The sequence below is a fragment of the Tyto alba genome, unplaced genomic scaffold (assembly GCF_018691265.1).
Source record: "Tyto alba isolate M040663 unplaced genomic scaffold, T.alba_DEE_v4.0 Super-Scaffold_10, whole genome shotgun sequence".
Lineage (NCBI taxonomy): Eukaryota > Metazoa > Chordata > Aves > Strigiformes > Tytonidae > Tyto > Tyto alba.
Window position 1 is genome coordinate 23,270,007 of NW_024881262.1, and position 144,179 is coordinate 23,414,185.

The 144,179-nt window shown below is 36.8% G+C and overlaps 4 protein-coding genes across 7 annotated transcripts; 3 read left to right on the forward strand and 1 right to left on the reverse strand.

Moving 5' to 3' along the window:
• The first annotated feature begins 483 nt into the window (after positions 1 to 483).
• Positions 484 to 37,676, forward strand: LOC104357853 (retinol-binding protein 1). 3 transcript variants are annotated; one of them, XM_009963348.3, is made up of 9 exons: positions 484 to 600; positions 2,283 to 2,419; positions 10,451 to 10,634; positions 14,734 to 14,843; positions 19,201 to 19,310; positions 21,132 to 21,219; positions 21,833 to 22,011; positions 33,968 to 34,069; positions 37,397 to 37,676. In XM_009963348.3, exons 2-9 carry the CDS (start codon positions 2,311 to 2,313, stop codon positions 37,448 to 37,450), a joined length of 936 nt encoding a protein of 311 aa, XP_009961650.2. In that variant the 5' UTR covers positions 484 to 600; positions 2,283 to 2,310; the 3' UTR covers positions 37,451 to 37,676. The 3 variants fall into 3 exon arrangements, with proteins under 3 accessions (XP_009961650.2, XP_009961651.1, XP_032861385.1); XM_009963349.3 differs by lacking the exons at positions 484 to 600; positions 2,283 to 2,419; positions 10,451 to 10,634; positions 19,201 to 19,310 and having other exon boundaries at positions 14,806 to 14,843; XM_033005494.2 differs by lacking the exons at positions 484 to 600; positions 2,283 to 2,419; positions 10,451 to 10,634; positions 14,734 to 14,843; positions 19,201 to 19,310 and adding an exon at positions 19,439 to 19,551.
• Positions 37,677 to 54,059: 16,383 nt separating this feature from the next.
• On the forward strand, positions 54,060 to 64,493 carry RBP2 (retinol binding protein 2). Its single transcript, XM_009963350.3, has 4 exons — positions 54,060 to 54,308; positions 59,197 to 59,375; positions 62,419 to 62,520; positions 64,256 to 64,493. The coding sequence occupies exons 1-4, from the start codon at positions 54,236 to 54,238 to the stop codon at positions 64,307 to 64,309; spliced, it is 408 nt and encodes a 135-aa protein (XP_009961652.1). The 5' UTR covers positions 54,060 to 54,235; the 3' UTR covers positions 64,310 to 64,493.
• Positions 64,494 to 81,351: 16,858 nt separating this feature from the next.
• COPB2 (COPI coat complex subunit beta 2) lies at positions 81,352 to 97,910 on the forward strand. 2 transcript variants are annotated; one of them, XM_042795857.1, is made up of 22 exons: positions 81,352 to 81,454; positions 83,095 to 83,232; positions 83,896 to 83,982; positions 85,655 to 85,781; positions 86,744 to 86,892; positions 88,045 to 88,191; positions 89,485 to 89,584; positions 89,720 to 89,862; positions 90,083 to 90,282; positions 90,875 to 90,985; positions 91,255 to 91,343; positions 91,425 to 91,531; positions 91,813 to 91,956; positions 92,639 to 92,769; positions 93,060 to 93,267; positions 93,498 to 93,608; positions 94,340 to 94,554; positions 94,829 to 94,921; positions 95,001 to 95,181; positions 95,327 to 95,395; positions 97,025 to 97,117; positions 97,565 to 97,910. In XM_042795857.1, exons 1-22 carry the CDS (start codon positions 81,452 to 81,454, stop codon positions 97,658 to 97,660), a joined length of 2,742 nt encoding a protein of 913 aa, XP_042651791.1. In that variant the 5' UTR covers positions 81,352 to 81,451; the 3' UTR covers positions 97,661 to 97,910. The 2 variants fall into 2 exon arrangements, with proteins under 2 accessions (XP_042651791.1, XP_042651794.1); XM_042795860.1 differs by having other exon boundaries at positions 97,028 to 97,117.
• A 502-nt stretch (positions 97,911 to 98,412) lies between these two features.
• On the reverse strand, positions 98,413 to 104,715 carry MRPS22 (mitochondrial ribosomal protein S22). Its single transcript, XM_042795866.1, has 8 exons — positions 104,577 to 104,715; positions 104,158 to 104,312; positions 103,236 to 103,400; positions 101,897 to 102,040; positions 101,309 to 101,392; positions 100,177 to 100,322; positions 98,870 to 98,978; positions 98,413 to 98,587 (listed from the first exon to the last, which is right to left on the reverse strand). The coding sequence occupies exons 1-8, from the start codon at positions 104,695 to 104,697 to the stop codon at positions 98,495 to 98,497; spliced, it is 1,017 nt and encodes a 338-aa protein (XP_042651800.1). The 5' UTR covers positions 104,698 to 104,715; the 3' UTR covers positions 98,413 to 98,494.
• Positions 104,716 to 144,179: the final 39,464 nt, after the last annotated feature.

A 144,179-nucleotide genomic window follows, 5' to 3' on the forward strand; every position in this document is an offset into this window, starting at 1 on the left:
AGTGTGGCTTGCCACTGCATGCCATAAGATGGCCAGAAGGCTTTCTCCTTCATTTGAAGTTCTGTATTTAAACTTTACCTCTCTGATTTCTCAAGAGAACTTAGCTGAAAATCAGTTAACTCTCTTTTTTATTCCTGTTACTTTGGGTTGTGTTCTAATGATTTTAAATCCTTAGTTAATTAATATCAGCCAAGATAGTGACTGAATTGGAAAGTTTTGTTTAAAGTCTTAGAAGTTTTACTATTCCTGTGTTGAATAAGTTTAGGATATGTGAGATTGGGGATAGTAGGAATAAAAACAATACTGCTTTGTTTTTTGTTTATGTAGATAGATATTTATATATATAGGGTGTATGTGATGTATATATGTATAAAAACATCTTTTGAAATGCCTGTTTTCTACATTTTTACCATTAATACATTCATGATTTGATTTTTTTTTTAATATTTTTTGTTCTTCTTGTTTTGGTTTGGTTTTTGAGTTTCCATTAACAGTACTGTCTGGTTATCATTAAGAATTACCTGATGAACTCTTTCCTAGAGTCTCAGAGGTATAAACGAGTAAGAGCTGCAATCAGACCATCCAACACATCTGTTTCAGGTGAGAAATAGAGAAGTCTATAAAACCTAAAGTTTCTTTTAAAAAACAAAAGAAATTATTCAGTTTATAACTTTCAAGGTGGCAAAGAAAAGAAATGCAAAGGATATATAAACTACACGTCATCAGAAGAGCAGACAGCATACCAGAGCCATTAAGTAGCAGATGAAAGAGCTAGAGCTGCTATTGATATGTGTTAGAGGGAAGAATGGGTATGTGTTTTTCTCCCTGCACATGTGTTTGAGTGACGTGCTGACCGATACTGCTTGGCAAGTGGGTAGAGTTATATGATTGTGTCATTGGTTTTAGGTTGTCGTATAAGATTGTACAAGCCTGTTTGTGATGCTGGATGCTGAGCAACACCATTGTAGTTGTGACTAAAAAGTTCCTGCTTCTAGGAAATTCTTAGTCTAGAATTAATCAATTTATCATTGAGAGTTCAGCATTGACTAATCTGTGGCAACAGAATTTATCTAGCAAAAAGTTGGGACTATGGGAGAGCACATGTTCTAGCAATGATTTCTTTTTCAGTTTAGCAGTGATTTATTTTTCAGTTAATCACAGATACTGTTTTGTTACCTGTTCCAAGGCAAAAAGATGTTTCCCCATACAATGAAGATACATTTACAGAATTGCTGATATTGAACAAAAGAACACTTAGAGTTTGATTCTTCTGAATGAAGAACCTGTAAAGCTTGCATACAATTTTCACGCATGAATTTGTTAGTGTCTATACAGGAAGAGTAAATCAAAGGAGAGAGACCTAGCGCTGTGAAATGTGCTTCCTACAGCTGCTACAAATGTAGACCATAAAATTGTTTCTAACTTTCAGTGGCTTTACAGCCTGTGAGTCTTTTTTTCCCCCAGTATATCTCCCTTAGTATGATGGGAGATAGGAGAAATGAGTAAAGTAAAATGAAAACATTATAAAATAATCTTTATGTTTATATTCAGTACTAGATGGTCAAAGTACAGATAGCACGTATGCTTCAAATTCTCTCTATAGAAAGTTTGCAAACTGCCACCATGTCACAAGTGAAAATATTAAAACTTGTTGCTAGGTGCATTGAATGCTGTTAAATGGTACAGTCTTAGTCTTCAGAGTTGTAAATCCTCTGTAAAGAACTGATAGAGTTGGCAGCTATAAAACATATACTTGACATTGTTAAATTTTTCTAAGTAATAAAAGCTGGGTGGTGGGGGGGTGGGCAGGGAGACTATAAGGACTGGTAATAGTGGGAGGTAGGCTCTGAGCTACAGTGCTTTGGTACACTGCAGATGGAGAACAGAATTTGGCTAAACAGAGCACAGAATCTGTACCAGATTTGGTCTGTTAACCCAAGACTGGCTTCTGAAGTTTGGGATGCAAGTCCAGGAGGACTGCTACACTTGATGGAGAAGGCTGGAGGCCAGGTGACAACATGAATTTCTAGAAATACTTTCTGGACATCTCTGTATATGGGGAAACAGAATTTGTTGATGCTTTTCTAATTAATACCAAAGAACACATGTGTTTGAGCTAGTACTTCCTGTGTGCTGTGATGGTATAGAGGACTGATATTCTGATAATTTACTAGCGTTCCAGGAATACACAGTTGTGAAAACAATGCTCCTTTTAGTTTGAGGAGCAATGGGCAGACTGCTCTTTGTCAAATTTGGTTTTTATTTTAATAATTTTTTTTTAGGGTGGAGTTTTAATTTTTTGATGTCATCATGAAGAGCAGGATACCTCTCATTCTTCTGGCTTGTGGATCCTTTAACCCCATCACAAACATGCATATGCGTTTGTTTGAGCTGGCTAGAGATCACCTGCACCAAACAGGTCAGTAAGGTGTGTTAGGACCATACACACAGTGTTTTACTGTGAAAAGGAAGAAAGATTTTTAACAGTCACTGTAGATAAGCTGTCACTTTACAGTTGGCTTAAGTTTAATGTTGTTTATTGATCATTCAACATGAGGCTTTCACGGCATATTCCATATAGGTCTAGCATTACCTTTTCCTTTGACTCAGTACATAAACAAGTATCATAATGAGCATTCCTGCAAATAAAGTGAAAGTTTTATCAGCAGTTTTAGGATCATATTCATGGAACAGACTAAGCCTTGTGGAAGAGTACGCTTAACAATTTTGAAACTGAGAAGAAACATTTACGTTCAAATTTCATGCATTTATGATACATTGTATTTTACTATGAAGAAGTGTTACAGTTAGCAGTTTTGACAGCCAGATGAAACTGGAGAAAAGATAAAATGTTAATTATTCATTATCTATCTTCACTAGGAGGTACAAGTTACCTCCCCTAGCAAAATAATTTGGTCATAAAGGAGATCAGAAAAGCTAGATGTCAGCAGGCTAGAAGGTTTCAGCAACTAAGGAGAAAGGTGGGTAATACCAGGAACTTAAGCAAGGATCAGAAAAGCTACCGAGAAGCATTGAACTCCTAAGTTTGATCAACTACTTAGTTGCTGAGGCTTTTTTTTTTTTTTTTTCCATCTGTCAGCTAAAACATATGCATATGTTTCTGGAAGCGGTTGGAAGGGAATCATAGTTTATTGGAACCTGGCAGAGAAGTTCCTAGGGAGATGGTTCAGTAGGAATCTGAACAGAAAATAGTAGTAAAAGGAATTTGGCTGTCAAATTGTGGGGAGGAGGGGGTAGAATCTGTGCAGTAAAAGCAGCAACTACATACTCGTCATATACGGTGAGAAGACTTTGGCGTTCATGAGGAAGAAATACATAACTGGCTCTGAGGGCTGCCTGTACAAGTCTCTATTGTAACTGCAAAATGATTTTGTTGCTCCCACAGGATTAGAAATAAAGGGTTAAAAAGGGATTTGAATTGGCTTTTCTCACTGTAATTTTATAACTGCCCCTGCTGCCCAGGTGTGCAAGGAGTAGAAAGGTGATGTGAGACCAACAGGTACTTTTGTTTAAGTCGTATGTTATAGACCAGTAACTTACTTCTTTACCTTGAAAGAAGGATTGAAATGGGGAATTAATTATGATTCTGCCTGGATCATAATGCATTGTCTGGTCTGCTTTCTCTGTAACAAACTCTCTACCCCTTACTCAGAAGTTTACCTAAGTCTATTGAAAATCATACTTAAAATGAAATTTTTAAAGGCTGAAATGAAAGTTGTGCATTACATTGCACCTCTCTAACATCAGTGCTTAGTTCTGGATAGCATGTGACTTGCCTTTTGACTAATTAGTTTAATGTGTGGAATCTTACTACTGTGCATACTTCATGCATTAAAGGAGACTTAATTTGTGTCTAGGTTGCCTACAGTGTCATTGTACTTTCTGAATGCTTAAGCAAGGATGCCTGCAAACCAAGAATCCTCAATTAACTTGTAGAAGCTTTACCAGTCCCAAGTAGAGGTAGCATTATTTGAAGTAACTGTAAATGTAGATATATGTGTTTTATATGTATGGATACATACAATCTGGTATGTGGTCTTTCTTGCTATGGTGAAGACAGCTTCTCAAACAGAAGGGGTTGGCAACATGCTATAAAATGATTGATTCTGGATGCCTGTTTTATGGCAGAACCATCACACACAGGAAATTAATTGGTTATTCTCTCATGTTTTCAGTCCTGTTTCTACTTGTGTAGTTACCCAGTGAAGGAGAGGAGAAATTGGAACTTACTTGCTAAGAAGCACTAGTTGCAGACTGGGAGTTGATAGGGGGGCTGGAGGACAGTGGTTATACATGACTAAAGTTTGTTTGAAGCAAGGTAGTGGTCTGCCATATTCATACTGATTGCCTTCTCAGTGAGAACAATACATTTCTGAGCTAATGTACACACTGAATAACTGAAAAAGTAACTAGCATGAGTGAAAAATTAACTAGCATGAGGGGTGATGTTTCCTACCTGTGAGAATGACTTACTTCTGGTACTACTTCAGTATTTCAGCTTGATCAGAAATCAGGCAAAAATGATGAGTTATGCAATAGTTTGGCTGGAGTTGGCTTCACGCTCAGATTTTACTGCCATGAATGACTTAACTATCCATGATGTGCGTCCTGACTGATATCCCCAGTAATTCTGTCTGCCAACTTTTTGCACATCACTTTAGTTTCAAATGCTGTCTAATCTTTTTTTCCATACATACTTTTTCATCGTATTTCATACACACATTCATACATTTCATACATACAAGTAGGGAAACTTACTGATTTTCTGATACTTTAAGCTGTATCTGCAGTTTCATTGCCACGTGCCAAGTAATTGATGCTTTTTCTGTTAATATCGGTCTACAGATCTTGTCATGCCACTTTTTAAATACAATGGGTGTAGCTACATGTGACTGAATAATGATTCTCTTTTATCTGAATTTTGCGTCTACTCTTGTGCATTTGACTCTTTACACATCCTCACCCATAGCTAGAAACTTGTTTCAGAATTGTTTCTTGAAACTTGCCCTGACTGTGGCAAATGCCTTTCCAGTCTGTTAATAGCTGATGCCAGATGCTTTTATTTTTCTTTGACTGTATTTCTCTTTTGACCATAAAGTCCAAAGAAATAGTACTAGAATCAGCCGCTATCAGATGTTTAAAACCTTGTTTCCCAAGTATTGCTAGTGGGGGATACTTGCATCACCAAGTTTCCAGATGAGACCACAAGGGATAGAGGACAAAGGAGGGGGGTATGAAATGCAAGATGTTTCTATCTGTGACAAGACAGATGCAAAGTGAAGGAAGATCAGTTACTATCTTATGAAAACTTGTGGAAAATGTGACACAATCAGTGCATTGGGTTAGATGCAGCACTGGGCAGCAGAGCTGAGAAGTCCAGCGAGTAATTAGTCACTGACTAACCAGCGTTGGGAATTTAGAAGTTTATGGTGTTCAAGGGCTGCATCTGATTAAAATGGACTGATAGTTTCAAAAACGGGATAGGAACAGATTGTAACAGCAGCAAGTCAAGATAAATGCACAGATAAAGATTTGTTTTCCTGCAACAATTCTGATAACTGGAATTTGAAAACAACACAAAATAATCCTGGTCTGATCCTACTTTTTTGCTAGTGTATATAGCAATACAGATATATGATTGGAATAGGATCAGATCAGCAGTAGTTACCAAATATACAATAGAGACAGTTAAAATTAACTGAACTTAAAAATTAAAAGGAAACTTTTTTTACAAGATTTACTGTGGTGCTTGCTTAAATAGAGCAGTGTGTGGCTATTTTTATTAGGCACTACCCTAGAAAGATGCATGAAGAACAATGTATGTGTGGCTTAGTGTTCAGAACGAAAGTTATAGAGTGCAATTTGCAGAGGTGCAAATCTAAGCAACAAAAGCCTAAGTCTTAAGACATCTCAAGATATACCACATCCCTAAAGAAAACACTTCCGTTACATAAAATTCAGTTTTCAGAATACTGTTATCAGTGTATACAGTTCAGGTCCTAACCTTTTTCTGAGTTTAAGGAATGCTTTTCTAAATGGAAGAAGTGTAAGCATCTTTTTGTTCCACAAGTTTCGTTGTCTTACTCTAAAACCCAGCAGAATAAGGGGTGAATGTCCCGTGCTCACAGAGGTATTTGGGTTATGCCCATATATTTGACTTTGGAATACTAGTCATCTGTTCTGTAGCATCTCTGAAGAAAACCATTGCTTCCCAGTGATGTTACATGGCAAAAGTCAGCTTGGATGAGAGCATTTCAGAATCAGGTGTCCTGTGAGTGGAGCTACAATACTTTTATTATTCACATTCTTACTCTCAAGACAGTGGTTTTAGCCTTCCTTTCTGGAGGAAATACTCGTTTTCATAGATGTCAAGAAACAGCCTTTCCTTTTTGTCCAAATCAAGTGAACTGTTGATGGTGTCTGTAAAGTGAAGTTGTATTTGGAGGTATTCATACAAAATGTTTATTATAGATGCGATCAGCATTAATTTGGGGACTGATCGGTGTGCATGCTCAGTTACTTAGCTATTGGAGGAGAGTTCCTGAAGTAGCAGTGTATTTGTGTGGCTGGCTGACTGCAGAGGTAAATCTGTACCTTCAGGCTGTGTAGTTCACTCAGCCAGGTGGATATGATTTATGTTTGTCTAGGTACTCATATGGCATCTGTCACTACAATTTTTGCACACTTCATCCAATTCGGTGACTGCATCTTTCAAGGGCTCCAAAGTGGTGAAGGTAAAGTCATCCATCCTATGGGGAGCTATCCTAAAAGATTGTCCCTTACTGCTCTGATGTATTTGTTGCTTATGTTGACTTTGAATGCAAGGATTGCTGAATTGTTTGCCCTTTGATTTTTTTTTTTTTTTTTTTTTTTCCTTCTGTTGAATTCCCCTCACAGAAGGTAACTGAACATGAAGTTTGAAAAGTCTTTCCTATTTTCTTTTTTCATGCTTAGCAATCTCTACATACGCGTCATGGGAAAGTAAGCACTGGATAGTATCTTTCTGAAATTTAGTCTGTAAATTGTTTTGAACAACTCAAATTTTGGGATTACTGGTATCTAGTCGTTACATGGTGGTTTTGTTTTTGTTTTCTCCCCTACATGTTATCTGAACAAAGATATTAGATATCCCTCCCTCCACCCCAGTTAATGACAGCCTATAAATAAAATTAACATTTGGGTTTAAATGGAACAATGGAAAATTCTTGTATTATTCACCTAGCGTTAGTAGGCTGAGAGTTCTGGAAAGGTAACTGTTGATTTCTTCTGGGTTGAAGGGAAACTATTACTTCAATACATTAAAATCACATAATAATCCGTATGTGTAGTCACACATAAAAGGCTGGTAAAAGAAATTAATAAACCATTTAACTAACCGTATTTGTAAAAGCAAGTGTGCCAGTGGTTATTTCAGTGAAGAAATGAAAACTTATGTTAATGTAAGGTCTTTTTGCATCTCAGATGGTTAGAACATGAGGCTGTATTGTAACTATTTTCCAACATTTTTCACTTCTGATAGCAAGTTTTACATCTTTTTACATTTTGAAATAGCTGCCACTTTCCTCACAGAGGAGGACTGACTCCTTGGCAATCAAAGTGATTTTTGTTATTTATTTATTTGATGTTGTATAGATACTATGCAGTAAAATTTAAACTGTTCATCAGCCTCATATCGTTTAATCTTAGATATGTGGGTAACTTTATCCCCTTAGAACAGGCTTAATTAAGCAAAGAAAAGGTTTATTCCTGGACAAACCTTCCAGAACCCAAACCAAAAATCTGTAATCCTATGCTCTGCAGTTGTTCACATTAATGCACTAATATGCAGAAGTTAGTCTCTTGTCTAGTGCTGAAAAGGGAATTGGGGCAGTTTCCAGTAAGTCTGATTTCTAATAGTAAATACTACTAGATGAAATTATATCTTTAAAAGCCCTGCAAAAGTACACATATAATTTTATATGAAATTGGCATTTGATAAATATGATTTAGTATTAATAAGCTAATTCAACATTACAATTTGTGTTAGTGGTTGACAATTTGCAGTGACCTTTATAACAGAATACTAAATACATGTTTTCAGTAATAATACCACTTTAACATGTTTGAGGGACATTTTTTGTTTTATTATTTTCATAATATTTAGTTTTCTAACTAGTTATCCTAAGTAGTTCTTAGAGGATGTAAGTTCATAGCAAGAGGAAATTTTTTGCTGCTTTTGATAAATATATTTTGAAAAGCAAAGCCACTTAAGGGCCTGGAGGATTTTTACACATACTTAGGACAAGCAATAATAACATACTGCATGATGAGAACAAATAGCATTCTAAAGAAATAGAATTTTAAGATAATTCTGGACCAAGGAGAGTTTGGAACTGCCTGTGATAAATTATAGGTCAGAGAAGAGAATTGCAGTGGAAATGAGAAAAAAACAAAACAAAACAACTCAAGATGGTAGAACTTAATTATTTCCTGCTTGCATGCCTCCCAAAATCAAGGGACATATTTGAATAGGAGAACTTTCAAATTACTGAAGAGGACAGAAGTTATTTAGAGCCAGTAATAGCATATTTTCCTACGTTTTGAGTGATAAAGCTTGTATTTTCAGGTGGAAGGTTCTCATGTGCATCATGTTTGCATAGTGCTGGGTTACTCAGTTATTGTGAATCATCTCAGAGAGTTACTGTGTTTGATTTTTGGTACTTCAAGTATTAGCAACCTTGATTTTTTTCCTCTTCCATTTGGTTTCATTTCTGCTTTGGAACAAACTGATATGACATCAGAAACTCTTATCTCATCCAATTTGTGCAGTTCTAGGCCGGACTAGGGATTGCACTCTTTACAGCTCACAAGGAAATGGCAGAGTTGCGGTCATTCTTGGCTAGCATGTTCTCACACAATTTTAATTTTTCCATTTAATATATTCATTTAAAATATAAAGAAACAATTTATATCTGTAAAAGCTGAAAAGAAAGGAACTGAAATGTGGAAAAGAATATTATTCTCTAAGGAAAACCTATTAATAAGGGCAACGTATCAGTGAATTCAAACTAATTTCTTTCCCTTTAAATGAGAATTTATTATAGCATTGTATATTATCAAAGTATCAGAGAATAACTGTTGTTCTTATGTCAAGTGAAAATATTTCCAGTTTCAGATCAAGGGATGAACTGAATTATATACATACCTATGTTTCTGGAAAATTTTATCTTGCTCTGTTGACCATTTTGCCTATAAGAACAACGTTTTAAAACAGAGGATAGTTTGGATTGACGTTTCAGCAGGAGACAGGCCTGTAAATCTCCTTGAATTTTAATGCTGTTTTTCAAGTCCAACTGGCCATTTTAGAATATCCAGTTGTCACGTGCCAGTATCAGAAATTGAGTCCTGGGTATCATTTTTATCACAAAGCAATAGAGGGAACTTACTGCATTCTTTAAGTTTCTTTGTTGAAACAATTGAATTAGGAAAAAGGAAGAGGATTTTTTTCCTCTTTCAGTATATTTATCATAGTTATTTAAAATGCATGTGTTACATTAGAAATCATTTTGTTTCATTTCTGTTTATTTGCAACACCCTTTCTCTGCTCTGTTTCTTGAGGGATGCAGCTTATAACAGTGCTTTGTTTCCCTGTAGAGTTATTAAAATGAGAGCTATGTTTTTGTTTCCTGATTTGAGACTACAACTGTCAAGTCTAACAAAAAGATCTTGTCATGTTAATGATTATGTCGTGTTACAGGAGTAGAAAAATGTGGGCAGATTTTCAAATTTAATTAACATGATCAGACAGATAGAAAGGGTCTTTAATGGCTGCTAAGCTGATGTTTGGTGCATAGTGCTATAAGTCTCATTTTAGACTCCATTAGCCCCATCTTTGTTCTTGAATCTTCTGATTTGTCTGAATCTCATTAATCACAGCTGCAGTAATATGTTATAATTCTTGCTTTAACACAATGAAAAGGCACAATGGTTTTGATAAATAACAGGCATCAGGTGCTTAAGAAAAAAGCAGTGGTCAGCTAAGTTATCCGTTGTTCTTGCTATATAAAAGCTGTATTTGCTACATACAGTTTTATATTCCAGTATTTTTGAAAGTTAGCATCATAATTTATAACCATATCTACTTGCCTGAGAATTGTGTGTTCATCCAGCTTTCCTTCTTGAATCATCTAATAGGATAAACATATTGATAGTAACTGTGGGCAGTTCACAGAGGGACAATAAGGCGGCTTTTTAACTTTTTAAATTGCTCTTTCTGTATTAAAATAATACCTAGATCAGGTTGTTCATAGCCTCTCATATCTTTAAAGTTAAATGTGTTTTGAAGAGGTTGAACTGGGTGAACACCCAGGGTCCTGTGCACCCTAAATTTTCAAGAGTCTGTGAATGTGATTGATTTTTCTTTTTTTGTTTTTTTTTTTTTTTTGAAAAGGAAGGTATCAGGTGATTGAAGGCATAATGTCTCCTGTTAATGATGACTATGGAAAGAAAGGCTTGGTTTCAGCAAGGCACCGGATAGCAATGGCTAAACGAGCACTGAAGACATCTGATTGGATTCGAGTTGATCCATGGGAGAGTGAGCAGGAGACATGGACAGAGACAGTAGAAGTATTGCGGTAATTACTTTTTTTTTTCTCTTATTTTCTTTATGAAGTTACTGATTGCCAAAATTCTGTCAGGCTACCAGATCAATCCAAACAACTCACTCATGTAAAACACCCAAGCTAAGCAGAACATGTCTGTTTATGGCATCATCTGCTATGCAATAAAGTATTAGATCTGTGAGCAATGAAAATTCACATCACCTTCCTTCAGAAAGGCTGCTTAGTCAGTATTCCCCATCTGGAGTCTTTCCTTTCCTAGTGCAAAGCAGATAGGCTTTCCTCACACATAAGCAATACACCACAGTATTGCACTTGTGCCATTTAAGTAGTGAGGTGCATGTTGAAAGTCTCTTCCAAGAAAGGGTCTTGCAAAATTGTACTGACTGAAAGAGTTCAGCAGTAAAGTTCTTGGCTCTCGTGTTATTTCTCTTGTTTTTAAGTCTAAGCAGGTAGTATAGAGATCTTGGAAAGTAAGAGACTTTACAAACAAACCTATTCTTCAGGAGCTTCCCTATTCCAGATTAGCTATGTTGGCATTGTTATTATCTCTGCAGGTTTATCTATTCATGCATCCCTGAAAAATTTTCTTACTAACGCTAATGGCAAGTTCAACTCAAGCCCATAACTGCTGATGTTTTCTTCAAAATCACAGTTTACTGTGGTTTTCTGCTGGAAGGAAAACCAAAACAATTTGTCTAAAACCAGTTAACTTGATGTAGGGACCTTGAAATGTGCCTTTTTCCCATGTGGTTTGTCTTGGTAATAAATACATTATGGTGCAAGGCATGAAAATGCAAAGTTCATGTGCTAGCCACTTTTTGGAAACGAAGATGCTACAAAAATCAACATATTGTTAAAGTGAAAGACTTCATGGATGTCTTTCAAAAAATCAAGTGTGCTGTAAGATCCATCAATGATTCTTCATTTCTATCCACACTTTCTAGGTTACTTTCTAACTGGAAACAGTTGTTTGTATAGCTTAAGGCTCTAAAATGTGCCTTCCAACAACTGCCCTGAAAGCCCTTAGAGCTCTGTGTGAAAGCAGTTAAAAACCAGACCTGTTACTTTACAAAAGCATACGTAAGAATACCTTATGTACTTACAAAAAACCCTAGTAGAGCCTTTTAGTTCTGCTTTTATTTTCATTGTTGAGTGAACATAGACATCCTGCTACTTCTTTTGCCCCTTCCCTCTGGCCAGCAGAATAGCATCAGGGTGGGAGGAAGACTAGACAACACTACCCTGTCTTTGCAGAAAACTTCTCTGTTCTTTTCTCTAATCACACTTGTATATTCCAATGTGAGAAATCACAGAAAGTTCTGTCTGCAGTATTGGTTGGGTATGAGATTTTTCTCTTAAACTTCAGTTTTGTAGAACTATTTTTGTCCAGAGAAGCAGCAACAGATCTTACAGATCAGGTGATCCTACTTAGAAAGGCTTTAATTTTGCACAGGGCCAGCTGAAGTGACTATTACTTGCAAGATTGGGTTTGTAAATTGTAAGTCTACTTCAGAGTCCTTTAGTATAAGAGGGACAATAAATAAAATCTGTATGTATAATTTTCTGCTCAGGGAAGGTGATATCCATGTGGTATGAACAACCCAGCTTCCTGTTGCTCTAGAAAGTGAACCTCTAGCTTTATAAATAAATTCATAAAATGTTAAAATGGATGCCTGTTACAGAGAGAAATGAATTTAAAGCATTTTTTTCTCAATTGGTGACCTATATTAATGAGCTGAACCAGTGCCATAATCTGATACTGAATCCTGTCCCTTGAATGGGGAAGAAGCATCCTGATGAAATAGGACAAGCAGGTGTTTTGGCTATATTATTCTATTTTAACTGTCACATTTGAATATAAAAAAAAAAAAAAAAGTGGCTAGATCCTTACCCAAATATAAATAGGCAGTGGTTTATTGTGGAGTTGTGTTTCTTCATAGGTGTTGAAGGTTAATCTATAGATTCTTCCCCGGTCAAAGAACCAAGCACCAATCCCTGCCTTCACTATAAGCTCCCTCAGGTAGAAAACTTTAGTACCAGTAGAAAGAGATTTTGCTATTGCAAGGCAAAGGCAAAAAATATTATTGTACCTAAATGTCTCATTGGTATTTTGAAATATACACTTAACTGCAGTAGAACATTGTGTCCTGAGACACATGAATGGCCTTTTCCTACAGTACTTATTTTACCTGAGTGCAATGAAATTGTCATATTCCATCAAAATTATGGATTTTGTAGAGGCTCCCAAATAGTTATGACATAAAAATTTTAAGCAGGAAGGCTCATATCCCACTTGTGGCAGTGCTATTAGTTGCCTGTTACATTGAGTATGGAAATTTTGGACACTATCTCAAGGCTTTTTTTGGAGAGCAGGAGAGAACAGTAGACAAAACAGTATTGTCAGTGGCCAAATAATTACATTAATTCCTCTGGTAATATAGATTTCATTGTGGTGCAGAGATACTGTGAATTAATGTAGAATTGGTAAAGATCTATCTTACCCAACTTTAATTGAATTGTGCTAGTTATTCAAAGCTTCATATGCAGTTCAGAAAATGCTTGATGAACTGACAGATTGGTTTGTCCTTTTTGGTGTATCTTTAAAATAACATAACCCTCTGTGCCCCAGCACTTGAAACACCTGCTGAACAGACCTTGTGGTTGATTTTGAAGTACTTGTAACATTAGTCCTGCAGTGAGCTCTTTGCCAAGAGTTCTTATTTTTGAATCGTGGCCCAAGAATGTCAGTCCATGATACGAAGTTAATGTACTTGACTATACATAGTATCAGCCTGTTTACAACAAGGCAGGATTAAAAATAGAAATGTAGGAAGGCACAGGCCAAGCTACTGCTACCTACTCTCTATTACCATATGTCCCTCACCTCTTGTCTGTGTAGTTTCTTTAGCCAATGGCTGAGCATCAAAAATTACTGGAGGTAGTTATGCAGCCTGTCTAGGTGTATGTTCCCGACACTTGTGCAACTTATTCCTGTGGACAAAAGTATTTGCATGATTTGAAAAGTGTACATTTAAATGACTAAGCTATAAATTCATTCTTTAAGCCAAACATTCAAAGGATTATCTATGGCTTTGTACACGTACTGAATTTGGACTTTACTTTGTAACTCATAATCATTGCTTTGGCACAGTTATAGAAGACCTGATGGTCACTTCGGCTATATATGTACTAGACAGAGAGTCAAGACACTCGCTTGAGTCCGTGTCTGCCTGTCCTGTTTAACTGTGAGCTTGTTTCCTGAAACAATTCTTGCTCGTGCCCATATGAATGATGCCTAAGTATGGCTCAGGATGGTGCAAGTCAGGGACTATTCTAAACAGGCAAGGCCATGCTGATTTGGAAGGGAGTTTAGGTGTTTGAATCTGAGATTGGCACTTGCCCTTGATCAAAGGGGCCACTACCATGAAGTAGTAGTACTGCTATTGCAGTGGGGCACCAGTGACCAGGAGTTGGAAAAGAATAAAGCAATAGAAACCTGGAAAAACTGACAAAAGGATCCTTGCCTGCCTCCATGGATTCAAACTCAGTCAAATTAGAAGCATCGTGGATGCCAGAAATCTTATGACAATTGTACATTTTGAGTTTCTCAGCATTGTGATTCTTTTCATTAAAATGAAAGGGAAAACTGGAAGGTGAAAACACGTTTTTGTGGAGAAGAGGATGTGGGAGAACAAGAATGTCTCCTACTGAAAACTTCTGAGCATACATTATAGGAACTTCATCATGAGGGGTTGAATTTAATCAAGAAATTAAATGTAGTGATTGAACTGTGATTTAATCCTGTTTCAAGCAAAAACCTCCACAATGTATTAAAAGTAATGTTGCTACCAAAATTGCCATAACGGTAGAATTTCAAAAAGAAATTGAAAACAAGAATACCATTACACAGATTGCTTGTGAATTCTGCAAAATGTTAACTACATTAGTACTAATCCCACGGTAGAATGCATATGCTAAATTCTTAACAAATTATATTTAAATCCAAAGTGCATAAAAGCAGACTGTGTTCTTGAATCCGAAAGTGCCAGGTAATCACTTTGTGCATCTCTGAGAGGATTACCTCACACAGAAGCCTTTATTTTAAATGCAGGCACCATTACAATGAATCACTCAGATTGCTCCAGTCCAAGAAGGAATGCATGAAAAACAAACGGCCCACAGAAAGATCTACAGAGGATTACCTTTCTTCCCAGCACTCAGGTTGGTTCATAACTGTGAACATGACTCTTTGTTTAGCATTAAAGACAATACAGCTTTACCAGACTAGACTAACTGATGAAAAAGTTGAATGTAGTAGCTGGTAAGTTTTGAGAGTTGGAGCTACCGGCTAAAAGCAAGCCATGCCAAATGCCAGCGTGATTGCTGCTGCATTTATTTTGTAGTAACTCTTGCATAGTCAGGAGACTTATTTTAGGGTTGTATTAATTCTTGGGTTTATAAGCATCTCTTCAGCTGTGTCAGAGATGTATGTTTTGGCCCTGCTGGTTTTGCAAAGTATAGGATGTATGATTAAAGAATATCGAAAAGTATGGAGATTATTTAGGATTGCAATTCTAGTGTTAGACAATGGATGAAGTATAAGGATACCACACCAGTGATGCTGATGCATTGGTGTTTACTGCATTTCTGGACAGAAAAGCTTCTGTTGACATTAGAAGTATGACAGGTTCTGGAAACACTGTCAGTTTTGTATTTCCTATGTTATCATATTCCCAAGCCCTATGACTTGCTAGGATACTGTTAGATTTTTGATACGTTACATTTTTCCTGTAGCACTTTTTGGATGTGAATAATACATTTAAGTTGTTCGTGGTTATACAAAAGTTTGCAGAAGATGAGTTGTATCTTTATAGATGGTAGAAGAAAAAATGTCTCAAGGCATCTGAACTGCAGTGGAATCTTGTGTCTGATGGGGTTAATGGTTGTTGGCAAATGATAAATCAGATTATTCCACATTGCTACACTGAAGGAAAACTAGTGAGAAAGTAGTAAAGATTATATTTTAATTTTGCATTACAAAAAATTATTTTACTCTTATTTTCTATAGTTATTTCAAACTTTATAGCATTCTATGTAAAAATGGTCAAGAAATCACATGTTTAAACTAGTCTTTCTTTCCCAATAAAGTTTAGAATTCAAATAATCATTTAATTCATCATTTCCTCTGAAGTCAGAAACAGAAGGCATAACAAACTGGGTGAGGAGGAGGACAGGTAAGAAACAGGTTTCTCTGTCTAGTACTTTGTGGCTGGACTTTTTTTTAATACTATCTGGCAGCTACCTGCAAAGAGCAATCAGTTTCTTTGAACAGTGGAAGGCGAGCATCCTGTTGTTACTTTTTCTGCCTTCAGGGCTTAGACTGACTGGGCAGTGATATGGAATTGGCTGTATTAAACCTGTCACCCACCAAGAAGGAATGGAGTGGTTTCTCTCCACTGCCTTTGGTCACTAGCATGGAATGGTGTGGGCAATGAGCAAAAGCTACTGAGAACTCCAGAGCAGAATACTTGCAAAATTCCTAATGACAGGCATCTGTTACCCCACCCCAACCCTGGAAAAAAAAAAAACAACCAAACAAAAAAAACACCAAACACCACCACCACCCCAAACCCAAACAACAAAAACCACCTTCCAACAATGGAATCTGTTGAATTGGGGTCTTCTGTGAAGTTTGTAGAAAGGCTCAGTCACCTAGTGGAAGCTTTCACAAAGGTCAGCTTGATGGCTGAATTTAGCAGTGGTAAAATTCCATAATACACAAATTTTCTACTAAATGTATGCCCACTAAACTGTAGGGCTTCTTTGCGTGCTGCTGAACCTCATGATTTTGTTCCACATGAAATAATTAGGTCACTTCAATATATAATGCAAATAAAAAGGTTCACTGAGGACAGGTATAGACAGATGATTGCAGTTTTAATAAACTTAGTGTCAGTGTCCAGGGATTTGCCATCCCTCCTTGATTCACAAAATATAGCTTCACATGCAATATTTCTTCTCCTACTTAAAACAGATAGTTGATTCTCTTCATTTAATTTTTAATTGAATCCCCTGCACCTCAAGTTTCTCAGTTGCCTTACATGAACAACTTTGTTGTCACCTCCTAAATGCTTTTCTCTGGCATAATCCAACAGCACTCTCCCTTAACTAGACCTTAAATCCAGCTGCTTCCTTTGTGCTAATAAAAAGTTATTTTTTCCTTTAGTTACCTTCACCTTTTTCCATGAATGACACTTCAAAGAATTGCAATTCAGTTCTGTCCACCATCACTGAACGTAGACCGATGAAAAACAAGCAAAAATGTCCCTGAACCAGATGTACCATGGCCTGGGATAAAGGCTATTGTACTTATCAAAAAATGGAGCATTGCAACAGCCATTTGGGTTTTATACCATTATCTGTAGTGGAAGCTGCAGATTATCATTTAGCAAAGTGCCCTTCAAAGGCCAAAGATCCCTTTTTTTCATTGGCATAGAAGATGTGGGGATATGTGGAAATATATTTGTAAAATTGACAGCCTTTTTATAAAGCCTGCAATCTGTTAATTTAGCTTCTAGTAACCTATAACTGCAATGCATGTACATTCAGAGAAAACCCATCAACATTATAAAAGCTCTGCTGTAATATTAGCTCTAATACAGCTTGGGACAGAGTACTGTTTTATTGTGGGGGTTAGCTGTTAAGTGAAAAGCAAGCGGTGACCTAAATCCCAGGTAAGGCTCTGGAAAGCAGGGGACTGGAAACAGTCTGAACTGAGGGCAGGGAACTGGAAAGGGAGAGTAGAATCTGTGAGTGGAAAGACAAGAAGATTGGAACTGGCATGAGGTAATAGATGGACAGAGGACAGCTTGAAAGGAATGGAGCAGCAAAGATGAACTTTATCATGATAGATCTTCAGGGTTGTATGAATCCTGAGGTTCTTGGCATCTCATCATTCATCAGCTCTCAGAAGTATCCAGGCCATTCATCCAGAGTTTCATACTCTTGCAGTCCTGGCCCACGCAGGAATCATGGACAGCTTTTGCAGGTACTTCTGCAGTAGCTCAAGTGTCAGAGATGAGAGCATTGAATCTAAAAGTTCCAACCTTGCAGATGTGGGTATCAAAATAAAATTTACTGTGTGGTTTAGGGGGGGTGGGGGCTGGAGGCTGGATTACTACAAAAAATTCACATTTCCACCAAGTACTCTAATTATAAACTCCTAAAAACCCCATAATTATATTTTTAAGTATGAGGACAGTCTAATGTGATTCTGTCAGGCATTAATATTTCAAGATATCCTTGTCCCATTCTCCTTCTGTAGTAATGCTGCATTCAGAGCATGGGAAGGTGTAGTGCAGTACCCCTGCCACCTTTGTTGTAGAGGTTGGCAGGTATGTGGTGAGGGGTGTGAGAAGAAATGCTTGCAGTAGTTAACTGAATGGTATATACTAAATCTCTGCAAAACTAGAGTGTATTTTAAAGTATTCTTTTCATGCATCATCACTGGTATGTTTCTTATTTTTCAAATTGCTGATTTAAGGTGTTTGTGTAAGACTTGTGGATGTGCTAACCATCTACAGACACAAATAAATATAAAATGGAGATGGTATCTCCATCCTTCCCCTTCACTTCACATGAATACAAGGCTGTGAAAATACCTAGTTGATGTTTATAAATTACTCAGATGCTGCCATTATGAGTGCTGTAGAACGGACTTTGAGGAAAGAAGTAGTTCTGTACTGGGGCTTACGCAGTAGGCAGCAAGTAAGAAAAATGTACCAATGACGTATCATTCTTGCTCATTATTCAAGGTACAGCAAATTTGGCTTTAGATCTCTTTGTACTAGCATGAAAATGCCCTGGCTGTGTGACACAAAATATTATCTGTATATTATCCTGCAGGTTCAAATTTCTCTAAAAATAAAATAAAACTTAGTAGGTCAACTAACTAGTTCATTGTACCATAAGGGTAATTAGATTAGATTAGCTACAGTCTGTCATGGTTTAGATGATACAGATGCACAAACCCAGGTGGAATTCCAGGTAGTTCTCTGGCTAGTGTGACCGTATGCAAGCACTGTGTCTGTGTGGCAGTGTGCAGTAGGGCCACCGCTCCCCGCAGGTTGGGGGGCCCAGGTGCACCAACACATTGGCACACAAGCTGGGGTTGGTCCCACAGTACCTGAGCAAAGTGAGCGGGGCAGGCTGGGGTTTAGGAGCCAGGTTCAACCAAGTCTAGTCGTTGTGCTAAAATAATTGCCCTCTTTATTTGCTGCTTCCCCTTTTTGGCTTGCTTGAGTGGAGGAATAATTCTCCTTTAACACTGTACAGATAATATTTGATATGCTGTGAGTGATGATGAAATAGGTGGTAAAGTAATTGTGACTAGACATACAAAATGCAAGCTGAATTTTTCTTGCAGCCTTTTGAAAGAAAACTGGAGTAAAGGTAAATGATTTTTTGTTTTTTTTTAAAAGAGAACAAAAAGTGATGAATTAAAACCAATTTTAAGCATAAACTTCCCCCCAAAAAATGAGGAAGTATAGAAATCTCTCATTTTCTGTTGTCTTTCCAGTTCTACCAGAATTAAAGCTGCTTTGTGGGGCTGATTTTCTACAGACATTTAAGACACCCAATCTCTGGAAGGAAGAACACATCAAAGAAATCGTGGAAAAGTTTGGTTTGGTCTGTATTAGCCGTGCTGGTTCTGACCCTGCTCGGTATATCAATGAATCAGACCTTTTAACTAAATTTCAGCACAATATCTTTCTGGTGAAAGAATGGATTCAGAATGAAATCAGTGCAACACAGATACGCTATGCCTTGTGCAGAGGATTAAGTGTAAAATATCTCGTACCAGATTCTGTTATATCCTACATTGCACAGCATAATATCTACACAGAAGAGAGCGAGCGGAAGAATGAAGGTGATTTGCTTCGGCCTCTTAAATTGCGTAACACAACAGTAAACCCACTAAATGACTGATGTCTGTAGTGTGTGAAGTAGACAGACCTGGCATTTTTTCATGTAAAGTTCTTGAGAAAGTTGTTTCTTGTTAATGAGGGGAACATACACAAGTCCAAAATTTCTTGACTTCATGTGGTGTTTGAAATTTATGGTTTTGTGTGTGGTAGTGCTTAAGCAAATTGGGATGCTCAACTGCATGGATTAAGTAAATAAAGTATAGCTTCCTTGTGAAAATAAGTAAGATCTTAACAATAAATAGTAATCTTAAGCAATATTAATCTCCAGTAATACTTAAGGGTCAAACCTAGTACTTTCCTGAATTGTAATTCTGTAATCCTACAGTTTTAGCATGAAGATGCCTTACTGTTCTGAAACAGCAAAATAAAATGGACTGTAACTTATATATATATATATATGACTGCTGAACATTGACTTTTTAGGACCCTGAATAACTTTTTGTATTTTGGCTGTTTGGGCAAGATATCGAAATAAGTATCTTTCATGCAAGCACTTAAAACTGCAGGCAGCATTCTTGTCACTTTTAAGCTTCCAGATTCACAAATGACAGACCTTATCCCCAGATTTGAAGTGGGTTTGTTTGCTTCTCTGATCCAGAATCTTCTGTAAGAGTAAGTAATTGCCAAAGCCCTGCAGTAGATAACATATCCAAGAGGAACTTCAACTGTACCATTTGAAAATGCACAGTGGAAAATGAATGAAAATAGCTAAGAGGCTGTCTGAGTATTTAAGCCCTAATGTTACCCAGAAATATCTATTCTCTTATATGTCGGTTGCTTATTCTGCTGATATCTCATTTTTGACTGAAGAAACCTTCAGAGAATACAGAATTTCTATGAAGTGCTACTTCTGTGTTTTAGTGTTGCTTAAATTAACTGAAAGCATTCATTCAGTAATGATGTAACACCAATATACAGAATTAACCACTGCTTCTTGATATGTTTCCACCTAACTGCCCCTTTTTGAGCCCTCAGTTGGCCAAACAGCTTCCACTCTAGAATTAAGGTGCTTGTTAAACAAGTCAGAGTAATACCAGACACAAATTGCTTTCACTGAATGAGTCTGTATGATCATTTTCTGAAAAGGTGGTGTAAAGTAGCTGGAACATATGCAAGGAAGAAGGGTTCACTTCAAAAACCATACCAAATAAGCACTTTTATAGCTTTGGCTAATATCCTAAACCAAAGCTATTTAAAAGGTTTTCTCTGAGTGGCATGACAAATGAAGAGTAATATGCTTAAAATGGATCTCCCAAATAATCAGTAGCTGTACACAAGTTATATGGAAAGTGAATGTTTCATTCTGTATAAATCAAGTCATCCTTCCATTGTTAGAAATCTCAGAGGTTTGGCTTGTGGAAGGATTTAAAGGCAACACTTCAGCAATAATCGGATTAGAAGGACTTGCATAGCTACATAGTCTAAAAAAGAGATAAAAGAAACTAGAGTTCAAACTTGCCACAAAGACAGCGAGCTCTGTGGTGCAGAACAACACACTGTTGTATGACTTTGATTTTGACAGTTACCTAAAGTAAGGATGCCTGCAGATTTCAACGGTTACTGGAAAATGGTCAGCAACGACAATTTCGAGGAGTACCTGAAAGCACTGGGTAAGGTTCCCTTCATGTTTCTTTAATAAATAATTAATAAATGCAACTTGTCCTAGTCTTCACATAAATCTGTTGTTTCTTGTACAGTCATAAATCATTTCTGTAAGAAATATTTTTTTCAGGAATGCACTCTAAGAATTGCCTTATGCAAAATTGTTTTGTCTTAAGCAGCCTCTACTTTTTCCATCGGGAAGCTTACATTAACAGAGATTAAACCACATAGCTTGAAGAGGTAAGTGACTGATTTCAAACTTAAACAACCATAATTTGAAAAAGAATAAAATTTTCATGTGTAATAAGGAGACAATAATGTACTTGGTGCAATTTTGTGGTTTTGCATTTGGTATGAAGTACTAGTATTTCTGTAGAAATATGGAAGGCATTATTAACTGTCAAGTACACTGTTTTTTCAGGATTCCACATAATCAGAAAATCAAAACATTAACTTATTTAAATTAAAATAATTAGGTTATGGACTATTTCCAGGTGAGAAAGCTGGCCTGAAAGAACTGGACACTTACTTATCTTTGTTCGTTTTAGCTCTCTCAAGCGCTACAAGATTCTTTTTGTGATAGACTTTTTCTGGATCAAAATAATTCTTTTTCTTTTTCAGATGTAAATGTTGCTGTAAGAAAAATAGCAAACTTGCTAAAACCTGACAAAGAAATCCTTCAGAATGGGGATCATATGATCATTAAAACGCTAAGCACTTTTAGAAACTACATCATGGAATTTGATGTAGGAAAGGAGTTTGAGGAGGATTTAGCTGGGGTGGATGATCGCAAATGCATGGTAAGAATTAGAACTGCAACAATGGACAAATAAAAATAAATACTAATAATCTGAGGCCTTTCACAGACCACATCTGTTAACCATTTTGTGTGGCTATTCCTAAAATTATTTCTGTACTTCTCAGTTTGTTGAGAGGTGCACACAGTTTTTAGCATGTGTTTACATTAAAGGAATGCTAATTCTAATAAGGAGCACAAAACAGTTGTATCAGTGAACGAATAGTAGTTTCAGTGAAACATGACTCAGTTGTACTGGGATATTTGTTAGTGAAAAAGACATTTAGGTTCAGACTTTTGGAATGTCTTCACTGAGTAATGTTTCACATTAAAGGAAATAGATTGATTGCAGGGTCAGGCACTATTCCCCATGTGTTAGAATGGCCAAGTGCTTAGAAATTGCAGCTTTTCTTTTTTGCTCTTGTTCCTGTGCTTTTTCCTTCCTGGGTGTATTTATTAGAGCAGATGTGTTAATTAGCCTACTGGAACAAATCTAACAGCAATCAATAAGCAAACACTAAGGACTCTGCCTTATGAGCTCTTTTTGCTTGCCACAGAGAAAATATTTTCTAACTTATGGCTGATAAATACCAATTAACAGGGCAAAAATTTGAGAATAACAAGTTCTTTCCTGTTAGTTTGAAAGCATGACACCTGCAATATCCTACAGTGAAGAAATCGATACACAAAAGAAAATTATCTTGGGAGGAACTATAGAGGAGAAATCACATAAAAGAAAATTAATAGGCCATTTAAATAGTGCCATTTAAAACTGATACTGTTCTCTTACACTAGGATATGCAAATTTACTTTTGCTCTCGTAGTAGCAGGAAAGGGAAAGACTGTGAAGATCAGAAAAAAAAAAAAATGGCTAGCTAGTGAGTGTGTCAACTAATCCTTCTGTACTCCTTGATACAGAGTAGAAGCATGACAGAGTGCAGAATGCAAAATTCACAGAAGGGAGAAGCAATGTGTATTTGTGTATAGGAAAGTGCTCCAATGTCATAATGCATTTTTGACTGCTGGAAGACTCTTCATCAGGATGATGGGATCCAGACCCACTGAACAGTTACGAGCCCGGAGCAATACTTGGACTGAGTGGCTAAATTACTATCAAAGATAGCAGTGTTCAGAATATCTGCTCCAGTGCTGAAAATATCTGAAGTTCTCAGTGTTTCTGTTTAGAGAAGTACTAGTTTGTGTGTATACAGAATGGTGTCCATCTAAGCATTATCTGTTCTTAAATACCATTAAACTCCATCTAAAGGACTAAACTACCCTCTACATGTCAGAAAGAAGTAATTGAGCTCTGAAGGTGTCTAGCATGTACCTGCAAGGAGTTCAGACAACCACTGTGATGAAAAATCATAAGCAGAAGACATGGAAATGTGGCCCTTGCCTAGTCCTGCTTTTGAAACGCTGAATAGATTTAACATATAACTCTTAATTCCCTGACAAATGCCCTCAATATTTTATTATTTGGAACAGGCCAAAATTCTCTATGCTATTTTTCTAAATTGAGTGATGGGGAAGAATTCAAAATGTTGAACCAGAAAGAAGACATTACAGAAAGATTATTCACGTCACTACAACAGCTATTTCATTTGGATTAGAACCTAGTTCATCCTACTTCCAAGGGTTGCTTAAACACTTTATCTATTGGCTGTTTATTGCAAAATGCTTACTCAGCCTTGGAAGCAGAAGGTAACAGCATCATCTTGCCTTTTCCAAAAGAACCCAAGGGGTAGTCAGTAACCCTGACTGTCTGGTTTGTTAAGAATAACTTGGGCAAGTAAAACCACACAAACACTCAGAAATCCCCCATGTCTCTTTATGGACTCCAGTAACAGATACCAACTGCAGCTGTACAGATAAGGTCACTGATCACTGGTTCTCTGTTTGCTTTTTAGCAACGTATCATGCTTTATAGTTCAATTTTCTTACCAAAGGTTTCTTTTCTACATGAGACCTCAGTTTTCTCAAAGGCAAAGTAGTACAAGAAGCTGTTTTTCTGAAGCCGCTTCAGCCCAAATCTGATAACCATTATGTCAGGCAAAACTTGGAATTGTTTAGCAGCAAAATAACATCAACGATCCAGAAGGACTCTTGTCAGAGAAGGGTCATGGAGGTGATATAAGAGATACCAGACCACTCCTTGAGTGGTGTTACAAAGAAAACCATCATAAAAGCAAAGGTTGAATATCATTCTTGGTGTTTCCTTTTCTCATCTATAGCTTATGAACCTGCATGACACAAATGGCTTAATCATTAATAGCCTGTGTAATGGGAGAGGTTGTGAGTCAATTATTGTTATTTATAATGTGGACTGAGCAGACCACTGGGCAAGTTTTATCCAAGAAGCTCAGTGTATGAGAAGTACAAAGTAACATGGATAAGACAGCTTACACATTAAACATTAATCTATATAGCAGAGCAATCATCAGGAAACTAGCAAATATAACCGTAGAAGTAATTTATCCAATAGGTATAGAACATTTTTTCTTCCAATAAGAATGTATCATCTAACTAGAGTTAACAGCAGTAAAAATATTAGAACGGTGAACAGGTTAGATATGTATAATTCACTGAAATTGTGCTCACCTTCCAATTGTAAAACAAGTCTTTGAGTCAGAGTGTGACTTCAATAATTCTAAATCGGTATTCTCTGTGATGAGTAAAGTCTAAAAAGTTTTGCTGATACTTATTTAGAAGTTGAAGGTTTGACAGTAGGAGTTGATATTCCTGTGATAGTACAGCCCCCCACCCACTGTCATTTCGATTAAGATTTTTCCATTTTTATAGTTGGTCATTCCTGGAAGCCTGTCTGAACTTTGTGGAACAGTGACTTAATTGAGCTGGATAAGCCTTAACAGTTTCAGTTTGTCCCCTTTTTGACCTTTAACTGTCACTTTCTTGTATGCAACGTGGTTTTAGGTGATTTTTTTTTTTTTTTTCTTAAGGGATGTAAGTAACAGCAGTTGATGACATCAGTTCCCTTAAGATTTTGTTTCTGTTGGAAAGTAAAAATTTGCTACTTTGAAATCTAAAGAAACTCAAAACCCCTGCTAGTTTAGTTAAATATGCAATTTCTCTGTTCTGTAAAACTAAAGATGAGGACAGTTGACCACACAGATACATAAACACAGGAGAAATTGCTAATCACAGTACAAGTTACTTCCAAGAAGACAGATGATGCTCAATGCACTCTAAGCATTACTGAAACCAAGTGTGGAGCAAGCTGCAGCACAGCCTAGTCTCTTTAAGAAATGCAGACAAGACATCTGCATTCGCTTAGCTCCATAATGCTATCATGAGTCTCCTGGAGTTTCTCCCCAGAGATTTTATCCCCTAGATAAAAGTTAAGTAAGTTTCTCTATTTGTTAGGCAATTTTGTGAAAGATATGTTTCTGCAAGTTTAATCATACTTAATATTTAAAGCTGTTAAAAACCTGGCAGTTTGAACTGCAAAGGTAAAATTAAAGTTTACGTATTCAGGAACATCTTCTATTCTTTGCAGATGTTACAAAGTGCACATTAGATGGTGTAGAAAGATGTTTAGAACATTAATATTAAATTATTTCTCATATGATATAAAGTTTGAATCAGACCAGGTGAGGAAGTTTTTACTACTTTGAAGAGTTTGTTCCTTATTTTAACTGGCAACATATATCAGATGTATAGTGTACAAGATAGAAATTTAAAGGTAAAGGGATAACTATGGCTTTGGTATTTGCTGAACTGAGTATTTGATCCTGCTATCTTCATTCTTGGTGAAACTCCAGTCTCATTGTGAAATTTCCTCAGTTTTAAAGATAAATTCTGTAATCTCTAGCCGTGATTAATTTAGTAAGCATCTTGGGTATTGCACTAAGTATAAAACCTTTTTATAGGCACATAAACTTTACTGGGGAAAAAATTTACCGTGCAGAAAAGAGGCGAGACCTTATTGAGACAACAATTACTTGAAAACCATCTGTGAAAGTGTGTCTCATTCATCACCAGATAACTTTATCTCCCTTTTTCCCCATCAGTAATAATCAGCAAAGCTGAGGAAACATCTACAGTGTGAAATATGTACCAGTAAACATAAGAATAGGGCAGGATTGGACACAAAGCAGAAAGTTAGCCTTATGTGTCTTCAAGGTGTATTTGCTTAGTACATCAGTCAGAAGTTTATAAAAAAGGCTAAAGGCTGAAGTTTCATGTTCCAAGTCTTTGCACCCAATGAATCAAAGCAGATTGAGAATAGGATAGCTCAGATGCAAAATTACTTCCCTAGAAATTTTACTTTTCTAATCATTTTGCTGCTGAAGTCAGAGAAAGTTTTTGCATTATACTTTTTCTCTGCTGTTCAGGCATTTAAATGAAGACTGAATTGCTTTAGCTCACACTATCCAGAATTAATCTGTCTTTTGACAGAGACTAAGGGCAAGTGATCTGTTTAAAAAATCAAGGAAGATTCTGTGTTCTAAATATGGAACAGAAGAATTTCTCAGATAACAGAAAACAGCGTTAGTTGAGTTAGAATTGAATATTTGGCTAAGCGAGTGAAGGATGCTTCAGTAACTCAGAGCCTTGTGCTCTCTGGCATAGTAATTTTCTTCTTACATTGAAGCAGGAAATGAAATTACAATGACTGGGGACTGGTAAACAGATAAAAAGGCAAGAATTTGAAACTGAAGGTGGGAAATCATACGCATTAACCATTTAGTTACTCAAACCTGAATACAAGCAGAATATAACCATGGATAAGTTATCAAATGGTTGTTTAGGTCCTATTATTGGAAGACTTGCTGGGGTGGGTTAAGGAGTGCTAGAATTCACTCATCAGATCTATCCTACATTTTACCATATGAAGTATTTTCCTGAAAATATATAGTCATTTATCGTTTCAGACAGCTACATAAGGGTTGTTCATAGGCACCTGACCAATCCTATCACACACCACCAGTGCTAGTTATATCTGCCCTATCCTAGTGAAAGGAGGTAGATGGTTTGAACCTCATCATGGCTCTGTTCTAAATAACAAACATGCCTAATGTGAAACTAACTTCTCTCTATTCAGGAAAAATGCAATGAAGTTTAATTGTTCTGGACATAATTTGGTTTGTACTGCTGCAAGGTCAGAATAAAGCCCTGTTATAAAATCACATGGCTCATGAAGCTTATTTAACTATTTAGGCAGGGTTCCTCTGTTCCACAAATGGAATTCCCAGCTGTTAATCTAGTTTAGAGTAGGTACTAGAATGAAGACCTTGCTGCCAGAAAAACAAACAAGCAACATTCCAATACTTGAAATTTCAGTAAGGATCCCCCACAGGGTGAGAAGACTCAATATAAATTATGCCTGTCTAGTAAGATGCAAGATCAGCAATATGTCTTTACTTGATCCCTCTGATTAAATGATTTTGTTTCTTTACCTCTTCAAATGCTGTTCTTTTCTTTTTGGCTTGTATTTTCTCATACACTTTTTTAGAACAAGGATTGTTCTAGAATGACTGTTGCCGGGAGGTGTTTTTGTGTCATTGCCTGTATTTATATGCTAGTCTTTCCTCAAATCTAGTGCCCTCTTTTTGCAGTACTGTGAATTCCCCAGCTCCTCACTGGAGCTCTCCGTTTCAGGGGGTTTTAATTGATAGAAGATAGTCCTCGTGTTTTTCTGTTGCTACTTCCAACCATTTACAAATCATTGTCCACAAGTGAGGAAGAACAGTCCTCCAGTCAACCCCTCTGAGGCTCCAGAGAACAGAGGTCCACTCTTGAGTCTGTCTCAGGCTCTCTAAAACTCTGGCTCATTCAGTCTCAGTAAAGGGGAGCTGTTTCCTTTTTTCTGCCTTGTTTCACACTGCATGCTTTTTTGACATTACTGCTTATTACCTATAAGTGCTATGCTCAGCACATTTCGCGGTGATATCAAATGAGATCTCTAGAATCTTTTGCCATATAATTTAAGATGTCATTAACTTCAAATTTTGCAGTGCTGGATTCATGTCTAAAACCTAAGACTGATCAGAAGGTTTGAGCTCGTTGCTCACAAAACCACTCCTAACATACTGAAGCTTTGTAGGGGAGGTGGTTTTAGATGGGCTTAGCATTTCAGCTTTTTGTGAATCTTAAAAAGCTCAGAGTTATGAGTGCATAAAATGCAATCAGAAAGATTCAGCTGAAAACCTGAGAATCAGACTTACCAAAGCCAATTTTTAATGACAAATTGTTAGTGTTATATACAATTGTATCTTGCTAAAATTACACAGAGGATAAATCAATTATACACACTAATTTAAGCAGTAAGTGTCTTAGAATCAATTCCAATCCTTGCACAAACTGAATTGGATATGCTGTTTTGTACTTTTTTTCTGGCGTATACAAGTCTTTCTGTATTATCTGTATACAATTTTATTTCACTACAAAAAAAAAAAATCCACCATTCCTAAGAAATAAAACATTATGCACTGTCCAAATAATGATTCTAGTCCTCCTCTCACATATTGTTACCTGCATAGCCTGGAGCTTTGGCACATTTACTTTCCTACTCCCTGGAGCATGTCTAGTCATTGCTTTCCATCAGTGCTCTTATGAGCAAGCATTCGAAATAAAGGATTTGAACATTTAAGATCTGATGCTATCTGACAGCAGCTTACCCTTTGATCTAAAATTTGTCAATCCAATCCTAAACCCCTTTGCTAGCAGTGGAGATGCTGACAATCATAGAAGCAAAAGACTGCTTCTGTAAGTGTCTCATCTTTTGACGGCAGTGAACGTCAGTAAGCTTATCAGTCAGGTACAGAATGCCCACACTATAACCAGCTTGTCTTTCAATAACAATCTGAGTGAGTTTATAATGCCATGAATAAGTTTCAGAGTCCTGTAGCTATAGATAACCTATTATGAGACATCACATCTGTCAGCCTCACAAGCAGATGAAATATGAGTTGTATTGTACTACCAACCATTTCCAATGAGTGAACTTAGGGAGTTCTGTTGCTGCATGGTTAAAAATAGGAATGATGAAATGGGAGGTTAGATTTATAAGTGCTTCTACAGGGTTGAGCTGAAGTTAGTAAGGAAAGGAAATCATTCAACCTAACTATAGGATGGCTAAATACGTATAACCATTGTCCAGCAATAGTATCTTGAGATAAAGTCCAGGAATACACCACTAACTTTTCTTTTGGGTTTCTTGTTTTCTCAGTAGTTTGTCTGTCATCAACCTGCCAGGTGCCGATTTGATGAGATAAAAGGAGTTACAGGATGGAGAAATGGCAAACTCTGAACTTGGTTGTAGCCCTCCTGTTAGCAGTGTGCAGCATGCCTCCTTCACAGAAGGTCATAGGTAGCGACTACAACATTACAGAATACCCCTTCACAGTTGCATTAGAGTTTCTCTGTGATATCAACATTTGTTTATTCCATCAGCTCTTCATTTGATGAAAATTTCCCCTGCAGACTGCTTACCAGAGGTTTTAATATCACTTTGATACTTAGTACAGATGAAAATGCTTTATCTTGAGACACTGTTAAATATCGTTGGACATATTGCCGCGTTTGACAAAAAATCCTAGGATATTTTCTTTGGTGTTATTTGTAAACACAATGCAAGACACTGCTCAAATGGGGTTTTTCTGTGTCAGCTGACCTAAACAACTACTTACCATTGTTTAATCCTTCTTAAATCATAATTACAGTTGTAAAATGGCTGGTCGTTCTCATAGAGAATTACTGGACTGATACTGCATGGAGTATGTAGTGCAGTTTCAGAGCATTGCAGTCATTGCTGCACCATGATAGAGAGACAACACTCTGAAGGGAAGTGGAAGAAAAATAGAACTGGTACTGCTGTGTTTCTCCTACAGATGAGAAATCAATAACATATTTTTGATGAAAGGTGGTAGCTGCAATTCATATTTGTAAATGCAATGTGTCAAAAATCTATGTAGCGTTAACAAAAAATGTTCATGGACTACTTTAAAAAAAAAGTTATTTTCTTTTATTTACCTGTAAAATACATTATGTATCTTCAACTGCAGAGCACATGCCACAAGCAAGCACACTAGGTATAGCCAACATCGGGATGAGAAACATTGTGCAGCCCCAGCATGAAATGTTTTTGCACTTAGACATCACTGGGAAATTTAAAGTTATCTGATAAAATAGTTTGATGACTATTTCACTGAATTATGAAAGTCCGTATCTCTGGCTGTGTGTCAATATGACTTGCCTGTAGAAGCTGAAAGTAGTATCTATTGTAATTCTGCAACACTTCGCTACTCTTACTGCTACTAGAGAAAATGCAAATACATAGTCAATAGATTTGTTTTGTTTATACTAAATATTTCATTCGATAAATCTACCTTGTCTCATAACTGGAAACAGTAACGAGACTACTTTAATTACCATTTCTTCTAGCTTTAATTTTCAGGAAGATGGTGTTGCTATGCACATGTAATTAAATCTTCATAACACAAAGATTAAATCACTAACATGTGATTTATGGCCAAGTGAATGTCCAAGTAATAAAAGGAAAACATCTAAGTACACAAAAAAGTGTAATACTGCAGAAATCGTATCATAAAACTAAAGAAAATTTGAACATTTTTGTGTTCTCAGGTTTCAAAGGCTTCTTCACCTCCCAGAGGAGTTCCATGCTCTCTTATTACACCTCAAGAACAAAGAGTGTGTAATCCGAAAAATGTGCAATATTGGTGGTTAGAATTTTTGAAAAAAGTTAAATTGAGACAAGACTCACTCTTATATATCTCACTCCATTAACTTTTATTGTGCTCTTTCTGTATTTTTAATCACACTCTTGCCAAATTGCATTAATCACTATTTTCTATTGAAGTTTCCTACAGAATTATATGCATTTGACCTAAGAAGTATTTGTCTTAGGTTTAAGCATAATCAGGTAGTAAGTAAGCAAAACATAGGCTTGCTTATGATGAACTAGATTATGTACTACCTAGTTGAAAGGAATAAATTAAGTCTTCCATTTATCCTGCAAGTAGTACAAGATGCCCAAAAAGGCAGGAGACTTCAGTTTTAGAGAAATACTACATTTTCATCTAGTTGGTTCTGTTACCATCAGGACACTGCAGCTTTCCAGTGTCCTCAGAGTTTCTCTACTTCTCCTCCTCTTGTTTGTGGAGGAAGATGAAGAATAGGAACTGTCTGCCTGGGGATGCAGTGCTCTCCAAACCCTGGCAAAGATTTTTAGTCATTCCAGATAGGAGACAGTAGCTTAGTGTCTGCAATCAGGCAAATCTTAGGTAATGCTATTATCAAAATGGTGGCAAACACGGTTAATTATAAAAGCCTACTTTTCTGGAAAAATTTGCTTTATTAAAAAGTAAAGCATTTCTTTATCTTGACTATTAGCAGCAGCCAGTGCTTATAGAACTGCCATAACAACTCCAACCTCAACTAATACTCAACGTGTGTCTCAATAGAGATATTTGGAATGGAAGAACATGTTTCCATCTGAGTTAATAGAGAAGTTTCTATCCCCTGTATTAGTTGTGTCTTTTATTATATGAAACATTACAGTTTGACAGAAAGAAAGAAAATATAAAAATGCTAATGATTAATCTCACTGTCATAAAGTGGTTGATCCTGCTAACAAAGAAGAGGACATTAAGTTCTCCTGCAATATATTCTCTCCTTTATAACTTTCATAGCAAAATGGTCACATATAAAAATCAGTAGCTGTATGGTTTACTTATATCCCTTCAGTGTTTGTATTTCTCAAAGGGAAGGCAGAGGATGATAACTGAGAATATTGGCTGATAAAACAGCTTGGTTAACGGTCTGTGGTACACTCTTCTTGGTTATCACCAAATTGCCAAAAGCAGTATCTAATCTCGACTGGAAAAACAAGAAATCCAGAGAAAAAAGCATGCTGTTTTCTGAGACGAAACAATTTCAATCACCCTTGGAGGCTGAAAAACTTAACTTTTCCTTGTGCTGCTACAAACATCCTCAGTTGCACCCGAGTATACTAATCTAGTGAATATTATCAGGACTAATAACCTTCACAACTGATTTTAAACATTAGTAGTACTAATAAAGTTTGATATTACTTTATCATGGTATATTGCTTTTGAATTCACATATAAACCCACAAAATTTGACTATTAAGCTAGTCTAATGACTAAACTATGCTGAGATAATAGTGGATAAAAATAAGTGTTGTTACTAAGCAAAGTTGCATATACAAATGCTTAATTCTGCAGTATCCCTCATCTCTACAAATCATCAGTAGAAATAAGGTTAATTTTCTTATATATTCAATTTTTAGAATCATCATAAATTCTTAGATATGTTAATTTATAAATTAAACATTTTTCACTTTTACTAGTATTATGTGTTATCTTCTATCTCCAACTGGATGTCTACAGATTCAAGACAGATATGGAAGAGGATTTAAACTTTGATGACCACATTAACTATGGCTTTACCCAACTGCTTTGTTCTTTCCTGCATTAGCATTTTATACATTAAAAGGATATGGCTTTTTTAAAATGTGATCTACTACTTGGTTCAAATATGTCATTTTAGAAGAATGAACAGAAGAATTTGTGAATGCATTTTCCAAATTTGAGAAACTTTTAGCAAGGACACATGAGTTTCTCTTTCAGAGACCCCATATGGTGCAAACAGACTATATGAGATCAATAACAATGCCTTGCCCAGGATTATCTATGCTGGCACTCTTTCTAGTGATTCATTTTCCATGCTTGCTTAGTTTAAAGCTTCCCAGGGGTGGAGACTGCTGGCTGTACTCATTTAAAGATAGTGACTATCATGGTTATCATTTAAGAATTAATTGTTTGTGACAGACACAAATTAAATAAATAGGGCTGCATAGTTCTTGAATGTTGAACTGCTTTTAGTTCCCAGAATGAAAAATGTAGGCTGACTTATTTTCTTAGAAACTACACACGATGGATGCAGTAATTTTTCCTTTAATGATTGATCAGAATTCATCTTCTCTCCATATTTGACTACTCATACAGTCAGTGGCTGAAGACTTTGACAAAGGTAGACAGTGATTCCATATTTAGTCCTCAGATTCACTTCAGACAAGCTGGTTTAAAAGCCATATGCTAATATTAATGTTAAACTATCCTCATGGCACACGAATTGTCACTGGTCTTCCCCTTCCCTCTAAATATTTTACAGAGTATTGCTTCTCTTTGTCTTAGGGAGACGTGAAAGGCAAATCATCAGTAAAGACGAACCAGAGTAACAAGCTGTAGAATACACCCTCATACATTTAGGTAGTTTTATGAGTCACATTCTACTCAGGACAGCACCAATATTCACAGAAGTGCTATGCTGAATCCTGCAACACCTTCCTCTGGCTCTTATTCTGCCAGTCCTGGCTCAAGTAGTTCTCCAGCTACAGTTACACAAAGTAGGATGTTGGCAACGTAACCAATTTGATGATACTTCAAAAGCGCTCTGCTCAATGACAGAAGGCAGATTAAGACACAGGGAAAAAACAGCTCAGGATTTAAAAGCCTTGCTCATCCATAGCTGCCAGGAGGTGGGTACTTTTTTCAGGTAGAGCAGCTGGGGAATCCTTCTTATGGTGGAAAAAGCAAACTGAATCTCAAGTTTTCAGCTCCTTTTGCAAACACAGTGTTAGGGTGCACATCCATTCTGCTGCTGTATATGTCAACAGGGAGAGAGGAGTATGCTCTTATACAGTGATTTTTATGATATTTTTTTCTGCATTTAAATAGCTTTATTTCATCCTTCCAGGTTTTGACAGGCAGTTAGGCAGCAACTTCCTATTTAAGCTCATTTCTTTAGTAATTATTCTAAGTGTTACAACACTCTACAATTACTGCTCTTATGAGATACATTAATCACTTATTATATTAGAAGTTTTGCTTTAAGGAAACTAATCACAGTATCAGAGAACACTACAGTAACACTGAACATGTCTATTTTGTTAGACCACCGTATCCTGGGATGGAGATAAGCTTCTTTGTGTACAGAATGGAGAAAAAGAAGGTCGTGGTTGGACCCAGTGGATTGAAGGAGATGAAATGCACCTGGTAAGCTCATGTAACAGGTTTTAAATGCCACTCTATTAAAATGGTTAGGTGTAATGCAGGAGGCTGTGTGCTATGCTATCTTGGCTTACTTTGACATAATTATGTATTGGCATGGCATTTGACTTGTTTCTAAAGCAACAATTTCATTTGGAGCCATTAGGCTTTTATGTCCCATACAAAGACTGCCTGATTTCAAGGCAGTACTCTTTCTGTGTTAACTGTCTATCCAGACATACCAGTTTGAAATGTTTACACTGAGGAAAACGTGTAACAGGATGTCCTTCATACAGTCTGTGAAATACACAGTATGGGAGCTGGTGAAATTATGCATCAAACAATAAGCCATAAGGGGAAAATGCACCATTGTTCTCTTAAAATAATTACAGGCCAGACTGCATTATAGCCTAGAGAATTAAAACAGCAATTAAGGTTTTGAAATGTCATGTTCTTTCTGATCATCATTTTTATCTTTCTAAGTTAACAGGACCTGAAAGAAGATGCCTGCTCTTTTCTCACATAGCTCTATATAGCATCCTCACTCTCTCATCAATGTGGGTAAAAGGCAGTCTCCCTACTAAATAAATTATTTTATTTATTTAGTAGGAAGAATTCCTTCCTAATAAAATCCAACCTCCGTTTCTGTTCACTGTCCAGTACTGTTAGCATTCAGCAGTCTAAATGGATATTCTCTAAATATACAAATCAGTAGCAGAGTTATGAAATCTTTGCAAAAGTACCCCAAACCCCTTACTACTAAACACAATTTTCAGGAAGTACTGGAAGTCCCAAAAAACAGTTCAGGAAAGGAATGTATATGACAGATCTTACCATCTGGACTACATACTTGATATAATGCATGTAGGGAGAAAGTTACTGTGTAAGTGGTCACTTTACAGCTGAGGTCATGGGCTCACTGAAATGAGGGGAGAAGCAATAAAAAGGAGACTCCAGAATTTCCTGTGTATACATATTCCCTCTATCTATCCAAAAACACACTTCAGTATTTTCACACTACCTCCCAGCTTCACAACAGTTGCTGCCATGACACCAGGCCTCAGCCCTCTCAGAGTCTATGCTGGCAAGCGGATTGCAATTAGTCATACGTTGTCTGGCCTAGAGGTTCAGCTTATACCTTGCTGCAGTCATACACATACATGCATTTATCTGCACATCCATGAAGCAGTAGCACTAGTTGCTCTTGGTTTTCTCTGTATTGGCATCCTGGTTTCTGTCCCTTACCAGCTGCGTGGCCATAATCTCTTCCCATGTCCTGTCCCCAACACAAATTTCTTTAGCCCTGATTTCTGCTATCCTTATTCTGATTCATGATCTAGCCATACAACCTAGCCACGGAGTTCCAGGCTAGACCACTCTCTATACTTGACCCTGTTTGATTTTAGAAGTCATAAATTCAGACTCAGTTGCTCAAACATATGAGTCTAGTGCCACTTTAGATACCCCAAGGTAGCCTGACTGATCTGAGACTGCTTTTTCAGAAGGCTGTGAAGAGTTCTGTGTCATACTTGCCAGCTCATGCAGGCATCCATGCACTCAGTGGCACTTGTACAATTTAACACAATCTGTCTCTCATGTACACATCAGTCGATACAAAATTACTTCATGCAAAGGAAGTAACCCAGTATTTTAGAGGCTAGTCCCCCATATTTCAATTTTATCACTTTTTATATTCATTAACTTCAAAAGATGTCTTTTTTATTTCTCTGAATCCTTGTCAATGTAACTCTCTCCATTAAACATACAGTAAAAGAGTCCCATTTAGTATCTTATTTTTGACCAGCTAAGATTACTGGGTCCTGTACTGTTGAGAGTCCTTTGATTCAATGGGAAGTTACCTCTAAAAATTGATACTTCGATAGCTTTATGATGCTATTGAACTTTACACAATGAGCCAAGTGTTAATTTAATTCTTTCCACAGTACTGTAGAGAGTAGTACCACATCCTTTAGTAAGTTTATCGCTTCCTATTTTCTCCATTTCATTCTGTGGTCTGTACTTTGTAGTTCTTTTTCCTCCTTAGATTCTATTTTATGTGAGTGACTTATTTGACCATTCTCCATTTCCTTTTGCGTTCTATTGTCCTTTTCTATTGTATTGATTGCTTCTGCTCTGTAGGTTTTTGTCACTGTCAGCACATCTCTTAGCCCTTATTGCACACTCCTTCGTTCAGGTTACCTATACAGAAGTGAACAAAACAGGTCCTAAATAAAATCAATGTATCAGTCTGCTTGTTTCGTCAATTCATCATGAAGAACTTTCTCTTACTAGGGGCGAGCAACATACGCCAATAAAGTTACTTACTCGGTATAAGGTTTTTTAAATATGTCATTTTATCCAAGTGCCCCATAAGAAAATGTGCATAACTTCTGAGGAAACTCTGCCTCCCGTTTCCTCAAAATACTCTAACAGATTTACTATAAGTCTTATCTTGAAATAGAAAGTACATCCCTTTTGCCAGGTCATATATAACCTTTGTCATTATGTCCCTTAAGAAGTTCCACTCCTTCTTCCACCAAAACCAATCAACACCTCCACACATCTCCACACATACTGTGTGTTTGTCTCAGGTCTAACTTAAATAGTTTCGGTAATGGAGAAGGTTAAACTGCATCCTCAGTGAGATTAGGTAAACAACAGTAGGCCTCACAAATCAGTGCCCAAAATTAAAACATCATTGCACCTGCTTATGCGTAGTTCACGATGATCCAATGACTAGCAAGTAGGGATTTTTGAAAAGCTCTCATGGGACACAAAGGAACAGCAGAAAACATTAGGCATCCATTATGGTCAAGTTCAGTCAAAACTCACTGCTGTGCTGTGATTTATAGACCTAGATCAAATCTTCTGTACACAACTACCTGTCCTTTTCTAGCTATGATCATTGTGTTGCCAGAGTGGGCTTTTGGCTGATTTCTGGTTTTGTATGTTTCAACTACTTAATCATCAACAGATTCAGATCTAGTTATTCAGTCCATCCCCAAATAACTTTTTTATGTGTTCAGAATAGAGAATGTCCATTTCAAAGACCTAAGCAGTCGCCCACACTGCTAATAGAGAATAATGCACCAGGAATGTATCTAAGACCTTTAAGATCTGAGTTCCCTAAATAACTTCTCTTACTCCACCTTTCACCGGAAAACAAACCCTAACCAGTTGGTTTCCTTAAGGATTAAAAATAGGCTAAAATATGTACAAGCCACCCAATTAATTTGATAGAAACTTGTGGATTCAAATTAAGCTGCACATAAACATGAATGTATAATGCATGTGTCCTATGTAAAAGTTATGATTTTTGTTTTCTCTTCCTAGGAAATAAGAGTTTGTGGAGTCAAGTGTAAGCAGGTCTTTAAGAAGGTACAGTGAGCCTACTGCTGATACAGAAGTGAAGAACAGTAGAATTTACACACTTACCACTAAATCTCCAAATACTAGTAATGAACATCCCCAGTGTCAAAAGCAAACACAGAAATGAAGATCACATTAGAACTGTATAGTTAGAATAAAATATTTTTAACAAATCATTTTAAAGAAATAAGTACAAATAAAACTATTTTTAGAAATGCCAATTAAAGATACTAAACACTATAAATGTGTGTGTAACATAATTCTTGACTATGCCAAAATAGGAGTGTTTGGTATAAAACAAGATACTGGGGCTTAAGACCTTGTAAGCTGATTTTTTTACTTACAATGGAAATCGCCCTTCTATAGATTTAGCAATGGGACTTCAGGTAATCTTGTCTTCAAATGTTGAATTGTAGTTGTAGGGAAGTGAGTGAGGGCTGTAGTATGTGGCTTACATCTAAATCCTGATTTCACTGAAGCCAGTGAGAATTCTACCATCAGCTCCAATGGAGCAGTACTTCACTGAAAGTATTCCACCAAAACTAAAAATCTGATTTCTCAGAATAAATAAAGGTGTGGACCAATAGTCTGGAAAAACAGTACTTACAGAGGCATGGCCAAGGGGCAACTATTTTCTAAACTCTTTAGCCAATATCTACCCATTCATTTTGTTTTCTTATTCTGGAGAAACTAGTAGTAAGATCACTGCTCAAAACTGCATATAATTGTATATACACCACACAAAATATACAACTAGCATTGCTTTGTACAATATCATTTGTAGATTTTTTTATGACCCATCACAGTCCTTATGTTCTCCTGCAGAGTGAGTGTGTAACAAAGCATTGGCCTAGCAGTTTCCAACACCAATTTAATCACTAGTTATAGTAATTTGCAAACCAAATTGTCATATTTTCAGTCTATCAACACACCGGATAGACAATTAGCACCACCACTTTACATAAAGTTCAAAAATACACAAGGATACAGGGGGACTGGCTGGATCAGACCTTTAGCACATGACACAGTATTACAAGTGTCTCCTGAAACAACTGTTACTAGCCATTTTCAGGGAAGTGGGGCAGTTGCTATGGCAGAGTCTGAGGTGTTCTAAAGTGAGAACAGACCTTTTCCTAGTCTGCTGCAACTCCTGTGCATAGCATTGCTTTTGCCTTCTTTGGGAACCCAGTGCTGAGACTCAGAGAAATTTTACACATGTAAATGGGAAAAAATGCCTCCATTCTCTACTAACGAGAGACATTTTTAAACTATACACTATTATTAAGTTGATTTTTAAAAGCTAGCAGCCTGATCTAACACGAAGAAATGGAGGTTCAGAAACAGTCATTGTAAACTATAAGGTTAGTACAGCAGGGATGACAAGTTTTCTGAGCCATGGTATTTCAACTGTACCATATATATTGTGAGTGTAGCACCAGATGTGCTGTAATGGACATCTAATTCAATTTTGTAAAATTTTGGTTTTTACTTTACATCAGAAAGTACACATAAAATATTATCCATGAAGACTTAAGCATCTCCATGTGATAAACAGGGGAAAAATACTCCCTCTCCATGTAAATTCTTATGTTACTATTGCAACAGCTTTGGCTTGTACTACTCAGAATTGCAGACATATGTAATGCAATTGTTTAAGCTCCCTTGTAATGTTTTTCTTGGCAATATGTACTACTTGTGCCTAAGGAAGGCTCTGGGAATTATATTTGAACCTAGTCAACCAGACACATGCAGAAGCTGGTTTTTCTTTCATGGAAGAGTGTGTTGGCCACCTAGCTATGTTCAATAGCTAAATGGATATTCCCCCTTGACCGATATACAGACCAGCAGTTAATGGCCATGAAGTTTTCTTGTACTTGGAGTGGGACAGGTCAAAACTGATTACAGTTAAATAAGATAGAAAGGTTTGGGGTGAGGGAAAAGGATCAGAAACCTGCGTGTCTCAGGTTAAAAATACTGCTCTGCTTAAGTGAAATTGCAAATAGCTGTCTACCTCAAATGTTATTTATCACCTTATATAAGGTTGGGGATAACCCAGTTGCCAAGTTTCAGTGCATCAGTCACTTGTTTTTCTTGAAAGATTACTGGCCACAGAAACATCTTTCCTTTGAGTTTCTAAATTATCGATTTTCTTAACCATGCACACCCTCCAAAAATATCTCCACTCTTCAGCCGCAAGGAAATCCAGAGAACAGTGGAAAATAAGGAATGAACTCCAACTTCTCATTTATAGCAGACCTTAATTTTTTCAGACCACCTATATTTTCCTTCTCACATGAAAATTGAAACTACACAATAAAGAGATAGTTCCCACCACTCTCCACAATTAAAGTTTGAATAATTCTTTTTAATGTTCAGCACTGACCGAGACCTTTTCTGAAATGTAGTTTTCCTTCAATAGAACTTGGCAGTTCATAATCCTTAATTCACCAGATGTCTTCTAGTTTTTGCCTGCAGCTCCCTGAGGTCTCGTGTAACATTCACAAACTCTTTTTGCAGAAGGCTGTAAGTGGATCAATTAACATCTAGCTAAGTAAATCCAATTGTTAAAAGCTATTATTATTGTAATCAAACAGACAGCTTTTCCCCTTTGGGTCATTTGGTACAAGGGCAAATTTAGCACCATGCTAATAACTAATGGCTTATCAACCAGAAGCAATGTAACTTGTTTCTAATTATGGAGAAAAGGCAAGCTCAGGAAGTACTTCCACAGTTCACATACATAAAATACAGAAACTTCAGAAATATATAACTTTGAATGCATTCACTTCAAATCATCTCAATAGCTTGTCATCATAATTGTAACCTCTTATCTCTACTACAGCAATCATTTCCCTTGGAAAAGGAAATTATGTTCGTTCATTGCTTCCATGATGATGCTCTCCAAATAATGCGTATAAAATTAGCCATGCTGTTTCCATAAACCTTTAACAACTTGTTATCATAAAATGTAATTTAAAACTTCCTCCATAAAATAGCTGCTTACTGAATGCATAACATTCAACAATTACTTGACAAACATCAGCCTCCCTGACTACTTTGAAAACTCCTTAGTAGCCAAGACCTTCACAGTGAATCCTATCCAGATTTGCTTACTACTCAGGGATCAAACTTCATATTAATTTTATTGATCTTCCACAGAATTTATAGCATGAAAGTTAGGAAATATCAAATTCCTTACTTGCCAGAATTATATAAACATTTATTTTAAGCTTCATCATGCTGATCCAAGATTCCAATCACTTTAGTAAGTTCTAAACACAGTTCATTAGTAGTACTATACATTCTTACAAGTTTAAGTAGCAAAAAGCCCACTGTCTCAACAGTGGATGGCAGATTAGGCAGATGAATAGCAGTTTAAAAGGCTCCTCACAGAAAGAATGCTTCTGAGTCCTGTAATTCCTCTTCTCTTCACCTGTTTTTCAACCTATTTTAGCAATAAATATTAAACATTTAGTGTGACCCTCAGCTGCCTTTTTCATGGTATTTGTGATTGTTCACCATCTGATCTACCCAAGTCACTGCATAACAAAAACAGGGAAGGGATTGATTCACGCTATGTGCTTAGAACATGCAATGATTAAGAAATAAGGTTTTCACAGAGGAGAACATGAAAGAAGTTTCGGTAGGATCTGAAAAGTATAAAGTATCTGCAAATGCAAAGGACCAGGTACAGAACTGAAACCCTTTGGAATGGCATGATTTGTAAAGAAAACAGGATGGTCTTTTTAGAGTAGGAGGAGACAGAAGGGTGAGAAAGAGACAAGAAAAATTAGCAACACTAGTATTTCAGATGATACAGATGATATTTTAATTTGGAAAATCATTTTCTTTCTGTTTTATATTAATAATTCAAAACATATATTAATTTTAGTGGGGCAAATAAGGGTATAAAACATTTATCTCAGTAATTGAAGACTGGATATTTGATATAAGTGCAAGTCTAATCTAATCTATACAAAATACTTGTATATCTAAGTTCTGTTAATCCTTTGTTTCTGTATTCTAGAAATTCAGGATTTGTTAATAGATACCAAAATATTTTGCTGGCACAAAAGAACACAAATTAAACCAGATTCCATTACCTGAAGAGATATGGTATATATATGGTATATATAATTAGTATTATGAAATTAATGGTATTTATTAATCTTGTGAAATGCCTTTAATGTTGCTAGAGCATTTCATCTTCAGATATATTTTTTAGTGCCATGTATGCAAACACCACCCTTTGAGATTTCCACATAATATGACTAACCTCATACCACAGTGTTCTCCCAGCCTTTACTCATGTGTAGCTCAAGCCAGCAGATGTTATCTCTGTATTTAATAGCCCTCACTGTATTTTTCTTTCACGAAACTCTCCAGTCACTTCTTGGATCAATGTAAACTTTTACAAAACACAACAGCCTCTGTCAGTTGTTGAGAAAACACCTCTTTCTGTTTGCTTGAACCTGCTACCTGCTATTATAATGTAAGTCCTTCTAATTCTTGTACTGCGAGAGATACCAAACAGCCATTCCCTATTTTGTCCGTGTCACTCAGATTTTCTTTACCCCTAGTATCTCAGTAAGGTAAGTGTTCTAACAGAATCAGAGTCGCTAGGACGACTTCAGTGTGACAGGTCATAAAAACTTGACCGGTTTTATTCATAGAGGCTTTTGTTTAAAACACCAGGAGATCACAGTGTTCCCATTTCAGTCCACACCATTGAAATATTCCATGAAAACACATGCACTAGGAGCAACTCTTACAATCTAACCCATGGAAACCAATATCGAAATAAGAGGTAGGGTTGCAGTCTCCATTTATACAACAGTCTAACTATGAAAGATGGGAAAGAATTTCTTAGTGTGATGTATTTAACAGTTTTATTGTAAAATAAGCATGAGCAGACTGACTGGCAAATACCTTATAAGAAGGTGCATTACATTCCTAAAGAGTCTCTCATGGGACTGAGTAATAGAGGGTAATAGTCCACTGACGTGACATGAATGATGTGCTCCACTAGCTGCATCCACTTTCTTCAGTGTCTATCATCTGGTTGACTCTATTAAATTTAAGTGGACAGTAAAAAGCAAGAGTTCTCCAGTACAACATTAATAAAACTTCCTAGTATGTATCATATTGTATTATATTCTTTTTTGAACAGACTCATCTGTAGTCACATAACAGATTCATGGCTATTCATCCTTTCATTCTCTATTATTAACATGTTTATCTTGTAATACTACCTATCTGGTACTGCTATTTCTATTTTAAGGAGTTTTTTTAACCTTAAAGCAAATGTTTATTTAAGTAATTTACTCTTGTCTAGCAATAGTGCACACAAAAGTAGAGTCCCCTTAGTAGTATGTGTTTTATTGCCAGGGCAAGCACTTTCTCTATATTAATAGCTAATAATAAGTAGCCATACTGAACACTTAAGTAGAATAGTATTTCAGTTCTTCACCAGTCCCTTCAACTGGATTTCCTTAAGATTAAATTTCTACACCATGGAGGCAGAATAAAATTCCCTCTTTCAAGGGCCACATTCTTATTAAAGAAGGGGAGGAAAGAAGGATGGGAAACGGTCTGTGGTTGTTGACTCTACAGTTATTTACAGATCAAGAGACCATTTATCGCATGGTACAACACTATTCTAATGCTGAGCAAATTAAAAGGTCAATATTGTGACAAGAGCATTGAAAATTTAAAATATTTTATTTAAATGTTCAGCTATTTGACGGTTCAAGAGTGGAGCAGAAGCATGAGCTGTTAGTTATGGCTGCATAAGCATTATAGAGTAGCTAACATTTAGAACATTTTTGTGCATGGGCAGAAATATATAGAGCATGATTATCAGCAGTAAGCTGCAAAGATGTGCAGTTCTTGAAAATGTTTTCATCGACATCGTGGAATCACTTTAAGAGCTTTCCTGTAACTGTTTGGCTGGCCTTTCTTTCCCTTCGTCTTTGAGCTACACAAAGCAACAGTACAGAAGTGCAGAGCTGAAATACAAGAAAAGGTGAAGAAAGAACTAATGCAAAATTGTACCGGAATTTGAAGTTACACTTAAACTGAAAGGTTGCTCTCCATCCTGATGTTCCCATCAAATTTTTCTCATGTGTTAGTCAGTGTTCTTACTACAAAAAGGAGGTATTTACAATTCAATGCAGTCACCATTATAATTTGTTAGGGCTTAGAACCATAGCATATGGGGCAAGCTCACTGAAATTTAACATCCAATCAAGTGCAACAAGACTCAGCAGTTCATTGCTCCCCTTCTCTAATTCTAAATCAACATGATTCAATTTATCTTTTCTTATCAAGGCACTGAAGCCGATTATCCATAACCACTACAATTCCCAACACCTCTCTCCAGCTGGGCAAGTTAAGGGCATGCAGAAGAAATTAACACATTTCAGTAGTACTTCTGTGAAATGACTGTGTGATCTTTCACTCATCCTGTCAAGAAACATGCTGCCACTCTCGATGCTGACATTTCCAAGTTTATTTTTGGAGGGGAAAAGGGGAGAAAAGTGCCATTTTATATATGTTACAGCAACACAGCAAAGAACTTACTCAAACACACTACCAAGTAGCTCCTCCAGACACTCATTTTTAGGTACAACAATGTAGTTCACTGTAATGCCATCAGTCCTTTCACTTTATGGCTGATAACAGTGTTCATCAGAGACACATAATTACTCAGGACAATCCTTAAGGGCAACATATGGTCTAAAATACCACTAGCTAGAAAGCTAGTCATCACTACTCCTTTATTCTAACACATATGTTCCATTATTTCAGATATAAACACAGATACATTCTCAGTTCCTAAGAGCTGCTCACAGATTAGTCTAAAATAATATTGAGAGAATTACTTGGGAGTTTTAGACCTATTATACCTAAGAAACAGCAGAAAGCACAGAACAGACTTTCACAGTGCTTTGCAACAATAACACATCATGCCAACTTTGTCTGAGATCAGCTTCAAGCAATCTCAGACATGGGGGCTGACTTAGGAGCTAGACAAACAAGAACTGCAAACTAGATTTCACACTGTCCTAAATGATGCAGAAACAGATGACTCATTCCCTATCAAGTGAAACAGAAAATAAGTAGAACATCAGAGTTCCATAGCAAAATAGTCTCCAAACAGTCTGGTTCCAGCTCTTTAAAGATGAAAACACCCCAAATTTCCATTAGAAACTTTCCTTGCCATCTTTTGTGCAATGGAACACAAGGAAAATATCTCCCAAAAATATATGCAGGATTATTTCAGGGAACGTTTTTTGAAACATATGTACAATCCTTTATAATGTATTTTTCTCACACAGCAAGTCTGCCTTGTAGATATCTGAAGTATCACATTACACAAAACTTCATTTCTGTTTCCAACTCTCAGCATGATGGCATATATTTTTTACTATATTTGCAAATGTATTTTAGTGACAAAGAAACAGATAGGCACTTAAACCGCTGAAGGTCACTCAAAAACCTTACCAGGTTCTTAATTGTTAGTTAAAATTAACATGTAATAAGTACCAAATTTGCTGAACATCATGTGGACTTTTTTTGGAAAGTCTTTTTCCCTCTTCAGCCACATAAATGCTTTGAAAAGCTGGCCCAGTGTCATGCAGCACTTCCCACTCCAGCTCGTGTAACTTCAGGATCATCTACTTGCCTTCTCAGTCACATATTCCCCTGAGGTAATGAATGGTTTTCAGTACAAAAAAACAGATCAGTTCAGATAAATCAGGTTCTCTCATCAGACACTAAAGATTTGAAGCAGGAATACCTAAATCTTAGTGAAGTGGAGGCAAATGTAGATTACATCCCCAATTAAAATTAATAACAGTGTTCTTTTAGGTCCCCCCTGCACAAAGAAAACAAAAAAAAGACCCACAACAACAAAATCATCAATAGCAAAATAAATACATCTTTCAGTAATAGAGCTGGCCAAAGTTTCACTGCCATTCATCTCTGAAGCACAAAACCTCAAGACAATGGATCGTGTCCCTAAATACAAGATGGCAGACTTCTTATCTTGCCTGGTAATTCCTCCTCCTAAAAATGTCAGTATAAGTCAAGAGAAAAAAAATAAAGGTAACAAGTATCCACAGAAAAGGGCACTTATCATAGGTATTTCTTTGTGAAGTAAAGCTCTTCCTGAATTCCCTACAACTTTTTGGGAGCACATTATGTGCTGTTGTGCAACATGTGCATTCCACAGGACAAAAACTAGGGTTCGTGAAACAGCTTGGGCAAAGCAAGATTTCCCTTTCTGCATATTCCTTTCCTTTCTGGTACAAGTCCTCCTTATTTTTAGAAGATTCAGCCTTGTAAAACTATATCATGGGTCATTTTGTGCTTATTTGCTAACTTGATCACTTCACAATTAAAGTATTTGCTGAAATAACACTTCTTTCATTCTTTTTTTCCTTGAAAGGATAGCAAAACTACCTGTAATTACACTGAGGATTTCAAGAGTAGGTATTTCCATGTTTAAGATTAATGCATATATTTTTTTACTTGTTATAATTAGTTATCTAAATTCAATCTACTCTCTGCATTGCAAATGTGCTTGAATGGGATTCTGCAAGGTACTGAGATCTCTACCTTGATATGAAACCTATTAAAACACAGTGCTATCCACTGATAGAAAGCAAAAAGTTATGTAGATGTGTTGGCTAGATAAAAAGCAGATTACTCAGCAGCCTACGTGGTCAGACACTAATGAAAAGTGTATTAATGGGGGAAAGAGGAATAGTTTTGGGCTGCTTTTGATAAATCTGAACTTTCAAAGCATCCCATTAGAGGCTCAGTCTAATGAGTGTTCGTTTAATAGACACTATATAAAAGGTTATAATACTGATATGATGTCTTCTTTGAAACTTCAGATACCTCAGATTGCCACGCAGTAATACAACCTTTACTCACAAGTGAAGGATATGTTGTTGAACAGAGATAGCAAATAAGCCTTCAAAGGCAACGAGCAGATTCCAGGCAGGCATAAAGCAATTTCACAACTGTCCATTAGTAGGACTCATACATCTTCCAACCATGTTGTACTTTGCCACTGTCACTGTTACAATGTAGTGCTATTTGAAGCCTTAAGACTGCTGGCTGAAGATGTAGCTGTATTAGTCACAAGGAGGAAAAGGGATTATTTTTTCCCCTCTCATGCTGAATATTGTTCTAACAGACTTTTTTTTTTCTACCTTTAAGTGCCCATTAGTTACAATCTCTTGATAACAGAGCTAATTCAGGCAGCAGTTCTCTCCTCAAAAAGTTTCTTTCAACTGGGAAGCAATGGAGCATAATACCTTGACAACCATACACTTTCTTTTTCCTGACATCATGATCATGACTGAATTTCTGGGGAATCCTTTCCTAATCTGAGATTATATTTAGGCCTAGGTTTTTCAATTTGGATATCACCTAGTTCAATTATTTTTCTCTTTTCTTCTACTATTCTAGTGAAAGGCAGTCTGCCATTCTGTCATATTATATATACGTATGTATTTGTATATCTGTATCTATAAATTTTCTTCTAAAATACACATTTTAAGGAACTTTATTTTGAATTGTATCTTCTATATTAAATGTACTTCGTACTTTTTATCAAAAACTGAAATTACCATATTTATCAATTCCCTATTTCAGTTCAGACGTCCAGTGACAACATCAATAAATCAGATGTAAAAGATCCTTCCCCCTGATTTGCATGCATGTGCATCCAGTTCCTGACATAGTATCACTGCTATTAAGAACCTATCCTGTCAGATGACTGGGAGAAATCTGAACTTCAGTCATGTGTCCTGAGTTATATTGCTTGGCCCACCACCAATGATCCTTAAATTTACTGATTGTATACATGCTTAAAGACCCATCTTGCAGTGTCAGGTATGATGCATCTATATTTTAGTAACAGAGAGTATACCGATTCATTTAACTACATCAGACTATATTTGGATTTTTTAAATTACATTTTTTAAAAGATGACTATAAATTTCCATCTTAAGTGTTAGTTCTATCAAATAACTGCCAACTTAAAGCCAGAAATTCACCACAAGGACAGACAGACATCTAAACACCACTGTTAGTACAACAAATTATTTTCTAATACATTCCAGGATGCATTGGAGAATTAAACACTGGCTTCCTTTTTTCGAATAGGAGATGATAGAATGAAGCCAGAACCTTTCCTGCAGCAGAAGTGCTGTTGTGGAGCTGGAGATGCAGGCAGAAGAGAACTATATAGCACTAAGATGAATAAATTTATGAGATTTACAACACAGAGCATCCCTTAATCAACAGGAAATAGAGACTTATGCCTATGTTCTAAGAGATATGCAACAACACAGGATGATAGTATTCAGTTACCTAGAAGATTTGACTAGCTGAAGATTTTTTCTACCTGAAACAGTAAAAATGATTTATGGCAAAAAGAAAGCATTCAGAAAATAGATACACCCACCTATCTAGGAACTTTCCTAGGTCTAGGATAACAGTTCTGTAACTGTTCTTGGTAGCAGCATAGGGAAAGAAAACAAACAGGCAGAATATTATTGTGGGTTTTTATCAACACACCTGGACCTAATTTACAGTCCTTCTGGGAAAGTGGCTTTAGGTCCCTAAGGTTATCACAAGAATGGTTTTAATCTTTTTCTGAAGTGCTACAGTGAATTCGAAATTGTGCACTAATTGCAACAGCTGATATGACTTTTTCTGTTTATCTGGATTCTAGAACTTTAAACAAAATCTTTCCATCATCAAATTATACCACTATGAGGTGTGTGAAAACTTGAGGTCTAAGATATTTGAAAGTATCCCTATAAAGTGTGTTCTCCAGGTGAGGTAAAAGGACTATTTCTGTTTGACAAAACTGATCCTGTAAAATACTATTCTAATGGATGAGACCCTGCATTAATATGACATTTCAGCTTTTATGGTCAGGCATGAACAAGCTAAAGGAGATACACATTTTCTTAGCTAAATGGTGATTGTCATAGAAGCATCAAAGAAAAAAACTCACACTGCTTTCTATAGATTCTTTTCATTCAAAAACCATCAATCAGTATTCCAGTTCAATGTCTAAGTAATGCAACCTTTATCTGATGAAGATAAGAAGTGGCAGCTGCAATTACAAAACTCTGCCACAGAATAAATGCAATTAAGTTATAGATTACAGTTACAGATATTAATGCATACCTCATGCAGGGAATTCAGATCTTGAAAAAATCTTTGAAGGGAAAAGTTAGGCAGCCTTAATGTCAATGACAAAGCACTTAAACTGGTTTCAGGTTTTCAATTTACATTAAAGTTAGCCCAGGAGGAAGCATGCTTTATTGGATAACATAAAGGGTTATACTCACTAACCTGCTCTGACTAGTGGCTTATTTCATGACCTTGGCCAAACCATGTTACTCACTAAGTTTTTCTGATTTTATAACGGCTAATGATTTTTACTTGCTTCCTTGAAGCCTGTGGATAAAGAGCACTGAGTAAGTGCTCAGGAGAATTAAGGAATGAATCAATTCAGTATTCCACATTTATTTTGAAAATCAAGGTCAGCTTTATCCATTGTCTATTATTTCTCTACAGCATAATTTTTCATAATGCAAGCCACTTTAATAAAAGTGAGTTCTCAAGGCAGTAGGATCCACTGGAATTTTTTTTATTATTATCAAACTCAGCAACATGATCACTAGTGACATTATGAAGACTCTAAGAGCTAAACCAAAGTCCTTAGTTAGAGAGGAAGACTTCTAATTTTTAAAGTATGTAACACCTGCATCCAACTCCGTCAGCAAAAGCAGAGGGAGTAAGAGAGATAATGACTAAAGACAGACAGTCATTGATCAAAAAAAAAAAATCCAATGGCAGAAAGCCAATTATTTAATTTCTAAAAGAGTGATTAAAAACATATTTTTGTGCATATTTGTTTAAATAGAAATGTGCCAAACTGGCATAACTGCAAGCTATGTATATGTCCTCACCCTACCACAGCACTTGCAACCTGTCCCTACAGTTCTATTAACAAAATGTCTGACATGTTCCTCTACTGAGATGTGAATGAAGGAATTCTCCCTTCTCTTAGGTGTCAACAAAAAGTTTGTTCCTGCAGATTTCTGTTTTGGCATGATCAGCTAAGAACTGACATTAAATTATAAATGTTTAGCCAACAACCATATGTACAGCCGGTCAAACTTCCATTCCTTCTGTGCAGAGTTCAGACCTGAACAAGTAATAAAGAATCAGAAGCCAAAACTCTAAGTAACTCCAAGACACTGAGGTAGGCTTGGTTATACTTAGTTGTATCTGACCTGACAAGAAAGCTTGTAAACTAGGGATATATAAGGTAGTTTAGTGCCATTTGATACTGGGGAGGGCAATCAAATACTATTTGCTGAGCCCATTTTGCAAATAACACCTTTTGATTCTGTCCTCTCCTTCTGTACATGTCTCTCCTACTGCTCGTGCCACTTCTTGGTAAATTCACCACCAAGTAGCTGATGACTATCTTCACCTAGCTGAACGTTCAAGGCCTGCAAGCCATCTTACATGCTGACAAGTGGATTGCCTCCTTCCAACTTACTTTTAGTTGTCATAATGTGACTACTCATGTTTGTGCTGAACAGAGCCCCAAGCCTGGTGAGATAGCACCTCTGACAGTTTTTGCAGTAGCAACCATCACTGAATACATTTCAAATGATTAATTTTCTTAAAAATAAAAATAAACCTAGTGAGTGCACATGTGTTAACAAGTTAAAAATAATAATAGGTGTCTGTGACCATGCGGCTTCTGTCTGAATCCTTCAGGGGAATTCAGTTGCTAAGAAAAACTTACGCAGCTTGCCATAGTTCTATGTGTTAAACAACAACCAAATAACTATAGGCAAAAGTCCCAGCTGTCAAGCATGAGAAGTGTAGGGGCTGATTGGGGGAGTACAAGGCATTTTTCTCCTCTGTTATATATGCATACTAGATAATTTAAAAAGAAAATGAAATGAGGCAAGGACAGAGTGGGAAGCATGCTACCATCTCTTCAAAATGCCATGCCCAAAAGTTTAAGAAGAAAGTCTGTTTGACCAGTAGCTCTGTTCTTTATATAGTGCTCCTAACAGTGCTTTAGAGCACAAGCTTTCCCAAGGAGAGTGCACTACCAGCTCTTTCAGACAGCAAGGCTGGACTTTGTTCAGCTACTCATATAGGATTACTCTTCCAGGCAGGTCTCAGATGCAGTGAGAGGAACTGGAGGCAAGTGTTAGAAGTAGCATCTATGACTGCTGACTCATTCCACAGAACCAACATTTGGGCCTCACTTTTCAATCTTGTCAGTCTAGGTTTGTTTTATGAGATGAGATGTTTCAAACCGCCACCAATCAATATTGATTTGTAGGACAGAGGCAAGAAAAGCCATCTTTGTTTCTTCACACACAAATAAAGACTGAAAAAGTTGCTTAGGCTTTTAACTAAAGTCTTTTGATTTTTCATGATTTTGCTTTATTTTCAAGGTCTTACTACTCAGCCATAAAACTTGTTTCTGTGTTGAAACCTGACACACTGACACACAAACTGTGAGCTCAGAGCTTTGGGTTTTAACATACATGACAAAAAACCTGAAGAAGACACCTCCCTCCACTCATTCCCAGGGTTCAATACATGCTATACATGGCATCCCTAGTGATTTTACTGGTGGTCTTGCAAGGAAAGCATGCTGAGAACAAAACAGTCATGATGTTTAGGAAAGGTCAACTTTTCTTCATTTCCTCAAACTTAGACACATGCCATAGGAAGGAAATGTTGTTTTGCCATTTGAGTGTTTGTCTCTATGTATGTAGTATATAAACAGTAACACAGGGAAAATAGAATAATTTCTAAGATTTTAAGTGGATAATAAGTCAAAATTTTAAAGCTGAAATGTGATGAGAGGTAGATTAGTATAACTAGCAAGGCACAGGCCCAAGAGAATGCTGAGGACACAGTAGGTCACCGATCTGCAGGTTTGCAATTAGCCACATAGGGCTTTAAAAAAAATTGTGTTAACAATGTCTGTATTGTCTCTTGGCTCCATATGATTTATGCAGGCATTTGAATGTGGTAGAGGTTTTACTGCCTATCAAGATATTGATTCTTAAACTGAAAATTCTCCTTGTGGACCTTAATAAAGCTCTTTAAAAGCTCATGAAGCATCACCGAACTCTGTCAGGTCAATATTTCATGTTTTATTAATTACCAACTTAACCAGTTCTTTGATTGGTTAAGTTTAGTGTCTGTAAACCTCCTAGTTGCATATATACCTGCAAAGGCTCAAAAGAGCTATTTCAGGCTGATGGATAAACACATGCTTAGAGAATTCCTAATATGGAGTTTACATATCACACAGAGTATAAAAAAAAATTAAAACTAGTAATAAGGGATGTGCATAAACAAAGCAGCATTGTGAAAACCTGTACAATGATGTATGCTGTTAATTAATTATGGCCTTATATGTAAAAGATGTTGTCATCTCATAATTAATTTTATCTGAATGTCCCTAGATCTACATATCTACAGCAATAGAGCTATCCATTTCTTTATTAATTCTTAATAGTCATTAATTGTTGATCAACACAGGATACGGTTTCAGCCACTTCTGCATCTTACACAAATAACTGTTATATAGGAAGTAAATTACTTCAGAACTAAAATCAATGAGCATATAAAATCTCTTACCCTGAGCTTCCAGCATATGTTCTGATTTTAGAAGGTGATTGTAGGCATTCAGTCTGATTCATTCCTCATAAATCCACTAGATATTTGGAGATATAAGGTAAAACACTGAGTACCTGCTTATAAATTGGACATCATCCCTTTAGTACACTGAGGGAGAGAATAGCTTCCAGGTGGAAAAACAGTGTGATAATGCACTTAAAGATTATTATGTGTGTGCACAAGGGAACTGATGTTGCTTACACAGCTGATTTTGAGTGGTTGTGAGTGGTTTACTTGGGAACAATAACATTTTCTTTTTCTTGTTTTTATAGAATCTTTTAGTATATACATAAAATATATAAATAATAATAATGTATTTATTAATGTTGATGCAATGTGGAGGCTAAGAAAGAGAGTACACAAAGATATGTAAAATCAAACCTGTTGCATAAGTATCACATAATATCACTACAGAATAATGTTTTAAGCACAAAGGTTTTCAAATTTCTCTTTCAACATAATATCATTCATAGTTTTTCATCTAGAAATTCTGATAGTAGAAATAAATACATAATTAGATGTCTTCAGCCCAATAAATTGTGCTGGAAATGAGGGATATGCTTTAGAAAGCCACCCTGTGTCTATTTAAACATTTCAAACAGTGATTACCAATTTCCCTGGGTAAACTGGTCTACAGACAAACTATACAGTTAAGAATGCAGATATCTTCCTATGTGCATTCACAAAGGACTTCACCTAACTTCAGCTTCCAGTCACTGCAGTACCATAAGCCTTTGTCTGATGTCTGACTGAAAACCCTCTTAGTATCTCTTGTTGGTACAGATCAAGATAATTCTTTCCCTTCTTTTAAATTAGCTCCTTAAGTATCGCACAAAGGCACTTTAAGAACTCAGCTACCAAAAACTCTCAACTTCTTTTAGTTTTTTCTTTTTCAACCCCTGTATAATTTTTCAGCATTTGTGAAATTTTACATTAAATTTTAACAAATGGACAGCATACAGAAGACATCGTAAGATCAGTCAGTCTTCAATTTACTTATTTTTGGTTGCAGTTTTCGACCTTAATACTTTTCTCATAACATTTTTAATAATATTCCCATCAAAAAAAAATAAGAGAGAGAGAAAGAAAAGCAAGGAGTTTTGGACTCCTGATCACTTCAATTATTTTATCTGTAGAGCTATCTGTAAATTATATTGACTAATTAAAACCAAATAATTTAAAACCTTAACTTCTTAACTGTGCTAACTTTGTTTACTTTCAATTCTGATAAAGTTCTACTGCACATTCAAATTCTCCATTCAGACACATTCTGAATGTGCTTATTTGCACAGCTGAAATCTCTTCTTTTCTCCACAACAATGTAATCTGCTGGATGAAAAATACCTTTCTAACACAAACTGTTACATTTCAGAGTAATTAAAAAATCATTTTTAGGGTAGGATTGATACTAATTACAATTGATTTCTATTTACATTTGCTAAACTTGCTGTTAAATTAAAAAAAAAATATGGAAGTGCAATTGGCATTACATGCAGCTATCGGTATATAAATATTTTGAAAATCAAAGGAAAACGAAAATATTTTCAACAAAAATATTCCCGTTTCTGTCTTGCCTTGCATTTGTTACACATTCAAGACTTCCATCAATTTTAAACGAGAGTTCTGGGTGTGTCAGCTCTGTAAAACTGGTTCTTCATAGGGAAATGTGTCACAGAAAGGAACAGAAAAAAATTATTCACCTTGGAAACTTTAACTGGGTTGTACACTTTGCCACTGTGTTCAATATATTTCAAAGGTATCCCATAACAGCTAGTAGTTCTTTACAAAGGTCACTGTAAAATCATATCCTGTATTACTACATATTTCAGAAAGTGTTTCTTGTCTGCCAGTTGTTCAACTGAACTTTGCTAATGAAGGCAAAGTTTTCTAGGGTTATCACTCTGACCCTTAAACTGTATTATCTAGAAAACCATAAACCTTATAAAAAAAGATATGAAAACGTATATAAAACATTCTCTTAGCAGTTCCCATTTGCAGCCTCACCCTTTGATCTGAAGTTGGATTTAAGCTCTTGCCACCATGCCGGCTGATTACAATGGAACGTGGGAAATGGAAACCAATGAAAACTTTGAAGGCTACATGGTTGCTTTAGGTAAATGAAAAAAAAAAACATTAACTATATAGTGATAAAATGTTTCAACTATTAGTAAAATCCTAAAAATTGATGAGACTGTTTCTGTAATGTGCATTGTGGCATAAGGGTCTTTGTCAATCCCATTAAAAATCAAGTAATTGTAATGTACTTATAATTACAATGATATAAGTATGTAAGAGAAGACTTGTAGCCAGAGATATTAGTCATTATTTAGATAAATGAAAAAATAAATAGGGATGGGGAAAAAAATCCAGGCTTTCAGACACAAAAGCTCTTTTTTATTCCTGGTATATACTTACTGTAACAGTCAAGCCACAACCTGGTTGGCTCTGTTCAAGAGGAATAGAATATTCTGTATCACTAAAGGAACAATAGTGTTTAGTACTTAATTAGTGCTTTGCACTAGAAGAAATTACATGTACCAGCTGCATGGTAAAGGTAATTCAAGCCTTTAAAAGCATTTAAAGAGAAATGGGAAGATATTTCTGACAATTTTTGTAAGGATCATCCTTATGCAGCAAGGAGACTTAGGTCACAGGAGTTCTTAAACATATGTTTACATGGTTAACTAAGTTTAATTTCACTTGGCTACAACTATCATTGATGATAACAGTATATGTGTACATACAAAAAGAGATTTCCTGCTCTTAGGCAACTTTCATTTACTAATTTCTTAGCCTCTTTATCCTTAGAGGCCTGATAGCTATAGTTTGTGTATCCATTGTATAGAATGTTAAGCATATTCTCTGTAGATGTTAGAATACCAAGACACTGTTAACTGAATGCAAGCAATACCTTTGTTGGTTCATATCAAGATCAAGTTTATGTTGTTTGCAGATTTATCTTTCCCCCCACTGACAGACTCAATTTTTGTAATGGCTGGGGATAATTTTATAAGAGGAATACCTTCTCTTGCTTCACCTATTATTTTCAATATAAATTGCCTTTCAAGTTTTTTGTTCTCACAAAGGTGTAAACATTTTGCTCCCGGTAATTATGATTATGCAAGTAGTGTGCAGGAAATTCTGCCTCTACTTAGTTTAGCAGAGATGTAAATCTTTAATTTGCTGAAAATAAAAAATAATAGAAGACATCAACATTTCTCAAGAATTTCTTCAGTACACTCTGGATTGGCATTGAAACGACAGTTATCACCTTTCTACCACTGCAGTAATATTGCTGCATTATAAAAACTGCAAAAAACTACAGGAGTTAGATTTATAAGTGCATGAAAACAGTCATCTTTAGAATTGGGAATCTTCTCCCAGCTCTACTACATCACAGATGAAGGGCATAAAGGAATGTTGTTTCCTTACCACACATGTCTGTAAAATTTATACAAGAAAAGTAGTCATTAGAATTGGCTAATTCAACCTAGATTGGAGGAATCTGTCTGGCTCAGAATCATAAATTAGCATGTGGCAAAAATCAAACCCATATTTTATTCTTATTTTTACAATCAACAGCCCTCAGGAGCCCAATTGAGTCTATGCACTTCTCATTCCCAGATGTCTCTGGTCTGGATGATACTTATAAGTCAACTCCTAGTTGCCACAAATTGACTATTCCAGGCCATCTTCATCTACCTCAGGCTTCTCTCACTGCCTGCCTCAGCTTCTGGTCTCGCCTACAATTCTTGCCTCTAGCCCAATTCTCTCTGCTTTGGCTCTGCTTCAGTCCTATCTTAGCTCTTTGTTCCAAGACCTGACCTACTTTGGTGGGGTGTGTTACTCCAACCACCAGTCATGATGGTCATTCTGCTCCCGTTCTGCCTTGCTTTTCAGTGATAAATTTCATCATGTCTGATAAATCTCTTTTGATAATCATTTTTATAATGATCTCTTTATTTTTTAGGTTTATTCCTTCCTTACTTTTTGAATGCAAATTAAACACTTGTGGTTGTGCGTACTTCATTTCCAAAAGGATTTGTAATTATGGTGATATCTTTTAATTTGGTTGCAGTGGTTATCTCATTATTGTTCCTTTCTTCCCTTCTATGGTATCATAGATGAGACTGTTGTATTGTTTGTTTCAGTTGAGCTACAGCATTTCACTTGTGTTTGTCTTGAAATTCAGGCAAAATGTCAGGGAAAAGGATACCAGCTGCTAACAACATGCATTTCTTTGAATTTTAATTTACCCATTGTAGAATTTAAACTGTGATTTTCACTCAAATTCAATCAGAATTTAGTGTCTGTCATCATACGAATATTAATTATATCAGCTTTAAACTAAACTTTAAGTATTATCATCCTTATATTCTGATCCTTTTATAATAAGTAATCCTTTTTCCAATTTTATAATTCTTTTTGTACCATAAATGCTAGCATAAGCTGGTCTACAGCAGTTCCCCATTGCATCTCAGTGGCATCCTTAGAATCATTTCAGTCAGTGGGTAAACTATGACTTTGTTATTAATAAATCAAGGAAAATTTTGATCCTTCTCTGATCTTATATATCCCAGTGGAATCTAGGAGGAAAATGGATGGATTCAGCCTACAGTGGGGTCCAGACTACAGGCATCCAATACTAGGAAGCCCAGTGGAAAAAAAAAAGATAGTAACAGTTCATGAGAGTAAAAGAACTTGACCCACTGTATAGCCTGAAACAAAGTAAGAGAAAGAATGTGTTAGAATAAGGAATGCAATATAGATGTATTCTTCCTGGGAAATACTTCGATTCATTACCTACTCTGGGCAGACTGCACTGGAGACGTACTTGCTGAACTTTCTGATAAGATTTTCAAACTACTTTCCCAATAAGAATGCCCAGAAATAGTTGGGATGAATGAGCTATTTGCACCAGCTGTCTGGATCTGGATCTGGCCTTTCATACGTACATCATGATTTTTGTGTATACCTAAAATATGTATCATATGTATATACATATAGATATACTATAAGTGTTACTAATTAAAAACTGCCAGTGAATTAGCAAAAAAAAAAAAAAAAAAACCACCACCAAAAACAATGGAACGATGCATATGGCTATAGGTGATTCTCAGAATGGAAAGAAACTACATGGTGAAAAGGCATTCTTCCATTCTGTTTCTCACAATTTTACATGTGGTTGATATTTTAAGTAGTAAAGTGCTCAGGTTCAAAGCACACTGAGGCTTTGGGTTTTTTTAAATTCATCCATCCTTTTAATTAATGCATACACATTTCTGTACTTCAATTAAAGAATAGTTTTGCCCCTTAAGCCAGAAACTTTGATTTTATCATAAACATGTTACAAAGTATTTTAATCTACTATAATAGAACAATATATCATTTTTATTGCTTGTATTGTTCAAAATGCAGTTATGAAAACCATGCTTTAATAAAACCTCCCCTGATTTTTCTCCAGGAGCTACAAGCCTAATATATTAGTCAGAAATAGCATTTCTTTAGGAGTCTAGACATTTTTTTTCCTCAGAGAGAACTAAATTTCATGTTACCTGGCTATAATTCAGACCCAGAGATACCTTTAATCCACCACAGCAGATAAAATATACCCAAGAAGTCTTGAATATAAATACCGAACAAGAACATTATTCCCCACACTAAAAAGTCACCACTTTTTTCAAGCCAGTCCTCTTACTCAACTCGATTAGTACTTCACAAGTAGTATAATGAATCTACCAAAAGAAGAAGGACTCCATTAGTATGTGGCATTGCTGAGCTGACAATGATTAACTCACATGCAAAACGACTAAAGGATGGCTAACAAACCAAAACCATTTTTCAATCTCTTGCAGAAGCATGTGAGATTATTTCATTTGCATATAACACCATAATAAGATTCACTGCCAGCTGGTCAGAAATATTTATTGCAGATGGTAATGCAGCTGGCATTAAGTGGATTGTCTGGGGCAAACTGTCATCATGGTAATATACGTTCTTCTTTTGGTAACTTTCAATGCATTCAGTTGCAAGCAGTTGTTTACATTATAATGTTAGTCTTCATCATGAACAAAATAAGGATGTTAAGGAGATCAGTACTGCATAAAATGTTGACAGAATATTAAACAGGAACGGTCAAATGCTGTAGTTTGATACTTTTTTTGACTTTTGACTTTGAATTTCTCTCCCTTTAACACCTAAATTACAATTTGTTTCTGTGTCTGCTGTCTAGCAATAATGGATGTGTCAGACTTTCATTTGATTGTTTCTTTTTTTATTCATTAGTATAATTTCCATTATGTTAAACTTAATTAATTAACCTCTTGCATATTCCCACAGACTATAGGTTCATCATAAAAGTAACATGCCAAAATCCCCTTGATTACACACTCACTCTTACATGCTTATTTTCTGAAAAGGAATATTATTCTGAGATTCTTCTTTTGGGGGTATTCAACATCTAAAACCCTGCAGGACACATACCAGTACCCTCATATGCCTAAGAGCTCCATGATTTACACTGCGTGCTTAGAAAAGGGAATGGCTCCCAGGCGTAAGATGGTAACAGCACTCCTGGCACCCCACAGCTTCATGTGTGAGTGAGGCCAAAAAGGCACTGTCAGTCTTTATAACCCCTGTTGTTTCACATTCTCTGAAAAAAAACTGGAGATTCGGGTGATTTAACATGCCAGCATCTATTCACTACTGGTGGTATGTTATAGCTTTGTTCATAACATTCCCACAGATATCCTGTTAATAAATAAATTTATAATCAGTGGAAGATCCTCAAATGGAAAGTCTACTTGCAAACACAAAATTATTTTTATTTTAAATGGTCTTTTTCTCTGCGAAATGTTGCAGGTAAAAGCGTCATTTGTGGAACTATGTTCCACATAAAATGTGGGGGTTTTAAATTATGTATAAGTGTAAGTTCTGTGGTTTTTTATTTTTGGTAACAAATATTGGAATTTTCATTTTGATACTCTTCTGGTTTTTGGCAGACATTGATTTTGCGACTCGTAAGATTGCAAAACACTTGAAACAAACAAAGGAGATTATTCAAGATGGAGATAATTTTAAAACAAAAACACTCAGTACTTTCAGAAACTATGAACTGAATTACACTGTGGGAGTGGAGTTTGAAGAACATACCAAAGGACTGGATAACCGAGTGGTAAAGGTAAAAATTTCATACCTGATATCTGTTTACACTACAGTCAGCACCAGGAGTGAGCAGTTCCAAAAATCATCTGAATAGATGAAAAACAAACCCACCACAATATTTTACAGACCTCAGAAGATTTTTTATAAAGCAGAAATGATTTACATCTTGAGACAATATTCTTTCCTGATACAAGCATTTATTAGAAATGCAAATCAGGATGGTTACTCAGATACGTGAGGACAATCATTAATTACAAGTTTTTCTAGTAGGGGATTTTTTCCAGCTTTTCTATGATACACCTTTATGTATTTAGAAAGTAGAAAAACTGTATTTTTACCCGTGTATCTTTCATAATGAAACTGTACTCATCCCTTTGAATTTAGGACTTTCTGTGTCAATATAAATTTTCAGTTCTGAATGGCTAGGTCCACACAGCATTTTTAATCTGAGCTTGTTCAACCTCAGTTGGGCAGTTTAACAGTTGGACATTGTTAAAAATAAAACCTGCACTCAGCTATTAACTTTAAGGGAGCTTTGGGAAGGGGCGAGAAAAACATGTGAGCCAAAGCTCCCACTGATATCGGTGGCAGGGCTACTGGCAGTGGTCAGTGGGCAAGGAGGCCAGCAGCGTATGCTTTAGTATCTTTAGGATTATAGGAGTAACCTGAGCTCAGAATTCCCCCAGGAAACTGTGGGCATATGTTCAGACACCTTTCAGTGAGATATGTGGACAAGTAACATTTGGATTAAGGATGATACTGCATGCTAGACCATGCCCTACCTCCTGCAACAGAGTCAATGAGTAAGTCTGTTCCTGTGAGGCACTCAAACAAGACTGAATCACTGAGGAAAAGAATACATACAAGTACTAATTAAATTCACTTACTGAATTGGGCTTCATGTTTCTGTATCAATACTGCTTCTATTTTACGCTCTTCTCACCCCTAAAATACTTAAGCAAAATTTTCAAAGGTAGAAAGGCCAGTAGATCTTAAATTTCCATTGACTGTCCCCTTCAGAGTCTTGCTAATCTTGCCTTTGCAATCACCTGCCTTTGCCATCATTCACTTAATCTACCCCTATCAACTCTTCTGCCAATTACCACGGTTTTATTCTTCCACTCAGCTCTCAGCTCTCTTGCTCTTCTCCAAACATATGCTGTCTTTTCCATCAGTATCTTCTCAATAAACAAGGTTTCAGAACTTGTTGCCAAACTCTGAGAAGCTGAGATCAAGGCTTACTGTCAACAAGACCTGTTTTGTTTTGGCAATTGCCACAGGAAATTGGCAACATAAAGAACATGTTTATATTTGAACTCACATCGTTCTTCACTAGAGTGGCATAAATTTGACAGAAGATATTGTTTATTCGCTATGGATCATTTTTCATTCTCACACCACTTTGTGCAGTGTAATTTCTATGACTTCTTCTAAATTATTTCTCATTCACAGCACTGCAAGCCATCAAATAATACAACTCAATTTTTTCCAGTATCCTGAATATCCCTATCTCTAAATTTTTTCCTCACTTTTTCCAGTGAGCACACATTCCTGTAACAGAGTTTGTGCTTTAAAACATCGCTCCCACATCTCTTTAGATCAGCTGAACACATTACTAAGGATCTAAAGGCTCATTAGTTGCATCACTCCTTAAATCCATAAACTAACGCTCCTCTGGTGCTCTTCACCACTACCAAAGCCATTGTCATTCAGTGCAAAATCATTTCACTTGCAGACTCTCCTCTTATTTATTTATCAATTATTCAGAAAGAAGAAAGAAAACACAGCTTGCACAATTACAACCCTACCTGGTTTAATCATTTTTGCCTAATATTATTTTCTAAAGAAATTATATAGTTTCTAACAAGAGAAGAAGGGGAAAGGAAACATGTCATGACATTCTCTGGACTGCTCTGAAAGAATTTTCCAGTCATTTTACTAACAAAACAATGCCTCAAACACATAGAAGTTAGATGAGGGTAGTAAAACTGCTAGGCAACATTCAAATGTAAAGGGGGCATAGATAATTTAAAGAGCATGTAGCTTAAAAAATCTGTAAATAGGAAAGAAGTTAACGGAAATGGAATGAGTTTTGTCTCATTATTAATAGAAAGCTCCCTCATAAGAGACATAAATCATCCAGAGGTGAACTACAAAATGAATTAAGCTCCCAATACTCTTGGAGCTTTTTAATAACTGAACTTCCACTGACTGTAAGTGGTCTCTGATGAGGATTTGCCTACGATACATGGTTAAATATCTCCCTAAAGTACAATGGTTCAAATCTAGAACAATTCAAAGTTGCTTTGAATGTACTCTAGTGTATCAAAGTAGAGAATTTAGTCTGTAAAGAGAACTCTTACAGATATTGTCACCCCGCTCCTGGGCAAGAATGAGCATCCCAATACCCTGTTTATTAGTGATAGACTCTGAATCACATCAAATCATTAAATGGTTGAGGATGGAAGGGTTGCCCTGAGATCACCTAGTCCAACCCCTCTGCTCAAGCAGGGTCAGCTAGAGCACATTGTCCACCTTCTGATCATATCTCTTTAAAGGTCTTTTGTGAAAGTGCATGAAAATATGTAAATAAATTTATCGTATGAGACGATATCCACATATACTTACTCTTACCAATTTACGCAGAGCTAGAAAAGGTGTTAGCATGGCACTAGCTGGTATAAGCCCACAGGTCTTCACTCATGAAACCTTATAATCTTTTTAGTAATGGCTTTAAAGAGCAGGAAAAAAAATACCTTTTGCATACATTGCACAAGTATCTGTTAATTCACTCACCAATTCACTAGTTAGTATGAACACTTTATATTTGTGTATGTGAAGAAATACATCAAAATGACAACAAAGCACTGTAGAAGCTTCTGCTGTCATCTTGAATGCATTCAGGTTCTGGTTGAATGGTTGATTTGGGGTTTTGGGGGAGGAAGATGGGGAATTGTAGGAAGCAACTGCAATTGTGTCTTTTAGTTGTTTGATTGAGCTTGTTTTCATGTATTTATAAACTCGTTAACATATCTGAGTTAATTATGTGATTCATGCAGACACTAGTGACCTGGGATGGTGACAAACTGGTATGTGTCCAGAAAGGTGAAAAGAAAAACAGAGGCTGGAAGCACTGGATTGAAGGAGACCAACTGCATCTGGTAAGGGCAGATACATAAGGCTGCGTAGCTGGTAAGGGCTGCTGTGCAGATACACAGTGCATAACTGAGACTGCAACAAAGTATGCTTTTCCATTTCAAAGGGTTTTTTACTTGTTCTAGTTAGAATGGTCTTTATTTAGACAGCTCTGATCTCTGAACTCTAAGGAAATCCTCCCTCTGCTACAACTCAGGAATGCTCAATTTCTTTCCTCCTGCTCCCAATGAAGTCATAACACTGCAGTGGTTTTTTCGCTCCAGTCCACTGCCCTCCAGCTATTAACCCTTCTTGTTACATTGCACCTCTAACATCATCTTGTTCTTTTATAATCATTGGTAGAAAAACAAAAAAAATAAAACAAAAACAAAAACAAACAACACCCCCCCAAAAAAAAAAAAAAAAAAAAAAAAAAAAAAAACCAAAAACGGTATGGCACAGATTGGAAGAAAAATATTATTTTTTGTTCTGAAAGAAACACTATGAAATTTTAGCATACTATGCTGTAATACAGATCAGAAACCTCTGGATACTCTAGAGGATCCTGCAGACAACCTACACTGCAATTATTTTGTTCTAGTACAATAAAAAAGTCAAAACATTTGTACATCTGAGTTAGTAAACTGGAGCCCAAAGATAAATGGTGTGAGTCCAACAGAGACCAGAAGAGCCTGTGCAGGAAATAAGCAGACAGTGAAGTCCAGAAAGATTTCATAATAATAGATACATAATTATAATGATTCCAGAGTTTCTTGGGAGAGCGATCAAGAAATGGGCATGATAATGTTGGATAGTGCAATAGATGGGTGCAGAAAGATTATGGAGGAGAGCTTCTCCTTCTATCTCATGATTCACATCTCGATATCTACTCCCTCACAAGTCTCCCCTATGGATAGTTGGCATGGCCAACCACACTGCCTCAAGTCTGCATGCTTGAAAGGTCAAAGCAAAGAACTAAAAAAACATCTGCCACCAACTAAATGCCAACTATCCAACACAATTTTTCCACTCTGTTTCAACACATATTCAAAAACTGACCTAACAAAAGTTCTACATGTTGGCACCAGGATTTGGGCTAAGACTGGTGAAAACAAAAGGACCAAGTAGATTCCTACCACAGTCTTCAGAAACTTGATTTCAGCTTTGGCCAATTGCTGGCCAAAAAGTCAGCTTCAGCTCATTTCAAAGTCTAATTTGGCACAGGAATGCCGGCTCATCAGAAGACTAACCAAACTGACTGGATTGCAATGTGCAGGTGTGACAACCTACAGCTGCAACACTGGGCAAAAATGGTGTATTGCTCTGGCCCCTGAAAAATGGCTAGGTGCATGTCTGAAGCAAATGTCCTCATCTTTTTAAAGTATCCTCCTCTTTTTTTTTTTTTTTAATTTCCTTGTTTCATTGCTTCTCATGAATTACGAGGTAACATGACTTATAAACTATTGCAGTATATTTTTTAGTAACAGACCATGAAAAAGCCTCACATTTAAGAAATTTGTATGCATTTTTCATGTTTGTTCTTCTTAGAGCTCAATTCAAGTGTCAAAATCTAATTATTGCAACATGTGGTGTGTGCCTGCTGATCGGTTACATATAATACACTATTCTTTCTGTTCTCTTTTTCATAAGCCTATCTCTTTAATGCAGTGGCTCAGTTCTAGTAATTTCTGGTGGGGTCTGCTGTGTATGCAAAATACAACTTGTACCACTATATACTTACTAATTGTTTTAATACTGTAGGAGCTGACGTGTGAAGACCAGGTGTGCCATCAGATATTTAAGAAGAAAAACTAAAACTGACCAGAAAGCCAGCCAGATCTTCATCACACTATTATGCTGTTCGGTTTTGTCTAAAAAGAAGAACCAGATCAGATTTGTAATAATTCTCTGACACTGCTATGTGAATGTATTTTGTGCCTGTTTATGGAAACAAACACATTTTATAGAAATAACATCAAACAGTTACAAACATCATAAATTCCTTTGACTTTCAGTCTGGAGTTAAATAAAAGTAATTGTCTTTCAAATAGTGCTTTGCTACATCTTTGTAATCATTTCCAGAGGAATGTCCTTTAGCAACAAGGCTGAAAATTAACAGTCACAATTATCTCAACCACAGTATATCTCTCCACAGTGCTGTAATATCATAATATATTTGGATGACTGAGTAAAACTGGACATTCATTGGACTGTTTCTATTTAATTTAGTCCTGGATCACTAAGTCCACAGTTTCAGGCAACAGAATGGCTCACTGAACACAATACATGGCCTTTCACTTCTAGGTTATTCATTGGAATTTGGCCTGGGTCTATAGCTGCTAGTAGTTATCACCTGATAAAAGTCTCGTGGCCAATGTGAAATGCTGAGCTCCTTAACACAGTCCTAATGTGGTCACTGACAACACTGCTAACCTCCAGTTAGAACTGGCATCCTACTAACAATCCCAGTGGAGAAGTCTGCTGTTTGATGCAATCTCTACATTCAGGGGTTGCTCCATGATGTGAAAACTAAGTCATACCTATGGCTATGAGAGGAAATCCGCAGAGTATGCACAGACTGAATGTACCTGTGCATAAAGGGTACCCAGCATGCTGCAATCTTCACCTTGTAACTACCTTTCAGAGGCTTTAAAAAGAAAAGACATTTCCATACAACCCTTCTCAGTTTCCTTTATGGTTTTTCAAAAGAATTCATGTTCTTTGCTAAAGGCAAATTTAAGTTAACCATGGATGGGGAGCACTATTTCAGTAGATGGAAACCGAAATTATTCAACAAAATGTGTGCACGTGTTCCACAGAAGTGAGTAAGGGTTTGTATGCCCAAAAGCTCATCCGTTTTTTTCCCAACTATATGAATCATTCTAATAAAATATACTGTCTTTCCTATAACCTTGCCTTGCAGACATTTAAACTTTCACATAAACTTCAGCACCGTTTCAATTCCCTCTTGTCCATAGGCCCCCATCCTCTGTTTAGTATGGGAGGAGTGAAAATTCACTAAACAGATCAGTGATAGGGAATTAGAGAAAAGAACTTTGCAAAAATGGAGGAACATATGCTTTCTCCCCATCCCCACCTGCTGCTTAGCCTGCTCACTGTCAATAGCTCAGGATAGGAGGAAAGGAGTGAGACAGTCTCCCAGCTGAAAACAAGGTTACATCTGCAAAATCCTAAATCTGGTTAGTATGTCAGTAACATTTACAGGGCCATGGGCATATACGTGTGTATGTAGGGGTATTTTTATGAATTGGACTTTGCTTCTTCTGATAAAATTTTACCTGGTATCACACTTCCTGTGTACTTCAACTGAGCAAAGCTCTAATGTTAGTTCGCATAGAAGAAACTACACTTGGAGTTGGTAAATTCCTTATTTTTTCTTATTCAGCCCTGACCTGTGCTTTCCAGTAGAAACATATTTAATTCCTATTTCTAAGTCTCTGATAGTTACTAGGCTAAGAAGTACCACAGTGCATTAAGCTTTCAAAATATTAGCAGAACAATGTAATCACTAGGAAACAAAATGTGCATGTTTTAATCGGTGACATTCCTCATAGTTCTGGTTCTTGACAGAAGTAAGCCTGCTCAATGCAGGGTTTCATAACTTCACACCAAATCATAAAACAAAGGAAAGGCTTTCATATATCACAAAGAACCGTCATTAATTCACAAATGATGAGTTTGAAGATGGAAAGCAAGCATTCTTCAACTAATTTCTTATTTTGCTTACTAGTTTTATCTAACGGATGTGATGGGGAAGTAAATGAATTAGACAGTTGGGCACTTGACTAGACTTTGATTAGGAGAAAACCGATCTGACCCTATTTTTGTTTCAGACTTTTTAACAGGGAGCGAGAAACTGTGCAACGTTTTTTACACACCTAGACAACATTTTCTTCCTGCACATACTGATATTCAAGAACTTGCAGGATTTTTTACAACTGTATGCATGGAACTGGAGACAGAGGAGATATTCATTATGTTGCATTTTAATTATCTCCAAATGTATACTTGTTTGTATCATATTTGTAACGTTAGGTTGGTCTCTAAACTGTACAAAGTCCCTTATCTCCTTGTCAGCAGATTAAATATTTGCACCAGAGGAATGGACCTCGCTGGTAAATCAGAGAACATTAATTCATATTTTTTCAGCCCTCTGGCAAGCACTGCTGACTCAGCTGATTTGAAGAATTACCACTTGCATTGATTCTTTTCTTTGTAAAGAATATTATTCAAATACACCTAACAGGAAAGGAATTTACCAGCAACCTTCTGATCCAGAAAACAGAAAAGCCTGTACTATAACAGAAGCACTTCCTAGTGAGTACAGTACCGGGCAAAGAGTCAGTACCATTACCTGTCACTGGACTTTTCAAATGACAATGATGAAAGTGTGTGTGAGAAATGTTTATGGTGGAATTTCTAAAAATCCTCTGCATTGAGCCATTTTTTCTCCCTAAAAGTCAACTAGCATTTTCTTTCCAACTGCTGAGAAGAAAGCAAATCTGTAAGCAAACACTGTAGAATAATGTTTTAAATGCTCCTACCAGTAATGTTCCGTGGCTAGCTTCTAAGATTCTATCTTTCTATTAAGCTCTAAAGGGTCACCTAGGTACTATGTGCACAGAATGGCTTTCAAATTTTCCATGAATATCCTATGCACTCTGATGATTTGCTGCTTGTGAAAGAAATCTACTCCACTGCCATCTGGCAAAAAGTCTCAGGTTTCTAAATCAGCATTTACTTCAAGATCTGATGAAGACAAATAAAATGTCACCAATAAAGTTGTTTAATTACATTTATTTGTATTCTTATTAAGCAAGGGTACATATTTTGCCTTAGTAGGGAGAGATTAATAGAAAGGATTTTTTCTGAAGGTTTTTTTCCATTAGAATTCATTCTTTTCAGGTTCAATTTGTGATTGATTTGAAGAGCAGAGGTTACAGATATTTTAATTTCAGCTTGCTGATTATGCTTGTTATGCAGATGGTGAAGATTAGAAGAAATAATTTTGTGAAAATGAGATTTAAAATAAAATTAACCAGACAAGCTTTTCAATAGCTGCAAAATTTTTGTCAGTTATTCTCTAAATATCACACTTGCTTTAATTATATCTCATACTGCAGTGTTTCAGTCATCATTAGAAAAGGGAATGTAATAAATAACAGTATATATTCCAGAGTTCTTAGAGGTGGAGATTAGAAGCTTTGCCTTATGTTACTGCAGAGACTCCACTTGACATAAGAACACAAACATGAAAGGCTGCTGCTGAAGGATTGAGTGCGCACTATCATCCATACCCAAAGACAGGAAAAAAAAAGACACGACAGACTTGAATTGCAGCATGGAAACTTCAGGTGGACATTAGACAACACCTCTGCACTCAAAAGATAATGAAGAACTGGAAGAGGCTGGCAGTTGAGTTTGTGGATAATCTATGGTCTAACCATAGCATCCACTTTCTTCCATCAGCAAATCGAGTTTTTCACTGTACCTGAAGTAATAGTTGACAAAAAGATTGCCAGGAAGATCTTAAAGATATATTTTTGCTGTTTGTATGAAAAAAATGTCCAAAGAGAGTACCTGCAGGTAGAGTAATGTTACAGCATAAACTCATGTTTTCCAAGACCCAGAAACAAGACTTAAGAACGACTGGAAATTCTCTATACCTGTTTTCATGTTGCTATACTTTGGATTCCTGCTGCTTTTAGTTTAAGTAACAGTCTGACACAGAAAGGCTTTCTGAAAATCTGATAAACCCTTCACAAATGCTTTTCCTGTAAACTTAGTTATGACTCCATAATTAAACCATGGCATAAAATAGGATATACCCCAGTGAAAGCTGCAAAGGGCATTCCTTTGAACTGCTTTTAATATGTAGTGCCCTTTGCTGTCTTTTGTCATTGCACCCAAAGTTAAGCATTTTCCTATAGTTTCTTAATTGTTTTTTTCTGTCACCTCTATATTTTGTTAACTTTTGGGTTTATACAAATGCATCTTTGCACACACATGTATTTACATTCAGTGAGAATAGTTTGGTAGCCTCATTTGTTAAGAAAATAAGACATAGGTGTCCACAATATTTACTTGCCTACATCCCCACAGCTTTTGAACCAGTTGCCCAGTGTAGATTGGCCAATCAAACCTGACAAAGGATAAAGACTCGCTAAGATAGAAGAGTTCTACAATTTTATATGAAAATTAATGGCCAGACAGAGTGCCTTCAGTAAAAGACAGGCTACAGAGTGAATTTATGTTTATGCTGAAGTCCCTGAAAAATCACTTAGGATGAAAACACAATAAATGCCTTTGACCATGGAAAACCTTCAGCTGGAGTTCATATGTTGATGCCAATGAATTCACCCATGAGACAAAATCCATAGGAAACCAAGCTTCAGTAATTCTGCTGCTCACAGCAGTACTTGTTCTATTGACTACATTAAAATACTTAATATTTTTGCCACTTACTCAATCCTCTGATTTGTCTTCTTCTATCTATCTCTAGTAGCTGATCACTCATTTTTTTGAAATTTGCTCATTTCTTCCTACAAGTGTGTAGGGAAAACATGCCTTTATAACTGAAGAATAAGTATGTGTTTTTCCTGGAGCTGCCCTAAAGCAAAAGATTGCTTACATTTTCTAGTTAGTGGCTACACTAGAACAATGCTCTTCCAACATGCTATCCACTGCAGTGATCCTAAAACCCAAGTGAATACTTCAGTATGTCTTTTTGACACATTGATTCATTGATTGAAAAATACCATATTCTGTGGTCATACATTCTAGCTTGATCAGAGAAAGGCTATTGAGCCTTTCTCACAAAAGCAAGTAAAGTCTTAGTAAAATTCAGTTGGCATGACAAGTAAGCCAACAGTATATTCTCAAAATACATCATTTTATCTTTTCTTTACACGTTTTTAATTAAATGTCAGCTTTTGAAATAATTATAAGGGCCTCTATCTGTAGATTGGAACTGGTTTTGCAAGTAATTCTACTTAAGTCAGAGCACTTCCGTGGAGTCATTTATTCTGTCCAGCCAGATCAGATCCTGAGTCAGGTCATACACATCTATTGGTAACACAGACTGCAGACTGAAGCTGCAGAATTTAATGCATTCGAAGTATCAGTGTCAGAAAAAAAGTGTATTGCCATTAGCTGTTTTTGATATCTACTTCAAAGATTCAACAATGAAAGAATGCAAAAAACTTCCTGAATGTTTGGGAACAAGGTTTTTAAGTTAAACATTTTTCTTTTCACTTCCATGTTCAAAACATGCAACTAAAAATAAAAGCATGTGACACATGGCAATTGTTTCTGTTATCTCAAAATAAAATGAGAATTTATGTTTTTTTATATAGATATATCACATTGTATTTTTTTTAAATAAATCACCAACAACTTAATCTAAATTAGACTCTAATTTTCTAAACATTTTTAAGAAGCCACACCAGTAAAATAGTCAGGAATAACACCTGGAAGATGAGCTTTACTGCTTAGAGGATTAAGGCAGAGTTGAATGGCTCCCTTTGTAAAATAACAGCCTTGGTTCTCTAAAAACACAGATTGCTGTTTGCTACTAATGGGTGCCTTGAGTAGCATTACAGCAAATTGCTTTCCTTGATGGAATAAACTGAATACACAGAAACCATGAACACTTAGTTAAAATGTTAGCACATCAGAAGTCACTAAAGGAAAATAACTGTTTTCCAGAGAAGGGCTTTGTATGATCATAATTGAACTATTTCTGTTTTAGTGAACTTGTGCCATTTAAAACGGGAAGCAGAACCAGATTTTCTATTGCCACACTGATTGCATAGTCATTCTGTAACGGAGCAAATTGAACACTGACTGTGACTAAATCACAATGGCAGGAATAAATTAACTGTTGGTTATCGGACTGCAGGATCCAGTGTGGGCCCCAGTGGAAGTCTAGACAGCTCCTGCCCTTGCTCCAATTTGAAATTCCAGATGCAACATCTGCTCACAGCAATGGGTTTATCAGACTCTCTTGGTTACACCTCTTCCTACCTGACTCATCTGCATCTGCACTATGAGATTCTGCAGGGTCGATGCAGTACTACAGGAGGGTAATATTTATCATGAGATTATATCATACCTACTGGCTGGACTCTTTCCAGGGAACAAGTTAACTCAAAGAAATTGCGGAACATATTTTAGTACAGTAGTTTAAACCTCTGTAATGCTCCATTAACACAGCATGAAGTGCAAGCCAATGAAGATTCTGGCCCTTGAGCTCAGACTTGGCTTTACAGCTATTCATAAGCTGTTTTTTCACAAGGATCAATCTCTATATTCTGTTGATAAAGTTTATGTTTGTCTTTTGTTGCAAAGAAGAAAGACAATCCTTCCCAAAGTCATAAATAAAGAAAAAAAATTTCTTTGGCTTACTATAGATCTCAATATAAACAAGCCATAAGCAAGGCTGGACATGAAAACACTATAATTGCTTCTCAGATATGTGGTTTTATTTATAAAGTATATGACACAACTCTGTACCTGTCCTAGTGCAAGTATTTTAAATCAAATGAGACCTAGAGCATATTAGGAATTTTCAAATGAAAAGCAGAACATATTTTGGCACCTTGGAACAGGGTTTAAAAAATGCCCAAATAATCTTCCTCTAACTTCAGATTTGCTTCTTAATGGAAGTAGAAACAGATTAAAATTATTTCATAGAATAAATCAGTATCACTCTATTGGATATAACAACAGTGCAACAATTTATCTAAAAAGCTAGGCCTGAAAAATAATTGAAATGTATGTAGTCCTTTGTGTAGATTACCAACAACAGTAACAATCAAGACTTCTAAATAGATACGCTCTGGATATAACTCTCCAGTCACACATGTATACAGATTCACACAGAACACTTAGTTTCACCCTAAGGAATCCACAGTCCAAAACACTTTCTCAAATGCTAGATCAATGCTAGAGCATTTGGGCTGTATGTTTTAGTTGTTTTCTGGATTCCACTTGGGCTAGAGAAGAAAATATGGAAACATTTCAATCAATTGGTCTCAGACTGTTAAAAGATTACAACTTACCCTTCTTTCCTGACTACTCCATTAGGTTTTGGTAATGAAAACCATTACTACTCCTATCCTTTCCTGTCAGCTGCATCAGCAGTAATTAATCTCCACTGACTGAAGAGCATAAAGGTAGCCTGGTGCTTTTATTACCATTTTTTTTCTCTGCATTATAATGATTATGCTTCAAAAAGGATGTCAGAGAACATCTTCAGGTAGGAGAGGATTCAATCTGAGAAATTCTATATCTAGTTCAATGCCAGGTCATATTACTTGTCAGTATTCATTAGAGAGGGGGAAAATCCCACAAATTTTTGTTTATGTAGCTCTCCTTAGTGTGTAAGATTGTAACCATGTCACTGTATGGTGAAATGAGCTGCAAAGTACAGCATGCCTGTCCTATATAATGAATGAGATAGGTTAATTTTCTTACCCATCTACTTAATACTAATATGCACCATGGCCCTTTATGAAATTACCTGAAGCCACATAATAATTTGCAGCATCTTCTCAGAAGTTTTAATTTAGTGGTTTTTTTTTTTAGAGGAGAATTTATATAATTACATTTTTGATAATATGGGTAAACCAATAAGCTTTATTTTTCTATACTATCATCTTCATCATAGAAAAATTTCTTCAAAAGTCTGGTCTACACTGCAAAGACTTATTGCCAGAAACCTCCCTTTGTCACTGAAAGTATAAATACAAATCTGATGTAAGCTAGTAAAGCTTAGTTTTTGTCTTGTCCAAATTAAATCTACTTTCCCAAACAACAGAATTCTCTCAGCCAACATACAGTCACCAAAAATACTGCTGACAAAATAACACTGGTTCCCTGAGTTATCTAAGTTCCCACCTTCTACTGCAGTCAGAGCCAGACTTCTGAGTCCCATCTCTGAGAAGCCCCTCAAACAACTCCATCACTAATTTCTATTGCATTTAACATAACAATATTCATCAGTTGTCATGAAATAGTTCACATAAAAAATCAGATAGCATTTTTGTTAATGTCTATTTTTAAATAATTTTAAAGTTTCAGAGGATAGCAACTCTTCCAGTTACAAACCCATCCAAGTAGGCTGGATTTTGTCAGCAGAACAGCCAAGTATGCACGGGAACGTAGCAATGTCCTATCATGCAAGATCTGTTATAGTAAGTTTTTTGTAAAGTATGGCCTGGTGCAGCTCTTTAGCACAAAAAAAAAAACAAAACAACAACAACAAAAAAAAACAACAACAACAAAAAAACCAAACAAACAAATAAAAAAAAACACACACAAAAAAACCCCAAAACTATGACAAAAGAAATAGTTCCTGTTGATCAACTTGATGCCAGGAACTGCTCACATGCAGCTGTCCACCTGCAAATCTCTACACTAAAGTATTGCTTAACCAAAAATGAGGAAATTCCCCATTTTTCATTCAAAGAGAGGAGAGTCTTTTATGATTTTCCTTAGATTAATGGCAAGAAACTTCCAGCTAGAAACATGCACACAGTTTCCTGTGGAGCACCTGACCCATGCTGATTTGTTATACTATGGCAACCTGCTTGTGTATCACAAACTACAGACATGAAGTTTATTAGTGCAGAGACTAACGAATGAGGAATAGGAACTACAACATTTGCCTTGATCTGCGGTTAAATTAAACAGAAGATTTCAGTCTCTCTCTAGCCTGGTCTGCACAGGAATTATTTATGGATATAAACATGTCTGCACCAGGTTCAGTGATAATTTTTACAACTGTATGAGTACGTATCATAAAATAGATACAATTATGCAAGTATTAAAATGCTTTACAGAAGTATAGGTTATCCTCCTCCCATCCTCCTGGTAAAGAAAAATGTGCACCAAATAAAAAGTATTTATAGGAGTATCTATCCACACATGCTAAATATCTCTTAATCAGTGGTGTGAAGGACACTATGATAACCTGCTTCAACTCTTAAATTACAGTTGTGAAGCAAAGGGACATGAAAAAAATAGAAAAAAAATATTAAGAAAAACTATTTTAAAAGGGTTTTGTCCAAAACAATTAAAATATCAGTATAATAGAAGAAGAAAATCAATGACCAAAAAAAACCTCCAAAACCCCAACAGAACAGGCTGGAGTTAAGCAATGACAACTGAAATAATTTTATTTACTTCAGTAGAAGGCCTTCAAAATTATCGTTTAAAAATATGTGAAAAGCATTTGTTCCCAGCCGGCCTTACCAAAGAAACAGTTTCAGGATTTCAGGTCCAGACATCAATCAGGGACAAACCAAAAAAAAAAAAAAAAAAAAAAAAGAGAGATTAACAGAATCAAGGCGTCATCTAGTGGCTAATCTTTTAAACACACAGTTAAGGGAGGCATCCTGTGGTTTTATGATGTCTCCTGTCCTCTTCACAGACTCAAAACGAAAAATACTATCATTACTGTAATTTTATATCGCCATAGTAAATGGAATAACATTCTTATAATTTTTTTTTTAAGAACAGAACTATTAAGACAGTATGTGTAGTCTAAACCATATCACAGCTTTACAAGTGCTTTTACTTTGAGGGGATTAAATTCCAACTATATACCAGCTACATATTATTAAAATTCAACCGTTTAAATTTGGATAGCCATATAAAAATATTACATATCCATTTTTGACAGGATAATTCAGTGTGCCTCTTCATAAAGGATATAAAACCATGTGGAGGTGATAGTTACTATTACTGATTGGAAGGAGGGGGAAAGTTGACAATGTTTTAGAGAATGGTAGCGTTTTCCAGAATAGAAGCATAAGAAGAGTTGAACCCAAAACGTCAAGGATTAAAAGCCTAAACTTTTTTAGCTTGAACAAAAACTCTGTATTGATTCTCACTCATCAACAGATTAGATACTTCAACTTTGAGAGTAAATTTGTCCAGAAGATCTGATTGCTGCAAATCCTATATTAGGTTCCAGTTATCTAATCTCTTGACAAAGGACTGAAAAAGAGACATTCAAAGCTAAAAGCATTAATTGCTACAGTCTGAGTTTAAAAATTCAAATGTTGGAAAGGGATGATTGTCATAACTTGCAGTCTTTAGACTAGATGAAGAGGGTACATAGCACACGCTGCTATTATTGAATTACATATATGGCTGTATCTCTGAAAAATTTAATGATTCAGATTCGACTAGAAATGAGAAAACAAAATAAACATCTTATATAGGACTTGTATATATAAATACATTGTTACCATTGCCTCTGACGATACATTACTTATCTGTGATTATTATGAAAGAGCAAGGATAAAATCTAATATATCTCTCACCATTGCCTGCTCTGGTATGTAAATAACTTGTTACTGTGTCATTGTGAAGAAAAACCTTCAAATACAAAGACACGCGTTCAGTGTTGCAGCAACGCTATACAATTCTGTTATTGCTAATTGTTTGAACTACAATGCCAACTGAGAAACCATGTAACTGTTTAGCCCAAATCACAATAGAGTGGTCTTAACGTTTCCTAAAAAACCTACATATTACAACTACTGAAACCAAATTAAAAAAAAAAAAAAAAGTTTCCTAAAAAACCTACATATTACAACTACTGAAACCAAATTAAAAAAAAAAAAAAAATTAAAAAGCCCCAAACCTGTTGACAGAGCCATTTTTCATTTGACTGGCATATCTGAAGAGAATGGTTCTGGATTATGGTTGCATTTCGGGTTTCTAAAAGCTTCTTCTGACACCGTGCATAAATTAGCCGGACTTGAAAACAAAACATAGTAGCAGGGGTTTGGTTTTATCTACCTAGCATACCACAAGCCTGGCCTGCATCTGAGCCCGTGGTGGAACAACTGCTCTCAAACTATGAAACAAAAGGCTGCTCATAGCAGGGTGTTAGGTCATGTGAGATGAGTGGCTAAGCAATAGGATCTTAGTAAAAAGAATGACAACTACTCTTTAACCTCAGTTTACTTCCTTTGTTTGTTGAGAAAATACACAACTGAAAGATACTGTCTTATATGATTGCAGTCCCATAAAAGTAGTTCTAAGATCATTAATGTTCCTTCAAAACATACTGTAATGTAGAGTATTTAGGTTTTAATATTGTTCAGTTAATTTTATCTAAATAAATGTGCCTTGACAGTTTGACTCTCTATTGTTATGTACACTGTATATGCAGATTTTACATCAGGGGCTGAAACCTCAGCTCTGCATCTGGAAAACCCAAAATTGCCTGATCAAGAGAAAGCAAACGACTTTGTTCATTCACAAGCTATAGTCAGTTATCAAAGTCAGGCCTCTAACCTTTTACAGTGGCTAAGTGTCCATAACGCTGTTCTTAAAATTCATTTTATTATCATTTTATATCTGGACAAAAAAAAATAACTCTCTGTCAATCTCGTCTAACATTAATAGAAAACAAACGCAGTATTTTCAGTTTTCTAGAGTGCTGGCAACAGATCAATATGATGATACTATACAATAAACATTTTTTGCAAGCTTACAGAAAACCCTATGCTGAATCATTTCCCAAGCATACTCCAACTGTGGTCAGCAGTGATAAGGTAATAATATATTATATCAATTAAAAGTGATAATAAATCAATATTTTTTTCTTGAAATCATTAATATCACTATAGGAATTTTTAAGTAGCTATCGGACTGGTACTCCTCAGACAAGAAGATATCATTTTATAGGTTTTCTAGTTCATGTTACCTCAAGACTTTATTCAGGGCAAACTAAACTGCTTGCTGAATCAGATCTTAGAAGTAGTTTGACAGATAGGTTTAAAGAAGAGCAGAGAAAATGGAGTAAGTTTATCTGAAGCCTCAAAACTCAATAAAAGAACATTAATTGCAACATTCAGCTATAGTGGAAGGCACTGTAAAACTGATAAAAAAAGTAATTATATGCTCTAAACTTGGAATACCTGGGAGGATATATACTGCTGCATTCCAAACCACTTCTGTGGTTTTGAGGCCTGCCCTTTTGCCTCCAATCTTAATGGAAGTGGAATCATGCCAAATTTTGACTATGGCCTCCAGAAAACAAAACATGAAGAAGCAAGTGTTAATAAATCAGAAGCACTAGCAGGTCAATCAAGATCACTCCTGCTAAGTGATTACATAAATGACATCAAGATAGCACTTATCTAATCAATCAAATGTACTCAAAGAAGCTGTAGCACAAGAAGGCAAGAACTGGAGTCTTTATATTATACACAGCATTTTGTTCACTCTTACCAATAACCTTTCTTTTTGTCAGAGTTCCCTGCTTATGGGCATCTCTCTCCTCATTATTAGAAGGCAGGTAACTTACTGCGCTATCACAATAAATACTTTATATTTTCTGCTTAAATTAAGTTCATAACAGATGCTGCTAAAAATATCGATGATTGTCCTGTTGCTAATTTTAAGGAAGGTGGTATTTTGTGCTCCCTTAATATGTTTTTTAAAATTACCTTTCTGCTGAAACTTGAAAACACAAGCTGACATAGGTCCCTTGTTCAGATGAATATAGCTAATACAAAAAAAAAATTTAAACCTACACAGCTGAAGTTTGGCAGAATTGTAAGTTGAAAAAGCAGCTCTGTGAAGAAGGTGTCACGTGGTATTATTTTAGGTGACTTCAAATGTAAAACTTGCAATCCCTTCTGCAGTATCTATTTTCTCTGTATGCACCACATATAAGATTGTATTTGAAGCAACAACCTTTTTTTGAAACTACCAGTTTATGCACCATCAGGCTGCTACTGGCAGGTTGCAGGTTTTGGACAGGCCAGGATTATTTTTTTCTGATACAAACTCTACAGTTTTGACAGTTCTTCTAAAAGTTCTGATTTCTCTATTGGCATTTTAATTCCTTATTATCCTAGTGAGTTTAATACTCTCACCTCTGTATATGAGTCAGGATTGTATCTAAGGCTAGCGTGTTTCCAAGAGAGTGAGAAGAGAGAAAGACTGGGCATCTCACACTGAAAGAGACAAACTGCATTCCACAATACTGCTATATCCCTGATCTGCAACAAAGTGAAATACTAGAGTTTCAAGGGAGCTTTTAATTCAGATTTACAGTGGGGTTTGTCTCACAGCTCTGCCACCTACATGCTAATAACACCTTTTCTTTAAACCCACTATGTTCCATCAGTCTTTACTATCTTCCAAGTTAAGGCTGCAATGAGTTTTACTTCAGTTCACTGCACTGCAAGTATTAACTCCTGGCAATTCACTCCTGGCACTTCACATTAATTTTGCATATGAAATAAATACTTTACAATACTATAGAGTTGATCTAAATATATAAAAGCCTGTGTATATTCTAAAAGAAAGGATCTAATGAGAATAATACAGTAATCCAGGTTACAAGATAACTCACAGAATACTTAGGGAATTAGTAAATCATCCATAATACTACTGCAAGATAATAAAGTTAGTCAAGCTCAGATGCTGGCAAACTGAGCCCCAAAATGAAATGCAGTGACCCTGGAATGTGCCACATATCCCATAAAGAAAATAAGCAACTGCTGAAGTCTGTAGAAACAATGAATTTACATAACAGGGGTGGTGTCCTGGGCAGAACAATCAAGGCAAAGAAATATTGGACTCTCAGGACTGAGCTGCCTTCTGCAACGAGCAGCAGCACACACTACATGTATTACACCAGGTATGGATCTAGCTAAGAGCATCTGTTGAATTTTTGTCTGAATATGAATTTCCAAGCATATGGAATGAGCCATATGGATATGGCTCTTATTTCCAGACCTCTAGTCTTTACCTGAGAGAAAAAGAAAGTGGACTGGTGTTTTATTTTTAGCTTTCCCCTTCTCTGTTAAAATTCATTTGGTACACTGAGGATAAATTATAGGTGCTTGCGATTGGTATTCCAAATTACTTTAACCTTTTTCTTTGAAAGAATGATATTGTACTATTTTTTATCTTAAAATGCTCTATCCTGCTTCCAAAAAAAAAATGTATTGCTGTACAAATTCAAACCCTGTCAATAATTTCATAGCCAAAAGGATCTAAGCTGAAATCTCAGAAAAGTAAGGTTGAATGGATTGGCTATCCCGTGAAGGAAGAGCCTTGTAAAGAAGAAATTACCAGTAGGCTGAAACAGTACCATAGTTCCTTCCTCCTTACAACTGTTGTATCTCTTGTTGCAGTCCCATTATAGCTGCTGTGTTTCTAACTAAATCACCAACAATAAAAGTGTGCAGAATTCCTATATTCCAGAACTCCGGTCCATTTTTTTAGTTTTACAAAATTTAATGTGTCAGATTGCAATTGCTTCAACTACCAGCAGTTAGCTGGCCAGTTGTTTAGAACACCCTTTTATTGTAATAAAAGAGGTCCTACTTAATACTATGTGTTGAGAACTTTCAAGAGATTTAAAAATAGCTTTGCACCTACAGAAAATGTGTCCTGCAACACGGTATTACCAGTTCCTTTATTATACACTTCATTACATGCATGTATCCACATTTTACATAAATGTTGTGTTTCTAACAAGAAGGCAGCTGTAGAACAGTACTAGACACTGCATTGTAAATATTCTGTACAGCTTTATTCTGGTTTCATAAGGAGGCAAGGCCCATCATAGCACTTCACTGATCTGTAGACGTCTCATTGTTTGCACTACATCATTTTCTCCCCTTTCCCTGTCTATGGTCTTAAAGATAACAAGTAGCCACAAAAGCAACAGGAGACAGACAAACCCAAGTCTGTGGCCTTCCTCCAAGGTAAAGAAAATGCTTTCAGGAGCAGGAGGAAATAGCGAAATGCCCAGCATGCATGTATGTTGCTCCAGGTAAACTGCAGCAAGTGCTACTGCATAAACAACCAGGGTATGAGAGAGGCAATGAGGAGCTTCAACACAGGGCAATGCCCACGAGAGGCAAAGTTTTATCTGTTCCACTACTCTGGAAGAAAACACTCTGTTGGTTTTTTTTACCTGAAAACTACCTTTCAGTAAATCAGCATAAGAATAGCTGTTGGGTCACATAAAAGAAACTGAAGTAGATATTTTGTTCTTATTTAATGTCTGGATTGAAAGTCTTCTTAGAGACTCCCCAAGGTTTCAGCTACTTTGTATATAACCCCCAGTGAAACAGGGGCTAGTACAGGGTATATAGGATAGACTGTGAGAGGAAAACAAATACTTAATAATATTTCCTCTGTATACACATTTAATTTCCAGTAATTTCTGGATCATGGTCTTCTTGAGTCAGAACTGACACCCTTGCATCTCACACTGTGAGAGATATTGCTTATTCTTAATTTCATTGCTTTATTTCATTGCTTCTCTCCTACTGTAAGGTCAGCCTTGGCTTGTATCCCATGCCTCTTTTCTGCACTTTACTTTTTCTATTATTACAACTTCCCAGGAGAGGCTAACAGCAAAGTAATTTATTCCTTTCCCTGCTTTTATTTTCTTGACTAACAAGCTCTACTCCTTCATATTTCACTTACCTTCTTTGCTGTCCTTGATTCCCCTGTGATACCTTCATATCTCTCTGAACAGGATCTTGTTGAGTTTTTCAGGGAAAAATGTACATGTGATGTTCATCACCCGCTACCTACATTCTCTAATCCAAGTATCCTTCCCCTACATCTCTTCTTTCAGTGTTCTAGCCTGCTCTTCTTTCAGTGTTCCACCTCAGCTGTCTAAAAATCATGAATTAGATTCAAAAGTCATGAATTTTACGCAAATCATTACTTTTAAGCAAGCTTATCCAGATTCTACATCCTGAAATTCTGGATTCAAATGTTTTAAGTGTTATTTTACAACCATTATTATAATGAATTGAAAGCAAAAAGAAAGCCTTAAAGAAAGCTGAAAGTCTAAACTCACCCATAACGCTTGACAACATTGTGCCCCTTTTCTTGCTTCAAGCATTTCTCTTCTCACTCATTTTTATCAGGCTTGTGTTTTTTCAAATTTTAAGTATCTGTCTTTTTTGTCTTTGCTCTCTTGGAGTAAAAATAAGAAGAGTTTAAGTATCTCTCAGTCACCCTTTTGTTTGTATATGTCCTTCAAACTGTAAACGCTCCAGGGCAACGTAATCCTCCTCACTGTGTTGTAGGATGGAGCACATGGGGCTCCTAATCCCCAGGTGAATACTTGTATTAAAAGAAGTATTTTCTTTAACTGAATAACTGAATCCCAAAGAGTATAAATATCCTCTGTGGTTTTCCTCTCCTTCATACAATGAAATGTGGGGGTTGCAATTTTTAATTAAAGATGGAACTTCAATCTGTCAACAGTAGGAAGTACTTTCTCAATGGTGGTTCCCTGGGTGCCTCCCAGATCTCATGCTTCCTGTAACATTTCTGCTAGATGCTGTTTGGGTTTGCAGCATCTGTAGCTTCACCTGACAAAAAGTTTAAGGTGAAGAGAAATGTGTCACGTAGCCTTTCACATCTACGAGGTCTGCAGGACTGACCAGGCTTATGTCTCTCTTATTAAGAGAGGCGAGATGGGTTCCTCCCAGAGGCTTGCTTCAGGGCCCTGCCACGCTCACCACTGAGGACCTGTTCCCTCAGATCAGTGTCACCATTATGGACGCTGAGAGACCCCGCTGAGCAGCAAAGGGGACCAGAGGACCCTTTCCTGGGTCCCTCGCCACAGGGCACAGCCCGGTAGCTCGCCGCCATTTGACTGAGAGGCCCAAGGTGGCAGAGAGGCCGGTGGCTGGGGCCGGCGGGGCGGGGCCTGCCCTGCCCTGGCCTGCCCTGCCCTCCCTCAGCCCGCCCTGAGGGGAACTCCAACTCCCGGCCTGCCCCGCGGGGCGCGGCCGCGGCGCTCCCCACTACATGTCCCGGCAGCCCCCGGGAGCCGCCCGGCGCCGCTCTCGCGAGAGCGGCGGGCGCGGAAGCTCCACGTCGGCGTCGGCGGGTGGGTGAGCGGAGCGTTCCCGGGGCGCAGCCATGGTGAGTCCGGGGGCTGCGGCCGCCCGCGGGGCTCGCTGCCCGGGGCTCCGTGCGGGGAGGTGGGGGGGTTTGCCCTGGCGGGTACGGCGGCCGTTAACGAGCGGCTGCAGCCGGGCGGCCCGAACGCGCGGCGCGCCAGCCGCCGGTGCGGGAGGGTGGGAGGAGGACCCCTGAGGTGTGGCCCGGCCCAGCCCAACTGCCGCGCCGGCCGAGCTCCCCCCGCGCCCCCCAAAAAACAGCGCAGCTGGGCGCCCACCGGAGAGCGCGGCCCCGCAGGGCTGGAGGGCCCGAGCGGCCGCCCCGGCAGCCGGGCCCGGGCACCGCGGGCCCCCGACCCCCCCGGGAGTTCCCTTCGGCTCTGGGCAGGACAAGCCGGGGGTGGCAGCGCGGGGTCGTCTGGCTCTGTTTGACCCGGGCTTTCCTGTTGTCGTGCTGACTGAAGAAGTCGTCGTGTTATTCTGTGATTTAAGTTTAGTAAGAAGAAAGCGTTTGAAAGTCCCCGAGCAGCGCTCTGCTTGAGGTCCCAGGGCAGGTCCCTTGGGCTGCGGTACCAGTGTGCTGTTCATCAGAGGGACTGAACAGCTCTCGAAAGTATCTTGAGTGTGTTGCAGTTAACCTCTTAGATCAGCCATAGTCTGTTCCTTTGTAGCAGTAGGTAAGAGCAGTTCCAAAGGTAAGCGCAGAATCATGTGCAATTATCTTACCTACTTTTCTAGTACTTACGGCAGGAGAAATAAACCAGAATTGCATTACCTGCCATCAGATGTCATGGCTGTAAGTTACAGCTACTACACAATAGCTAGGTATCTTTTTCTTCATGCAATGTCTAATGTATGTAACTGCAGATTCTATTAATTTTATTCTGCTACTAAACACATACAGCATTCTTTGATCAGACATTACCCGTTAAGATTTCTGAGATAAAATGCCAGCATCTTTAAGTAAGCCCAACAATCTTTGAGTGTCTAAATGAATCTGTAATGCCTCAGATATTTTAGAAAATCATTTTGCAGTACTTTATGCCTTTGAAATATTCTGGATTTACATGGCCAGTGGTGAAAGTGGAAGGTCAAAGCCCTCTTGATAAGAGAAAGTCTTAAAACTTCCCTCCCCCTAGTTTTTACACCACAGTGTTCCATTCTAAAACTTAATATTGGAATTGCGAATAGAAATAAACTCATAATGGGCAGATGTTGTTGTGTTCTGTTGTGATAATTGCCTTTTTCACCTGGTTTTTCAGGTGAAGTAGCAGGAAGATTCCTTTTCTGTCATTTGTATTAGAAGCAAATTCACTTTGCTTTACTTCAGTAATTCAGGGACACCAGGAAGATGTGCAGTGCATTTTTTTTTTTTTTTTTTTGCTTGTGCTGGAGATACTTTTTACACTATGAAAAGATTCTGAACTTCACAAAAACAAATTAAAAGGACCCATTGCCATTGGTGGGGATGAGATGTTTTCAGAAACCCATACAAAAACAAACAAACAGATGGATAGAAAAGAGCAGTAGTCTTCTGTCTGCCTGAAAAGCAGGATTGACTCCTTTTATTTCAAGATTTAATTTGGCATTTCTTCTTCCATCATATTTCTGTGCCAGTTTTATGTTGAATAACTTGGTATTCTCAATTCTTTTCCTCTCTAGCCTCTCCGACTTGATATAAAACGGAAGCTAACAGCTCGGTCTGACCGGGTGAAGAGTGTAGACTTGCATCCCACTGAACCATGGATGTTGGCTAGCCTTTACAATGGTAGTGTCTGTGTTTGGAACCATGAAACACAGGTGATGATTTTGGGTTTTCCTTTATCATGAAATCTTCATAATTGACAGATGTATAAATTCTGGTTTTCAGTGCTAGATACACAAGAAGAATTTTAAATTACTGCCACTAATTGATTGTGCTCTCACCTGTCCTATTCCAAAAGTCATTATAAAAACAGACAAGGAATATCTTTAGCTCTGATTTTAATGACATTTCATTTCCTCTAAGTTTATTTTTCAAGAATTATCACCCTTGTAGGTAAATCAAGAATTACCTGTAATCTTTGTAGAATTCCTTGCAGACTAATGCATTTTCTTCTGAAAGATTAGATGCCTCTGTCTTGTACCTGCCATCTGTATTTGTGAAGATTTTAGGAACTGTTAGATCTCCACATATCTATCAAGTATAGTTGAAATTGGGCAGCGGCTCCAAAAATATTCAGAGGTGGTGTTGGGTTAAGAATGAAGGGAGAACATAGAAGTGATGTTAAAAGAACAGAGCAGGCAAGTGTCTTCCTTCTTGAATGACAGGTATGTTCCTTTTAAAAAGTGTGCATGTAGTGTTGTAGGATTCTTGGGGAGTTGCCAACAGCAACATATTGGACACTGTTAGGAAAAGATAAAGAGCTGATTTCAAAACTGACTTTTTCTCCAGTGCTATAAACTTATTATTTTTATTTTTAGACTCTTGTGAAGACTTTTGAAGTGTGCGACCTGCCAGTGAGAGCTGCCAAATTTGTGGCAAGAAAGAACTGGGTTGTTACAGGAGCTGTAAGCTATTGTTGTCTTGTTATTTCCATATGCATTAGTACTTCCTCTAATTTATTTTCATGCCATTCCTTTGTACATCACATAATATGATTTGATATGGATTTGTAGGAGAAAGGAATAGTTCACTACAGTTTCCCAGAAATTTTCTCCTTTAAGTTAGCTTAGAAACTTTTCATTTCAAAGCAGAACAACCTAATATGGTGGCTAATTCTGCATGGTAGTGCAAGGTAGATAGGTAGATCTAGATTCAGCCTTTACTCTCAGCTGGAACACGCTTGGGACCCAGTTTTGACTAAATAGTAGTAGTGCTGCTTTAAGATGAAACTATTGACTATCCTAGTTAAGATGACTTAGAAGTTACTTTCTACTTTTGTTCTTGGTTATATTAAAAAATACATTTTTTAGTTTTACCTATTGAAAAACACTGTGCTTCTATTCGATGAGTTCTACTTTGAGATAGTTTTATTTTAATATTGGTAACATTTTTTGATGGAATTAATGTGTTTTGTCTAAATTGAGGTAATGCCTAAAATTTTTTGTCACAGTTTTTTTTGCTCTAGTCGTCTGCCCCATACACAGAGTAAAAAATTTCTTGTCATTTCATTGTCTTATGCTGCTGTGACCCAGTTACTTTAAGTGTGCATAAGTTAGCAGTTTCCCAATAAGTACAACACTGCCTCTTTGGCAGCACAAGTGTTCAAGCAACTGCACACGAACTGGATTAGTAAATGATGAAAGTTAGTCTCTTTTTTCTTAATCAACTTAATTTCACCTGGATCAGTTTCTTGATCTGATTCAGTGTGCAGCTGTATTTGTCTTGGCTTTCCGAAGGGAGGCTGCAATGCAGTAGCAAGAAATGGTAAGAAGGGCAAGACAGCTGCTTCAGCATCAGGGCCAAGTCTTAGTGGCTATGAAAATAGGACGATAGTCATGGTTTATTCTTTCTGTTCATGTTCATTATCCTGATAGGCTGGTCACAAAAGAGCATACTTCTCCTTTTCTCCGAAGAGTGTTTTCTGTAGGTGTTGCTGCTTGAACAGGCATGTGTGTGAAAGGAAAAGATAGAATGGAAAAGTAAATGCTTTGGATAAGTCAAGTAGCATAGAGTTTACCATTAAGTTTCATTTACTCTGTTGGCCTTGTAAGTCATGGTCACTTCTGAAAGCTTTACCTGATGTTTTATTCCTTGTCAGATAGTTCTTAATTTTTTTTTTTTTTTTTAAGGCTTGGGAATACTGTTTTTAATAATACAGTATTTAAAATAAAAATATCCCCCCTCACCCAAAAACAAAATCTCAATTGAAAAAAAAAGTTGAAATCACCTTTCCACTTGACTTAGAGCCACTTTTTTTCTTCTTGGCCCCACAACATTAACTTAATTGTAGATTTTATGTTGGAGAACCTAGCTGTTCATTTTCATATAAAGCATTAATAATTTTGAAAGTATTTTTGCACTTAAGTTAAAAGAAATACTATTTTAAACACATCTTTTAAAAATGTTAGTTGAAGTTTTTTCCATTTCATAAATTCCTTGGAATAGGATTGAGTAATTTATAAAATTCTGAATCAAAAGCTCTTCAATGGTAGAATGTTTTTTCTAGCTACCCTTCATTGAATATAAGGTGTATTATAGAGTCCTATTTTAATGGTGGCTTTTTTTTCCCTTTCATAGGATGACATGCAAATTAGAGTTTTTAATTATAACACCTTGGAAAGAGTTCACATGTTTGAAGCACATTCAGATTACATTCGTTGTATTGCTGTGCATCCCACACAGCCTTTCATACTGACAAGCAGCGGTAAGAGTTCTTTGGTAGATTTTTATATTTATTAAACAGCTATTTTTAGGCTTCTGTTTTCTGTCTGGTGAGGGATTGCATTTTTTTCCTTTTTCTGCTGAAACAGGAATCCTTGAGTAACTGGACAAAGTGACAGCTATCATTTCATGGTATTTCATTGCCAAAAGGTTCATATATTTGCTAATAAGCTGTTCTTTGAGAGTTTGCCACATTAAAGTTTTGGTTTTTAAAAAAATTCCATAGTGGTTTAGAGTACATTTTCATCTGGCAATCTGACTTGAAGCAATACGTATTCATTTTTTTTCCCCAGAATACTACTGAGTTCCCAGTTTGAGGAAATCTGTGTTACTCAGGATTAGAAGATCACAGTATCCCAACAGATCTTGCCCAACATCAACATCATGCTACTGAATCCTTTTCATTCCTGGAAAACCTTACTAATGCAGTCAGAGCTCTGCAAGAATGCAGAGAGCCTTGTGACTCAGAAGCACCATGTATTTCTGTTTTGCTATTGTAGCTAATACATCTACACTTGAAATAAAGGTATTAGGAAGGCAGCTTGGTTGACTCTGCTGCCTGTTCCTTAGTGCTCATCATAGTAGGTGCTGCAAAAGAAAGCACGGGTCCAATTCCTTAATACCTATTCAGTATTTTAAGATGAATAATTCAATACCTTAATATCAATTCCTAATCTCCTTTTTAAGAATGATGCATTTCTTGCTTAGTTTTATCACCATTTTACTGGACAATCTTTTTGAGAAACTTGTACTCCCTGTGGTCCTTCTGCAAGGAAGGATTGTCAGTCTTACAGATGAAAAATATATCAAGTATTAGCAGTGCCTCCTTTCAAGGAGGAAGGGATGAGCGAGCCTTTAAGTTAATAGCGATTATGTAGTTTAAGAAGGTAAGTATCAGAATATATTAAACTAACTGAAGCTTATTTTGGTTTGTTTTTTTTTCAGATGACATGCTCATTAAACTCTGGGACTGGGATAAAAAATGGTCTTGTTCTCAGGTGTTTGAAGGACACACCCATTATGTCATGCAGATTGTCATAAACCCAAAAGACAATAATCAGTTTGCCAGTGCCTCTCTGGATAGGACAATCAAGGTAGAGCCACTGTATTTTTTGGTTTTTTAGTCATTGAGTAATTATCAGACAGAGTAGTGTATGGACAATGGGTCAGAATTCTTAAAAGCAGGTGTAATAACAGAATTTTTTTAGAACAAAGACCTGAATGTTGGTCGAGTTACTGTGCATATACTAAGTAATTCAGTAAATTTACAAGATTACGTGTCACCTCTAATTATTGAAATGTGGTTCTCTGAACTTTTAAGTGCTGCATTTCCATTTAGGTTACACAGAAATATTGGGGAGGAGTCATGATTGTACTGTCAATGAGTACTTTGAAAGAGTTGAAACTATATATATATATATATTGTGGTTAAAGCCTCTGTGTGCATTTAAAAATAGTGAAGGAGTGTCTCCCATTATTTTCATGTCCTTGTCTATTGAACTGTTTCCAAAGGTGTCTTCAGTCTTCTTATGGCAGACCTTGATGAGTCTCATTTGCTGTGAAACTGTTACTAAATATTTGGGACTATAGATTTACAGCCATCTGAGCAGGGAGACTTCCTCACATTCCCTGTAAATTATCAGTATATTGGCTGTAAAAAGCCTGGTTTGATTTTATACATCCTCAGATGTTGAGATTAGGTGTGTATAAATGTTGATTTGATGTGATAATCATGGGAAGATAGCAGTATATCTACAACTTGACCTGATTCATTTTAGGTTGTCATTTAGCATGATATTGTTCACTTGTTTAATGCATCTGGAAAAAATAAAATTCATGACACAGTTGGGGGTAACCTGTGTATGCACAAATAGTTGATTGCTTTTTTTAGGTCTATTAGTTAATTTCATACACAGATACTGCTTCTTACAAACAGTATCTGACATGGTTTTATGTCCTGGGGGAAGAAGTTGAAAGAAACCAATTCCATTGTTTTGAGGTATGAACACAGCATCTTCAACTCCGAATGTTATTTCTGTTTATTTGTGGGGTGAGGATTGGTAGTTTGATAAAAGTTGTTCAGGTTCTTCACGGAAGAAAACAACTGTGTCTTTGGAATTCCATGTTCTGTATCTTTGGAATTGTAAAGTACATCTGAATACCTACTCTGGCAAGGTTGACCTGGAGGCAAAAGATCGATAACTACATGCAGTTGGGCTTTTTGCTGTTTTGTTTTTTCTGGGAAGGTGTGGCAACTTGGCTCTTCTTCACCCAACTTTACTTTGGAAGGCCATGAGAAAGGAGTAAACTGCATTGACTATTACAGTGGAGGAGACAAGCCGTATCTCATTTCGGGTGCAGATGACCGGTTGGTTAAGATCTGGGACTACCAGGTATGTGATCAGCTCTTCATAAACTTTTATGCAGGCTGCCATAGCAAAACCACTAGTGAAGAAACAGAAAAAGAGGGAAAGGACTTAAGTACACCAACAGGTTTTCCTCATTTTTGTTTGGAAAGAAGGAAGCGGGGTAAAATATTTAATGACAAGTTTTTCATTTAAAAAAAAAAATATTATTAACTTGCTGTGCCTTTAAATAACCTCAAAGTTAATTTGTAGCAATGAATTTGACATAAGGTTTCTATGACAAGCATTAGGGTTTTTTCTTGTAAGGTAGTAATCCCTGCCTTGTGGACTTCCTTTTTTTGTGGATTAAGGTGCTCCTTTTCTGTGTTCAAATGTTAATATTGTTCATGTATTAACTCTTTCCATCCTTTAGCTTCTCATTAATTTTTTTCTTTTTATTCCCTTCCCTCTCTCTCATTTTTCATCCTGTGCACATTTACACAGACACATGCGTACACACACACACACACACGTGTGCTTCTACTTGTCAGTGTGCAGGGGTCATGAGGTGGCTTGTTTGAATGCTCTACGGGAAAGAGAGACTGACTCCAGGGATTCAGTTCTATGGCTGGAACCTAGAACTTAGAAGTTCTTCCTACGTAGAAGTTACGAATGGCCAGAAGGGCAAGACATCTGTTAGTACTTTCTGGTGGTCAAAGCATATTGCCCTAGAGTAAATCTGAGCTGACTCAGAAGTTAAAGCTAGTGCTGTTAATTTCAGTCTGCCTGTTAGTTGAAGTAATGACTGTTACATAACGGTGTTTGAAATTTTGCAACCACGTACAGTTGTATACATCAGTTATGTAGTCGAATCTTAGTTGTCTCAAGCAGAGTGGACTTTTCTTTCACAACTGTGTGAGTGAACATTCCTAATGAAGGCAATATTAGATCTGTCTTCATGTGTAATTAGATTCAGATAGATGTTTTGCTCTGATATTTTTTTCTGCGGTGAACTCAACTTTCTTGCTTTAATCTGTTGTGCTACATAGCTCTGAGAAAGCATATCTAGGCAGAAACCCATCTGAAAATAGAAGAAAAAAATTGTGAAGGGAAATAAATATTTTCTTCTGTGGAGGAGAAGTTAAGTCAATACAAACATAGTTTTCATTCTATCTTACGCTGTTGTCTGAGCATCTTGGAAATAAATGTTAATGTAAGAAATCTAGAGAAATATATTTTCAGATAAATTTTGGATTTGGGGGAGATTTTTTTTTAAGAAATTAAGATAAAATGTAGCAGCATGTTTATCATCTGTACCTGTACTTCCAACTTTTTTTGCAGAATAAAACATGTGTACAAACACTGGAGGGACATGCTCAAAATGTGTCGTGTGTCAGCTTCCACCCTGAATTGCCTATCATTATCACAGGCTCAGAAGATGGTAATTTTGTATTTTCTGATATATAAAGGACAGGGGAAGAACTTAAGGGAGAACTCTTTTTGTGGTGTGGCTACACACCTCCTGCCCTCACGTTCAGAGAAGATAAAAGGCACACGTTTCTTTTTTTTCCTCTAGGAACTGTGCGCATTTGGCACTCGAGCACTTACCGCCTGGAAAGTACCCTCAACTACGGCATGGAGAGAGTGTGGTGTGTGGCCAGTTTAAGAGGATCCAACAATGTGGCTTTGGGATATGATGAAGGCAGCATTATTGTTAAGGTACAATTAATGATTTACAGTGAGAAATGATGATTAATTACTGTCCTGTGTACAGAGCAACTGATTTCTGAATCTGTGATAATGAGTAAATACTGAAAATTTGTCATTTTAACTGCTATTTTTAGGCAGAGCCAGGGTATTTCACTAGGTATGTTCTACTGAAAAGAAAATCAAGAATGTATTTTCTCCATCTGCTAAATTCTTATGCTACACTTCTTAGCTTGGTCGTGAAGAACCTGCCATGTCCATGGATGCAAATGGAAAAATTATTTGGGCTAAACATTCAGAAGTCCAACAGGCTAACTTGAAAGCTATGGGAGATGCTGAAATCAAAGATGGAGAAAGATTGCCGCTTGCTGTAAAGGATATGGGGAGCTGTGAAATCTATCCTCAGACAATTCAGCACAACCCTAATGGACGGTAAGAGACTTTTAGAACAAAATACTTCCAACATTTCTGATTTCTCCTTTTTTTTTTTTCTTTTATATTTGGAAATTTTTGGATTGGGAAAAAAAGAAAATTAGTTGCATGTGTGCAGGTGGCTGGTGGAGAACATGTGTATTAGAGCCAGGCACTGTAAAATCAGAGTAATAGATGGACATCACTTGTAGGAGCTTACATCTTAGAAGTTTGACCCTGTAGGTAGGGGAAGGAGCATGCAAACAAAATATATAAGTTAATAGCAGCAAAACACATTTTTTTATCACTTCTCTTGAACTGTTTTTTGTTAACAGATACGCTAAATTAAAAGAAAAGGTAAAGGGATACAAGGTACAAGAGTCACTCTGGAGACCAGAAGGAAGAGGGAAGAGCAAGTAGCTAGCAATATGATGCAGAGAAAAATCCAAATCTATGACATTTTTGGAATACACAAAGGTCTTTTAATCTGTCTGCATTTGCAGTGATTATATTGGCCTAGGGGCCTTTAACTTCTCAGGTTCATTTATCTACTTGATCGTGCCTATTGAACTGAACACAGATACCTGACAAACACATCTTTCTTACGCTCTAGGTTTGTAGTGGTGTGTGGTGATGGTGAATACATCATCTATACAGCTATGGCTTTGAGAAACAAGAGCTTTGGTTCCGCACAGGAGTTTGTATGGGCACACGATTCTTCAGAGTAAGTGTTGCAGATTTTTTCCTTTGTATTAAGTTTGCTGCTGCTCACTTTCAGGCTGTACAAATGGTAAACTGGCCTGAAGACTAAAACCTGTGTGGATAACGAACTTTCAATAATGGTCCTGCTTTAAAATTTTCCATTTGTAGCACTCTGCTAATTTTTGAAGCTAAATCAAATGCAGTTGTTTTGTAGCAACTTACAATTTTAGTAATTTTCTGCTTTGAAAGCTGATTAATTTTTATTTTTTTTACAATGCAATCTCTATTTAGATACGCAATCAGGGAGAGCAACAGTGTTGTAAAGATATTTAAAAATTTCAAAGAGAAGAAGTCATTCAAACCTGATTTTGGAGCAGAAGGTAAATATTTACTATTTAAAATAGATATGTTGTGCGGTTTTTTGCACAATGTGAATTTCTTCCACCTTTATTTTCTTGCAGGCATTTATGGTGGCTTCCTGTTGGGGGTCAGATCTGTTAATGGCTTGGCATTCTATGATTGGGAAAACACAGAATTGATTCGCAGAATTGAAATTCAGCCCAAACATGTAAGTTTCTAGATGGGACTGAAGATATTTACCTGTCTGCATTTACTGATTTTATTTTTTTACTAGACTTCTGATTCTCTTGAATGAAGCCAAGCTGTCAATCAAAGTAGTAACTTCTTAAGTTTATCTCAGTCACGTAGCAGAAGGGGAAAAAATCCCTGTATGTGTTGGCTTCTCAGGTCCTGCAGTTTCTGTTAGAGTTAGTATGCTTTAACTTTTCTATCATCCTTTCTTAACCCGGAGACTCTAAAACAGTGCCGTTATTGATTCTGATGGTACAGATTTTCTGGTCTGACTCGGGTGAGCTTGTCTGCATTGCTACGGAAGAGTCATTCTTCATTCTGAAATACCTATCAGAAAAAGTTGCAGCAGCTCAAGAAACACATGAAGGTGTCACTGAAGATGGAATTGAAGATGCTTTTGAGGTACCTTCTATTTAAAAAAATGGAATAGAAGCAGATCTTCCCAGAGTATAGCAAATTCAGTCCTTAACATAGTCCTATTAAATTTTGGTTTCCAGGACATTGGGTACCACAGGGTATACATCTGCCTGAGGAACATAGTTAATATTTGGGTTCCCTGGGGAGAGTATCCCTGTTTGAATCCCAGCATGACAGATCTTGATGCCTGCATTTTTCTTCAGACATTTGTGTACTATTCTCAGAGAGTTAGAGGTTATTTTTAAAACACATTTCTGGGTAGTATGTTTACATAGCTTAAACTTTTTCTGCAATTTTCAAGTCTTGAAATGTTATTCAAGTTTGAGCAGAAGTGAAAAAAACTCATGCTGTGAAATTTCAGAAACAAAAATTTCATAAGGAAAGTTGTCTTTCGTTATCTTGCTTAATACTTACGTTTGGTGCTTGTTTCTTGAATTTATAATTAGTTTAGGTAAGAAATAAGGTAGAGATTTCATATGTTACCGCATTTTTGTAAAACTAAAAGCATTATTTATGTACTTGCAATCTGTATCTAAACTTACTTTTGCAACTTGCCCAACTATTTACTTAAGTATAGAATATTAAATTTAATTTGAAAATGCAGTAGTCTTACTGCTATCTAAAAGTACCTTTTTGTATAGCTGATTAAATCAAACTTAATTTGCAGGTTCTTGGTGAGATACAGGAGATTGTGAGAACAGGCTTGTGGGTAGGTGACTGCTTTATTTATACCAGTTCTGTGAACAGACTCAACTACTACGTTGGAGGAGAAATTGTCACTATTGCCCATTTAGATAGGTAAGTTGCTGCGCTGGGTTTTAAGCAAGTGGTCAAGGTTCTTCCAGTGAAGTTTAGGACAAGGTGAACATGCATTACTTTTTTTTTGTTTTTAACATATAATGCTAATGTATATTCTGAGGCAGTAATGTAATCTTGGAGGGAATAAACAGTGTTATGTGAAAGTGTGCGTATGGTATAAGTAGAATTTTTCATGTGAATATTCTTGCTACTGTAAGAACTATTGGATTTTTTTATAGACTATTTGGTAGTAGATCTATTCAAGATGAATGTTCTTTGTTTTGTTTCAGAACAATGTATCTGTTGGGTTATATTCCAAAGGACAACCGACTTTATTTGGGTGATAAAGAGCTAAACATTGTTAGCTACTCTTTGCTGGTCTCAGTGCTTGAATATCAAACTGCTGTGATGAGAAGAGATTTCAGCATGGCTGATAAAGTTCTTCCCACAATTCCAAAAGAACAGAGAACCAGAGTTGCACACTTTCTTGAAAAACAGGCAAGAAAACTACTTCTTAGTTATTAAAAACTTAGAAATGTGAAAAATCTGATTTACTAATTGAGCTTGCTGAGGAAAACCCCGTCATGTTATCTGGAAGCATAAACTCTTGTTAATCCTTCATATTTATTTGAGAATACTTTAACCTTCTGTTGAGAGTTTTTGTTAGACTATCTAGGAAGTTGTTTGACCTGACGGATCACACCCTTACTTTCAGATTTTTATTTTAGGGCTTCAAACAACAAGCTCTTGCAGTATCTACAGATCCAGAGCATCGTTTTGAACTTGCTCTACAACTTGGAGAATTAAAGATAGCCTATCAGCTTGCAGTGGAAGCAGAGGTAAGCATACAATTTTTGGTGATTCATGCTAATTCTGAGTATTAGCATGAATCTAAGAGGCCCTGTAAGAAAAGGCAATGGTATATGGGGATGCAGTACAGCTCCCTGAACACTGTATAAATGCCTCCAACTTCCTCGATGAAGCTCCTTTAGCTGTAAATCAAAGGAACCTGAGGTGTGGAATGGAGACAGAAGAACGTTGTCTGCTCAGAAAGCTACAGGAACTCCTGGAGAATATAAGACTTGAACCAAGCCTTAATCTCCAGTATTTAACAGTGAGAGGAAGAATGACAGGACTGAAGCCTCTAGGCCTTTGTTGCAGCCTTGGCAAACTCAGACTGATGCACTAGGAAGACTAACAGGCAGTGGTTTGTCCCAAAGCCACTATTCAGAGAACTGATCTGACAGTACCTGTTGTAAAATAAAAAGTTAGTGATAGGGAATGTTACAGACAAATGCCTTTCTTACATTCTGAAGGTTAATTTGGGAGCTTTAAGATACTGTTACTGTTTAAATTTCGAAAGCTATTTCTACCTCCTCCCTTCAACATGTTTAACAAAAGAAACTGCAGTAATCATAGTATTTCAAAGGGAAGACAAGTATATTGATGGGATACAGTACCTTCCCAAGTAAACTTATATTTTCATATTGAATGGTCTGAAAATTCTTTAAATGTGAGGGTTATTTTTTGCTTTTTTCTTTCTCTCCCTCTCCCTTTTTTGTACCATTAGTCAGAACAGAAATGGAAGCAACTTGCTGAGCTTGCCATTAGTAAATGCCAGTTTGGCTTAGCCCAGGAGTGTCTCCACCATGCACAAGACTACGGAGGACTACTGCTCCTGGCTACAGCTTCAGGAAATGCTAACATGGTGAACAAGTTAGCTGAAGGAGCAGAGAAAGATGGCAAGAACAATGTTGCATTTATGAGCTATTTCCTGCAGGGAAAGTAAGTAGCAAGCATGAGATTCAGATTGTTCTGTTCTGCTTTCTGAAATGCAAAGAAACTCAGGATCTTGAAATGGTTAACTACAGCTAACTTCCTGGAGAAAGATTGTGGCATATGCCTTTTCAGAAAAGCCGATTCTATTTCCTGATGGCTGCTACTTTTAAAATCTGAAATTAAAGCACTTTAATGTAATAGAATAAACAGCTACTATAATACAAAAAAAAATTGTCTTTATTAAACTTACTGGTTAAAATCACATTTTAAAATCTTTTAGGCTTGACTCGTGTTTGGAACTCCTGATTAAAACTGGGCGTCTCCCAGAAGCTGCTTTTCTTGCACGGACATATTTGCCAAGCCAAGTTTCAAGGTAACCTCAAAGGATATGCAGAGCAGGAATAGTGTTGTCAAAAGTAGCTGTATGTAACAAACACAGTTTTCACCTCCAGGGTTGTTAAATTGTGGCGGGAGAATCTCTCTAAAGTCAATCAAAAAGCTGCTGAGTCCCTTGCTGATCCTACAGAATATGAAAACCTTTTCCCTGGATTAAAAGAAGCCTTTGTTGCTGAAGAATATGTTAAGCAAAGCCTTGATGACTTACGGCCAGCCAGGGAATACCCCCTTGTCACTGTAAGTAAGAAGTGGGAGCTCTTTATTGTCTCCGGAAGAAAAAAATTCTGTGCTATGTAAATTCAGCTTCTAGCAAGTTAGTGCAGCCACTTAAACATTCCATGAACATGTGTTTTGGTGTGTTTGTTTTTTTTTTTACTTTTAGCCAAATGAAGAAAGAAACTTACTTGAAGAAGCAAAAGGCTTTGAGCCTTCTGGAGTAATGGCACCTCAGGTCAGTGATACTACTGAATTATGAACTCTAAGAGGCAATTTTGTACAGTAACATGTACCCTGGAGAATATTTCACCAATATTGGCTTGACTGTTAAAGGAGTTCCTTCTCTTAGCACTGTAAGCACTGCAGCAGAGTTCAATTTTTATTTTTTTTTCCTCAGACTCTTCTTAATCTACTTCTGTAACTACTAACCACTTCTTGACTGAAATAATTTCCTTTGTGTTGTTATTTATCTTGGGTCATCTTTTGATAGTGTAATTGTAGTCTTACCATTGAATTCACCCTGCAGAAAAACAACCTCAGTTGCACATACAAACACTGCTTCAACTGCTGCTAGTTTTCTAAAAGCTTAGTAGTTGGAACCTGGAAACTCTTCCTTATTACAGCAATTAAAAATGCTTTATATTTGCTAGTCTGCATGATCATAGAGTAAGACTTCCATAACTGAGTAGGACTCCTGCTCAATTCCTTGAAAATATGTTCTAATCAGTATGAGAGGTAACTCAAACGGATTATTTTTTTTTGACCACCTCAGTTGTATTATGCAGAAAACATGACCTATTGAAGGTGTAAGCATACAGATTGAAACAAACACTTAAAATGCTTTTCAGATCTTAAACAAAAAGATGATAACTTCTAATTCTTGCTTATGTCAAATACATTTTACATTTGAACACAAAAAGCCAAATGTGAGAGTTTCTTAAAGACAGCGATGTTGGCACAGCTCTTTAAGGCTATAAACTTCTGAAAACTGCAGTGGAAAGTGAGGGAGAAACGAAGTCACAGCTCTTTCTTCTGTGTCTATGTTTTTCCTCATAGGAGATGCACTACAAAACTTCATTGACAATTTAGAGGCAGCTATTTGCTTTCTTGTGTATCAAAGCAAAATCAAACTTATGTGCACATTTGTTAAAGAAGATACAGAAATAGCATTGCAAAAGTAATTTCTCATTTGTTTTGGGTAGCTTGCATTAGAAGCTGAAAACAAGACCTCTAATGTTAAGTGTTACCTTTGCATTCAGTTAATGATTGCGTAGAAGTCCTTAAACAACAGTTCTTTTACAGCTGAGGCTGAATATGGGAAGTTACATAGGAAATAATTATATGATCTAAATAGTTATTTGAATAGTACCATTGTTTCAGTAATGGTACTAACTATTGAATTATCTTAATATAAAACTTGTGCAGCAGTGAATAGAGAAGAATAACCCTTAAACCAATTATAGGGTGTGGATCACAAATCCCAGCAACAGTCCTGGTTTACAGCCTTTGCTAAAACTACTGTGACAATCTCAAGTAACCTATTTTTCTTCCTGCTGAGGGACTTGCAAATCACTTGCTTACTAAGAGCACTTCAGTACTTGAAACTAGCTGGTACCTTCTGAAGGTTGTTTTCATTGTATCAGTTCCATCATCAACTGCTTTAAATAAACTGTGTGGGGAAACAGTCTCCAGTGGAGTGAGTGAGAACTAGAACTTTACTGGATGTGAAGATGTAGCTCAAGAATTACTGAGGGAAACTTTGAAAGAGAGCCAGCAGGAGAGGGTGATTATAGGCCTGTTCTTTACTTGCTTTTGTTGAAAGAATTGAAATTTAAAAGAACTTAAGGAATCTCTTTTTCATTAGAAGAAGGCTGAAGAACCAGTTCCATCTCTCAAACAAGAAGTGATGAAGACAGTTTTCCAGAGTTCTGATCTACTTCCAACACGAGATCAAAAGGTACTGGAACATTTTTATGAAGGGAAGTACAAGCACTAAGTTCATTTCACATTAAATACTTCAACTAATACTGTGATTAAACCAAGCTACTGGATTACTTTCTGTATTAATAGACCCAGACAGCGTAGGCCCACTACTGTGTATGGATCCCTTCCTCTTGTACACAGAAACTGTATCCAGTAATACAGACCAGTTCCTACAGCTTTGTGGATTTATGGGGAATAAAGGGTGAAGTCCAAAGGTAGTTGGTCAGAACATGGTAAAAAGTTGCAACTCTGAGATGCTTTCTTACCAAGAAAGCAACTTCTCTCTACAGCTTATTTGAACACTTCTGTTCCACCTGCCTGCTTCAGCCTGGTGTTTTGCAGAATGTGCAAATACATCATGTAAGCTGGCTAATGTGTAACCACACTAGTATCCCCTTAATCTAGTCTTTTCTTTTCCTAGACACTGCTGGACTTGGAAGATGACTTGGATAACTTGGATCTGGAAGATATTGATACCACAGATATCAATCTGGATGAAGAGATCTTAGATGACTGAACATACTTTAGCTGACCACATCAATTACTGCAAACAAAGGAGTGAAGTTGTGTGGACTATGTGTTCCAAGTTAATTTGATTTTTATACTGCAAGTGGACCATGTACATGTAGAAAGAAGGGTAGACCCAGCACCCGTACAAAAATAATCAGCTTCCAGTATGATGAAAATCAAGATGTAGGCCTGTTCCAGTGTACACTAAAACTGTTTTCATTTATCAAACAATTCAATAAACCCTTTTAAACATTCTATTCCTCAATTCCCCCTTTACTAGTAATTCTGCTACTCTTAAACTGGCTTCAATAGCATGCATTGCAAATATTTGGCACAGGAGCATAGTAGCCAAACATTCTTTCCTTAACCTGACTTTTCTCAGCATGTACACTTACGTATATGGTTAATTTTTCACTGTGCTATTTAGCTTGTCTTTGTTAACAAACAGTAATAGCTCCGTTATTCTTCCAGAAAACACATCTTTTAGCTAAAACAGACTAACAATATCTTAAGCTATGGCTATGCTGTTTACATACTTTCTTAAATGAAACTATCCAGACCCTACACTTAATTAAAATGAATTGTGGGCAGTGCTTTAGATTCAAGATGCAACAGTGAAGTAATTTAACTGTTAGTATATTATCATCTCAAAGCAAAAGTCAGGATGACTTGTGTAAGTTCATTTATAGAACTTTTGAAAATAACAAGCTGCTGTAGTGATTCTTACATAGCTTAGTAAAAGAATTTCTACAACAGTCAGTTGTTTTAAGTATTTATTATGGAGTCCTGTACAGAGCATGTTTATAAGCAGACTCAAAACAATCCTGAACTAAGGTTTATTTCATGAGGCTGTAGAAGTAGCCATGGCTTCTTCATAAGCCTGGAGGGCCAGTTGTACATAACCTTCTTTCTGTGATTCAGTTTTCACAAATACCTGCAAACATAGCAGGAGAGAGATTAATGTACAATATGTATTATGCATAGTTGTATAATGAGATTTCATTATTCCCACAGTAGATCAGGCAGCTATGACTGAAATACTGGTGCAACTCTTTATGTATTAAAAAAAAAAAAACAAAACACCCTGGCATGCATAACAGTTCTAGTTAAATATCTGCTTCTTAAGGTAAGGAGAAATTCAGACTATTAACTAGGCTTCTGCTGTTTATAAGCTCTCTCTTCTGTAGTTAAGTAACCTTAAAATAGAAAAGCATACCTTGATCAGATCAACTCCCTGAAGGTTCCCTTCTTTAGCTGCTTTTGCTGATTGACATTCCGGATGAAGCATATGATACAGTGTAATTAAACTTGTAGTGTCATCCAGCCTAAACAAATAAAGGTCCATTTGTAGCAATTACTTTCTCTTAAGAGTATTTAGAGAAAGTATACTCTGTGGTGTACTTTACACACCACAGGCATTCATAAATTTCTGCTTTCACTGAGTATAGTCACTAGAATATATAGCTAAACAGGCATCTCATCACCTACTGCAATGAACCTGTTCTTGAGAAGGAAGAGCAGCAGCATGTGAACACCAAGGTGCACCAGCTAAGGTACATAACTCATCCATCCTGCAGCTTAAGCCTGATGTACTGTTCAGCAGTAATAAAGCTGAAATCTGCAGAACACAGTTAACTACCCCATAACAAGTATTTAGCAGAACCATGCTGAAAAGAAACTTTTAACAGTGACTGCAGTAACTAGCATGTTTTACAGCAGTAGTATTAGAAATCTTGTGACACCCAGCCCTCAGCTGAATTTAAAACTGGAACAGGTGTTTTACATAAACATAAGCATAAAGCAGAACTAGGTGGGTGGCAGGTAAAGATTATCCAAACAGGTAATTTAAAGTGTCTGGATAAAGACAAAATTCAAGTAACAATTTGACTCCAGAAGTGGATCTTGCCTGTATTTCTTCATAGCCTCAGGTTTAAAAGCAATATCTGACCACCCCTTGAAAGTTCCTAACTTCAACAGCAGGAAATGACTGCCACCATCACTGCAACTTGGAGTTCTAATTGCACAAACTTCTACATCTAGTGACATTTTGAATAATTAAATATTGTTTATTTCATGGAGTTTTGAGTAAGTTTAGCAGCATATCTTACAGAAATCCATCCATTTAGAATGAAAGTGTATCTACCTTTTCCAAAGCTACTTGGGAATTACTCTAAAATGCGGTGTATCAATCTTAAAAGCCAAAATTGTTAGGCTTTAAGATCAAGTGGGGCCCAGAGCCAGAAGTGTACTGACTATGACAGGGGAAATAAAAATAAAACCCAAATAATTACAGAAGTCTAATTTCTGAGGAAACCTAGTTTAATATCCTACAACTTCATGGGCTATAGTTAGCACTTCCATTCAGCATCTATATAGCTAAAAGTTACAGCTAGCCTAAAATTTCATGCAAATGAAGACTTTTATACTTCTTACAAAAATACTGGGTTTATTTTCAAACAACAATACTTGTTGTTTTCTATTTGTTTAGATAAGCAGAATTAATAAGTGATAAACACCACTTACAAGTCTCTGTGGATCATATCTATTAGTAAGCCATCTGTTTTCTTTCTGTTCACTAGATACCATACCATTCCTCCAAAGTGTCTTGTTGAACGGAGCAGATCATACTTGGCATGTTTCTCAATGTCATCATATGTCCGATGATGAACCTATACACGCAAAAGGTTTCCATTTCATTAGCATAACCGGAGCTTGATGACAGTTTCTCTCCTCTACCTCTCACTCAGGGGTTTTTAACCTATTTTCAGACCTCCCTGAAGTACAGGCATAAGCCACAGGCTGAACCATGCTACCTTAAAGCTACACATGTTATAATTCAGGGTAACACTGCGATAACCTGGTTTAGCACTGAGGCACAGACATCTTCCTGTCAAGAGAAAGCTAAATACTAGCTGTGTACTGAAAATTTAAGGAGGGAAGGACATAACCTCCGAACCTCCATTTCACTGCTGTCAAGGCATAATCTATTCTTTAAGGAGAAACATGATAGAGCAAAGAGGTGAAATTTTACTTTGAAGAAAAGATACTTGAAAAATCGCCTAATCGAAGTTGCATTCTCACTGATTTGAGAAACTAGTACAGCGTAAAGATAAGTGAACATGTTCAAGGCAAGTGTAGACTAACATTCACCAGTAACTGCAGCTTCAAGCTGAAATATTTAAATTTAGTAGTAATATTTTTGTACCTGCTCTTTGTCAAAAATAATACTTTGCGTACAGCGCACTTCATCAGTTATCCAACTTCAGCAGTTATCTATTCAGCAGTCCTTTCAAATCCTAACAGCAGTTAGCATGACTTTAGTAGCACAACTCTGGTTATGGCTACTTATGGTTGTTATCATCAATTCTAGTTTGATACCAAAAATATCTATAAAGACTATTTTTTATGCATCTGCAGTTCTTTCGATACTGTTGAAAATTATTTAGAGAACCCTGTTTTACTTTTCTGCAAGAAGAAAACCAAAACTCATCCCAAGGATAACAGCTAGTCTACATGGGGAAAAAAAAAAAAAAAACACACATGAACAACTCCTTTGATCCTTAAATAAGACTTACATTTACAAAACAAATCCTAAGGTTCTTCACTAATGCTTTTTTTTTTTTTTTTTTAATAGGAAAATAAAAAGTGAACTCACTCTGATATAGTCAGGTGAATCTGGCTCAAACTGAGCAATGCACATGTTAAGGATATCCTCATGACGGTCTTGCTGAAACACAGTCTAAAACAACAGTTCAATTTCAGGTATAGATTCTGTATCACACAATTCCAACTCTCCAACATCAAAACAGCAGGCACCATTTCTGTTCTGGGCAACACTTACAGGGAGTATCACCTTAATCACAAGGCAAAAATGGATAAAAGTACAATAACTGCCCTGATGACATTAATACAATGTTTCTTGACTTGCTGTTTCTGAAACACCAGTTGACATTTTCAGATTAAGCATATAATTTCATCAATGCATAACAGTTAAATGTGGATTTTTAGCATGACATAATATTTTAACACCTACCCAGAATTTACCCGGACCTAGCCTAGAACTTTATTTTAAGTATTTTAACTAAGTTACAATGATAAGCAATTGTTCAAAACAGAATTCAAGCCACTTAAAACATACAAGCAGACTGGCTTATTCAGAGTTACTCTGTCCAAATAGCATAGTTTCACTATCAGAGCACAATTAAGTAAAAATTATCAGCTTTCAAAACCAGGAGGATCTTACCACAAGGTGTTCATCTTTGAATACCACTGGGGCAACGACTCTGCGCCCTTCTTTTGGGAAGAATATCTGTATCATTCTGTCTCGTTCTTCCCAGGTTGCTTTGCGTAATACGCCATTTGGTTCTCTAACTACAATGAAACGTTCCTGAAAAAGTGGTAAAAAAGAGCATTACCTCCCGAAGTCTTCCCTCTTCCTAGCCAGAAGCATTGTAAAAAGGATTCTTATTTGGTAAAGTCCTTCTATACACTTAACACACTCATAATACCAGTTTCTAGTTGATTGTTGGTGTGTGCTAGATTCCTCATTTCTCCCTTGGTACCTGCTAAAGTGCTACACTTGCACCCTAATTTTACTGTACGACATAACTGTGCATGTGCCTATGCTAAAAGCTACAGATCTGTGAAGTTTAGACAGATAACATAACTGATACCCTGAGAAAGGAATGAGCTTTGCTGCTGGCCTGATTTTATGCATTTAATAACACATACTAAATTAAGGATGTAAGTGTCTTGTACTTCAACTTTGTTTCAGAGGTAGGTGCTAGAATCAAGTAATGGCAAGTACAAAACAAAAAATACAACAAATAAAACAATATACTCAGATCTGTTCACAAGTACACTTGATTTAGTGTGGCAGACCAGAAAATTTGTTGGGACTAAGAAGTTTTCAGTACACTGAGGCAGAAGAATAAATAGCAGGTTCCTGGAAAGAGCTCTCAGCTGGATTAACAGACGGAAGACTTGGCAATTCATTTCACAAAATCATCACTATATGCATGTTTGAACCATGGAGACTTCTCAGAATCGTAACTATTTGTTAAGACTTCTTTTAGCCTTTTACTACTGGTAGCTAAAGCAATCTAGGTGTTTTGCTACACAAAGAAATCTTTATCCCTATACTCCACAATTCTATTTGACAACTGTTTCTTCACAGCTTTCCTATTAATTCATTTATCATTTACTCTTCGCAACTGTGAAGTAGCTCCTATCTTTTGGTTTATGTGCAGTACTAAGTAATCCAATTGCACAGAAAAATTCTAGGAGGTATGGAAGAAGTCGGCACCCCTGGCATATGACAAGCATCTGCTTTTGAAATAATTAACTATCCCACAGCTTCCATTCCCCCACCCCGCACCTGCTTTTGAGCACGGGAATGTAATTTGTTATTAGTTAGAAGCCAACATTTAGAAACATGTCTTTGTATTGCCTTGTACCAAATTAATTTTACAACTCCTCAGCCTTTTTGCAAACTGTTGTAACTACATTTCATTATAACCTACAGCTTACTTTGAAATTGAGACTGAAAAGCTCTTAAAATAAATTAGTACGTTATTACTTACACGATGTGGAATGGAGTAAGTTAAATCTGTAAACACGTATTTTGTTGTCTCAGTTCCCTCAAGGAATCTGTCTTCTGCTAAGATATCATCAATTGGCTCTCGTTCATTCAAAACAGGGGGCATGATTAGTTTTTCTTTAGCTTCCTCGATGGCTTTTCTTGTGGCCTTGAAAAAAAAACCAGTCATCTAATTTTACAATCAAAAAAACCTCGTCCTGTTGGAAAACTAATATACAATTTTGGGGGCAAATATTTTCATTTAGAGAGAAACTTAAAACATTTTTTTTTTTCTTCTGCAGTTCAGAAGTGAGACATTAATTCAATCTCCAGTTAGATGACTCACATGTGAACAATATACCACTACTATAACTTGGGCAAATTGCTGGAGGAAGTTCCCAAACTAAAATCTACATAAACTTGGTGTTTGCAGTAGTACATTTCAGGTATTTTTCCATGGTAAGTTTCCCCCAAAGCATAAACCACAAACAACAGTTTATATATTGCTGTAATGTGGTTAAAGTTGAACTGGCTTAAATCAGGCCCCTTTGTCAGCCTGGACCATGGTCTGAGAACAGGAAAAAAAAAGTAGTCAGAGGATTCCCAAGGCTGTAATTTAAGTATCACAGAAACACATTTAACACAATTAGGAAGCACAAAGGGTTGAGAACCAGACTCTCGATAAAAGCAGCATCCGGTTTCCTTCCACATTCCCTAAAAATCCAGAAAAATGGGATAAATAAAACTGATTACTTAAAGGGAAGAAACACTGATTTGCACTAATTTAGGAAACAACCCGAAACAAAGGAAAGAAACCAAACCGTTTTCAACAGCAGCATTAACGGCAGCAGAAATACGGGCTGTTACAGACTTTTTGCCAAAAGCAGAACCGCGTTCAAATTTCAAGGCGAAGCAGAGCAGCCTACCTCCTCCAGCTGAGCTTCTGTCATCAGCTTGTATGTGGGCGGCTTCAGCTCCTTTTTCACCGGCCTAAAAACCTTCTGCAGGTTGAGCCCCGTCATTTTGTAGAGCAAGTTTTGAACCGCTTCATCCGCGAAGGACGGCTTGGCGGCTTGTCCTCCTGCGGGCGGGCGCCACACGCCGTCACCCGCGGGCCGGGGGCAGGAGACGGCCACGGTCACGCCACCCCCTGCCCCCCCTCACGCTCACGCGAAAACCCCGCGGCAGCCCACCCCACGCCGGCACACCCGCCCCGTCCCTCTTCCCTCCCCCCGCAGCCCCACTGGGGACTGCCGGCGCCCTCCACGAAAGACGTAGGCGGCTAAAGGGGCGTTTGCGGTCTGTGAGATGAGGCCGCGGGGCGATCCCCGCCGCCCTCACGTACCGTCCGCCGCCCCCGCGTCCTGCCCGAGCCCCCGCCGCGCGCGCCAGCCCCACAGCGTTCGCGCCACGCGCGACAACGGCGCGGGCACCGCCGCAGCGGCCCACGCCCCGAGCGCCGCCATCTTACACACGCCCCGCCCCGCCCCGCCCCGCCCCGCCGACGTGGCGCGCGCGCTGGCTGGCGCCTCGAGGCATGCCGGGACATGGAGTCTCCGTTCTCCTCAGCGCCCTGTCAGAACGGCGGCCCGGGGCGGGGAGCCTGCCCCAGGGGGAGAGAAACGCGGTCTGCCGGGCCTTTTCCCTCAGGGAAAGGGCAAGAAACCGCTCCCCGCGCGTTTGTGTTATTAAAATGCTGCTGAGGCGGAGGTGAGGGCCAGTTTAGGGCGGGAACCCGTCCTGCTGTTCCTGTCAGAGCAGGGACCCCGCCGGCGGCGGGAGCAGGAGTAAGGCGGGAGGGACGCGGCGGGTCGCCGGCTCCCTCAGCCGGGAAGGGGACGGAGCAGGGCTCCGGGCTGGCAGGTTTCCTTGCTTAGCGAGGAGACAAAATAGTAGGAAAGCAGAGGAATTGAGGCCACCGTGCACGCTGCCGCGATTAAACCACTGGTAAATTGCAACTGCTCAGAGATTTGGGGGTACTTTATCAGCAGCTGCCTGGTGTGGTGCCCCTCCAGTCGGACAGCCCTCAGAAGGAGAAACGCTGTGGTAATTTATACAAAATTAAAAACCTTCTGTGGCTCTATCTGCCAATTTGGCAGTTGCATGGTGACTGAGAGGACAGTCTCGTCAGGTGGCAGATTTTCTCTCTGGCCCATAATTTGGGGGAACTCCAAAGACTACAGCAACTATTCATGTCTGAGAGTATCACCTCTGGAGTACCTGTGTCCGTAGAGTGCACTGGCTTCCTCAGTCTGGTAAAAGCAGTCACTGTCATTGGTGGTGATGAGTTTAGTCTTCTGGTGTTGAGGGAGCTTTAGCATTGTTGTAAAGGAGGGAAAGTAAATAACTGTATTCGAGCATAAAACCAAAATTACATTTTATATCCAATAGATACAGCAGATCAGATCTAATGGCTGTGAAGACGGGGTATGCAGTTGAAATGGGTATGTTAATTCATTAAAACAATAACTGACTTCTTAAAACTGAGTCTATTTCACTGAGTTGAAAGTTTATTATTACTTTAAGTTTATTTTCTTTAGCAGGCCTGTATCTTCTATTGTGAATGTCAGTCTTACAGACTGTGGTTAGGAGTGTGTGAAACAGAAAGAAAACCTGTTATCAGCAGGCAAGTCTCTGTACAGGGGCCCTGAATGCTTCAAATTTTAAAATGTTCAAAGCCACGCATTGATGCAAGCTGGCTGATCACTTCCTGTTGAAACAGGTATTATTTATTCTCCAGGGGGGAAGATATGGAAACCCAAGTAAGGTGCTTAAATTCTGTAGATTTGCAATTGTTTTAAAGTTTAGTGAGTTATCTGTTGCTTTGCCGAATCAAGGTCTAAATTATGTCACTTAAAAATGGAGATTGAAGTCCTGGAGAAAAGAAAGACTTTACAGCATATATGGATTTTTGTTAGATTAAAGTTAAGCATCAGCTGAAAAATAGATTTGTTTCTAATAATAAATCTCCACTGTACTGGGGAGTATTCTTATTTTGCTCAGCCTTATTCAATACTCAAACACTTGTGCTGGGTTGAATTTTATATTCAAGCTTTTCAATATCCTGACCTTTGCATTGTCAGAAAGGTTGCAGGAGAGCATATTTTTCTCATATTTGTATTGGTACAATTAAGGTGAAATCACTGAGAACTGAAGAGTGCAAATGAGCCCTTAATATTATTTTAATGTAATTTTGTGCATAATTTATTTAAATAATGCTAAGAAAATGAAAAATAATTTTGAGGAAATGGAGAAGATGTTGTTTTTCAGTTCTTGCTTGGAAGATCTCTGGAGTGAGAGCTATACCCTGTAAGGGAATTGGGAAGTTATTTGGCGACTTGCCTAAAAGCCACTTCAGACCTGTTCATGAATTTGGATGGCAAGCCAACGTCCATTTTAATTCACAGAAGTGCTTAGAAAAACAACAGAATTTATTGGGCTATATCCAGGAGAGGTTAAATTTACATTCATTCTGTACTGGAGTAGTAACAGCTGCTGTGAGGATTAGCCTTTTGGCTGGTGGGAAGAAAGGAAATATTAACTAACTGTACTGTAGATGGAAGTATAGCAGGTTAACAAAATTTATAAAATAATATCAATTTATATTGTATAGGTTGATTACATTTTCTTTATGGTTTATATTTGTACTGAAGTAACAATTTTAAGTAGGATGTTTTATATTGGTATACTCAAAAGTACAACACCAACTTGAAGAATCAGTGGTGTAAAAATTGATAATGAAATAAAGAATCTTTCTTAGCTTTTGTTAATATTGTGAATGCATCCCAGGACAGTTGCCGTTGGAAAATTACAACCATCTGATGACGGGTGGATGTCTCCTGTGAAACACATTGGTGGTCTAAGTCTGGATTCTATTGGAAAAGTGTCAATACAAAATCACCCCCACAGTTGGCATTAATTTCCTTTTTGTTGGTAGTTTCAGGAGAGCAAAAGGATCAGATGGCTGCTGAGAGTAAATTGGTTTGGTTAACACCTCAGGGAAAGAGAAGACAAATGGGGAACTTAGGATCATGCATTGTTTCTTTGCCTATTTAACTGATAAAATAAGAGGCTGTAGCTTACCAGTCTTTCTGAAGAGTAAAAATGTCAAATTAGTAGTAAGAAGTTGCTAGGAAGGAAGAATTATTTCTTGGAAAAAATACAGTGAAAAATACAAAACGTAGGGTTTGGTAACTCTGCATCCAGCTGGTGTGAGAAGAAACAGAGTGAACCCAATCAGGCTGTGTACGTGTCCACAGTTGATGACATGACCTTTTTAAAATTAATGATTGGTTCTCTTGTTCCTGATAAGAAAGAATCTGGCAATCCTGTGGAATGTTTTTCTGAGGGATGCAATGGACCAGGTTGGAAGCTCTTCTTACTAAACATTCATGGATTAGTCTGAAGATAAATTATTTTTCACAGAGAAGTCAGAGAGTGATGAAGTTAAGAGAGGTGACACAAACCTTATCATATCATCAAATTAGTCTTTAAAGGAATAGTTTATCACATATGGTTGGTTTTGTTTCCCCATGTACATAGATGGAGTGAGGTGGGGTTTTTTGCTAAAATTGTTGGTGTGGTCATTTGTAATATAATTGTCTGTTTTCAGGCATATTACCTGCAAGTATCTTATTTGCCAGTTTCTTTTGTTTAAGGGGGAGAGTATTATCTTCTCTGCAATTGTCTTTTCAGGTCTGTAGCCACGGGTTTGCATTGCCATCCTGAGCCCTGGGGAGCTATTTTGATGATGGTGGTGATGATGACGCATTAGACTTTGCTAATACATCAAAGCAGCTATTTTCTATCTTAAAGACCATAAAGAGATCTGAAGCTATTTCATTGTCAAATCTCATTTTGATACTTGACATCAGAGACAGATCAATGTGGCTGTAGAACTCTGTCCCAAGCTGCTGGGACAAAGTTACCTCTGTGGGCAGAGTTATGGGTAGTTCTGCTGGACAAAGTCCAGTTTTTACAAGTAGTAACTGAGTTGCCCACTGAAACTGAAGTAATTGAGCTCAACTGTAGTCATTAGCATCCTGCGTGAACAGCTGCCTTCTGTCACCGATGTAAATATCCTCAGTGAGAGGGAATGAGTGAAACATTATGCAAAAGTCTTCCAAGTTTGTTTCTTTGGTGCTGTCAGTTTTTGCAAGTGCTAACAGTAAGCTTAGGTTGCAGAGCAAATGTCCTTCTAGGTTTTATTTGTGCCTTGACTATTTGACATTTGTATTTCAAATTTAAAGGAAAAAATGACAAAACAAAAAGGATTATACATGCTCTTTATTTTTAATTTTCAGTCTAGTTTCAGATGAATTTACACTATGAATGTGTGCTATATTCCTGTGGGCCACAGGGGGGCAAAGTTGAGATTGTAGACATGAAGAATGAAAGTGTCTGAGTAGTTAGAGTGGATAATGTAAATGAACTGTTTTCAGTAATGACCCAGATTTGCCTCTGTCTCACATAAAGCTGCCATAATCTCACTTTAATAATAATAAATTAGATATATACAAACACTGTCTCCAGTAATTGAGATTACATACGTTATTTATAGTAGGGATATAAATCCCACTTCAGTTTATATTGTTTTCTTTGCTACACTAGAAGGGCTTGAGCCAAAGCCCATTAAAGCCATTGGAAGTCCTTCCCTGAATTCGGCAAGCTCTGAATTAAGTCCATATTTTTCAAATAAATTTTATTCTTCCTTTTTTCTCTTGTAATACTTATCTTTTAAAAATTAATTGTCAGGAAAAAAAATGATGGTAAATATTTAGTATTATATAAAGTAAGGTAGGATTTGAGTAATTGGTGGTTTCCCCCTTATTAATCAGTTTTTAAAGTCATTCCATCACTACTTATAGTCCTGTCCATATGAATCCAAGCACTCTCCAGGGCATTGTGAACTAAATCTGGTGTCCAACACAAATTGTTACATGTGAGCAGGACGGGATGTATCTGATACCATTATTTCCACAGTAGAAGGACAGAGCAAGGATCCTGGCATGTTTGTTTGTTTGTTTCACTCTCTGGGGACAGGAACATTTGGAGGAGATGGCACACTCCAATTCAAAAGTTGATTACAATTTTTCACTTTTCTCCTGTTGCTAACCCAAGTAGTCAATACCTTTCTCTCATAATTGTACTTTTATCTGGTTTTCACTGAAACCTGACACTTGACAGAATATTCTGAAACCTAGACTGTCCAGATTAAACCTAGATATGTATTGCCTGGCCTGTTGTCAAAGGCTTCACAAAAATCCAAATCAGATGTGTCTACTAGTTACACTTTGTCATATTTTGTCACTCTGCCAAAGTAGCCCAGAGATATTATTTTCCTGTTTTTTTAATCCAAGTTTCATCAGGACTATTGTATCATTTTACGTTTTTTTCATTCAATTATTATATCAATGAATTTACCTGACACAGAAGCATATCATCCTCGTTACAAACTGTTCTAATACCTATTCATTGATAACTGCAAAATTTTGTCTCTTCCAGCCTTTTGTCATAATAGCTGATTTTATTAACAAACACAACCACTTCGTTCTTCAATTCTTTCAAAAGTAGGTGAATACATTTTTTTTGCTGATGAGTTGTCACAGCTAAATAGATTTATTTTCTCCAAAACTGGTTCAGTCTCTATCATAATTTTGTTTATTTTTTTTAGTTTAAAGAACAGTTAACTCACAACCAGCCATCTCGTTGCTTAGTGATGCCAAGAAACCACTCTTAACTGCATGACATTCCCTTCTCACGTTCTGTTTGACTCTGATACTCCATCTGTCTCTGGGATTCTTTCACAAGTTCCCTTCTTCTGGTTTATGATTTTTCTTTAAATCTCCTAATTGTTCTTCATATCACCCCTAAGCCTTCCTGTTTTCATCTTATATTACTTTGAATTAATCTGGATTTATCAGGATTTGTTTTGTCCCCCTGTCTTCTCTTTATTCTTTCCCCAAATTAATTTTTCATGGAAATAAGCTCCTGTGGTTTGCTATTTAAAAATATACATTTTTTAATTTACTTTATTGTTGTTGTTGATAAGGGCAATGTGCACTCTTGGCTTGCTATTATATATTTAAAGAGTTTACATGGCAGAGCCAACATTTTTTAACCAATTTTTTACCCATACTAGACTAAAAGACATTTTTACACTATTTAAAATAAAATCCCAACTCTTCTAAAGGTGGTGCTGGAGGCACTTTGTTCTGTTTTTTTGTTTTTTGGTTTTTTTTTTTTCTTTCCTTTGGATCGAGAATGTAATACAAATTAAATTTGCTTAGGCAAACCCACTGTGCATTTAAAAAAGGCGTTATAAAGACAGGATCCTGGGGGTCTGACAGAAAAACTAAAACAGCTGTGCTCTCCAGTACAAACAACACATAAATCTACATTATCTTCTCTTCACGATCAAGTAAGTGAAAGAAAAGGCTCAGAAAGTAAAAGATATTTTTATCTCACAGAAGCAGAGCTAAAAGAAGTCAGTGTCAGTTTAAATCTCAGCCATTTCTATTAGGCTGTTAAAATCTAACATTTTTTAAATTTGTTTTAAGCAGAAGTATTTTGATTTGCTGGTCGGACAACTCTATTTACCTGCTTGATATGAAGGTTGTCTTTAGGTCCAAGATTAAATGGTTATTCAGCTGTTTAGTGGAGAGTGTATCTCACAAGAACAGTTTCCAGTTGTGTTTATTCTTGTTACTTTCTTTCTATCCAACCAAATCACGAAACTCCTAGAAACAAAAATAGACATAGAATTAATTTGGTCAACTAGTTATCAGATCATTTCTACCATTTATTTCCAAGTAAACTTCTTGACATTTATTAGGTTGCCTACTAGAGTTAACAGGAAGACTCCTATCCATTTTTGGACAAACTGTCTGAGTAGAGTACGAGATGTCACTAGATGATTTCCAGAACAGCATGAACAAAAATTATTCAGCTGGTGCTATACCTGCTTCATCTGGGGCAAAATATATATGTATATTCTTTACAAACTGTTTTAAAACTGTGTGCTGAATGAATGATTGCATTTACGCTTCTTTTTGTTTTCAGAGTATGTGTATGGGTAGAAACCTGTACACTGTGTTACCACAGCTCTTTCTCTTGTGTACCCATAATCCCTGTATGCTTAGCCATGCCATTTTGCAATACATTATATGATCATTAACATATGTCAGTGTTTGTACATTTGGACTAGAATAAATGCTTGGATCTTTATGAAGGCACATATTACATATCTAAATAAATAATGTAGCCGGGCAGTTGGAGAGATCTAGTAGTGGCTTTATAAAATGTTTCAATGGAAAAAAAAAACCAAACCAGCAGATAGCCCAGCATGCCAGGAGAAATATTAGTGACAGAAACATAAAAAACACAGGCCTAACTCTGCCCCGTGCACTGTATACAGCGTGCCCCCATTTGTTAGAGGGATGAGTGTGTGAGACCCAAAGTCAGAGCATGGAATTATTTCATTGTTGGGGAAGGGGAAGAAAAACAACCTTACAGCCAGCAAGTAGACTGAAAATCAAGATGAAAAGCTAAAAGTGCTACCTAAAAGTCCAAATGTTTGTTATCTGGTTGGATTTTTTTATTTTTACAACTGCACATCAAAAGGGAATTGTCTTGGTCCTCCCTTTTATTCACCCTATTTTGGACGGCCTGCTTCTGATTCCTTCCCTTACACCCACTCCATACACACACATCATATCTTTTCATAAACAGTCTCAGCTTATTATCCAAGTGGAAACAATGAATAATTTTATTTCAGGTTACTGAGCTGAATCAAATCACAGAGGGGTCTAGTGAGTGCCAGAGCCTCTGAAAGGAAAAGCATGGAAGCAGGATCTTCTCATTTCATTAGCAGCAAGCATCCGGATTGTATCACAGGATTTCAGGTAACTATAGCCTCAAGATGCAGTTTTATAACCGGCCAAAACTGATCTAAGACCATCCTGCTCCCTCTGTTCAAGCCCTCCCTTGGGCTGTTTTGCTTACTGGAAACATTTTGGTCTTCATGACAGTCACTAAACAGATTCAATTATTTTCTTCTGAGTTTTGATTTAATAAATTAGTTTGGGCCACATACAAATTCAGGATCTGACTCTGAAAGGGAGCTTATATGCTGCATGGAAAAGCAAACCAGATTCTGTCCCCCTTGCATCTCTGCAACAGCACAAAGATTTCCTAAACCTTACAAGGTATTATTGCGATGCAGCCAATCCACATGATATTTTACAGTAGAATGCTGCAGCACTGAGATCACTTCATTTTTTCCTGTGTGTTTCAGTGCAGCAGAATTACTTCCAACCCAAGTAGCATTTACTTTGTAAGTAGGCAGTGGAATTTTTGATTGATACTTACAGATAAGTAGAGTATTGCTTGGATGGGTTTAGTTTAGATCCAAAAACTGAAAGGACAATTTGAATGCTGTGGCAGCATAAAATTAGGTCTGATCCTGTGAACAACAGAGAAATATGAGAGCAGTGTTGTATAGTTTTGGATAACTGTCCAAAACTCACTGTGCATTTGCTATGCATATTTCAGCCCTAAAGACTGAACATTTACCCTTAAAGCAAAGCATTGTTTTAATTAGGTGTTCACTCTTTCTCCCTCTCCTCTCATCTCCTTTTTTATGGTATATCCGATCAAACTTCTTCTAAATGCTAGTACAATATGTGATTCTGTGCAATATACTATATGCTCTAAATATGGTTATATTTCCTACTGATGACAGTTAAATGATGTTTATAGTCAGACATTAGTTTGCTTTCTCCTAATAATTTCCTCAGTGCTACTCAAAAATGAATGGTAGTTCAGGATAGTATCTGCCTTGTCAACTATTAGATGTGATTGCTTCATCACGTAGTACTGTATTTCTGAAAACCAAAACTAATCCCTGTTTATTATTGTGAAAGATTTTGGAATGTCCTTTCGAAGTGCTCAGCGTTATTTCCTGTCTGGCCACAGAACAGTAGATGGCACTGTGTGGCTTTGTGTCATACACAGGAATGACAGTAGCAAAAGTCTCACAACACATGAAAGAGTCCTCATCTTTCAAAAATATTTGTAATATTGCCTTTTTATTATGAAAACAATTAAAACGTGTAAATGCTCGATTTTTACACTAAAATCGATGCAAACTTTCTTTTTCCTCCATTGTGATTACATCCATTGTGATTACATGGGGAACATTTCTTAATGAGTTAGACTGGTGAGTACATTTGCTCATTTTTTTCATCTACTTTGCTGTCCAATCGATTAACCTACCAAAAGGGAGAATTTTCAGCTCCTGATATCATCAGCATGCTCGTTACCATACAACGAGAAGGAAGGAATGACAGTTAGTGTGTTGCCCTCTTCTATCTCCTCAGATAACCTTGTATTCGGTGTCATGGCATTGATGAGAATAGATGTTTTAAAAATGAAGTAAAAGCAAAAGATGTTATGTAGCAACAGCAACCTTATACCCTTATTTTGAGCTAGAGTCATCTTGAAGACAAGCAGTGCAACAGTTGTTCCTATGTCAGTATTTGGTTGGTTCTGGATGACTTGAAAAGAAGCAGTTTCAAAAACACTGATCTTGCACAGCTAACATTATTCAAAAGGACCAGATCCTGCATAGGGTCTTTAAGAAAAAGATTGAGGGTGTTTAGGTAGTAGTTAAATCACATGTAGTGTGTTGTTACTTTTCCATGTCATATCCTACCTCTGTTTCACTACTTCGGGTCTCTCCCTTCCTCACTCTGTGTGGGTCATTTTTCATCAAGATAAAACCAATTCCTAGCTAGAAGCTGGGTTCTGTTAGTAACTGCCACAGACTTCTTGGTGACTCTGGGTCAGTTACTTTCCCATTTTGTGTTTCTTAATTCCCCTAGCTTTAAAATACAGATTGATTGGATGGATAGTAAAAATGAAGTATTCTGTATGTATTTCTACTTTAATTTTCATTAGTTCCAATTAAATATATATATTTTTTTTTAATTATTAAAATATTTAATGAGTAGCTGTCATGTAAGTTCGAGGGCTTTTGACCAGGTATTACTTTAATTTCCAGTAGAATTTTGCATTAACTGTGCAATGTCTTTGCAATTTTTCCAAACAGCCTGACTTTTTAAAATGATGCCTCTTTTTCCAGCAAGTCTTACTCTGTCCTATGTTTGGCAAAGTTAATTATCTCACCTTACAGAAATGTAAGCTGAAATAATTTTTAGAAGAATGAGATGATGATATGAGTTTAATTTGCCTCTGTACAATTTTGCATGTAGTATATTATTGCTGTACAAACAAGAGGGAGGTTTTTAATGGTGAGGACCCACCAAGAGTATTACAGATGGACATTATGCCTAAAACACCACAGAATGTTACATTCCCGCTGCCTGCTGGTGTATTCTCAGCAGGGCAGGAGGACTCTGTATCTGCCTCTTGGGACAGGGGTTTAAAAGCCTCTTTCATGTTCTGTTCCAATGAAACTGGTTGAAGGACTGTACATGGCTTGTAGTTCCTGTTGGATCTCAGAACTCAGCGATGGTAGGATGAATGTAGTGGTCACATTCTTTTATTACAGGCAGTGCTGCTTTCTATGCCAAAAAGGAGAGGCATGCCATAGAGCAGCCATTTTATTTCCAGTTCCTTCCCATCACCTTTTCCATCCTACTGCATCATCCAATGCTGTCTTGTGACAAACAGCAGCAGTCATTGCATTTCAGAAACATGGCTATCTGAGGTGGGGGGAATGTGGGGAAGAGGAAATCTGCATAGGAAGAATAAGATGTTTAAGGCCTTTATTAATGACCCTTCTTCATCCTCAGTTTCTTTTTTGCTGTTGGGCTCTCTGCTCTGTGTTCCCCACCGGTGCTTTATTTTAACATGTTTGACCCCATTATGCACTTTCTATTTTCTACTCATTGTCTCTTTCTCACCTCTTCTTTTCCTGGTAGAAGGGCATATTTCTGTGGCATTTAGTTTTGTTTGGTTGGGTCTGATACCTGTCCCCACTGAGAACTTTTTTTGGGGTACTCATAACCACTGTGCGTAAGTGTAAACTTACCTCTGGTGGCTACAATCCTTTTTCCAAATGAGGAACACAAATAAGGAAGACCCTTGCACAGTAGAAATGGGATTTGATGCTTTCTGCAGTTTTTAGACTGATCAACTGTAAAATTAAAACTGAACGTTTTGAAGAGTAGTACTAAAGTAAAACAAATATCACCAATCAATCATGAAAGAATTTTCCTTAGGTTTGAACTTATTGTCTTTTAATAACTCAAAATCAGAATCCAAACTAGCCACAGAGCTGCCTCCATCCGCTTACAAAGCAACCAATCTCTTAAAACAAGCAAATATATATTATGAGCAGATGCTAACCCCAAATTACGTCCCAAATAGTTTAGAAGCCAAGGTTTTCTGTTCCTTCTCCGACATGGGAGGAGCATGCATATCCCTTGCTGGGTTAGAGTGTGCTGAGGCCCACCTGCTCAGACTGACCAGGTCACACAGGAGCACTGCTGCTTTCTGCAGCCAGCCAGGTCAGGAGAGGAACTCCAGCCCACCCCCTCTGCTGGAACACCACTGCCAGGAGCCCACGAGGCCTGGCTAGGCTGTGTTATGGTTTGGACTGAAAGACAACCAGGGACACAGATCTTGCTTGGGAACAAAAGCTGTGTTGTGAGATTCTCGATGACCAGAATGTATCCCATCCTTACAGAATTAATTGTTTCCCCCCATCCTTCCCATTGACAACACCAGAACAGAGGACGCTAAACAAAGTGTGCCGTGTCTGAGGAGGTGTCCATGACTCAGGATTCCCAGCTGGTGGGAAAAAATCCTTCAAATCACCCTTTCCAAACCAGATTTTTTTAGTAGTAGTAAAACTAAATGCCCACAAGTCTCCTACTTATGTTTTCAATGAGAAAATGGCCAAGCAATAGACAAATCCCCTCAAAGAAACAGGACATCCTGAGCTGTGGCAGATGGACTTCCTTTACAAAGTTTTAATGAAAGTTTTCAACAATAGCTCTGTGTATGTGCTTGGTGGGGTTAGCAAGTGTACACACTTATGTACATACACACTATGCAATGCTATACAAGATTTTTAAAATAACATAGAAAATACTAAGGGATGTGTATGTTTTGCTGTAAGAAATGTATTTTGTAAAAAATAAAAATATTTACTCTTTTATGGCATAAGGCAGGATTAGTTAGAGAGAAAATTTCAGGATGTGGGTGGCCACAGTTGAAGGTCTTGTAGTGATTGTTCAGTAAAAAGTCCTTGGAACATAAAATTAAATGAAGAGTAATCTTAACCAATGTATCTGTGAACATAAACAAATCTTGATGCTAAACAAATATTCTGAGGAGGCCAAAGTTCAACAATTAGAAAGGGATAATTATGCTTTCTCTCCTTCCTAGAAGAAATAGATAATAATTTTTGTAATTTCCTAAATAGATAGCAAAAATAGCTAGTGTAAGATGATAGTGAAAGATGACAAACCTCTGTTGGAGTTTATGATACGCAAGAATCTACTCTGCCTGAAGGCCTCTTCTGTCATAATAAAGACATAGTAAAAGAAGAAATTCAAAAATATTCTAAAAGTTTTATTTGCTATCATGTATAAAAAGATCTGAAAATGTCACATGTAATAAAGCAAAACAGTTACTATACTGTAATTTAGACAGGAATGGTGGCAAAGCATGTTATCCAATTATTGAGTAAGTTGTCTTTACCTCATAGCTTCTCACATAAAACCAGTGTGTAGCAAAATGCCAGGGGGAAAGATGGTGCAGGAATGCAGTTTTTCAAAAGTTTTCATATGTGTTCTCTACCTGGATTCCAGCTCAGGCATCATTAATTACCTGTGCCTGGGCTTCTTTGGCACAGGCCAGAAAACCAGGAGTGAGCTTTCCCGGGTTATTTAGTCAGCTATTGCAGTAAAAGTATGGCTTCTGACAGAAACGGAGCATCTGAGTAGCTGGGCTTCTGTCAGTAAATGATCAAATTGGTGCTTATCTTTCCTCAGCTCTCACTGCTTTTTTTCATCAAACAAATGGTACAAATCAGTGAATAATTGTAAATGAAAGCAATATGTCAAGGGCAATACATACCACATTTAAATGCAAGGTAAATGCTGACAAGAAAGGGGGCTTTTAGTAATTGTCATAGAAGCTTTAAAGTATTCAGGGATTATTTAAAAAATTTAAAAAAAATTTTTTTTTTTATTCCATCCTTCACCCAGTACCAGATAATTTGACCTTGTCATGTTTCACATGAGGTAGTGACAGTTCAAATCATGTATCTTTAGTAGCAACCTCTCTGGTCAGCACTTCTGGCTGAGTGTGACTGTTGGGTTTTGGCCTGGCTCTGAAGCAAAGTGGTTGGCAACCATATCCTTGTGCATGTTCTTTTGCTGTAACTCAACTTTGGTTGTAAGAAATTTCATGGTGTTTTGTCCCTGGATAAAGTTTTGCAGAACTGATGGAGAAGAACTCTAAAGAAATGAAAACCCTTTTAAGATCAGGTCATATAGAAAGGATGTTTAAATGTTGGGGCATCAACCCACACACGTGCTTGTTATATGTCAGTACTTATTGGAACAAAATTAAACCAACAGTGCCTTACACAGGCCTGGCATCTTTGCAATGGTCAAGTAATTAAGCCTCGGTAAACAAAATATATCGAAGAGATCAATATGTGGTGGGGTTTTCTTTAATTTTGCATTTTTGTTAATAAATAGTAGGCTGATTTGTGATAAGAATATCTTCTTCCTATTAGAATAAATATAATTATTTTACCTAGTGGTACTTAAGAGTATTTTACAAATATATATAAACTCCCTCCTGTTTAGCATGTAGGCTTCCAGGAATTACTTTCCTCTCTTCATACCTTAGAAAAAGCTCACAACTTTCTTAGAGAATCCTATGTTAAATAGCAATTAAGAGAATTCAGGAAGGCAAAGTACTCCAACTAGAATTGGGCCACAACCTACCCCACTATGATTAGACCTTATTTCCTTACATTAAGTAAGATCATTCTGTACCCATACCCATTCTGAATCAATATAAAAGCCAAGACTGTGAGCTGAACATCTCATCTGAGACATAGGCACCCATAAATACCTACCCTCAGGATTCTGGGAATCAGATTTGCACATAGAGCAATACCATGGTTTGGAGGAGACTTTTTTTTTAAATGTTTGTGAGTGTTAACTTTAGTTCATTTCTGAGGTGCCAGTTTTCTAGGAAGGACAACAGATAGACACTGTTCTGATGCCAATTACCTGGTACAGCTCTGTGGAACTCGAGAGTTTAGATTTTCAAGGAATGCTGTGAAATAATAAACTATTCTAATGATATTTTAACAAAATTTTATTGTTGTCAAAATCCAGTAACAGCATGAAAATATGTATTAAAAACTCTTTGTATTTTTGTCTCATATGGTAAACAATCTGGTCTTCTAATTCCTTCTGAATGAGTTTAGGTTCATGGCCATGCTTAGAATACCCTAGTGGTAACAGCAGTGGCACCTTCACCCACTCTCCTTTTTTAGTTTTGATTGTACTGTATTCACAGAAATCTGTGTTGGACTTAGAGGCCCATAGTGTTGTATGTTATGCAAACATACAGTAAAAAAAGACATGACCCAAATTTTATACTATTGTAATTGAGACTTCTATTGTTCCTATTATCACAGTGTATAGAAGCCTTCCCAAGATGCTTTAGACAGGATGACCATGGCTAAGAAAGAATAGTACTGAAACAAATGTTTGGTTTAGAAATTCTGTGTCACAATTGGAACTACAGTGAGGAAAAGACTTTTTGCTTTTCTTCTCTTATGTGAAGATGTGAAAAGTCTTTCCTATTTTGTATTTTCAAACTGGTTTTGATATTCCTGGGAGACAACAGAACGTGGGCAGGAAGTGTTTGCTGTTGAGGAGAAATGCTGTGGTGTGCTACTTCAGTTGGAGTCCCTAAGCCCTGAAGTTGTAAAACAGTAAATTCCACTTATTGTAGGTCCATAAGACCAGCCCAGATAGGTTACAGTTGCATTTTACTTACAGTGATATAAATAGGGAGAAGAAGTAGCAATGCTAGTGCTAGAAGACATGGATAGATGTGAATGAGGCTTGTTTAAAGATATATGGATTTGAATTCTTAGAAAATAAAAACTTAAACAAAATACATATCATACAGAAGGAGTATGTCATAATCTTTTACTTAAAAGTTAACTTTTGTAGAGATTTGACTGAATTGCATCTTACACTCCGCAAAACAAAGGGGTTTTACCATAAACTTAAATTTCCAGCTGTCTGAGAAGATTCATAAAGATTCTGATACAACACCAGAGGAAAAAAATAATTGGAAAAATGGAAGTCAATCAGATACATTCTACTGGCACAGATTCTTAAATGATCTGTGCTATGTCCAAGACCAATAGAACATAAACTGGAAACATCAGGAAGATGTTGGGTTGACCTCTTTCGAGTTATGAAGAATTTAAAATTATGTCCAGGACAGTTTTGTTGTAGTGTCCTTAGAGCCTTTAGGAAGAGAAAAAGCACCTTGTCGATTATTTTGTTGTGTTTTAGTGCTGTATCTCTTTAGGATCAGTGGATTGCTTAATGTCTGGATAATTAGGCCTGACTTGTTACTGGGAAGGTCCCTGTGGGTATACGTAGGAGGTAGTTAAGAGGAAGAGGGCTGAGTGCTGGGCCTGAATCAGGAGAAGGTTCTTTGGTTTGGCATGATGTTGGAATCTGCATGGTGACTGCCACCTGGAAGTTGGTTGAACTCTTGGAGGGTCAGACTGCACATGAGGCTGAGGAGGAAGAGAGGATGAGCGTGAGCAGACAGGTACAACCTACTGCAGACAGATGCAGTGTAGTGAATTTGTAAGGATTTGTTTTGCTCCAACACCAGAAGGAGGAGACTTACAGTGAACAAAAGTAATGTGTGGCCTTGTAGCCTGAGCTTCCTAGTATGTTATAAAGTTTTGATTTTGAGGTTGGCATTTACATCTATATTAAAGTCTGATTTCAGTCCTGAGCCTGAAGCTCAGAACACAAGCTCTTACCTTGCATTCTGTTTTTAATAGAGTTGTTCTGCCTATGGGCCAGAAGAACTGGAATTCACTTGTCCCCACTTAAGACTTTCAGTGAAATGAGTGGTTTTTCACAATTGCCCAGCAGATCCAATTGAGAGCCTATTGGAAGAACAGCAACTGGTATCTCTGAGAAACCAGGTGCTTTGTTTTCAGTGGTTAAATGTGTTTTCGGGTCTCCTACAAATTTAATCACAGTCTATAAAGACAGTTTCTTAACAAAAGTTGTGGTTCAGGATTATATGGATGCAGCTGTATGTTCTCACGTCTTTCACTTTTTAGGATGATTTAGGAGATTAGGAAGTAGTATTATATTATGACCCTAGAGTCTGATTCCAGTCTTCTCTTCCCCTAAAAATGAAAGTTTGAGGAAGTCATTCTTCAGTTTAAGATTTGTTGCACATATTAAAATAAATTGGTTTACTTCAGAAGTTTGGTAGATTCTTCTTCACACAGATCAGTTTCAAAATAAAGCTTTTATAGACTGCATTTTCCATTGCCCAAAATACAATTTTTTGTTTGTATATTGACTATAAATAACAAAAGCTATAAATGCATTAAGTGCCTTGTTAACATCCAAGCATCTACCACCATCACTGAAACAAGTAAAAATACCTACTGTGATATGGTAACCATATTGGCTAACAGATAGGAAATTCAGTTGTGTAACACCTTGTTCAAGATATGTTCCACTGAAGTTGAGAACGGCATTGAGCCATCTTCTTGATGTTTTATTTCCCTTGTAGGTAGCAACATTGAATAGAAACAAAATAGCTCAGAATGTAGGGAATAAAAATGGATCATCTGAGAGCACTGGGCAAGTGACCTAAAATACAAGATGGTTTATTGCTGTGGGTTAGTTATTTTAATGTTGGGCTAGTCCTCAGAGAATGGGTGGAACCCTCTCTCCAGCCAGCAGAACCCAAAAGGGTATGAGCTCACAACAGGAACATGTGGGATTTATTCTATTTTGCTCAAATCTGAGACTTTAAGCCACCCAGGACTGATAAATAAAACTGACCTGTTGAAATGACCGTAGTACTTTGTGTAACTGAAAACTTGTGCTAATTTAGTAAAGTACAAGAAGATATCATATAGAAGAATGAGTGTCTCGGGTTCTCACCACTGAAGGCTAGATTCATGAAGAGAATGTGGTATGTGTGAAAATCGCAAAGGAGGTACATGTTTTTGGGGTGGTGGTTTGTTTTTTTTGGGTTTTTTTTTTTTTTTTAACATGTTCCCCTTAGTTTTTCTTCTTGGAAGAAAGCAGGGAAATGGGGTGTTGGCTTCCAGTGAAAATAGATTGCTGCTTCCTGATTCCACCTGTGTAGCAACGGCACCAGTCAATAGCTGAAGGGCATGTTCTTTTTATTCCCTTCCCACTAGCTCCTGGGAAGGGGTATATTGCCTGCTTTTGTATTTGTACTTTTATTGCCTAGCCTGCTTTTGATCATATTGTTTCACCTGTATTAGATTCTGACTTTGCTGTCACTTATATACAAAAGTTGCACTAGTAACTTTTGTGTTAATTAGCTCACACTCCAGAGGAGTTGTCAAGATATGAGTACAAGCTGCTCTCAGAGGAAAGAAAGCCTCATGGCTGAAGTTAACCCCACAGGACTTTCTCAAAGCCACACAGGAAATCTGTGACAGATCCAGAATAAATCCCAGATTTCCTGTCTCCTCTACTTGTGCTGTAACTACAAGACCCATAATTTCTTAGCTGAGGAAAGCGTTGTCCAATAATATCTTTCTTTTTCTGGTATACTATTTCTTCAGTTTACTACCCGAGTTGCTGCCATATGTTAGGCTGTGGTAGTTCATCCCTACGACTCTTTGTTGTATTTCATGGGATATGCACGTGTATTGTATAGTGAACAGTATCAATGCTGAGTACCAGTACTGTTCAGTGTTTAAGCAAATCAAACTCAATAAAAGAAGGTATTATGAATTAACCATGGAGTATTGCAGGTACAGATAATTTATTGTCTGATTCCCTCTTCAAAACAAACTGCTCATACTTTGTCTAACCTAAATAACGTTCAGAAAAGCAATTTTGGTATGTATCAAATGATAGCTGCCTGTGCTAAAATAATACATTTTGATAGAGTTAAGTTACTTGAATAAAGTAATTTTCATTTTTGCATGTGCCACTTTGTACTTTAGACAACTGACATTCTGTCATTCTTAAGCATCAGTCCTCTTTAATGAATTATAAATTCATAGACGCAACATTATCAAGGGAAAGTAATTCATTGCTGATCTATAACTGAATACTGAATAAGATGCTCTTAAGTTTTTATGACTTTTACTATGGCTTGATAAATGGAAATTAGAGGAATTTCGTGTGCTCATTAGGTATCTTAGATGTTCGTGTATTCAGATGTATTGCTGAATGTCTAATCTTTTTTTAGATACTTTGCTGCTAGCTTAAACTTTAATAGTTTTCATTCTGTGCTGCTCAATTTGCCCTCATATGGTTCTTCTTTAGATAACATTACTTGTACAAATTCCAACTGAAGCAGAATCAGTAATCTTCAGCCAGTCTTGACAGCATTTCTAATGCAGTGCAGCTATGGAATTTTATTCTATTTTCTTGTTTTCTAAATTATATCTAAATAACTGAACAGAAACGTGGGAGCAAGTAAGCTTTGCTAAACACCCTCTTCTTAATGTAAAGGATGACATTTAGAGCACATTTTAAAGGTGTAATCTTTTTGAATGCAAAACCTATGTAGACTTCTGTGGGAAATTCCAAAAGCAGTAGGCTAAAGTTCTTGTTTTACAGATGTTTAAAAGCAAAAGTAAATTCCAAAATATTTTTTAGGTATAAGCAATATCTTGTTCTTTCTCAAAAAAAGAAAAAAAAAATCATCCCATGTCAGCCATTGTCACAAGCTGCATCTGTCTTTAGAAGTAGAGTAAGGATTTAAAATTCTCTTTCTGCCCAGTGGTGTCAAAGTCAGTTTTGTTACTGAATTTGATGAACGTAAGACTGCATCCTAGAGGCTCCATCTTAGTAAGGTCCTTAGGCACATAGCAAACTTGCAGCATATGTGTAGTCCACTTGAAATGATGATACTGTACACAGGATAAAAGTTGCACGTAAGTCCAGGTGCCAAATAACAGGTACTTAACACAAAACAGGCTGTAAAAACTTTCTGAAAAAAATTGGACACTGTTGAGGTTAAAATAAATAGAAACATGAAGCAGCTGTAGCTTCTAAAACCAGTTTATTTTTAGCAAAGTACCTTTTTCCCTTTTTTGGAGGATTTTAAGTATCTTTGAACTGTGAAGCATAGTGATATGATATTAGCATGTAAAACTTAGAATGCACAAGTGAGAACAGCATCACCCAGTTGCTGAATTAAACAGATGCGTGAGATGTAGAAGACTCACTTTTTCGGTTAAGTTGTGGTAATGTCAGCAAAACTGGCCAATAAATGAAGTTTTCACTGGCATGCTGCATAGGCTAAAAGTGACACAAAATGGTAGTTAGAATATGATTTTCAGAGAGGCGGGAGACTATCTGAGAATGAGCTGCAGTTTGGCAATTGATTCCTATAGGCACCTTTGAATATCCAACTCTTTAAGTCTAGCCTACTAAGTAATTCATTAAACCCACTTAAGAGTAAAAATTAACAAAGATTGTGAATATATTAGGCTGAAAATCTGAACTTAGAAGTTTTTGTATGGTCCTGTAAAAATCTGCAGGCAGTTTTTTTTCAGAGTACTGTAAATGGAGAAGCAGAAGAGTGAAAAGTTTGCTAGGTGTTTACAGGTCACACAAACTATGCCATGGTGATGAGGGGTTCAGAAGCAGTATAGCTGTACTTGCACAACTTACAGAGTTATCAAACTGTGCAAACTGAAGCTGACTTTGTACAGAGTAAGTCTCATCACCCTTTCTGGAGTTGTCAGCCCTGTGGAATGAAAAGCAGAAACACTTTGATGGTTTTGCAGGAGTCCTAAGGGACCGTCAGTTTGTTATGTCCACTCATGCTGGACTTGAGTTGGCTTGTGGTGCCACAGAAGCCTGAGCAGCCTCCTGGGACGGGGGGTCTAAAAGGATTCAGCACTGCCAACTCAGTGGTGCTAAACCAGAGCATACGATAAGCAGTGCAAAGACTGACTCAGGGCCCTGCAGGGAACCGCTCTAAGCGTAACCTAACTAGTGCTGAGCCAGAGACACACTCAAGAAGAGCTGACTGGGCATGTGTGCACTTTCCCCAGTATTCTGGGTCCCAGGAGGCTTGTCCATGAGGCAGACATGGTTCCACAAGAGGGCTGGTGCTCTGCCACGTCCCCTGGTTCCTTTTATAACCAGGAGCAATGAGCGCTGCTGTGCAGAGACTCTTTCCTCTGCAGAAGTCCTTTCAAGTCCAGAGGGATGAGTTACCTCCAATTCACCCTTATCCCTGTTGGATCTAGACTGGCTCTACACAGCTGTCTCTGCACCATGCAGCCTGGTAGCCATTTTACCCATGTTTTTTCCATGACCTTTACTGTCCTAGTTCCAATTTCAGTGGATAACAGAGAGTCAGCTGTATTACAGTTGTTTTAATGATACTCTTTGTGGTGAGAAGAGTTACTTTTTGGGGTGGGTGCCACCACTGGTGGTAACGTATACTAATTCTGAATGTACTGCCTTGCAAAATAAAACAGAAGATACCAAGTTAAAGAATGACAGTGCTCACTTAAGCACGTTGCAAAGGCAGAAGGATAACGAAGATTTGGAGGATGATGATGTTCATTTCTCTCCCACACAGAGCTTTGATGAACATGAAAGTAAAATGGCACAGATCCAGATATAGAACTCTGGCTTAAATCAGTGTAAAGTGTAAGGCTTTTAAACCAGGTGATTATAAAATTATTAGACTGTAACAAAGCATTAAGAGAGTTATCACACAAAAGATAAAACTTTATCCTGAATATGCTTTTGAGAAAGGACACACTGTAGTTCTTAATTTTTAATTTTATGAAAGAGAAATTTGTTGATCTCCTGACCAGTGCTTTATATTGATCTCAGTATTTGCTGTTCATGGTGGATAAAGGAGGCTAATAGTTCACATCAGATTCCAAACAGGGTGTTTATAAACTGGCACCCAGCCTTTGAAACATTTTTCCACAGCTGCTGTTTCTGAGCTGGTGATGCGAGACTACATGAGCTACTAGTCTAAATCCTAATGGGCATGGAAATAACCATGCTAGCCTTCCAGTCACTCTTGTTAGGGTAGCCAGGAAGTCAGTCCTGAATGGAGGCACAGTTTAGATCTGCTGAGTAGATGTTTCTGCATGCTGAGGAGCTTACAACCTACATCTTCAAGGTAGATGCAGCTGGGAGAGGGATAGGATAATGTGCTATCTGGTGACTCATTAAGAAACTATGTACTATCTACTTCGAAGGAAAGGTGCTTCCATTAGCACCTCTATTTACTTTCCTTTGTCTCTCACCTCTGATTTCTGACCACATTTCCTATATAATATATAAAGTAAGATATAGTAGCCCCAGAAAAGGGGCCAAAAGCAAGGTCTGCATGTGTGGGAGGAGTTCATCTAGCATAGGTAATAGACAATGTCCCCTGGTACGTGGGACAAATCAGTACTTGGGCTGTAAGCAAGACAGTCTTGCCAATAGCAGGACTTTAAAATAACCAAAAGCATTTGTCTCCCAGCTGCTGATGCCCAGTGCCTCAGAGGGCCTGGGCAGCCAAGCTAGCAGAGCTCTGTGCTTACACTGAGCTCCTGAACTCTATCCACAACAAAAATCTTCATTCACTTTTCTAAATCAAGTAATTACATTCACAGGAATGGAACAGTCTGCTAAATCACCATAATAATAGGATAATATAATGAATTAGCAAGTAAGATGAACAGGAACAGAATAATGCTTAACTACTTATACATGAATGGACATGACATGCACTTCTTGGTCTCATAGCACTTAGTGTTTAGCTTAGGCTTTGGATATGGAAATGTATTTACAAATTGTTATTCTATATATGAATGAGGACATGGCTCTTGCAAGGTTGGAGAGTTAGATGATACCAACAAATTTTTCTGGCCCATAATAGTCGATTCTGGGATCCATTACTTTTCTTCTTACTCGTGGTGGACAAAGCACTACCATTCCTCACACTGCAATGGTACATTACCCCACAAAGTAATGCCAACTTCTAATTAGACCCTGTAATGTATTAAGGAATGACAGGGGATAACAGGCTGGTTACAAATCATCTTAAAGGGATAAATAAGTTTCAGAGACACAGAGGATTTTCACTGACAGCTTAGAGCTGAACTGCTCTGTGTTCATTTGATAGTTGTCTCTAGCCTCCTTTTTATCTTTGTAGTTTAAAAATACTTATAAGTCTCTGTAGCTGCAGAATTGTTCTTAAGATTGTGATGCTTTATAAATCCAAAGTGATATGATTAACAATTTATCTCACTATTTTGATTGCAATTAGGTTAAAGAAAATACAAACCAGCTTCAGTTAGAATGTTATATCTCTCACATAAAGTGCTTCTTATTTAATCTAGTTGTTTATAATGGTTCTGTCTGGTTAATGAAACTACATACAATAGTGGTGTTACCATTAACCATTAGGACTTTTTATGCTGTTGTTTTTAGTAAATCTGATTTCTTTGTGAAGAACAGCTGTTATGTACTTGGACTATCTTAGTTCAAAGACATAATCAACAAACCTCATAGATCTGCAGTCAGAAAGCTCTTCAGTTCTATGATGTACTGATTGAAGAATTAGAAATATCCCTAATAACAGCTGGATGCATCTGGAGAGTTACAGAGCCGCAGTTTCTTTCTTCATCTCATAACAGTTGATGGTTTCTATCTTTGTATTTTCTTTCCAAATTGATATGAGATGCAAATAACTTTAAAAATTTAAATGTAATTTCCCAGATGAAACCTAACTGAGATGTTTGTCAGGATTAAAGATAGAAATATTACCATCATGTAGCCATATGCACTTTGCAAAATAAAGGAAAACTCAAATATTATTTGATTTTTATATGTATATAGGGGCATACGCATAAAACATTAATAATGAATATCATAAATTAGTATTGATTAAAACAATAAAAGTTTGATCAGCAATGTTTAACAAAGGTGCAGGAGTTCAATTTTACATGTGTGGTGAAGGACATATGTCTTACATGAGTAGTCTAATAGTTGCAACCAGGAGTACTGTACCACCCAGTCAGAACATAAAATCACAGCCATTTTCAATTTCAGGCTAAAATGGATCTTTTTCTCCTAATACGCCTTTGTCCTTCCTTGTGTATTCAATCATTTGGACGCCTATTTCAGAGATGAAGACAGACCCTTGTTTTAATACCTTCCCAATTTGCAAATCCAGTTCTGCTAGGCAAGATGGAGCTGGATTCATAATATGTTTCTGTAGTAAATGTGAATCCATTTGTAAGATGTGGCAAGTGATCACCCGAGGAGCTGTATACCCAAACTTATATATGCTTTACAAATAAAGCAGGTAGCTAGAGACTCACCTCTAGTAAGTCTGTTCCACTTTACTGTCAGAGCATACTTTTCCTATATGCAGAACTATTAAGGAAGAACACCAGTTTGCTAGGTAAGGGTTCTATCTTCTGCAGGTGGATGCAATCTCTGAGCTGATTAATATGGTGTATTTAGTGGCAGGAAGGGAGGCAGGATTTGAGGCAGTGCAGCTGCAGTGTTTTATCAAAAAGCTTGATAGTCTACCTATTGCTTGAGCTTACTAATTTGTTCATATGTCAGCACTTGCAGTTTAAGATTCCTCAAGTCCTTAACAGCACAAACTGTATGGAATTGCAGAGGTATTTTCCCCCAAAATAATACATGTAGTCCTGCGATCTCTTAAAACAATCATCCGAAGCTGTCAGGTAGGATTTCTTTTCCTCAAATGAATGTTTTACTCAATTAAATACTAACATGTAGTAAAGTCCTTGAATTGCTGATTGCTCTTTCTTTATTTTGTCTAATAATTATTTTCAAAGGTGAATTTTTAATCATAACACTTAAATAATTTTATAGAGATTTATCATTAAGCTACATGTATTCAGTGCTTTAATATAGGCTAATAATCATTAGTGTGGTGTTCTTTGGAAATTAAAAGAACTCATTCTGCTTCTAGAATAATCGGTTGTTGTACTATTATTGTAAACTGTTTGTGAAAATAGTTAAATTATTTTCCCAGAAGGTGAGCAAAGATAAATGTAAAAAGTAACAATAAATAATCAAGAAGAACTGCATAGATTATGAGCTGTATCCCAAAATACTTTAGACAGACAACAGAAGACCACTTTGCTTGCAGAACTTTTTGGCCTAAGCTCTTTTTACTCTTTGGAGATGCAGAAGCAGTGACCCTTACATATATTTGAAACAGGTAAGGAAAAAAAAACTATTTGTTTTTTCTTCCAAATAGTAGCTTTAAGAGAAATGCTGTGGTGCTTGGCTAGATGCTTTGGAATCACAAAAAGCATTTTTAGTTTCATTCCAGTGGATATTTTCTTTTGTGGCAAGGTTTGTTGTTTCTACCAGGCTGACCCCCTCTTAAAAATCTTCCTGAAACTTTCTTGATCTAGAACTGAGTTCGGAATTTGTGCAGACTTAGAAATCAGTATTCACAAGGAATAGCCATGGTAGCAGCGTAACTTCTGAAAGACTATCCCTTAACTGGAAGGGTCAGCCCTTAATCTTCCTTTTGTCCCTCTGTGCTGTCATTAGTATCTCCTCAGTGTGAAGGAGAAACTAGATTAGAAGTAAGGCAACTCAAAGCTACTAAAGTTATTTTTGAAGACATTCTTAACCTGAAGCCACCACTCTCCTTTACTAAAGAAAAAACTGCTTTATATAGCATCCCCTTTTTCTGAGCTTCTTAAAATGATAATGAAAAGAGCAGGGCATATCTGCTGAGTCAGCTGCTGCTTTATTATAAAACCAACTGGAAGGGGGAAAAAAAAAAAGTAAAAATACCCTGGCGTAGAGAGTTCACTGCAGAGTCAGTTCAATAAAACTTGCGCTTCCCAGTTCTGGCAAAGCTTTTGGACATTTCAAAGGGCTTGATAAACAGCAATAGCCTTGTCTCCCACACATTAAAGCTTCAGCGACGACATTATATGAAAAGAAGAAAAACCTGGCAGAACAGTAAAGCAAAGGGTAAGGTGTTCCTTAGATGGGTCAAGGTGCTCTGAGTTCCTCTTGCTTCACTGAAATAACAGCCTTTTTTTCTGGCAGCAGAACATCTGCAACCTCTGTCTGTGTCGAAGCAGCACATCTGTTCACAGTTATGGGTCAGTACCCATACAGGAAGCATAGTTGTACTGCTCTCAGAGATGCTGGATCATAGCTCACAAAAAGCATTTTTAAAACTTTAATTAGTGAAGGGACAGGAGGATAAAATGAATTCAAATCAGATCCACGAGAGTTAAAAAACCCAAACAACTGCTTTCAACCTGATGAACATCTAGATGGAGCTATAGGTGACAATAGTAGGGGTTTTATTCAATGTTGTCTGATTTTTGTTTGTTTGGTTGTTTTTTTTATTTATTTATTTTAATTAAAAGCCCTGATTCTAAAAAATACTGAGGAATAAAATTTGTATCAATAATGCAGCAAAGCAGAGGATGAGCCTGGTGGGATATCTGATCATATGGAGTTCATAGCACATGTTTTTTGATGTCATTTCTGTCCTGTCAACCCACAGCTGTTAATGTGTCCCCTCTGTCAGGTAGCTTCTTGGAAATACTTCTAACCTGAGAAGGAATACTGAAACATACAGCACACAATTTGCAGTAACATTAAACTCAGTTTGCTGTTGCTAGAGTTGCCCTGTAAAGAACACATTGATTTCTTTTAGTTCTCTTAGCTGTGAAAAAGTATTTTGAGAGGATTAAGGTGTATATTTTCAATCTTAAAATATGTAGCCCTCTGTAGATGCAGCTGTCTAATTATAATATCTAGTTTGAATCAAGTTGTAAGTCTGCTTAAATTGAAAAATGCAAGTATTTCAGAAGAATAGTAACACCAAAATGTTTTGTCCTGTGTCAGAAAAGACACATTAAAAGGTAATTTAGAAAGATAAAATTCAAACTACCTTTGTATTTCATAGCATCATCCAATGACTTTTTTCAAAAGAATTAATGGACTTTGTTTGAAACTTAAAAATATTAATGTAAAGTAGATTGAGCTGAAGTTTTCCCTTAGATTTGTTTAGCTTCTTGATAAACTTAACTATGAGGCTGACCACCTTCACCATAAATACAGTTAAAGTAGTCCAGTTTTCTTGCTGTTGGAATCAGCTGATAACATTGAAATTTGACTATAAGATGCCCCAGTAATGAGCTGTTGGAAGTATAGTGTTAATCTTTCATTAAAAAGGAAATTACACTTCCATTTTCCCATCTCCTCAAAGCATAGGCACTTCAGCATCTAAATGTTCTAGTAGTGTCTTTTTTGTGAACTCTAAATGCCATTATGAAGCCCTGGAAGAAAGGTCTCTGCTATAGAAGACAGCTTCTAACATGCCAAAAGTTATAATCACTAAAAGAAATTAATCTAGTGACTGATCTTTTATTCTTAATTGCTAATGGTAACTTGTAACAAGAATACTCATCGTGGCATTGTATGCATTCATTTGTGTGGGCAGGAGGCACTGTAAACTTTAAGAAACAATGTGTAAGATATGACTAGGATATAAAAATGTCTATATTATTTACATAAAGACACTTGGGCAGTTCATAATGTACTCATTTCTGGCTTAACTCTCTTCTAATTGAAGTTAATAAAATCTCTGCCCTTCCCAAAGTTCAAAGGTCAATAATGTTTTTGCGGAATAAATTATAGCTGAACCTCTAGCTCCTGAGAGTTAGGTAATATACTATCCTGCAGTGAAAATTTTGTTTCTTCTTTGTTGTAGGAATTTTGTCTGGCGTGTCTGTCCACTTGCCAACTACATACTAGACACTAGAGTGTCACTACATTGTGTTAGACAAACTCTTGCTCTGATGCAACAGAATTTTGGGATTCCCTAACACATTTAAGCAGATGCTGCAAAAGTGCATAACTGTGAGTTATCTCCATCAGGAGCTAACTTGATGCTGGTCTTATTGTCAGACACTGATGCTTATATTTACAAACCTGTCATTAATAAACCATCTAAGCATTGACCATTATACATTCAAAGATAAGCCAAAATTCTAATGAGTCTTCTAGACTTTCTGATAAACATTTATATAGGATATGTGATGCCATCTCCTCCACTGAGGATAAATTCTACAAAAACTTGAACTCAAGCCCAATATTTATGCAGTTACACATTCTTTATGTATTATCAAACTGTACAACTTAGTCCTTATAGGATGCTTGAATATCAGCATTTTTTCCAGTGTAAAGTTTTGGATACATTCAAAGTACATAAAAAGAAAAATAACATAATTTATTCCAATGAAACATGGTATAAAACTAGGAAATAAACATTTGCAAATATGTACTTCTGTTAATAAATACAAGCAGTTTATTACTTACAAGTATTTGAATAATAGTAGTTCAAGGTTTCAGTTGACAGTAAAGCTCTAAATGCAAGACAGTAGGATGAGAGTGAAGAGCTTTCAGTATGGATTTTACTGCATTCCGTGTATTCTGTTGTTTTTGTGAGCTTGATAAACAAATCTTCAGAATAATTTGTGACTCAAAACTGGCTTCAGATTTAATTTTCCAAAAACCTTAGTGCATAAGCCAGCTGATCCAATATATGGATTGCTAGCTTGCACTGAAATGCATGCTCCTGCATCTCTAGTATTTGATGAATTGTATTTTTTAATCTATCATTTGCAGGGCAGGTGTATTTGACCATGCTTAGTTTTGCACACACTGCTGTAGTCATGAGGCAGTCAGCAGTTCCCACTTAGGTTGTGCAAAGAAGTAGGTTGAATCAGTCCATTTTTCTACATCTCTCCACAAGCAAGCTGAGATACAGGGAGACTTTTTTTTTTTGGAGGGTAGTTGCATTAAGACTACGTCAAGTACCACAGAAATAGCGGCTATACAAAAAAAAAATATATATATATATACTTGCTGAGCATAGTCTAGATAAGAGTAATCATGACAAGTTTGGTTTTTAGAGGATGAGCAGAAATATAATCATTACAAATGTTATTGCAATTGTTCTTACAACATCAAGGTCAGAAAGCTGCATAAGAGGCAACAAGTGCATAGTTATAGAAGGAGTTCTACTATTTTTTGCTGTCCACAAGTTGAAGGGGGAAAAGAGGCTATCAGTGATCATAATAGAAATAAAGCCTGTATTAAAAAGCTTATTTCAGAATTAGCAAATGTAAAATCACTGTGGGAAATTAGGCAAAATTGATCAAAATATATTTGAAGGCTGTAGATCAGACTGAAGGAGTTACCATACTGTATGTAGTTAGGTTCAAGGCTTGTTATAATAGCATATAGCTTGAGTTTCCTCTTAAAAAAATAATTATGTCTCTCAGTGACTAAGTATGTTGTCTGGCAGGAGATACCACAATCTCAAAGCACACTATGGGTTGCAATAGCTTAAAAAAATTAGTGTAATCAGTTTTTTCATGTAAATGTTTCTTCCAAAATATTGAGAGCAGGTAAGTTTTCATGCTTGCTTTCTTAGGAATATGGACTGTAACAGTAGTTACTATCAGACATTTAGCAAGGTTCTTATTAACTCCAGGTTTGCCTAATTACCAAATAGAACAACAGCATGGATAACAATATATTGAGCAGAGTCATTCAGAAAATGGGATCATGAAGTTTCATGTGGGTGAACCATGCACCTGGTATGCCTTGTACATGTTGATGCTGCATGTTAAAGTAATTTAGGGAAACCTGTAAAGATTTCTTCTGTAAACATGGTAGCATGTGGAAAATAAAGCTGGAAAAGGTGTTGAGAATAGTTAAAACACTGTAGGCTATGATTTATATTGATGTTTAAGGCTGGAGAGAATCATGTGATTGTTTTATCGAATGTTAGGAGTTTTCCCAGAGAAACTTTGCTGGTTTTGTTGATAAGTGTACAGCTGACCAGTTGCTTTTACTCTAGCAAATTATTATGTTGATTGATAGCTCAGTTAATTTCAAAAGTAGCCTTCTTGCTCAGATGCAGCTGTGAATTCTAATCAACTGAAGCAATTAACTGCTATCTCTGTGGCTGCAGAGGAGCCAACTGAAGAACCAAATGTACTGAGAAGGGGCTTTTGCAGATAACTGAGAAGAGTGAATTTATGCCTAACATTTACTCCCTACAACTTTCCCTTAATTTCCAATATTTAGTAACTGCATTTGTCTCTGTATTACTTGATCAAGCTTTCTATTTTCACTATATTTAGTTTTACTTAGTTTAGCAACTGGTAAGTGGGATTAAACAAGGAAGACCTTATGCTGTGATTAAGTTAAATAACTGGCTTCCACATTTTTCGACTGGATACAGTTTAAGTACTCTATCCTGTGTCCCAAGTGGACTTTTAAAAATAGTCTGCACAAGGCTTCGTTGAGAGCAAACTTGATAGTAGAAAAAGGTAGTTCGTGTCAAAGTGAGAGAGAAGAGTAGAGAAACACATGTTCTAAAGCATTTTTTTTCTGTGAGGGGGGAACCAAGGATCTGACCACATGTCATCATTTTATGGCCCCTGGCACCTTCTTAAAAGCATGAGTGTTAACCCTAGTGTCCTGACCAGAATCCATCTTGGTCAAATATAACTTGTGAATATTAACTTCCATTGTAGTTTCAGCTGGTTACGATGGATTTTTATTTCCTGTCTTAGGCTCTTAAACAGTAGCCATACTGCTTTTCTTTTTTTAAGGTAGGGCAAAAGTGTGGCCAATTTTAGGATTCTTTACAGTTTATTTATCTCTGATCTAAATAGGCCTTCTCCTCTTGAAAATGATTTGAGACCAATTCTCCAGACTATACCAGGTCATATAAAGACCAATGTGAGTATATCAAGCCATACTAGAGTAAAAATGTTTCAGGCTTAGGTATTTATCATTTGGTGTTCATATACAGAAGTCTTAGTATTTCTTTACAAGTTGTAACTGCTAATACTGAAAGTCACATGAATAAGAAGTAAGAACAAGAGAGAAGCAGATGTAGTTTTTCAGAACTGATGAATTACAGCATAAGAATAGTAGCACCGAACTGAGTAGTTAACCTGGCCCATAATATTCTTCCACATACAATTTTTCACTTTAATGTCAGTTAAATCCCATTCTCACTGAGTGGAAAACCCAACAGTTTTAAATTAAAAGAATGACAATCAATTATTTAAGAAAATAATGATGTAAAAATTTTATCTTGTATGAGCTTAATACAATAATATCCCTTCTTTTTATAATCTATCTAAAGAAAAATAATTTTCTATAAAAATCATACATAAAGAAGTCAGGTTTCATCAACAAGCATTGTACTTACCTCTTACAGCTGCCACCCTTAGGTAAAACAAAGGCCCAAAATAACTAGCTGTTACTCATCCTATATATTGCTTTTCATTATCTCACTTGCATATCGCATTTGCAAACTGGAAAGAGAAGGGAATTGTGCTTGTATTTCCAGAACTGGAGCTACCTGGCCTCCAGCTGTTCCTGATCATGAAAATTGCAAGGCTGCAAACTAGCAAATTGAGATTTACCAGAATAGCTGAATTGTACTGGCTTAGAATTGAACTAAAAGAAATTAAGGCCGTTGCTCAGTGTTTTAATCTGGAAGGGGAACAAAATGTTTATTGATTATTATTGTTTTAGTAGTCAAATTTTAGGAAGTGTTCAGATATGCTCAGGACAACTTAAGAGTATATAAAAATACATTTATTGATATGCTTACAGGTAAAGATGCTTGGTGACTTGATAAAATTGCTTCTCAAATACTTTTTAGATTATTTTTCCCCTTTTTCAGAACAGGGCAGAGTTAAGGTTAATAGGGACATTTTTACATGATAAAAGAACATACCTTGATATGTGGAGCTAATATTGCTTTTGGAACAGAAATGAGGGAAATGACTGTGATTTAATCCTTACTTACTTTTGTATAAAATAACACCCATGCTTAGGTTATATACCTCCTAATTGAAATCTAATTTAGCATTGCTCTAATGCACATACTTAGCTTCAAGAATTCAACTGAGTATTTTTCTGGATCATGTGTAGCTATTCTTTTTCAAAATATCTTAAATCCCAGCCTGCCTCAATGCTATGCAGTTCACCGTTCCTGTTGGGATCCTGAGGGCACCAATAGGCTGAATGGCCCTGATGAGCCCCCTCTGGGGACTCCAACCGCACGCACACACCTCTCGCCCGTGGGCCCACGAGACCCATTCCAGCTCAGCCCAGGGCCTTTCCTTCATGCCTGACTATGTTTTAGGAGTGCCTGTCTGCAGCTCTGTCTCGCCCACACCTGTGTCCAACCATGGACCCCACTGATCCAAACTCTGATCTGTGGACTGATTTCTTGGCCTGGCCTTGGCCCCGCCTCATCACTTTGGGCTGCCTAGCAGTCACTATGCTGTGTCTGACCCTGGTTACCAGCACCGGGCTTAATCCTGATTAGTTGATTTGAGTTGCTGGCTAAACCTTAAACCTGCCTATCACCATGATCTTTCTTGGTGATCTGGACTATTTGTTGAAGCTGGCTGCCATCTCTGGCACTGCCCGGTGTGACATGTTCAGGTACTGGGGGGCTAGTGAGGCCCATGCCCTGACAGCTGCTTTATTGTGCTTGGCTCCCCACCCCCTGCACAGCAGCTGGTCCTGCTGCTCCCTGACAGTTCCTTTTAGCAAGGTGACTATTTCATTTGCATGCAGAATTCATACTTGGATCACCTGGTGATTTTAAATGTACTTTCTAATGACATGGTAGAAAAATTTTAGGTTTAAAAATCCATTCATCATGGACAAGAAGTATAAGCACTAAAATGAGCTAGAGTATTCCCAAGTCACTGAAGTCAGAATCCAGCAGTTGAAGACAGCCATATTTCATTCAGAGTAGTCCAGGGAAGATCTATTCTCAATTCTCTCATAGATAGCTTGCAAACTGTAGAACTTTATCTAATGTGCGATAATATCTACCTAAGCTTTCATGTGAGACAAATTGTGTGGTGTCAGTTACACAAATGAAAGCAGACAGTATGGGAAAAGGCAAGCTTTTAAAATTTCACAAATTTAGTCCTCATTCACTCAAAGTTAAAATTAAGTGCTGTTGGATCAGTACTACATTATCTGTAGAGGTTGATTCTCTGTTTTCAGCTTTTAAAAATCAAGACAGCTTTCCAGGTGTTGACTAATCTTCATCGAGCTCTTTCATTTAGTTCTGTTCAGAAAACTGATTCCAGAAAGACAGAATTCTAAAGCCAGGTTTATACTGGGCAAGTTCCACTGATGGCAAGAAATTTCCACTGGTGCAGATTTGACCTCGCTTCTGAACTGCCTCTTTATAAATAGATCTGTGTATGCTAGCCTACTAGCAGGTTTACTGCTGATAGACACCCCGAAAAGGGTCTTTTCCTATGATTATTTGTAACTATAAAAAGCACTATTTTTTTTAGCCACATAGACACTGGTAATGTTTATGATAAATTTTGCTTCCTGCTTGCTGTGACTGATGTTTAGCTCATTGCTTTTTCCAGTAAAATAAACTCTATCTCCACTTCTATGCCCTAAATCCATTATGTTTTATTTACTATCCTGGAATGAAGAACTTTGAAGAGGATAGAAATAATTTCAGGATAACTGAAATGCCACTTTTTTTTTCATTCCATCCAACAAAAAGAGAAATATTTTAACTTCAAAATATTTGGTCAAGATGTACTGCTGTACACAAATAAATTCCCTGTGTTTGCCAAGAAAAAAAAAAAAAAAAACAACCCTGTAGAACAAAAGAAAGTTTGGAGTGAATAAAAAGTTCAATAGGAGTAGATACTATCAGAACTGCTTTTTTACTTGAAAGGAACATGAAAAAACTTTTGTAGTGTTCATATTAAACTCTTAGAGGACACTCGCTTCTCAGAAAAGTCCTCCTGTTTATAATATAAGGATGTATCATTGTTGACTCACAAGCTGAAAGACACTTAGCATCTCACTTTTAACATACCATCTTATTGGGATTTTTTAGAGTAATCAGACATTTAACAGTCTATAGCAGTGGTTCAGTCAAGCACTGCCTTTGTCAGTGATACTGCTGAAAGGTATTCCTACCCTTTCAACTCCAGCAGGTCGCTCTATGCCACAGTCACTGGTCCCTCAATTGTCACAAAGGGCACAGCCAGGCCATGAATGGTGCCAAAAAGACATGTTTAGGAATAAACATGCATTATTCTGATTTTTAAAATTACTGTTGAATTCCCATCTGACTTTAGCCTTTTCTTTCTAGACATCTGGATCTGGAGTACTACCTTTATTTCTTGCAATTGACAAACTCCTAACAGATATGTAAAAACTCTGTAACTTAACTTCTGATGTTCTGAGTTACAGATTCCCTTTTAATAATGAAAGGCTTTTACATCTTTTGAATTGAATATTGACATCTGTTTTGGCACTCTTGGTTGAGTGTTTTCATAGTAATTATTATTGAAAAAGGAAAACCAGTTTGAAACGCTACTCTAGGCTGAGTTCCAACTGAGATAATTACATGCTACCTCCCTTTAATCCCCCTCCAACATTGCTCCTTATGATGTTCCTTAGCTGTTGTCTTTAAACTGTGGTTCACTGCTGCTCAACAGAAACCACTCTTCCTTTCAGAGATAGATATGGTTCTTCACTGACCGACACAGTCTTTGTATATTATTATGTTAATCGAGGAGTCCTGGGGTTTTGAAATTGCTCCATTTTGGTCTATGTTGCTTCAGACAGACCACAACAGATCCAGAGCAAATCCTACTCTAGATTTTCATGTATAGTTTATCTCAAGTTGGAAGGGACCCATCAGGATCGTCATATAGTTAGTGTACTTCCAAAGGTGGACTTTCTTCTTTTTTAAGCTGAGGAGAGACCGGAGCAAACTCTTCAACATTTATTGAATCGGTCCAGATGTTTTGTTTATTAGCTTTAGTGACTTTTTCTAAGCTGAAGACTGGTGAGCCTGCTTTTTGCCTGAATGTGCTGTCCAATAAGCCAGACAAACTGCTGATGGCTCACAGTGTCATTGACCCGGGACAGGTAATACAGTGTGATCAGAGAACTGATTTATTTTGCCTACTCAAAAATATCACTCTCTCTCATCCTTGCTCAGTCTGGCCAACACATGAAATGGTATCTTTTTACCATACTAATAACAAATGTATTCTGAAGAGTGATCATATTAACCCTAACTAGCATTTTCTAATAGTTCTTCTTTTTAAAAGAGGTATTACTTTGACTTTTTGATCCACAAGGAGTGCAGGAAAAATGAAGCATCTTTCTTTCACTATGATTTAGCCTTTATATCAGTAAATGGTCCTCCAGAAACTATAATATCCTTGGTTCTGTGACACCTCCCCTCTGTTTCATGGTTGAGATGAGAGTCTTGTAGCTATCTCGGAGTGGGAAAGGCTGTTTTGTTTTCTTTAGCCAAATCAGTAGCCTTGTTTTTAGAACAAAATGTCACTGATGAGAATAACAGTTCTTTTTGGTGAGAACTGAACTGGTTCACAGTGTAACAATTGTGATAAACGTCGCCTCTGTGGTTTGACTGAACCAAAACAACTTGGCATTTCCAAGCAATTAAAATGTGAGCGATGAAGATTAGAGTGTATTTTTAAAAAAAAAAAAAAGTAAAAATAAATTAAAAATTTTTAAAAAGGACAAAAATTGAAGGCAGATAACTAATTTGCAGCTGTGGCAGGTCAGATTCACAGCATAAAACCTGGGCCAAAGTCCCATGTGAATCTAAAAGGGATGAGCCAGTGACTGATAATGTAGGAAAAAAGGGACACAACCTTTCCCTTTGGAATTTTTGTCCCACTGATGTGGCATGGGCTCGCCTTCCTGTCTCTTCCAGAAAGCTTGACTGCTTTGCTATCTTTTTTGCCTTTCTATTTATTGAAGTCAAGGGAGAACAAAACAGACTTGAGAATTATATTGCAAATGATGTGGAATGTGAAGGACATGCTGTTTTAGTAGTGTATGTGCAGTATTTGATTCCTTTGTAAATAGTCAGAGGGTCCAAAAGGAAAAACAGCTTTGTCAATATTGGGCCTTTTTACTATCTTTTAAACCCTTCTTTGAACTTGCTGACATCTTGTAAGTTTGTGAAATCACTTCACAAACTGTGGCTGATTACTGATTATTGTGACTGTTTCACAATAACCAGTATTATAAGGTTCTGCTTCATCTTTCTCTCTCTTTCTCTCTCTCTTTCTCTCTCTCTTTCTCTCTCTCTTTCTCTCTCTTTCTCTCTCTTTCTCTCTCTTTCTCTCTCTTTCTCTCTCTTTCTCTCTCTTTCTCTCTCTTTCTCTCTCTTTCTCTCTCTTTCTCTCTCTTTCTCTCTCTTTCTCTCTCTTTCTCTCTCTTTCTCTCTCTTTCTCTCTCTTTCTCTCTCTTTCTCTCTCTTTCTCTCTCTTTCTCTCTCTTTCTCTCTCTTTCTCTCTCTTTCTCTCTCTTTCTCTCTCTTTCTCTCTCTTTCTCTCTCTTTCTCTCTCTTTCTCTCTCTTTCTCTCTCTTTCTCTCTCTCTTCACTGTAGTTTTTCTGGGATAAAGTTTCACATAGATTGAATTCTAAAGATGGGGATATTGGTATAATCACCCTTATGTTCCAGTGGCTTCCATTGAGGTACACTGCTTTTTATGTTTGTTGAAGGCCTGGTCCACTAAGCCGATAGAAGCTGAAGGATGCAGGAGAATAATCCAAGATTCGTAGGGGCTAAGGAAAGAGAAAAATGGGAAGGAACATGGAAGATGTGGTATACTCTTTTTCAAGAGTAGTTGACTGAAGAATCACGTCTGGTACCATTGAGAAGGGAATTTAATATGCACAAAAATTAGTGATGGAAGACCAGTGAAAAAGTTTAACATTAGTGGTCAGATTGACAGGCTGTGTAAGAAAATGGGAATTTTCCACAGGATACTCTGTCAAAGGAGAGGAGAAGGTAATATGGGCTAGGAAACAAATCCAGTTCCTAATAAATAGGCCAAAATAGAAAAACTCTTTGGAGAAAAAGACAGAATGTTACAAAAATATAGTACATCGGAGTAAAAACCATCAGAGTAATAATGCTATCACTCAAAATAGTGTGTGATGACTAATACAATAGCTGTGAAGTTGGTGACATAATTTAGTAGTAATAAAGCCTTTAAGCAGTTATTGGTGTATTTGTCTGCTGTATTTTAATGTTAGTCAAATGTATAATTTACTTCTGCTTTACTTCTGCTTAATTTAAGATGTTAACAAGCCCTAACAGAAATTAACTAGAGAATGCAAAATGAAACTTTTGTTAGCTCCAATCATAATGACTCATTTGTAAACAATCATAAAAGCTTAGAGAAATAAATGCATAGTTATAACATCAGTGGTTAGGTTCTTTGGAACTTATTCTTTGACCACGCTTAGTTTATGTAGCCTCAGAGATCTAACTTTTGATTTTCAGTCAGAAGTTTCTGGGAAGCATTTTAACAAAAAGTAAAGCCAGGCAAGTTTCACTTTAAGCACAGTGTAACTTATGTGAAAGATATAATCTTCATTACAAAATATATAGCTTCCTAGACATTGATAATGAACATTGTGCATACAGAAAAAAAAGTTAATTTTGCTTTTAATACATGGAGAGGTTCATGTGTTTGAAATCTGAGTGAATTTCCATGTTCAGACCAGAATTGGCACATACACACCAACATTCACATCTGTCTGCCTACACACACATCTGGCTAAAATATTGATTTGAAAATTTGCAGGCTTGCAGAGATTTTATGCGAGTAATTTTGTTATGCAGAGCTGGTCAAATGATTTGACTTTTTTTTTTTAATAAAAAAATCATTAATACAGAATATATTTTCTATTGCAAACAGGTTTGCTTTTCAATTAAAACAAACAAACAAACCAAAAAAACATCAAACAATAGCCTATTTTGCTATTTTCTAAACCAAATAACATAAATTTCAATTTGAAATTGCTGTCATAGCTAATGATTCAAATAAAATTACTTAAAATCTGCCTAGAATCACTCAAATTTCTATCCCATTTTCATGTGGGGAGAATTTCTGAAACTTGAAGCATGGTCATATGACAAAAGAGTTTCACACCTATCCTTGGTGTCCATTTTGAAATTATTAAATGTAGCATGAAGTGTTGCCCTGATTGGCTACATGAGGAAGACTTTCAAAAAAGTTCCTTTAATTTCAGTGTTATGGGAGATAAGTCACTTAAATGTAAGCCTTACTAAACAGTACAATATCCATGATACTTGGTAGGTATCACTATATTGAGTTCAAAGTGCACCTTCCAGTAAATGTACCTGAAAACAAAATTAAGATACCAGAAACAATGTTTAGGAAAAATGTTGCTCCTTTATATTATCAACTTGAGAACAGAGGCCCCTTTACCCACAGCCAATATATTATCTTTCGTATAAAAAAATTCAAAACCCTGTTCAGACTAATCCAGTCATCAGAATACAGCAAACACAGTGGGACTAGTGCTAGACTAATTTGAGAAGGAAACAGATTGTATCTTTTACTCCCACAAATGGACTATGTGACAATCATGGACTTCTCTCTCATTAATCCTGATGTTTTAACCTTCTTGTTATGTAGAGCTAGTAAGGAAACGGTACCCTAGGAACAATAGCAAGCAGATAAACATGAGAAGAAAATGCAGTTGCTGCAACAGTTCTTAATAGGAAAATGCCTAAAAAAATGTACAAAGTAAAGCTAATGCTAGTATTTTTTTCAGTGCTTTTTGATAAATACAAGAAGTCCATGAAGAATGTCAAGTAATAACAATTTTTTTTAAAATTACATTAGAAAATTTTTCTGTTTTGTATAATTGGAGTGTTTCTAGAGTCCTATATCAGAAACCCTTAGCTCATATAGGATATGAGCTATTTAATCTGTACAGCGTGGTCCCAGTCCCAGAGTACCCTAAAGCTTTGCCTTTGGATTCTTTAAGATTTCAGGGAACCCCTGCTGATTTAAATCATCTGCAGTCTCATTTATCACAATCTTTACAAAATATTTAGCTTTGGTAGCATTCAGAGCTACAAATTCCAGACAGTATTGCTGTAATCCTGTAAATATAAATATAAAACTGGGTTCCTGGTCTTTCAAAAAACTTCTTGTACAGTCACTATGAAAGTTGTATGTGTCTTGAATAATTGTAATAATTGGCCAATTTATTTCCATGGTACTGTCCTCATTTTTCAAGCACGAAGATGTACCTGTTTTTCTAAGTTTGTTTATCCACAAATACCAATGTTTTTCTTACAGTTTTATTCCCTTTTTATTACCTGATTTTTTTATAGATTACATGGTTTTTTTAAGAGGTGGAGGAGCCATTATTATTGGCTTGTTAGGGACAGCACACCACAAGGACAGAGGCTGGGATATCTCAGGTGTACCATTCTCGGTAACTTCTGTTCTTGTTCCTGAAATCTAGTACCAGAAAAACTTAATATCCCGTGTGCCAACCCATTCTGAAAATCTGGAGATAGCAATTTTCTGCTGAAAACCTAATATTAGTGGATAGACATTGACTCACAGAGACAGATGGATAAGTAGGATGTGTAAAAGCTACAAGAGCAACTATTTAGAAAAGATGACAGCTATAAATATAACACACTGAAAATTAATTTACAATGTTCAGCCTGTCTGTCCCACTTTTCTGTCTGAGACCTATGTTAACATCATACACTTAAGACATTATATCATTATTCTTATTTTAGTGCATTTCATGCCTATAGATTTAATATAAACAGAGGTGCTGACAGGAGCTTCAGTTTAAACAGGTTTAAATGTGAATTTGACTTCATGATTTTCATCAGGGAAAAAGACTAAACAGTTTAAGTTGATTAAATTTTCTTAAAGCTGCAGCTAAATATAATGAAAGCCATTTGTGCATTTTTTTGTAGGAAAATTGAGTGTCTCAATGTTAGTGACTGACAGCTTCATGCAATGAATTCTTTTCTTGTGAACAGAGTCAAAACAGTTTCCATTTTTCATAAACTTCTGCAAGGTAGTTTCAATTTTCTGATTTTTCAAGGAAGCATAGCTTTCCCATTTAAGTGTTGGCTTATTATACCAAACTATACATGTCAAATTACTAAAAATACAGTTCATACTAGATATTCCTTAAATATTATGTTTTCTTGTACTATGGACATTGCAGTGATCAATTTTTTCTTCCTTTTTTTTATTTAAATTTCTCCATTTTTATTGTTATGTTCTAATTGGGTAAAGCCTAGAGCTCTGATTCAGTCTGAATACCTATTTAAGCATGGTCCAGGTTCTAAGCATGCTCAGTCACATAAAAAAAAATGGTATTGTGTACTTAGAAATATCTATGCAAGTCAGGCTCTGGCTAAAGTTGGTATGTGTTTACCAGAGGTTATTCTTTCATGAGAGAAATGGAAGCACCTAAGAGCTTTGATTGGAAGGGGAAAACCTTGCCTCTGACATGTTGAGATGAGTCTTGGAAAACATTTTGTGAAATTTTCAAGTATGAATCAGTTTTCCTTCGGTGCAGTACTACCAACAGTTTATATTGTATTGCTTATGGCTAATGCTCATCCTTGTATATTTTGTAGGCAGAGTAGATTAACAAACAGTGGCTTTTTTGTCTTTTTAATCATTACTTTAATTTATTAATTAATTTATTGGGAAGCCATCTGGAAAATCATAGCTGATCC

What these genes read in the sequence shown, in the direction of transcription:
- COPB2 (XM_042795857.1), top strand. An exon ending in CACACTTTCTTGAAAAACAG is followed by an intron (nt 93,268 to 93,497) that starts GCAAGAAAACTA and finishes TTTTTATTTTAG; the next exon opens with GGCTTCAAACAACAAGCTCT. An exon ending in CTGGAGTAATGGCACCTCAG is followed by an intron (nt 95,396 to 97,024) that starts GTCAGTGATACT and finishes CTTTTTCATTAG; the next exon opens with AAGAAGGCTGAAGAACCAGT.
- LOC104357853 (XM_009963348.3), top strand. Translation starts at nt 2,311, where the DNA reads ATGAAGAGCAGGATACCTCTCATTCTTCTGGCTTGTGGATCCTTTAAC. An exon ending in TCGTGGAAAAGTTTGGTTTG is followed by an intron (nt 19,311 to 21,131) that starts GTCTGTATTAGC and finishes TGATTTTGACAG; the next exon opens with TTACCTAAAGTAAGGATGCC. An exon ending in GGAGTACCTGAAAGCACTGG is followed by an intron (nt 21,220 to 21,832) that starts GTAAGGTTCCCT and finishes TTTCTTTTTCAG; the next exon opens with ATGTAAATGTTGCTGTAAGA.
- RBP2 (XM_009963350.3), top strand. Translation starts at nt 54,236, where the DNA reads ATGCCGGCTGATTACAATGGAACGTGGGAAATGGAAACCAATGAAAAC. An exon ending in AGGCTACATGGTTGCTTTAG is followed by an intron (nt 54,309 to 59,196) that starts GTAAATGAAAAA and finishes GGTTTTTGGCAG; the next exon opens with ACATTGATTTTGCGACTCGT. An exon ending in AAGGAGACCAACTGCATCTG is followed by an intron (nt 62,521 to 64,255) that starts GTAAGGGCAGAT and finishes TTAATACTGTAG; the next exon opens with GAGCTGACGTGTGAAGACCA.
- MRPS22 (XM_042795866.1), bottom strand. Translation starts at nt 104,697, where the DNA reads ATGGCGGCGCTCGGGGCGTGGGCCGCTGCGGCGGTGCCCGCGCCGTTG. An exon ending in GGACGCGGGGGCGGCGGACG is followed by an intron (nt 104,313 to 104,576) that starts GTACGTGAGGGC and finishes GCCCGCCCGCAG; the next exon opens with GAGGACAAGCCGCCAAGCCG. An exon ending in ATTCACCTGACTATATCAGA is followed by an intron (nt 100,323 to 101,308) that starts GTGAGTTCACTT and finishes TTGCGTGTATAG; the next exon opens with GTTCATCATCGGACATATGA.